Source organism: Spinacia oleracea, chromosome 3 (genome assembly GCF_020520425.1).
Source record: "Spinacia oleracea cultivar Varoflay chromosome 3, BTI_SOV_V1, whole genome shotgun sequence".
Taxonomy (NCBI): domain Eukaryota; kingdom Viridiplantae; phylum Streptophyta; class Magnoliopsida; order Caryophyllales; family Amaranthaceae; genus Spinacia; species Spinacia oleracea.
In genome coordinates, this window is record NC_079489.1 from 125,234,523 (window position 1) to 125,378,344 (window position 143,822).

General features: G+C 36.7%; 9 protein-coding genes, 3 long non-coding RNA genes and 1 pseudogene across 24 annotated transcripts in view; 6 read left to right on the plus strand and 7 right to left on the minus strand.

Moving 5' to 3' along the window:
- The window catches only part of LOC110779064 (KH domain-containing protein HEN4), a 6,307-nt gene extending 3,013 nt beyond the window's left edge, over positions 1 to 3,294 (plus strand). Inside the window, exons 4-7 of one of the 4 annotated variants that reach the window (XM_021983593.2) lie at positions 394 to 627; positions 706 to 788; positions 1,859 to 1,961; positions 2,883 to 3,294. In XM_021983593.2, the coding sequence (XP_021839285.1) occupies positions 394 to 627; positions 706 to 788; positions 1,859 to 1,961; positions 2,883 to 3,014 (552 nt within the window). In that variant the 3' untranslated portion in view covers positions 3,015 to 3,294. Of the gene's footprint in view, positions 1 to 393; positions 628 to 705; positions 789 to 1,849; positions 1,962 to 2,882 lie in introns of all 4 variants that reach the window. The other 3 variants (XM_021983591.2, XM_056840754.1, XM_021983594.2) reach the window with 3 other exon arrangements.
- A 25,740-nt stretch (positions 3,295 to 29,034) lies between these two features.
- LOC130469374 (uncharacterized) lies at positions 29,035 to 30,261 on the plus strand. The gene is made up of 3 exons (XR_008929880.1): positions 29,035 to 29,102; positions 29,201 to 29,308; positions 29,868 to 30,261. It is a non-coding gene; the product is annotated as an uncharacterized lncRNA (long non-coding RNA).
- Positions 30,262 to 41,409: 11,148 nt separating this feature from the next.
- On the plus strand, positions 41,410 to 42,750 carry LOC110798165 (pentatricopeptide repeat-containing protein At5g65570-like; annotated as a pseudogene).
- A 648-nt stretch (positions 42,751 to 43,398) lies between these two features.
- LOC110798177 (probable 1-deoxy-D-xylulose-5-phosphate synthase 2, chloroplastic) lies at positions 43,399 to 47,961 on the minus strand. 2 transcript variants are annotated; one of them, XM_056840755.1, is made up of 10 exons: positions 47,793 to 47,961; positions 47,403 to 47,570; positions 46,704 to 46,868; positions 46,353 to 46,503; positions 45,984 to 46,255; positions 45,609 to 45,882; positions 45,226 to 45,533; positions 44,867 to 45,148; positions 44,477 to 44,761; positions 43,399 to 44,389 (listed from the first exon to the last, which is right to left on the minus strand). In XM_056840755.1, exons 1-10 carry the CDS (start codon positions 47,880 to 47,882, stop codon positions 44,372 to 44,374), a joined length of 2,013 nt encoding a protein of 670 aa, XP_056696733.1. In that variant the 5' UTR covers positions 47,883 to 47,961; the 3' UTR covers positions 43,399 to 44,371. The 2 variants fall into 2 exon arrangements, with proteins under 2 accessions (XP_056696733.1, XP_021859037.1); XM_022003345.2 differs by having other exon boundaries at positions 43,399 to 44,394.
- Positions 47,962 to 50,017: 2,056 nt separating this feature from the next.
- LOC110798176 (2-oxoglutarate-dependent dioxygenase 21, chloroplastic) lies at positions 50,018 to 57,602 on the minus strand. Of its 6 annotated transcripts, XM_056840759.1 has the most exons (7): positions 57,344 to 57,602; positions 56,652 to 56,750; positions 56,091 to 56,280; positions 55,863 to 55,969; positions 52,551 to 52,752; positions 52,065 to 52,312; positions 50,018 to 50,710 (listed from the first exon to the last, which is right to left on the minus strand). In XM_056840759.1, exons 6-7 carry the CDS (start codon positions 52,214 to 52,216, stop codon positions 50,131 to 50,133), a joined length of 732 nt encoding a protein of 243 aa, XP_056696737.1. In that variant the 5' UTR covers positions 52,217 to 52,312; positions 52,551 to 52,752; positions 55,863 to 55,969; positions 56,091 to 56,280; positions 56,652 to 56,750; positions 57,344 to 57,602; the 3' UTR covers positions 50,018 to 50,130. The 6 variants fall into 6 exon arrangements, with proteins under 6 accessions (XP_056696737.1, XP_056696736.1, XP_056696738.1 ...); XM_056840758.1 differs by lacking the exon at positions 56,652 to 56,750 and having other exon boundaries at positions 56,091 to 56,294; XM_056840760.1 differs by lacking the exon at positions 57,344 to 57,602 and having other exon boundaries at positions 56,652 to 56,755.
- Positions 57,603 to 61,845: 4,243 nt separating this feature from the next.
- Positions 61,846 to 65,418, plus strand: LOC110798174 (uncharacterized). Its single transcript, XM_056838619.1, has 6 exons — positions 61,846 to 61,959; positions 62,050 to 62,142; positions 62,322 to 62,903; positions 63,643 to 63,795; positions 63,885 to 64,412; positions 64,664 to 65,418. Exons 1-3 carry the CDS (start codon positions 61,876 to 61,878, stop codon positions 62,901 to 62,903), a joined length of 759 nt encoding a protein of 252 aa, XP_056694597.1. The 5' UTR covers positions 61,846 to 61,875; the 3' UTR covers positions 63,643 to 63,795; positions 63,885 to 64,412; positions 64,664 to 65,418.
- Positions 65,419 to 66,023: 605 nt separating this feature from the next.
- On the plus strand, positions 66,024 to 69,991 carry LOC110780931 (beta-1,3-galactosyltransferase 7-like). Its single transcript, XM_056838626.1, has 6 exons — positions 66,024 to 66,417; positions 68,811 to 68,883; positions 68,972 to 69,092; positions 69,216 to 69,303; positions 69,415 to 69,540; positions 69,673 to 69,991. Exons 1-6 carry the CDS (start codon positions 66,350 to 66,352, stop codon positions 69,695 to 69,697), a joined length of 501 nt encoding a protein of 166 aa, XP_056694604.1. The 5' UTR covers positions 66,024 to 66,349; the 3' UTR covers positions 69,698 to 69,991.
- Positions 69,992 to 71,589: 1,598 nt separating this feature from the next.
- Positions 71,590 to 72,909, plus strand: LOC130469375 (uncharacterized). Its single transcript, XR_008929881.1, has 3 exons — positions 71,590 to 72,164; positions 72,274 to 72,477; positions 72,558 to 72,909. It is a non-coding gene; the product is annotated as an uncharacterized lncRNA (long non-coding RNA).
- A 242-nt stretch (positions 72,910 to 73,151) lies between these two features.
- Positions 73,152 to 75,526, minus strand: LOC130470048 (uncharacterized). The gene is made up of 3 exons (XM_056839609.1): positions 75,389 to 75,526; positions 73,804 to 74,917; positions 73,152 to 73,265 (listed from the first exon to the last, which is right to left on the minus strand). Exons 2-3 carry the CDS (start codon positions 74,329 to 74,331, stop codon positions 73,152 to 73,154), a joined length of 642 nt encoding a protein of 213 aa, XP_056695587.1. The 5' UTR covers positions 74,332 to 74,917; positions 75,389 to 75,526.
- Positions 74,377 to 75,948, minus strand: LOC130470049 (protein FAR1-RELATED SEQUENCE 5-like). Its single transcript, XM_056839610.1, has 3 exons — positions 75,761 to 75,948; positions 75,389 to 75,532; positions 74,377 to 74,917 (listed from the first exon to the last, which is right to left on the minus strand). Exons 1-3 carry the CDS (start codon positions 75,946 to 75,948, stop codon positions 74,377 to 74,379), a joined length of 873 nt encoding a protein of 290 aa, XP_056695588.1.
- Positions 75,949 to 86,422: 10,474 nt separating this feature from the next.
- Positions 86,423 to 88,093, minus strand: LOC130470050 (protein FAR1-RELATED SEQUENCE 5-like). The gene is made up of 3 exons (XM_056839611.1): positions 87,997 to 88,093; positions 87,745 to 87,825; positions 86,423 to 87,093 (listed from the first exon to the last, which is right to left on the minus strand). The coding sequence occupies exons 1-3, from the start codon at positions 88,091 to 88,093 to the stop codon at positions 86,423 to 86,425; spliced, it is 849 nt and encodes a 282-aa protein (XP_056695589.1).
- A 2,366-nt stretch (positions 88,094 to 90,459) lies between these two features.
- On the minus strand, positions 90,460 to 95,375 carry LOC110778233 (probable glycosyltransferase At5g03795). The gene is made up of 6 exons (XM_021982806.2): positions 95,126 to 95,375; positions 94,728 to 95,036; positions 93,733 to 94,019; positions 91,979 to 92,211; positions 91,683 to 91,840; positions 90,460 to 90,914 (listed from the first exon to the last, which is right to left on the minus strand). The coding sequence occupies exons 1-6, from the start codon at positions 95,279 to 95,281 to the stop codon at positions 90,813 to 90,815; spliced, it is 1,245 nt and encodes a 414-aa protein (XP_021838498.1). The 5' UTR covers positions 95,282 to 95,375; the 3' UTR covers positions 90,460 to 90,812.
- Positions 95,376 to 116,461: 21,086 nt separating this feature from the next.
- Positions 116,462 to 131,019, minus strand: LOC110778231 (uncharacterized). Of its 4 annotated transcripts, none has more exons than XR_008930987.1 (5): positions 130,834 to 131,019; positions 130,324 to 130,421; positions 129,985 to 130,029; positions 129,672 to 129,720; positions 116,462 to 116,725 (listed from the first exon to the last, which is right to left on the minus strand). It is a non-coding gene; the product is annotated as an uncharacterized lncRNA (long non-coding RNA). The 4 variants fall into 4 exon arrangements; XR_008930988.1 differs by having other exon boundaries at positions 129,672 to 129,723; XR_008930986.1 differs by lacking the exon at positions 116,462 to 116,725 and adding an exon at positions 126,520 to 126,812.
- Positions 131,020 to 143,822: the final 12,803 nt, after the last annotated feature.

Below are 143,822 nucleotides of genomic sequence, written 5' to 3' on the forward strand. Positions count from 1 at the left end.
GCCGTCACGTTCTACTAGTTTATGTGCTTGTAAGCTGTACAAGTCTATGACACTTTCCAAGTTTTTGTTGGGTATTTATTGTCCTATGAGATGATGTAGTGTGTGCCTGTAAATAGTACCGCAGATCAACTTTCTTGTCCAATTGGAATTTTGGTTAGTTTTCAATGAGAATTCACAATTGTTTAACCATTTTTTACTCAAACTTCTATTCTGGATTTCTGGTGGCCACAGTTGAATGTTGTTCATCATTGTCGATCATGCTGCTTCTGGCTGAGCATTTTTTTTTTCTTTCTGATTACCTCTCTTCTCTCTACTGTTTCATCATAGTTGTCTGCTAGTTTTTCTTGATCTTTGCTCAACTAAGGGAATTGTGATCACGTTGCCTGATTGCAGATAAATGGTGACAATTCCAGTGTGCAAATTGCTCTATTTCAAGTCACTTGGATGCTGAGAGAGTGTGCTTTTGGCGCAATACCATCCATGAACAGCTTACCTCTTCTTCCCCACAAACTTTTCAATCTGCTTTCAAATCTCAACGAAAGAGCTGTGTTAACAGAGAAAATGAAAAACTGTAGAGTTACAAAAGAATCTAATGGCTCTCCACCCTCTAAGGTCTGGCACTCTGAGGTGACAATTGAATATTTCTTGTTCTTTCTCCTTCATATTATCCATTCTCTTTATATGATGAGATGAACACACTTACAGGTTTGCAGTGGACGCTGCTTGTCTGCCAATACAGAACCTCGAAGAGATTTGACTACAGTTAACAGTGGTCCTGAACATGACAGGTCAGTTATATATATTGCTACTTGCTAGATGATTTACTTTTCTGAAATCATGTTTGCATGCTTTACATGATGTATGACGCTTCATTTGGCATACACGGATGACGAATCTTATTTCATGCTTTACAAGCTTTTGTCTTATTTACTGTTGTGATAGATAGAATATTTGAGACAGAATTGAATAGAGAAGAAGATGAACAGCGCACTTAAACGATACTCCGTAATTTAAGCTTTCAAAGAGTCCTGATTCTCTTCAACTAAACAACTAAAGCAAAATAAAACAATCAACAATTTTCTGCTTATTTCTCTCTCCCCACTCTTCTCTATGTATGGACCTGATTCTATTCTCTCTCTCTCTCTCTCTCTCTCTCTCTCTCTCTCTCTCTCTCTCTCTCTCTCTCTCTCTCTCTAAGTGCCTAACTTCCCCCTCAAGCCAAAAGTGTCTGTCCCAAGGGTAAGAGAAGGCGATGGAAGATAAACATGGAAAATGTGTGTAAAGACACACCAAAGGTGATTGGGGAGGGTGATTAGTCATGACTGTGAACAATTTGATTTAGGTAGGATAAGGGAGGTAACCCCTTATTAGGATTTCAGGAGTTCACAACAGCCTATATGAATCATATTGAGCCACAACGTCGTATCTAGGCCAATGAGCAATCTCCTCCCCTCAATGCATAGTAGTCTTCCCGTTATCTCCATTTTAAGTTGCCCAGGCCAATTGCATTTCGTTTCTGTAAGTACACGCGTGTTTTCTCTTTCTCCTTGCATGTATATTCGAGGGGCTACAGTTGCACCTTTATCTTTCTGGTATGGATTTTAACATCTGTTTTCTGGTTAAACTCAGGATCACAGTTCACTCTCCACAGGCCAAATTTACTTAGATAGACTCTGATATCCTTCTGATAATCCAACACATCATTCATTGTTAGATGATGACAATGTGTGTGGGTGGGTGGGTGGGGGGAGGAGGGGGGTGGGGGGGTTTGGTATTTTGTTAACGTAATCATGGGAGTGGCATTTCTCTGCTACAGAGTATTTGTTTATGTATTTGGCTGATTGTGCAGTGACAACAGATCTGTTATTGTGACAAATACAAAGATGGAGATTGCTGTTCGTGCAGACATGTTTAGTTCTGTTTTTGGTGATGATGGCCGGAATCTATCTCGTCTACGAAGGGTAAGAATCATCCTATTCTTATTTTTTGCTTAGTGGAAACAGGCCTTGAATAGGAATAAGATAAATTGACCAAAAGGGCGTATCACTTCACTTCCTTCCCAATGTTTGAGACTTGGAGCAGCCTTGCATCCAAGACCTTGTTATCTTTCTCTTGGGCTCAATTTAATGAGCTTCACTGTGTTCTGTTTTGCTCCATGGATTATTTCAGCAGCATGCAAAAAAAAAAAAAAGTTTGACAGGGTTCCTGTTTCATGATTCTTCTTCTGATCTTTTCTTTAAAGCATAATGTCTTCCATAAAAGTAGTTCTAGATTTCTGAATTTCAGGTTGATCTTATGCTACTACTATTTTTACTATAGTTTTCCAATAGGCCTTGTTTCAGTAGCAACCATCAGTCCTTAGCATTTGACATGGGGAAGTTTGAGCTCAAACTAGTCCATGCCTAGATAAATGGTTATTGAGTAGCACTGGTCATTGGATGTGTTATACATATAGTAATGGATAGCTGCTGAGTGCTGACTCATTGCTGGTCTATTGAGGCCTTTGAGGGGATGATGGCTGTTGAAATGATTTGAATGAACATTACTGCCTCAATTTTTTTTGACTTAATGCTAGGAGGTAGATATGAAGTGTGAGGCTTGTTGCATGTTATTTGAGGTTTGAGAAGATGGAATCGTACTTGATGTCTTTCATATGTGGATTAAGTCTCATTTGAACTTTGATAATCAGATTCTCGAACTTTGACCACCCTTGCGGCTTGTGTTAGTTGATATTGACCCCTGTAATTTCCCATTGGACAAGACAGATTACTGGGAGTTGGTTTTCCGTCAGACACAAGTTTCTGGTTTTGTAGAATGAGTCTACTTAAATAATACTGGTGGACTGTTAAATTATTTGATATCTTGGTATGGTGTTAATTCAGATATCAGGAGCAAAAGTTGAAGTGCAGGATTGTTACCTTGGTGGTGATGGGAAGGTTATCGTATCTGGAACACCTGATCAGACCCTGTCAGCCCAGAGCCTCCTCCAAGCGTTTATCATGGCTGCTCAATGACTGTCTAAGCCTCTTGTTATCGTGATTTTGCATATACACGCTGTAGATTGAGATGTATTTGACTCTTCTTTTGCTAACACTAACTTTATGTAAATAATTGCCATTAGAACCTCAGAACAAATTTGTTCACTGAATGGGAAAAGCTCTTAAAAAGTTTCTCCTACCACTGTTAGGCATTTTTGCTGATTACACTAGTTTGTATATTTATCGGTTGGTTGATTTTGTAAGTTGATACATTTGGCGTTTTCATATAACTGATGCTAGCTATACATTTGGAGTATACCACTGCCGTTGTGTTACCGTGTTCTTCCCCTTTAAAAAAAATAAGTTCCGGGTTAAGTTAAGATAAGTTACGTTTTAATTAGGTCCTATAAGTTGACTTTCTTGTAATCATGCTTGATTAGGTCCAATAAGTTATAATCAGGTTTGGACATGCTATATCAGGTCAATCGACTTTACTTAGATTCAATAAGTTCAGACAAGTGCACGTTTCGTCCGGCGAAGAGATGCCCGTAAAAGTCTTATAAAAGCACACCATCAATTGATGGTGTGACATGTTCACACTGGTGCATAACAGCAATGATCCCAAGATACCGTTATACCAAAAACAATAAAGGAAAAAAAATGGGGGCTCAATTAGTGGTGAGTCAACTATGCACAATTTTCATTGCCTTCACTTCATCGTGGGATCATGCACAGCAGCACAGTCAACAACTTTTTCACTTACTTTATTTGTTAACTTCAATTGTTGTTGTCTGCTGCCAACCATACGAAAAGGCATCCCAATTTATTTAATAAAAACCCCTCTAAAGATAAGATCAAGTAACCCTTAACATTATGATTTGTAACCCTAAATAATATAACTAGTAACCCTAAATATTATACTAAGTAACTCCGAATGTATGAAATGTAATATAAATTTATACTATAATAACTTTAAAAAAAAAAAAAAATAACCCACAATAATATAACTAGTAGACCTAAATATTATTTTAAGTCCCGATGTATATGAAAAATAATCCAAATATATACTATAATAAGTCATTTAAAAAAGTAACCGTTAATAATATAACTAGTAACCCTAAATATTATGTTAAGTAACGCCTACATGAAAAATAATCTAAATATAGTGTAAACTTTAATAAGTCCTTTAAAAAAGAATTCCTTAATTATATTGCTAGTAACCCTAAATGACATGTGAAGTAACTCCCGAACAATATGGAAGAGTAATTTAAAGATATACTATAATAACTCTTTAAAAAAAAGTAACATTGAATATTATGTACAAGTAACTCCCCAAATAATGCCAAAGTAAAGTAACAGTAGTCGTTATTATTGTTACTCCAAAACAACAAAAATGTTACATTAAGTAACTCCCGAACAATGCCAAAAGTCCCGCAAAATAATGTAATGGTAGCACTTATTGTTATTTCCCAAATGACAAAAAATAAAAGAAGAATAAACCTACGATATTTATTAAAAAGATTGGTTAATGGGATTCGATCCCCGTATTTACATGACAAACCAAACTCATGTTTTAGGCGTGTATCAGGTTACCACCAGACCATAAAGCATTTATATCGATGTAAATACGTGATTTTATGGACCTTAATGAATGATCAAGGCAATAGTTTTGCATCCGCGTCACACCATCAACTCGATGGGGTCACTTGCCACGTAGGAGACGCACTAATGTTCGATAGTTTAGCTCAAAGATCATAAAACCTTTCATAAATTCAATTCAATCAGCAATCTATGGTTGAAGGAGAAAGTGAGCAAGAAGTTATCTCGTCTTTTAGTGAGCAAGAAGTTGTCTCGTCTAAATTTTTTGCAATTGACCCCTCCCCTTTAACTTCAAAACAAATGTACAAGATTAAATATCGTAAAGTTTGAGTTTGTTGTATTTTCTTAGATGTTAGAGTAATATTTAATAATTACGATTAAAAAATAATACAATAGGCAACAAGTTGGATGGGAAGTGGTGTTTTTAGTGATGGACGGGGCGGTGACCTAACAAAGACAACCAAAGATGTGATTGTCACACAACTACCCGCCTATAAGAGCCACTCGCGAAATACTAGCCGGCAAAGTTCCAGTGCTACTACTTTGCCTTAATAATTAAAGTAGTAGCGGGTCTTTGCCAAAAATAGAAAGGGGCTGACTGAATTGGGACGAGTGAAAAATAAAAGAGACAATCTAAATTGATACGAAGGAAAAATATCATAACTATTTTAATTTCCAAAGATATTTGTTTATTAATTTTACATGATATTGACCTGTCCGATAAAAATCATGTTCAATAATAGTCATTTTAAGTTGATCCTAGCCTTAACCTCCCACTGGATTACTGTGTTTGGTTATCACTTATCCAATTAATAACATGAATGACCAGGCCTATGGCTTCACACAGAGCTCTCCTGTTACTGAGCGAAATTTAGTTCACGAGGACAAAGTTGCGTGGAAAATGTAGTTAACCATATCCCATTCACGAGGACAAAGAAAAATCCTCACTAGGAAAATGATTTTCTTCAACAGCATGATGAGAATGTGTTTCCTCGTGAGGAAAACGGATCCAATTAGAACCTGCCACATGTTATTGTCAACTTTATTTGTATAATTATTATTTTTAGCCAGAATTAACAAAATAAATAATGTTATAAATATATTGTATTGTGGATGTCCATTATGCCCTTGACATCCTTATCCTATAAAATATATGTATGTGTACATATTAATTCGATGGGAATAAGATGATAACCGCCCATTTCTCTCTTCCTCTCTACTTTCATATATATATATATATATATATATATATATATATATATATATATATATATATATATATATATATATCATGAATTTCTTAATTATGTTTGATTTCCTTATGAATAATTAGTTTTAGTCGACGGTTAAATTTCCGTTTGTTATAATTGTAGTATGAATATACGACGGTAAAAGTGGTACACGTATTATTCATGTTTCATTAATTCTTTTTATGAACACGAGTACAAGTTTATAATATTAACATCATCCTGAAGATGAAAAAAGATGAATATATTTATTGAAATTGATCTGTACCACAATTACAATGAATACTCCGGAAGAGTATAAGCTATTTTTCCACAAGGTTTGTTAAATTGTCTTGCTATTAGAAATGAGACACCAGTTTGTGTCGTTATATCACATCACAATATGTCGAATTATAGTATTTTATAATTACAGTGATCACTTTGGGAAGATAATTAGCAGTTATCTAGTGAAATATTTTATATGATATTATATACGTACGATCGATGTGATAATTCAGGCCATCAGTCCGGGTTTAGGAAAACCTGTCATGAGAATTTGAAAATTCTTGTCAAATAAAAATTTATGTGCTGACATTCCCTCATACGTTGTATATATATTCATAGGCAAGACATAATGATGAGGTTGAGTTGTATTTCAATCAAATATTTATAATGAAGATTGATAAAATAAATTCAAGAGATATTAATTACGTTGAAAACTTGTATAACGATATGATAGGTGACTTGAAGTTCACCATGATAGTAAGTGACCCGAAGTTCACCAAAATGATAGTAAGTGACTTGAAGATCACCAAGAAGTTTACAAGTGTTTTGTGATTGATTTAAATATCGTAAATCTCTTGATTGGAGCAATGATACGTCAGCATGAAATGAGAAAATATGAAGGGAAAAAAAAAATACAACTGCACAGTGCATCTACTCCCCATGATCAATGTTAATCTGCAGAAGAGAACGAAAGTATGAAACATTTATCAAAATACACGTTGAAATTAAGGTGTATTATTAGTTGGTGAAAGATTTTATGCCCCATATTATATTGAAAATATTTTCCCAATTTAGGGGGAGACGAGCAAGAATAAGTTGGCAAAATTAAAAGATAATAAATTGATCCCCATATGGGTAAGTGTACATGCCAACCTTATGTACTCGAAATATGTTTGGAAGTATGACTTAATTATATCAAGTTTTACATGTCTAGAGACATAAAGGTAAAGGTTAGTCATAGTGCTCGATGTTACACATAGTATGTGTTGAGAAATATATCTTGCCAATATTTACTTAAATCTCTGCACCCGAAGTGTAGATTATATATACTGTTCCAACACAATGATGAGATATAGATTTATTTATATGAAATGGGCAAGATAATACAGTTGATGATTTTATTGAAAAGAAAGAAAACACTAATATATAGTGTATGAAATACCCTTGAAGTGGTATAGATATCTGAACTATAATAGATGGCACGTGAGAAAACATGAATGGTACCTATTGAATAAGTATTCAGATATCATTGATGAACAGCATGCAAAGTATATGTTGAAGAATTTTGATGATACCGGTATATGATGGAACCGACATATAATGTATATGCGAGAAATAATGGATTGAATAGGGGACCGTAAATCTATGTCTATTTGATGCAGACATCATTATAATGATCAAATGAGCTCATGGACCTGAAGTCCAAAAAGTTATGGATTTGAATATCCACACTGTACAGTGTTTTGCATTTTGTGTCTTACATTCATATGCATGTATAATAAAATAAGTAAATGCATCATTCATCACACATTTAGTTTGTTTTATGTTTTATTCCGGTATGATTTTCATTTATCCTTTTATAATTTCATATTGCATGCATAAGTTTTAAAACTATTATGATGTCGCATATGAATATGCATCCAAAGAATGGTAAGATGGATTTGCAACTTTATAGAAATTTATAAGAGGAGATTATTGCTTCATTGGGCTAGTAGTTGCAAAAGAAATATGTAATATTGATTTAATAGCATGTTATGAATCATGCAAATAAGAAGAGTTCGTGAAGAACTTATACATGATGTTATTCTTAACATCTAGCCCTTTAAGGTTTGCATATCAATATCACAACATTGATGAGATATTATTAAACTCTTAAAGAGTTTTTTCGATCGAACTGTCGTCTCAACCAGTAGTTTGAGTACATGAGAATTATGAAATATACATATTAGTTTGTTCAAGGAAGAATTCTTGTACAAATATGAGTTGATTCAAAATATAAGATAAAGGTATGTAATATCCTTACAGTGAGTTTTATTTTATGGTCCATGAGAGCCATAAATAACAGTATTAGTTATATTATAGCTCCAAGTTGGACAGTGATATTATTATTTATCATGTATTGTCATGAAAGTATGACTAGAGAAATTTTGATCAACATTGATGATTACTACTACTTATGACCTCCAGAAGAAGGTTTACATATGTCCAATATGAAAGCTATGATACATTTTGTAGTATTATATGCAAGAATATATATTTATTTCAGGTATTATTTTCAAAAGTTTGGTGATATAAATAATCACCTAGTGCATACAAGTGAAGATTTGAAAATTCAAGTGAAATGGTGGAGAATCAAATTTCAAGGAGTTACATGTTGATACATTTAAAAGTTATCAACAATATTATATTCATTGAACTTGAAGATCTCAAGTGATGTATATATTCATCAGGGGGAGAAAATACGCGTGGCACTCTTTTTCCCTTAACCATGGTTTTGTCCCATTGAGTTTTCCTGGTAAGGTTTTTAACGAGGCAACATCACAAGCGTATTATGATGAGTGTTGTACTCTTTTCCTTCGCTAGGTTTTTATCCCACATGGTTTTCCTAGAAAGGTTTTTAATGAGGCATCATCTCATGTATATTACAGGGTCATTGTATTATTTTAAATAATGGACATCCAAGGGGGAGTGTTATAAATATATTGTATTGTGGATGTCCATTATGCCCTTGACATCCTTAACCTATATAATATATGTATGTGTACATATTAATTCGATGGGAATAAGATGATAACCGCCAATTTCTCTCTTCCTCTCTATCCCTTTCTCTCTACTTTCATAACAAATAACTAAATATACCAATTTTTGAGACCTATAAATAGTGATTTGTTTTGCTATTTTTTTGCACACTTTTAAAATAACTTCTATCTATCCGATAGATCTATATTACTCCCTCCATTCTTTAATGTTATTATCCGTTGGAATCGGGAAGGGAATTAAGAAAAATGGAATTTTGGTATAATTAGATGTAAGAGTAATGAGTGGATGTAATATATTCTACTTTTTGGAATAAGTGAAAGAGAGAGAAAATAATAAAGAAATTAAGGAAAATGAGATATTTATTAAAATAATAGTAAAATAAGGTTGATCAATAAGTGGGGGGGAGGGGGGTGTGAATTAATTAAACTATCTTTTGAGCCCGTTCAATGAACGGACACTTATATAGTACTCCCTCCAATCCTTTTTTATCTTCCTGATTCTATAAATGTCGTTCCTATTTGATCTTCTTGTTTATATTTTTGGACATTACTTTTTACCATAATTTTTCCCACCATCCCTTATTTAATTCATTCACATTTCCCTATTCACCTACCCAACCCCACTTTTATGATTTTTTATTACTTTAATAAAAATATCTTCTTTCTCCTTCATTTATTTATTACTTTTCTTCATTTCTTTATTATTTTCTCTTACACCCAATCATTACTCTTACACCAAATCATTACAAGATTCCATTTTCTTATTTTCCACCCCAAACACCAAATAGGAAGATCATTTAGGAATGGAGGGAGTAGTTATTAAGTCGTCTTTTAAAGTGCTAATTATTGAGGGTTTACGATTTTAGTGTGAATACATGATTTATATAGAGGTGAAATTTGGAAGTTGAAAAAATATACTCCGTATAAATTAGATGGTGAGTTATGAGTGTTAAAGCGGGAAATGGAGTGGAAGAGGTTGAATGATCGGATGTATGAATTAAATGGTGAATTGATGTTGAATGAGCAAGATAAAGTGAACGATCGAGGTGTTGAAGCTGTAAAATAAGTACTTCGTATAACAAACCACAAAGGAAAAATTGAAAGGAAAAAAAAACAAATTTAGGGATCAAAGATGGAGGTGACACTTGTCATATAATAATCAATAAGAGGGAGGTGACACTTGTCATATAATAATCAATGCTTTTTCTTTTTAAATACTAACTAGTTTTTGGGCCCGGGCGATACCCCGGGGTACTACATTAAAAACTTCACATTTAGTTAGATTGTTTTTGCAAGAATAACATGAAACATGTCATGTCCTAGTGGTATAACCTTTATTGTTTAAACTCAAGGTTGGGGGTTCAAACCTTACACATACCATGTTTAACATTTTTTTTAAGTATATGAAAACATTGAGTGAAAGACTCGTAAACAGAGCGCCACGTGTCACGCATACTTTCTTACAAACGCTTTTTAATATATAGTATAGATAGATAGGTATAGATAAGGTGGGTGGACATATCAATAAGGATAATTGAGTAAGTGAATGAGAATAAAAGTAGGATGTGATAGGAAATTAAAGTGTAAAATGAGGGTATTTTTAGGGGAAAAAATTGCCATAAAAGAAAGGGATTCACAATGGGAAGAACAAAAAGGAACGCCAATTCAAAAATTGGGAATAACATTTAGGAATGAAGGGAATAATATTTTAAAACAGAAAAAGTTGCATGCCATGTGTCACCCTTTTAAAATATATGTATTGTCAAATTTTTGGATAATAAAATTTTCATAATCTTCCCCTAATTTATAACTAAAAAGCTTTTAACTTTTTTAACCTCCCGATTCATCAATAATTCACCACTTATTAAATTTTCCCTTCAACTTCTATACCAATTTGATCCAATTATATAAGTTGTTAAAACATACTCCGTACAAAGTAAAATTCTTACATCGCATGAGCAAAAAACTAGTTATACTAAAACATTCACCTACAGTGACAATGTCACTTCCTGATGCAAAACTTTCCGACCAAAAAACTTATCTATACCTTTTGTTCCTATCACTTTTCATTTACTCTTATCTATGGGAAAAAATAATATTTGTTTATAGATTTTGAAAATTATATACACCACACAAAATTTGTTAAATTTGATTTTTTGTAATATTTTAGTCAAATCTATACCTAGTATTTAAAAAGGAAAACCATAGGTTATTAGAAGCCACGTGGCATCTCATTATTAGAAGTCATGTGGCATCTATCATTCCGTCCATCATTTTATTTTGTTGTTTTTTTCAATTTTTCTTTATTGTTTTTATGTTTTACAACATCTAATGCCTCTTGCACTCCATTTTCCTTATTCAACATGAAGTTATTAATAGTCTACTATACTCATTAGTCTCTTCCACTCCACCACTTTAACATCCAATATTTATTCATCATTCCAACCTTTAAATTACACATCTATTTAATTCATATGTTACCAAAAATCACAAGTACTAACTAATTAAAACTTCAAAAGACATCTGAACAACCAATATACAACCGCCCGTTATTTGAACGGGCTCAAAAGCTAGTTGTATACTAAAAGACACACCAGAAATGACACGTGTCATCTCCTGGTGAGTCTTTAGGTATTTTTTTTTTTGTGTTTTTAGTTTAAAAAATATTTATTAATTAAACTACAAAAATGGAGAAAATAATTTGATGTAGCTATCAATTCTTATTGTAGAAAGATAATTGTAGCACATATCTCTCATATGCATTATATAAATTATTATTTGAAAAAAAGTACTTTGTATTGATTAACTTAAAAAGAAATAATTTTCAAAACCTTTTAACAACATTTTAAACTTAATTGTATTATATTAATTTAATAATGACTTAAAATCCTTTTGTCTTATGAAAAATGAATGTGTCGTATCTTCAAATGTAATGAAATTAATAATTTAAGTAAAGAAATAAGCTGGAATAGGGGTGAAAAGGGGGAAAATAAAAAGTTGCGAAAAAGGTAAATATGAGAAACTTCTTATAAAGAACCGAAAGAAAAAAAATATTGGCAAATTGTTACCTTATATTGAAAATAAATATGAATACACTTATTTCAAGGAATATAAGTTTAGATAAATTTAGTTAACTTAAGGCTTTGTTTTATTTAACTTATTTTGTCTGAACTTATATTATCTCAGCTTATTTTATCTGAAAAACTTATTTTGACTGAAATAAACTAATTTGTGTGTTAAAATGTCTGAAACAAATTTTTTTTTTTAATTATTTATTTAGGAAAAATTAAATCAATTGGTGTTGATGAACTCATTTACGAAATAAAATTTATTTTATTAACTTTTCTGTAAATGATTATTAAATTATTAAAAGTATTACATAAAAATATTTACGAAGTAGTAATAATTTTTATCTTTTGGTTTTCCTTTCTTTCCGTAAGGGCATGCTTGAATTGTGGCTAATGCACTCAGAGGATAGTAGGAAACAAATTAAGGAAAGTGAAGGTTGATGAAGGTGGTAGAGAGGAGATAAGCCAGGGTAACTTATTACCCTCAAAATTGGTGTAATAATTTACCCTCCCTCTTTCTCACACCTATACTACATAATCTCCTCTATCACCAATTTTGAGGGTAATAGTTATTAGTTACCTCCTTAATACATTATGTAATAATCCTCTACTCTTCGGATTACCTCAATACATCACAGCCGATCCAGGTATGCCCTAAAATTTGATAGAAACGTTAGGGGGCCACTTAGAGAAGTAGCTTAATGGTGCTATAGCATTTATTGAGGTAAATCCATCTACAGATTATAGATTGCCAAAACCGTTTTTCATTTTAATTCTCTTTTATCATCCCTTCTGTTCTCCTTGTATTTCTTTTTCAGTTTAGGCTTAGGAAAGGAAATAAAAGAAAAATAAGATATGCCTGTTCAACCTTGTGTTTATTGGTTTAGAGACTTGTGTGAGCTTGATCTCTGCTAAGTCTCTTATCTTACAAGTTATTATCAAAACAATAAATATAAATGAAACAACAAGTAGGTTCCTGCTTTGACCTTTGCTAAAAATGTTCACGGTGGCTTGTGATTTTGTAGAATAGGGAATGGCAGTATTCCCCCGCGCAAGATGCCACTCTTCGTGTGTTTACAAGATTAATGGAAGCTATCTCGAAATCTGGACATGCATCTGGTTCAAATAGAGGGGAGCCTGTAACCGCAAGACTCCTGTTCCCATGTAGTCAAGCTAACACGTTGGATATGGCAGAGACTGCCGGTGCTGATGTGCAGATATTAGAGAGCCATTCTACTCATGCTGCTTTGGTTGGTAAGAAAATTATACAGGTACAATTACCTTCCTGTGTAGGATTATGCTGATGCTGTGCCATTTTCCTTCTGATTGTTCATCTTGGGTGATCAAACTGAATTGTTTCACATATTCTCAGTTCTTTTTTGCCATGGGGTACATGATCTTTGCAAGGATTGCTGATGAAATTTCACTTCTATTGCTAATGATTAAATGGAATGTGCTTATTGTGTCTCTTGTATTGTTAGGTTATGATACATATGACATTACATAGATCATGCGAAAACAACCATTAACCCAGGACAACATATTATTTACACATAATCATATAGCATAATTTAGATGCATACTCTTTGTTGCGTGCCCTCCCTAGCTGCGCCCGAACCGAACAAGAACAAGTCTTTAGGACTCCAAGTGTCGTCCCTCCGTAGATAGTCCACAGCACGTCCGGATCCGCCTTAAGATTGACCAACTAGAATCGCCCTTAAGGTACTAGAAAATTTCGGCACTTTTATGAGCAAGATGTGTGTTTTAGTTTTCTCTCAAAAAACTCACTTTTGAATACTTTGAAACTTGTTATAAATTGTGAGCCCTAGCCTCATATTTATAGGGGTATGGAAAGGGAATCGAAATCCTATTCAGATACAAATTAATTAAACCTAGAATCCTACAAGAACTCTAATTTAATTAATTTATCAAATAGAATTAGGAATTTAATCATTAACCGAACTCTGCATGTTTTAGGAAACGTGCACGAACACAAACACTTGCACACACACGCACGGCAGCCACGATGGGCCCCCATGCGTGCGCGCGAGCAGCAGCCCACACAGCGCCCGCGCGCGCTGCGCGCTGCGCGTGCTGTGCGCGCTGTGCGCGCTGCGCAGCCTGCTGGGCCTGGCCTTGCGCTGGGCCTGGCGTGGCTGTTTGTGCGGCGCGCTTGGCTTGCTGGGCAATGGTCTGGCTTCGTGCTGGGCCTCGTCCGGCAGGCCTCGTCCGATGCTTATTCGTACGATGCGCTTCCGATTAAATTTTCCGATTCCGGAATTCATTTCCGATACGAACAATATTTAATATTTCCGATTCCGGAATTAATTTCCGTTTCGAACAAATATTTTATATTTCCGTTTCCGGAATTATTTTCCGATTCCGGTAATATTTCCGATTCTGACAATATTTCCGTTTCCGGCAATATTTCCGATTCTGGCAATATTTCCATTTCCGATAATATTTTCCGATACGTACCATGTTTCCGTTTCCGGCAACATCTACGACTTGGATAATACTTATATTTCCGATACGATCCATATTTCCGTTTCCGGCAATATCATCGTTTCCGGAGTATTCATTTCTTGCCTGTGACGATCTTAGCTCCCACTGAAACCAAGATCCGTCGGTTCCGAATATTCATAGATGGAGTATTTAATGCCATTAAATACTTGATCCGTTTACGTACTATTTGTGTGACCCTACGGGTTCAGTCAAGAGTAAGCTGTGGATTAATATCATTAATTCCACTTGAACTGAAGCGGCCTCTAGCTAGGCATTCAGCTCACTTGATCTCACTGAATTATTAACTTGTTAATTAATACTGAACCACATTTATTAGACTTAACATAGAATGCATACTTGGACCAAGGGCATTATTTCCTTCAGTCTCCCACTTGTCCTTAGGGACAAGTGTGCATTTCCTAATTCCTTTGTCGCTCGATGCTTGCTCTTGAACATAAGGTAAGAGTTGTCATCCTTATTACGTCCAGAGGTGTTCCTCGGTTTCAGATTTCAACTGATCAAATAAACAGATAATCATAGCCTATGATTCATCCGAGCACGGCCATGCATTTCACAGTTTCTAGCTCTCCGAGTGGCCTTGTACAACTTTTAAGCATCTCATCCCGATTTATGGGAGGACAATCCCAATCTTGCGATCTTGAGATTAGACTTCGTTTGATAGGTGATTACCTGAGCATTGCCTTTATAGCCTCCTTTTACGGTGCGACGGTTGGTCAACGTCAAAGCAACCAGTTCTCAAACAAGTAATCTCAAATCACTCAGGTATTGAGGATTTAGTGTCTAATAATTTAATGAAATTTACTTATGACAGATTTTCATCTCTTACAGTAAAGTTTCATAGGTCTTGTCCGATACTAGTCTTCCCAAAGTAAGTATCTATGCAAATGATTATAACATTGCCATGTCCACATAGTTCAAGAAACAGAACTACTAGTCATCTTGCATTCTAATCGTCTAACGTTTTCTATGCGTCCAATTTTATAGAAAACTCCGACTAGGGACCATTTTCAACCTTTGACATTCAAGTTCACTTGATAGACATTTCTTAGTCACAGGACTGGTCCTGACAGTCTATCTTGAATATATCGTCAAATTGAAGGGACTCATCATTTAATAAACCACAAATTAAATGGAAAAATGAATTCTTTTCATTTATTGTGAATGATTAACCAATAATGTTTTACAAAGATTTAAACTCTAAAACTTTAAAACATTAAACAGAGACATCAAAGCCATTCTCCAATATGCTTGATTCCCATAGCTGCAGTGTGCGAGTTGTGCTTCGCCTGCGGCAGAGGTTTAGTTAATGGATCTGATATGTTGTCATCAGTTCCAATTTTGCTTATCTCGACTTCTTTTCTTTCAACGAACTCTCGTAGAAGGTGAAATCTACGAAGTACATGCTTGACTCTCTGGTGGTGTCTAGGCTCTTTTGCCTGTGCAATAGCTCCGTTATTGTCACAATACAGGGCTATTGGTCCTTTAATGGAGGGGACTACACCAAGTTCACCTATGAACTTCCTTAGCCATATAGCTTCCTTTGCTGCTTCATGTGCAGCAATGTACTCCGCTTCAGTTGTAGAATCCGCAATGGTGCTTTGCTTAGCACTTTTCCAGCTTACTGCTCCTCCGTTGAGGCAGAAGACAAACCCAGACTGTGATCTGAAATCATCTTTGTCGGTTTGGAAACTTGCGTCCGTATAGCCTTTAACAATTAATTCATCATCTCTACCATAGACCAGGAAGTCATCTTTGTGCCTTTTCAGGTACTTCAGAATATTCTTGGCAGCAGTCCAATGCGCCTCTCCTGGGTCTGACTGGTATCTGCTCGTAGCACTGAGTGCGTACGCAACATCCGGGCGTGTACATATCATAGCATACATTATTGAACCAATCAATGATGCATATGGAATCCCATTCATTCGTCTACGCTCATCAAGTGTTTTTGGGCACTGAGTCTTGCTTAGAGTCATTCCATAAGACATGGGTAGGTAGCCTCGCTTGGAGTCCGCCATCTTGAACCTATCAAGCACCTTATTGATATAAGTGCTTTGACTAAGTCCAATCATCTTTTTAGATCTATCTCTGTAAATCTTGATGCCCAATATGTACTGTGCTTCTCCTAGATCCTTCATCGAAAAACATTTCCCAAGCCAAATCTTGACAGAGTTCAACATAGGAATGTCATTTCCGATAAGCAATATGTCGTCGACATATAATACTAGGAAAGCAATTTTGCTCCCACTGACCTTCTTGTATACACAAGATTCGTCCGCGTTCTTGATGAAACCAAAGTCACTGACTGCTTCATCAAAACGTATATTCCAGCTCCTGGATGCCTGCTTCAATCCGTAGATTGACTTCTTTAGCTTGCATACCTTTTTAGCATTCTTTGGATCCTCAAAACCTTCAGGCTGTGTCATAAACACAGTTTCTGTTAAAACGCCGTTTAAGAAAGCAGTTTTGACATCCATCTGCCATATTTCGTAATCGTAATATGCAGCGATTGCTAACATTATTCGAATAGACTTTAGCATTGCAACTGGTGAAAAGGTTTCATCGTAATCCACACCGTGGACTTGCCTGTAACCTTTTGCAACCAATCTAGCTTTGAAAACTTCAAGTTTCCCATCCTTGTCCTTTTTCAGTTTGAAAACCCATTTGCTTCCAATGGCTTGGTAGCCATCTGGCAAATCGACCAAATCCCATACTTGGTTTTCAGACATGGAGTCTAATTCAGATTGCATGGCTTCTTTCCACTGCTTGGAGCTAGGGCTCGTCATAGCTTGCTTGTAAGTCGCAGGTTCATCACTTTCAAGTAATAGAACGTCATAGCTCTCGTTCGTCAAAATACCTAAGTACCTTTCCGGTTGAGATCTATATCTTTGCGATCTACGCGGGGTAACATTTCTAGATTGACCATGATTCTCACCAGATTCTTCTAAAGATCTCTGAGTTTCATCCTGAATGTCATCTTGAGCATTCTCTAGAGTTTGTTGTTCGACTCGAATTTCTTCGAGGTCTACTTTTCTCCCACTTGTCATTTTGGAAATGTGACCCTTCTCCAAAAAGACACCATCTCGAGCAACAAACACTTTGTTCTCAGATGTATTGTAGAAGTAATACCCCTTTGTTTCCTTTGGATAGCCCACAAGGATACATTTGTCAGATTTTGGATGAAGTTTGTCTGAAATTAATCGTTTGACGTATACTTCACATCCCCAAATCTTAAGAAAAGACACATTTGGAGGCTTTCCAAACCATAATTCGTATGGAGTCTTTTCGACAGCTTTAGACGGAGCTCTATTTATAGTGAGTGCAGCTGTATTTAGTGCATGTCCCCAAAATTCTAATGGAAGTTCGGCCTGACCCATCATTGACCTGACCATGTCTAGCAAGGTTCTGTTCCTCTGTTCTGACACACTGTTCCATTGTGGTGTTCCAAGAGGAGTCAATTCTGATAGAATTCCACATTCTTTCAGATGGTCATCAAATTCATAGCTCAGATATTCACCGCCTCTATCAGACCGCAGTGCCTTAATCTTCTTGCCTAATTGATTCTCTACTTCACTCTGAAATTCTTTGAATTTGTCAAAGGATTCAGACTTATGCTTCATTAGGTAGACATAACCATACCTACTGAAGTCATCAGTGAAAGTGATAAAGTAGCTGAAACCACCTCTAGCATTTGTACTCATTGGTCCACATACATCTGTATGGATTAAACCCAATAGTTCATTTGCTCTTTCTCCAACTTTAGAGAAAGGTTGCTTTGTCATTTTGCCAAGTAAACATGATTCGCATTTACCATAATCCTCTAAGTCAAATGGTTCTAGAATTCCTTCCCTTTGAAGTCTTTCTAAGCGTTTCAAGTTTATATGGCCTAATCGACAATGCCACAGATAGGTGAGATCTGAATCATCCTTTTTGGCCTTTTTGGTATTTATGTTATATACTTGTTTGTCGTGATCTAATAAATAAAGTCCATTGACTAATCTAGCAGATCCATAAAACATCTCTTTAAAATAAAACGAACAACTATTGTCTTTTATTAAAAAGGAAAATCCCTTAGCATCTAAGCAAGAAACTGAAATGATGTTTTTAGTAAGACTTGGAACATGGAAACATTCTTCCAGTTCCAAAACTAGCCCGGAGGGCAACGACAAATAGTAAGTTCCTACGGCTAATGCAGCAATCCGTGCTCCATTTCCCACTCGTAGGTCGACTTCACCCTTGCTTAACTTTCTACTTCTTCTTAGTCCCTGTGGATTGGAACATAAGTGTGAGCCACAACCTGTATCTAATACCCAAGAAGTTGAATTAGCAAGTATACAGTCTATAACGAAAATACCTGAAGATGGAACGACTGTTCCGTTCTTCTGATCTTCCTTTAGCTTCAAGCAATCTCTCTTCCAATGCCCCTTCTTCTTGCAGTAGAAGCATTCGGATTCAGAAGTGGGTTGACTGACCTTCCTCTTTACAGATTTGGCGCCAGTTTGCTTAGTTGGGATGGCCTTGTTGCCACCTTTCTTAGCATTCCTCTTCTTTCCAGATTTCTTGAACTTGCCCCCACGCACCATAAGCACATCCTGCTTATCACTTTTGAGCGTCTTTTCAGCGGTCTTCAGCATACCGTGAAGCTCAGTGAGCGTTTTGTCCAGACTATTCATACTGTAGTTCAGTTTGAACTGATCATACCCGCTATGAAGAGAATGGAGGATGGTGTCTATAGCCATTTCCTGAGAAAATTGCTGATCCAGCCGACTCATATTCTCAATGAGTCCAATCATTTTGAGAACATGTGGACTTACGGGCTCGCCTTTCTTAAGCTTGGTCTCAAGAATTTGCCTATGAGTCTCGAATCTTTCGACTCGAGCCAGATCTTGGAACATGTTCTTCAACTCACTGATGATTGTGAAAGCATCTGAGTTGATGAACGTTTTCTGCAGATCCGCACTCATGGTGGCGAGCATTAGACATTTCACATCCTTGTTGGCATCAATCCAACGATTGAGGGCTGCCTGAGTGACCCCGTCGCCTGCGGCTTCGGGCATCGCCTCATCTAGGACATACTCCTTTTCTTCCTGCATAAGAACTATTTGCAAGTTCCTTTGCCAGTCAAGGAAGTTTTTCCCGTTCAACTTCTCCTTTTCGAGAATTGATCGAATGTTGAATGAATTGTTGTTTGCCATATTAAAAACTACAATTGAAAAGAATAAACAAATAAATAACCATTCACAGTTTCTCTTAATAAACTTAAATTCTAGCATACATGCATAATTCAATGTTTATTAAGCATTTTATTCAAATTATGTGTTCCGGCAGGTGTGAATAAAATGATTCCAAGATCCTAAAAGAATAAAATGTGATCTAGTATGGCCCGACTTCATCTTGAAGCTTTGACTTCAAAGTCCGTCTTGAAAATCTCCATGGGAGGCACCATTTTCTTCAAATAGGATAAGCTATAATTAAAACTAATTACAACTATTTGATGGAACGCAGACCATATTTGAATTGAAAAACGACTTTGGTACTTTAGACCAATTACATTCAAATTAATGGTACGCAGACCATATTTTCTATCCTATTTGGGCCATACTAGTCACTTCATAACCTGCAAAACAGTACATATACAATATATACCATTCACCCATTCATTATCATGAATGGCCCACATAGCTGGTTAGTAAAACACATTATGCATCACGTAAACATTTGCAGCAATTAATCAAGGGCACCAATAATCTACCAATTATTCAGTCCTTATTAATTCTAATCAAGTTGTTTTAACCTTAAGGATTTGTAGACCTAATCAAGAGTTTATGACTAAAAAGCGCTCCCACTTAAACCAATAAATTTATATGCTTTACTAATTTTAAACATAAAAATGTATTTCTAGTCCAACCGGAAACATACAAATTTAATTAAAATTTAAAGCTCATATCAATTTATAATTGAATCCAAAAGTTGAATTTAATTTCAGTCGTATTTAAATTAATTCATGATTTTAATTTTAGTAAAATAATTAGAATAAATAAAATTTATTATAATTACAATATTCAAAATTAAAATCCAAGAAAATAATTTAAATTATTAATTTTAAAATTAATTAAAATTACGTGAACTGAAATTTTCAAATTAAACATTCAAAACGATCTTTAATCGTAACGCAAACACCCTACGCGTTGCACGCCCATGGGCCGCACGCACACAGCCATTGCTGGCCATGTGCGCGCAGCCCATGCGCTCGTCGCATAGCTGCTGCATCCCCATCGCAAGCCTCCGCACGCATTGGTGCTCGCTGCGTGCGCCAGCGCTCATCGCACGCGAGCTATCGCTCGCAGTGCGCGGGCGACATCGCTCGCTGGGCGCACGACATCGCTCGCTGGGCGCGCGAGCCATCGCTCGCTGTGCGCGCGAGCAATGCTGGCTGTGCGCGCGAGTCCTCGCTCGTTGTGCGCGCGAGCAATGCTGGGCGCAGCGCTCGTGGCACGCGAGCTTGCGCTCGCTGCGCGCGAGGCTGCGCGCTCTTGTGCGAGGCAGCGCGCGTTGTGGCGCAGCTCGCTTGCTGCCCACACGCGACTGCCTTGGCTCGCCCTTCGCCCATGCCCATTCGTCCATTGCTCGTGGCACACGACACAAGGCAGGGCTGCTGCCTTGTGCTCGTGCACTACGCCCTTGCTCATTGCATTCGTGCCGCACGGGCGACGAGCTCCCTTGCTCGTCGTCGCATGCCCGCATTATACAACACCCCTTAAGGGTAACACGAAGCGTCCATTGCTTTGTGCGTGCAAGTTTTATGAACGAATCGCATAAAAATTTAAAATTTATATTTAAAATTAATGACAAATTAATAAATAATATTAATTTCATAATTTTAGGGCGAAAAATCGAAAATTTATTATCCAATTGATTTCCGATTGTTATGGATTCAAGTCTAGGTCATAAAAATTTAAAATTTATCATAAATTTACAATTTTTATGGTGGTTTTTAATCATAGGTTTCTAATTAAATTACAATTAATTATGAAAATCAAATTAATTCTAAATTATTCTAATTTTCAACAAATTAATCATAATTACAAATTAGATTGCATAATTAACAAGACTAGGCATTCAAACTTGTTAAACATATGCAGTAGGTCAATCAAAAATTCAAGATTTATCAACAAGAATCGCAAATATTTAATTTAACATCTTAAATTTACGAAATTTTGCATTCGAAAAACTAAAACCTTCGAAAAGTCATAGTTAGGCTTCGAATTTGAGAATTCTGGGTTCGGCAGAAAAATACTTTTTTTGTCAAAATTTTAGAATGCCTTTTACATGCGGAATTGACACAAAAATCACTCAATTCGGATGAGTAACGAAGAAACTGCCGAAAAACTGCGTACGTATAATTAAATAAACGCAATTTGCAATTAATTAACAATTACGAAAATTAATCACCCCTTTTAATTCTTGCAAATTTGTAATATTTAACCATGTTCATGCAATTTAGATTATGAAAATAATAAGGGGCTCGTGATACCACTGTTAGGTTATGATACATATGACATTACATAGATCATGCGGAAACAACCATTAACCCAGGACAACATATTATTTACACATAATCATATAGCATAATTTAGATGCATACTCTTTGTTGCGTGCCCTCCCTAGCTGCGCCCGAACCGAACAAGAACAAGTCTTTAGGACTCCAAGTGTCGTCCCTCCGTAGATAGTCCACAGCACGTCCGGATCCGCCTTAAGATTGACCAACTAGAATCGCCCTTAAGGTACTAGAAAATTTCGGCACTTTTATGAGCAAGATGTGTGTTTTAGTTTTCTCTCAAAAAACTCACTTTTGAATACTTTGAAACTTGTTATAAATTGTGAGCCCTAGCCTCATATTTATAGGGGTATGGAAAGGGAATCGAAATCCTATTCAGATACAAATTAATTAAACCTAGAATCCTACAAGAACTCTAATTTAATTAATTTATCAAATAGAATTAGGAATTTAATCATTAACCGAACTCTGCATGTTTTAGGAAACGTGCACGAACACAAACACTTGCACACACACGCACGGCAGCCACGATGGGCCCCCATGCGTGCGCGCGAGCAGCAGCCCACGCAGCGCCCGCGCGCGCTGCGCGCGCTGCGCAGCCTGCTGGGCCTGGCCTTGCGCTGGGCCTGGCGTGGCTGTTTGTGCGGCGCGCTTGGCTTGCTGGGCGATGGCCTGGCTTCGTGCTGGGCCTCGTCCGGCAGGCCTCGTCCGATGCTTATTCGTACGATGCGCTTCCGATTAAATTTTCCGATTCCGGAATTCATTTCCGATACGAACAATATTTAATATTTCCGATTCCGGAATTAATTTCCGTTTCGAACAAATATTTAATATTTCCGTTTCCGGAATTATTTTCCGATTCCGGTAATATTTCCGATTCTGACAATATTTCCGTTTCCGGCAATATTTCCGATTCTGGCAATATTTCCATTTCCGATAATATTTTCCGATACGTACCATGTTTCCGTTTCCGGCAACATCTACGACTTGGATAATATTTATATTTCCGATACGATCCATATTTCCGTTTCCGGCAATATCATCGTTTCCGGAGTATTCATTTCTTGCCTGTGACGATCTTAGCTCCCACTGAAACCAAGATCCGTCGGTTCCGAATATTCATAGATGGAGTATTTAATGCCATTAAATACTTGATCCGTTTACGTACTATTTGTGTGACCCTACGGGTTCAGTCAAGAGTAAGCTGTGGATTAATATCATTAATTCCACTTGAACTGAAGCGGCCTCTAGCTAGGCATTCAGCTCACTTGATCTCACTGAATTATTAACTTGTTAATTAATACTGAACCGCATTTATTAGACTTAACATAGAATGCATACTTGGACCAAGGGCATTATTTCCTTCATGTATATCGAAGGTTGTCCCCCTATACCTACAACAGTATTTTTTGAAACACGAATCATATTAGTTAACCCCCCCAAGAAAAAAAAGGAAGGCAATTGATATTTCCTGTTGGAGTGTTTGGTTTAGTTTTTTTTTCTTCCCCTTTTTCCCTGCTTAGTTTTACCCCACATTTTGTTACATTTATTCTCCTCATCCCTAAGGGCTCTGTAGTGTTTACGCCAACTCAAGGTTTGGGGTTTTTTATGTCATACGACCAATACTAGAGGTGTCAAATCGGGTCTCCAGATGAATTCTAGATACACAGGCCATGACAAGTCGAGTCTATTCGGTTCGGGTGAAGTTTCTGCATGTCAAAATTTGTCGGTTTAGATAAAGTTTGAGTCAAGTCAGGTCGGGTCTATTTGATTCGGGTCAATTGTGGTCAGGTCTATCCGTCTAGGTCAATTTGGGCCGGGTCAAGGTCGGTTCAGGTCATAACAAGATTTCGGGCTGATCAATTCAGTAATAGCCTAATAGGGCGATTTCTGTTAGATCTCGGTTTGGTTAGATTTTAATTCAGATCATTTCAAGTCATTATTGATTTTATTTATTTATTATTATATCTATAGTTCTATACTAATCTATATTAATATTTTAAAATAAAAAAATTTGCATACCATAATGCCACGTGTCCTCCTCCTTTTATATTTCTATTTTAAAAAGATCGAACAATTTTCCCTCCTGCTTATATTTTCATTTTTATTAATCATTATTTATTAGTTTCACATTCTGATTTGAATTGAATAATTTTCATCAAACTTCATATTTATTCTTCATCTTTGTTTCTATATTTTAATATTTCATTTATTATACAAAAACTTATGACCATTCTTTTTTTTTAATTAAGAGAACTTGTGCAGTGCACGGGTTAAAAAGTACTCTGTAGTTTTTAACTAACAAACTATTAATCTAGGTCTCTACAAGTATTGTTATTAGTTTACTGAATTACAACATTGCTATGTTTGTACAAGATATTAATTATAGTTTACTATAAGTTATAAGATATTCATTTTGATATAATGAGAACCAAATGTAAACACTGAAATACCAAATATATATAAATATATAAGAATGTAACTCTTTAAGTTGACACGAAATCAAACATGACTAAATAGTTAGCGATTATATTATATAAGAACATACGTCCTGAACATATTCCATCTACGGTTAAACGAATATTCTGGTATACCAAGTAATCAAAAGTGTCAAATGTAAAACATGCAAATTTATGTATGTTTAGATTTATGATTAGTAACCATAAATTTGATTAAGTAAAATATAGATTTTTACGTATTTCCTCTGTTTAGAAATACTCGCAACGTTTGGATTTTTTACACTATTCACATATTTTACTTTTACTATTCTTGGTGATTTATATGTTAGATAAAACATAATCATGTGGGATCTTGTTAGATTAGTCTCAATGCATATTTTCAAAATATCAAATTTTTATAATTTTTGCTTGAAGAGAATTTAAAACATAAACAATTAAAATTGCGCATTAGCATGTGTAAAAGTTACAAACGTTGTGAGTATTTCCAAACAGAGGAAGTACTTAAAAAAATGAAGAAAAATGAACTTAACTAAATTGGATTTTAAATAAAACATTTTATTTTGTATAAGAAAGGAATAATAAGTTGAAGGTAAAATTACATGAATTTTAGTAATTAAAAAGTTGAAGGTAAAATTAAGTCGGCTGAGATATAGGTCGGGTGAAAATTAGGCAGGTTTGATAGCAGATTAGATAATAGATTAAGTCAAATCAGATATTTGTCGGGTCAAATGGGCGTTTGGGGGGATTTAGATCGAATCCAACCGATGACAGGTGGAGTTTGGGTCGGACCAAACTGGTGACAGGTAGAGTTTAGGTCGGGTAAAACCAGTGTCGGGTAGATTTCAAATCAGTTACAGATGAGGTTGGGGTTCTGATTTTTTGTGGACAAACCAATCTGATTACAGTTGGAAAAACTGTTTGACATTGGGTTGTGGGTGATGATGTGAAAGAAAGAAGTAATGGAAAGAGTATGGGAAATTTGTTTTGTTCCATTGCCTTATTATCTATTGAGCTACCTTCTGTCTTGTGTCTTGTGCAGTGGGGGCGAGTGTGCTGTCATCAGAAATGCAGAAGTCGAAATTACGGTTACTGCTCATGTATTTAGTCTCGTTTATGGTGAAAGAGGTGGTAATCTGGCTCGTCTGAGACAGGTAATCAGCCTTTCTTAATTCTACATGGGGAGAAGGAAAGAGAATTGAGTAAAATTTGGGAAGGATGAAGAAAATAGAATAGCACTCCATATTTAAGTTATTATCTGTTCCGGTGTTGTAAAGATGGAAACAATGGGCTTCGAATGAAGGCCCTTTCGTATGTGTTGAAGATCTTGCTTGTTTGAATGAGTAGAGTCCGAATTCACCTGCACAAGAGCAAAGTCACTAGCCTCGGGGGTGTTTCCGAGGAAAGCCCCTCCGATGCCTAAGTAAGAACGATGCTCGGATTCTAGAGAGAAGTTCTCTAGAAGAGTAGTCTTAAGGCGATAAATTGGACGTACCTTGAGGTGTGAGCCTTGGCGGCCTATTTATAGTGTTTGCATAATAAATGCCCATAGGTCATTTATTACTTTTGGGCCTTGGGCCTTGATGGATGGCTGACTAGCCATTGGTAGGTTTGATGCTGTTTGTTTAGAGCCATTGGGCTTTGGACTTAGTGGCCCAATTGAGAATCAATTGGGAGCCCAAACAACATGCCCCCCAGACCCGGTCCATTTAGAATTAAATGGGTGGGTTTCCAGTTGTCAGAAGTCCAAAAGTTCCCTCTCTTTTTTGAAAAGGGATGATTTGCATTGATGACAAGTGTTGGGAATTGCATTGTGTCGTGGAGATCGTGGGTTGAGGAAGTTGATGCGCCCCCTTTCTTTTCTATAAATACTGGGTGCTTTGCTCCTTTCGAACTTTTTACTCTTTCTTTCAAACCCATTCTCTCTCTAAATTCCGGCGATCGCAGTTTTTAAGTTTCTTCAGATCTACGAAATTCGGCCAGCTTTAGACTTCGGGAACTTGTGTTGTTCGTTTTATCGGCGAATTCCGCTTCGGAAAAAGGTAATTTGTTTCTGAATTTCTCCTTTCTTCTTCGTTCTTCCTTCTACCCCTCAATCTAAACCCTAGACCGAGAATTCGCGACCATGGCAAAGAATAGGGGCAAAAGCAAGTTCGTCGTTGGCTCCTCTAGTGAGAGGGAGAATGTGCCTTCGGGAAGGTTACAGAAAACTTCGAGGGGTCGGCCTTCGGAGAGGCCGATGGAGAGGCGTTCGACTGGTTGGGATGCTTCCAAAGATGATGTTGTTGACGGGTCTAGCGTGTCTGAACGCGCAACTTCTGGTAAGAAAGCTGGCTCTTCGGGTGTGCGCCGTCCTTACCCTGAGTTTCCAGTTCATTGGACTGAAGCTGATCCGCAGGGCAAGTATGCCCCGATCTTGTATGAGACCACTAAGATCGATGGTCCGTTGGAGAAATCGGTCAGTGGTGACTGGTTGGTGGAGGCGAAGCTGGGGAACTACCATCGGAGGGCCGAGGAGTTATACGGAATCCAGCACGCCTTGGGGTACTGGTGCGAGCTTCCCGATCAGGAGCGTCCTCGGGTGACTCATCCGCCGAGGGGGTTCATCTCTGTGTATACTCATCACTTGGAGAACGGTCTCCGCTTTCCCTTGGATCCATTCATTTCCGAGCTCCTGGTGTCGTACAACATCAGTTTGGCCCAACTTACCCCCAAATCTATGAGGCACATCATCGGATTTAGATGGGTGTGCGATTTTGTTAACTTTCCCTGTTCTGTCGCCGTGTTTCGGGATCTCCACGATCTGTCTTTTAATCACGCTTCCAAGGGGGATGGGTATGGTTGGTGGACCATCATCAACAAGAAGTCCCGAAGGAAGGGGGAGCCGAACTACATTACGGCCTACCCTTACCTCAGCTCTGATCATAACTGGAAGACGGAGTGGTTGTTCGTTCGTGTGCCGACAGACCCGAAGCATCCCAATTTTTATCGTCCTTCGAAGTGGTTTGTGACTCCTGATCCTGATATGCGAAGCGTGGCTGCTCCGGATCGGAACCATCACCACTACGTGGATCTCCTCCAGTGGTTTTTGGCTCGGGAGGACAACTACAAACTGCCGTCTAGCTGGCTCCCGAACCTCAACTATATCTTGCGGGAGGACATTCTTGCTGTTGCCGGTCTCAGCAGGATTTTTGACAGGGAGAGGTGTCTTTCGGCTGGGACCGTGCTTTAGTAAGTTTGTCCTCCTCCTTTTTGTCTCGTTTTATTGATTTTGTTTTGTGCTTTGTTTCTGCAGAGTACGGCTTTAGCTGCATTGATCCTGTGGTTTTGGGCATCTCTTTGGATCTGAAGACTATTCACGACTCGGCTCCTGATTACAAGTTCGGGAAAGAGAATCCTCGTAATCCTCGCTTGAAGGATTACGTGCTGTCTCCTTCGGGTGTCGCTCGGATATCTGAAGTTCGAGCTGATCCGTGGGATTCTGCCTCCTCTCCCGAAGCTGTTCCAGTGAAGGTCGTGCTTCCTGATTTGAGGACAACCTCAGATCCGGTGAGTGTTTCTATATCCCGAAGTCTTTTGTTTGTCTTTCTTTCTGGTTGGCCGTCGGCTAACGTCTTGGTCCTGGACCATCTTTTTAGGGTCCTGGGACTGACGCTGTGCCGCGTGCCGTTCCTTCGGTTTCATCTCCGGCTCGGATAGATATCTCTTTATCTAGGAACCGGGTACTTCACGGTTTTTTTTCTTTATTTCTTCCTTTGTCTTCTTTTACATTTATTGACCCTTGGTCTCCCCTTTTTAGGATCAACGCAAAAGGAAGGGTAGCACTCTTTTGAGGCCTTCCGCGCATCCGAAGAAAGCGAAGGCTTCTCAGTCCTCGGAGAAGGTATTTGCTCTAACTGGGCTCATTTTTGTAGTCCGTTTTCCCCTTCTCCGAAGCTGACCTTTGAATGCTTGTTTTGTAGGAAACGGTTTCGGAAGACATGCCTCCTCTGTAATCCCCCGTAATTTTATATATTTTGTTTATATATTTTAACGTATATTAATACATTTAAATATAATTTACGGATTTCAGAAATGAATGTGTAATTAAAATATAATTATTTTATTTCATTTTGAATAATTTTAATGATTTATGAAATCAAAATGTATTTTTGAATTTTACGTTAAAACGAATTCGAATTTCGAAATCACGTTCGATTGAAATTAGCAAGCAATCCTAACCATTTCGGATTCAATAACCTAAACCCTACTCCTAGCCCAATTGGGTAAAGCCCAAACCAATAAAACCCAAAACAAATACTCCCTCCCCTTTTCTAATGCACGTGAACCCAAAGAAACACAAAAAAAAAAAAGAAGAGAAAACCTCCTCTTGCTCCTTCGCTGTTCACGTAACAAGCACCAAACCCTCAACACCCTCCTCCTTGCTGCCGCTGCTCACGCCGCCGGACCCACCAGCACGTCACCGGCATCCCGTCGCCACTGGTAACGCTCACCTCCTCTCTTGTCGTTCTCTTTCTCATTATTTCTCTTTCTCTTGTTCGTTTTCTTGATCTCCTCCTCAACCGGTTCTTGTTCTCGCACAGCACCACCACCACGCTGAGCGCTCGTGGTTCTGCAATAACCGCCGTCCTCGTCGTCCACCCTTGCACGGTAGATTCCTCCTCCTTATTTCCGTTCTCCCGTCGTGTTTTTCCTTTCTTTCGTTTCCTTTTCATGGCTCTCAAACCATGCTTTGATTGTTTTGCCAGCAACACCACCTCGCCGCACCGCCGCGTGCCGCCCAGCCTTCCTCGCCGCACCGCCGCGTGCCGCCCAGCCTTCCTCGTCGCCGGCAGTTCTCCCCCTTCCCTTATTCGGTTAAACCCTTAAACCCTAGACTAATTGAATGTCTTAATTATATATATTTTTAGCTTAAATTATGATTCTTGAATTTAGATTATAAGTCTCATGATTTAATTTGCAAATTTCAGATTTTTACACGTGCGTAATTGAATTATTAATTTTCAGATTCGTATATTATAATTTAAACAATATTATTTTATTTTCAGATTATATAAATGCATTGAAATATTAGTTTTTGATTGATTAAAGTATGAAATTCAAGGTTTTTATGATTGTAAATCATGGTAGGTTGAGTATGGATTATTAAATTTGTTGTTTCAATGTACTAGGGACGTAGATTGACCATGGTGAAGCTTTTAAATGAATCTATAGTGCGGAAAATTTAAAGTACGATGTTTGCAAAAGTTTTCAACGAATTTCAATAACTAATTCAACAATTATGATTCTAGGAAATCAAATGTTTAAGTTTTGATATTGGGGAAAGTTCTAAATATGCTTAGGATGCAATTAGAATGCTTTATTATGGTTGTCAATGATCAGAAATTGATTGAGATTATTTATTGGTCGTTTTAGGCGGAGAATTCTCTTTAGGCGACTTTTGAAAGTGTTAAAGTGGCCTATCAGTTTGTTTACACAAGGTACGTACATACCTGTGTGCTTGGAATGTGTGCTAATTGTTGAAACCATGTGTATTATTGATGAACCTGGTTATGTTAATGTTGTTGATGAACTTAGTCGGGTTGAAACTGCATGTTTGATACTGTTGGATGAACATATTAAACCTTTATTGCATTTTGAGGATTATAACATGTTAGTATGGAAGATTGATGCAAACATGTTTGATTGGGAACACTAGATTGTTTAGTATATAATTCAGATCAGTTAATTGTTGTTCCCTTTTTAGCTTTTCACTACTTTATGAGGGCGGAGGACCTCATTTAGTAAGTTGAAACCTTATACCCATATTCAGGGGTTGATTAGTATTAAAGAAAAGATTGGAGTTAATTGGAATGAGTCTTGTTAGATGCCTTTGTGATCACTTACTCAATTCCAAGATAAAAACAGTTATAAATAAATGTGAGTTGCATGCCTTATGTGATTGTTGAGTCATAACAGGGTGTCAATTTGTAAATCATGTAAAGTGAAACTGAGTAGCAATAGCTTTAGACTGTGCACGTCTAAAGTGACGGACAAACAGGAGTTGGGGTTCATGGTGGTAGCCCATGGCCTTTCATTCGGACCGGATTGATCACCGCGTCCTATTTTCAGTCAAACGTTCCTCGATATCGCAGGTCACTGAGGTTACGGAGTCGCGCCCGTACCTCGCCTAGCTAGAAAACTCGGTCCATTGCCTATTTAAATTAAAATAATGTTATTGTTATAAAAAGTCTAGTCCAGTCTAGCTTAGTCTAGTTAAGTATGGTCGTTAGATTATCATGCTTTGTTTGCCCTTAATTATGTTTAATAGTATCATGTTAGGATTATTATTGCTTTGGTATGTAGTACTCAGCTTTGCTGATTACGTGCTTGTTTGTGTGTGTTGATCATGGCTATGCCTTATTGATCCTGTGATGACCCATTTCTGGTGAGCAGTCTCTAAGGATCAATAAGCGTTGCCCATCTACAGGTTTGAAGATGATGCATCATTGGGATCGGGATTAGAGAGCTTGTAGTTCTATTGGTTTAATTAAGTGATTCAATTTGTTAACTTGGATTTGAAACTTGTCGTACTATTCGTATTTCCTTATTTCAGTTGATTGTTTCGGACCTAATATGTAATAGATTAATTATGAACCCAAAAGTTAGTTTTATGTTTTCCGCTGCAAAATTCTGAATAAGCCGTACGTTTTTACACGGGCGATAATACTTTGATAATTCCCTACAGTTATATTTAAAAAGAGGTTATTTTAGAAAATGGGAATTGTCGGGGTGTTACATCCTCCCAAGAATCTCCTTCACTTCATGCCTTTGCCAGGGCAGAAGTTAAAGAGTGTGGTGGTTGCGGAGCCGCCGCCCGTGGACCAACCGTTGGCTGAGGAAGATACCATCCCCTCTCCGCTGAAGCCGTCTGCTGCTTTAGGGATCGAGATTCAGGATATCACCAAGGTGATGGAGGCGATTGAAGCCGACCTTGTTCCTGGTTCGGATGTCCTTATTGTGGCCGAGCAGAAGAGGGAATCTGCTGACGTTTCTCTCGAAAGAGAGAAAAGTCCAGATAAGGAGATGGTGGACCTCACCGAAGCACACGTTGAGGTTCCCGAAGCTGAGAAGGAGGTCCCTTCTGCTGAGGAGGAGCAGCCCGAACAGGGTCTGACGAGGAAGAGGCGCCACTCGACCTTGGGCTCTACTTCGACCTCGGCCTTGGATAGACTGATCCACGCTGACCCTTGCTCGGATGTTCCGCTGAAACGGATCCCCGAGGAGGTAAGGGAGGCGATGGCTCGCTATGCTAGGGCTTTGGTTTTGGGGGAGAACCCCATGGCTCATGTGGGATCTTTGGTGGGTCCCGAACCTGCACGGGAGAATCTTCTTCGGGCCAACCCGCAGTGGAGGGTTCCTGGAGCTGAGGAGAGGAATCCAGCTATGATGGCCCAATACTATCTGAATGAGGTAAGTGTTGGATTTTCTTTTTTGAGTTCCGTTTTTGTTTTACATTTTTTTTTTCTACTTTTCCTCATCTTTTCTTCTTTCCCAGGCTGTTTTCTGGTCCTCGTTCGCTTCCGAGTGTAGCTCGGTTGAGGAGAGACAACTGAGGAGATATCAGGAGGCTTATGCTCGTGATATCCCTATCTTGGAACAGAAGGCTGGGCAGCTCTTCGCCGAGCTGGTGGAGGTCAAGCAACTGTACCTTCAGTACAGTCGTGAGGCTAGGGAGTCGGCTGAGCAGATCGGGGCCGAAGTTGGGAAGCTCACTTTCCAAGTCGAGGAGGATGCTGAAAAGATAGCTTCCTTCGACAAGGAGAGGAAAGAAATGGCCGCCAAGTTTGCGAGCGAACTTGAAGAAAAAGACAGTCTTCCCAAGGAGATGACGTCTAAATTTGAGGCGGCCATTAAACAGAGCCAGGAAGTGGAGGCGAGGCTTCAGCAGTTTGTCAAGCATCGGGAGATTATTCAGAATCAAGCTGACAAGGTGCCCGTTCTCCAGCTGAAGATCCGAGAGAAGGATGCGGCCATTCGGAAGTTGGAGCAAGAGCGAGTTGACCTCTACACTGCTGATCAGTGTAGAGAGCAATACTGGAATGGCATCCTGGGTGCTCGGCGCATGTTTGCGAAGCATATGCCTCATTTCCCTTGGAATGAGAAGGTTCCGCTCTGGATGAGGGCCCAGGATCACTTGGTGGAGTGCCAGGCCGATCGAGACGAAGCTGAAGCTGAACGCCAAGCTGCTCTTGCAGAGGCTCGGGCCCAGAAGGCGACTTCCGAAGGTGACACTACTGCTGGGGGTTCTTCGAAGGATGCTCCCCTGGGGGCTGCTCCTGAGACTCCCAAGAGTTAGGGATTCGGGCAGTCGTCTTCTTCAGAGTCGGTCGGTTCCAGTTGAGGACTTCCGAATATGTGCTTGCCTTTCCCCCTTTTGCCTCGGCGCTGCGTTGTACTCATTTCTTTTTGTTTTCTTAGTACTTCGGTAGGCCGGTATTGTCTGTTGATGGCTGCCGATTTTAACTGTTTCATTTTGTTTTCAATTTTTGAGGTTTTCAATGTATTTGTACTTCCCCCAAATATTGAATAAAAAATGAATGTTTGTTACTTGGCTGCTTCTTTTCAATTTTGTACTTTCGCAATTTTAGGTCTTTGAATCCGTAGACTTTTCGAGCTCTTCTTTCTGTAGACTAGCTAAAAACCTTTTGATCTTGCGAGCTCTTTAAATCCGTAGATTTGTTAAGAGACTTTTTAACTTTGCGAGTTCTTCAAATCCGTAGATTTGCTAAGAGACTCTTTAGTTTTGCGAGTTCTTCAAATCCGTAGATCTGCTAAGAGACTCTTTAATTTTGCGAGTTCTTGAAATCCGTAGATCTGCTAAGAGACTCTTCAATTTTGCGAGTTCTTCAAATCCGTAGATCTGCTAAGAGACTCTTTAATTTTGCGAGTTCTTCAAATCCGTAGATCTGCTAAGAGACTCTTCAATTTTGCGAGTTCTTCAAATCCGTAGATCTGCTAAGAGACTCTTTAGTTTCCAGACTCTTCAAATCCGTCGATCTGCTCAGAGGTCTGGATTGTTCTTCCGATCTCTTGTGGTTCGGAAACCTGGGCAAGAGATCGCTAGTCTGCCTCTTAGTTATGCCTTCGGCGATCCGTGGATCTGAGCCGAAGTTTTATAACTTGATTCGAGCGACTGTTTGTGGCGAACAAGTTTTATCTGGTTATCGCGAATCCGAGGATTCTGGACGATTCCCTGAAGTGTATGACTTGGTCATTTCTTGAATTTTATCAAGGAATGGGCAAAGTCAACCTGTTTTTAGTCTCGGATTGATCAGATCCGAGGCTGCATATATATATAAGGGGACAATAAATATAGAGATAAGTTTAATGAAACACATGGTGCCAATGGCTTTCCTCTTCTCATTAAACAACTTACTTGGTTTACAGACAGAGATCATACAAAATATTTCTTGAGAACATCGGTATTCCAATGGTTCTTCAAAATTGTTCCATCTAACTGTTTCAGCATAAACGTGCCTGGCCTTTTTTCGGAATGGATGATGTATGGTCCTTCCCAAGTGGCTGAGAGTTTGCCATGGATCCGTCCTTTCTGAACCGAGGCGGCGTTTCTGAGCACTAGATCACCGACTTTTAGGGGTCTGGCGTTGACTCTTCGGTTGTAATGCTTGTTGACCCTCTGCAAATAGGCTGCGTTGAGTGTCCTTGCATCGTTCCGAGCTTCGTCCAGTAGATCGAGAGCTTCGGACAGAAGTTGGTTGTTGCTTTCTCCTTGGAGCCCATCATACCTGTTGTATGCCTGGATCCTCAGGCTTTCTGTTCCGATTTCCACAGGGATGACAGCTTCGGATCCATATACAAGGTGGAACAGTGTTTGCCCGGTAGCTTCTTTCTCAGTGGTCCGAAGGGACCATAGCGTTCCGGGTAGCTCTTCTAACCATTTGTTTTTGTCATCCTCGACTCTTTTCTTGAGTGCATTGAGGATGAGTTTGTTAGCAGCTTCGGCTTGCCCGTTGCTTTGTGGGTGGCAAACTGCCGAGTAAGCTAGGTGTATGCCGAACTGTTTGCACCATTTTTGCAACGGGATGTTGTCGAACTGTTTCCCGTGGTCGAAGACCATCAGTCTTGGTATGCCGAACCTTGTGATGATGTTCTGCCATATGAACTTGCGGACCTGAGGTTCGGTGATGGAGGAGACAGCTTCAGCTTCGATCCATTTGCTAAAATAGTCGACTCCTACAATCAACCACTTCTTCTGGTTCGTAGCTGAGGGGAAGGGGCCAATGATGTCTAACCCCCACTGTGCGAATGGTAAGGGATACAGTGTTGATTGTAGGGTTTGAGCTGGTTGATGGATGGCTGGTGCGAACTTTTGGCATTTCTCGCATTTCCTTGCCATCTGCTTTGCCTCGGAAACCCTAGTGGGCCACCAGTATCCGGCCTGAAGGACTTTATGTGCCAATGTCCTGCCTCCGATGTGGTTTCCGCATATCCCGAGGTGGATTTCTCTTAGGATGTAGTCAGCGTCTGTTGGACCCACACATTTTAGCAGCGGAGCGGAGAATGATTTCCTCATGAGCTCTCCTTCGGCGCTGATGATGAACCACTTGTTGAATCTTTTCAGTTTTCTCGCCTGCAGCTTATCCTCGGGAAGTTCTCCCCTTTCTTTGTATGCAACTACTGCGTCCATCCAGCTGGGTTCGGTACGTAAACTGCATACTGTGGTGGGTAGCAAGTCAATGCTTCTCTCTTGGTGAACTTCCACGTGGACCGACCTGTTTAGGTCGATGAGTGTTGAGCTCGCGAGTTTTGACAGTGCGTCTGCTTGCGTGTTTTGTCCTTGGGGAATGAGAATGACTTCAAAGGATCTTAACTTTGACGTTAAGGATTTAATTTTTGCTAAGTAAGCTGTCATGCTGGGCCACTTGGCCTCATACTCCCCTCGGATCTGGTTGGCTACAAGCTGGGAATCAGTTTTGAGGCAAACATGCTCGGCCTCCAGGGATAGGCAAAGCTCTATCCCTGCGATTGCGGCCTCATATTCGGCCTCGTTGTTAGTTGCTTTGAAGCCGAACTTCAATGCATACTCTATGCTTTTCCCCGTCGGGGGGATTAGTACAACTCCTGCTCCTGAGCCGTTTATTGTGGAAGATCCGTCAGTGAAGACCTCCCAAGTGCTTTTCGTATCATCCAGCATTTCCTGGTATGAGCACTCGGCCAAGAAGTCCGCCAACGCTTGTGCTTTGATTGCTGTCCTCGGCTGATATTTGATGCCGAACTCTGATAGTTCGAAGGCCCAGGCAGCCAATCTTCCTGACCTCTCTATTTTGTCGAGTACTTTCTCGAGCGGTTGGTCAGTTAGTACTGTGATCTGGTGGGAGTCGAAGTATGGCCTCAGTTTTCGTGCAGCTACCACTACTGCATATGCGACTTTCTCGATGAGCGGGTACCGAGTTTCGGCCCCTGTGAGTGTTCGGCTGGTGAAGTAGATTGGTTGTTGCTTCTTCTCTTCTTCCCGAAGAAGCACTGCGCTGACGGTTCCAGGGCTGACTGCGACATATAGGTACAGGGTTTCCCCCTCCTTTGGTCTGGCCAGTGTCGGCAGTTGAGCTAGGTGGGCTCTGAGTTGCTGAAAAGCTTCTTTTTGCTCCTGTTCCCATATCAGTTCGGGATCCACCTTCCTCGGGACCCCCTTTTTCTTGACTGGTTCTGCTTCTCCCCCGGGGAGGTTCTTTGGTTTCAGTGCTTTGAAGAAGGGGGCTCCCTTGTCCGAGGCTTTTGATATGAACCTTGTTAGTGCGGCTAACCTGCCGGTTAGCCTCTGCACATCTCTTTTGGTCTTCGGCTCGGGTAAATCCAATGCCGCTTGGACTTTGTCTGGGTTCGCGTCAATTCCTCTTTCGCTCACCATGAATCCAAGGAACTTCCCTGACTTCACCCCGAAGACGCATTTTTTTGGGTTCAGCTTCATGCTGTATTTCCTCAGATTTCCGAAGGTCTCTGCCAAGTCTTTGACATGGTCTTCCTCCTTGATGCTTTTTACGATGGAGTCATCCACATAGACCTCCACATTCCTCCCTTTCTGGTCGGCGAAGACGTGATCAACTAGCCTCTGGTAGGTGGCTCCGGCATTTTTCAAGCCGAAAGGCATCATTTTGTAGTTGAACACTCCTGCACTTGTGATGAATGCTGTCTTTGCCCTGTCGTCGGGGTGCATGAACACTTGGTGGTAGCCTGAAAAGGCATCCATGAAGCTGAGCAGTGCATGGCCGCTGGTGGAGTCAACCAATTGATCTATCCTTGGCAGGGGATAGCAGTCTTTGGGGCAGGCTCGGTTCAGATCTGTGAAATCCACGCACATTCGCCAGGAGCCGTTCGCTTTTTTGACCATCACCACGTTGGCCAGCCATTTCGGATACATGCATGGTTCGATGAATCCGGCCTCTTGCAACTTTTTCACCTCCTCGGCGATGGCTTTGTTTTTCTCCGAGGAGTAGTTCCTCTTTTTTTTCTTGACTGGCCGAGCTTCAGCGTTGACGTCCAGCTTGTGACAAATCAGCTTCGGATTTATCCCTGGCATATCTGCTGCTGACCATGCAAAATGTCTTTGTGATCCCTGAGTAATCGGATTAAATCGATTCGGAGCCCCGAGCTTAGGCCCTTGCCTATTCGGACGCTCCTGTCTGAATTATCTTCGAGGAAGATATCCTCCATTTCTTGATCTGGTTCAGGAGATAGGGTTTCGGGGCGGGCATCAACTTCTGCGGGAGATAGGCTGCTCGTGCTTGCTCTTCTCCTTTTTGCCTCGCTTTCCTCTCCTGTAGCTCCTTTTTCTTCCTCGGGGCCGTCCCCTAGTTTGGGCTTTCGGACAGCAGTGTGGCAGGTTCTTCTTGCGACCTCTTGATCGCCTCTAATTCGCTCGGCGAACCCTGCGTCCGAGACGTATATCATCAGCTGATGGTATGTGGAGGGGACTGCTTGCATCTTGTGGATCATGGTTCTTCCCATGATTACGTTGTATACGGAATCGCAATCCATCACCAAAAATTCGTCCCGAAGGGTTTTTGCTGCTTGGCCTTCTCCCACCGTGACTGGCAGGGTGATCTTTCCTCGAGGGATAGCTGCGGATCCGTTGAATCCGATCAGAGGATAACTGACTTTCGTCAGTGCTTCCTCTGATTCTTCGAGGATCAGCTGCTCGAAGCAGTTTCTGAAGATGATATTGACGGCACTTCCTCCGTCGACTAACACTCGATGTACGTTGTGGTTATTGAGGTCCATGGAAATGACTAGAGGATCGTCATGTTTGTATTGGACTCCGAAGCAATCATCAGCAGTGAAGGTCATGTTCGGGGGGTGTGGCTGGTTGTCTCCCACCGCGCTGAAGTTGACCCGATGGGAGAGGGCTCTTAGGTGTTTCTTGCTGGCCTGGCCAGACTTCTGCCCTCCGAACACCACTAGGATGTCGTTTTTCTTGTGTCCTGTTGCTTCGTAGACCCTCTTCTGGGGTTGCTCATGTTGTTTGCCACTGGCGGCCTTTTCTTTTTCCTCTCTTCAGTCTAACAAGTACTGTTTCAGGTAGCCTCGGCGAACGAGGTCCTCAATGTTGTCTTTCAGCGAGTTGCATTCTTCGGTGTGGTGACCGAAGTCATCATGAAACTCGCACCATTTGTTCTTGTTTCTCCGAGCTGGGTTGGACTTGAGCTTCCCCGGTAGTTTCCACTTTTCATCATTTCTGTTGAGGCTAAAGATCTCTTTTCGGGGCAGAGCTAGTGGAGTGTAGTTAGTGTATTTGGGTTGAAGTTCACCCCTTCTCCCGTCTTTCTTCGGGCTCATCTCTCTAGCTCCTACTTTCTCCTTCCCTTTCCTTGAGCCGCCCTCGGGCTTGCTCTGGGTATTCTTTGTGTCTCTCGGATCCGACGATCCTTTCAATCTTGCAGCGGCCTTGTTGAACTCTTCGGTTCTGATGAACGCATCAGCCATTTGGAGCACGTCAGCTATTCTGGAGGGGTTCTTCATTGAGAGTTCGTCACGGAACTTCCCTTCCTGGAGCGCGTGCTTCAAGGCGAAGATGGCCACGTCTGGCTGCAAGTTTGGTATGTTTGTTGATTCCTTCATGAATCTGGCCATGAATTCTCTTAGACTTTCGTCTCTTTCTTGTTGGATTGAGGTCAGTTCTGCTGTGGTTCGCTCGGGGCGATTGTTGCTCACGAACTGTGTGCAGAATCTCTTTTTCAGCTTTTTCCAGCTCTTGATCGATCCCTTCGGCAGCGATCTAAACCACTCTCCCGCCACTCCGGTTAGCGTGGTTGGGAAATATTTACACCAACATGCTTCGGAGTAGGGACTCAAGAACATTTGCTGCTCGTAGGAGATGACATGATCCCTCGGATCTGTGATTCCGCTATAGGTTAGGTGTGCTGGCAGTCTTACCTTCGGTATTTCTTCCATGATCAGCTCGTCCGAGAAAGGGGATGACGTGGGAGTCATGATTCTTTTCCCGAGTCTAGCCCTGATGCCTTCGTTTGCCGAGGTTCTGTGATTAGAACGTTCGGGCGTACGATGGGGGCTAGGGGTTCGATCATGCCTCCTGTCTCTTCTTCTTTCTCGGCTACTGACCTTGGGTCGTTCGCCAGATCTGCTTGGTTCGCCTACCCCGAGTCTCGTATGGATCGAAGGTCTTAACCTCGAGTGGACCGAAGGCCTCAACCTGCTGAGCACCGAGCTTCGGACCCGAGTGTCACGAGTAGTCGATTCGCTTTGGAGAGCTGTTGGAGTAGGCGACGGTCTTGCAAACCAATCTGGTTGTTGTTGTGCCCTTTTTTGGGTGTCCCACGTGCTTTCCATCCATCTCGACGTCAGGTGTGTTCCTGTCAAGGGGAGGAGTTCTCTTTCGGGTCTGGACACTTCTACACTGGGCTGTTCGTTCAGCCTTCGCCTGGTCCTCCTCTCCTCTCTGCGGTCTTTCGCCAATCCTTGCTGCTTCTCATTGAAGAGGAAGTTTTGCATGATGGTCATGGCCGCAGTGAGCTCTTCCCTAGTTGGAATCGGAGGTCCTGCGTTTGTGGCGGTCGTAGCTCTGCTTGGCTGTGACCTCGCCATCGATTGAGGGCGCTCCTCTTCGTCAGATTCCGAATCTGACCGCACTATCATGTCGTCATCATCGTTGTTGATAACATCATTAGCCATTTTGCAGAAAGAGGTGGTTAATGTCTTTCAAAAGGCTTTGAAGTGTTCTTCCCCACAGACGGCGCCAAATTGTTCCGGTGTTGTAAAGATGGAAACAATGGGCTTCGAATGAAGGCCCTTTCGTATGTGTTGAAGATCTTGCTTGTTTGAATGAGTAGAGTCCGAATTCACCTGCACAAGAGCAAAGTCACTAGCCTCGGGGGTGTTTCCGAGGAAAGTCCCTCCGATGCCTAAGTAAGAACGATGCTCGGATTCTAGAGAGAAGTTCTCTAGAAGAGTAGTCTTAAGGCGATAAATTGGACGTACCTTGAGGTGTGAGCCTTGGCGGCCTATTTATAGTGTTTGCATAATAAATGCCCATAGGTCATTTATTACTTTTGGGCCTTGGGCCTTGATGGATGGCTGACTAGCCATTGGTAGGTTTGATGCTGTTTGTTTAGAGCCATTGGGCTTTGGACTTAGTGGCCCAATTGAGAATCAATTGGGAGCCCAAACATTATCTAGTAAGGAATATGGAGTATAATATATCACTGCATTATGCATTTTGTTAACCATCAACGTAACCCCATCTCCTTCCTGGAGAAGTTGAATCTGCGTTATTTTAGTGACCCATATTTAGTTTCATATCTTATTTCCTAACTGTAATACTGCTGTGCTGTTGGTTTTGTTATGTCACAAAATGTTGATAATAAATTTTACTAATATTTTCTGCTTTAATCACGCGGATGCTGCATGTTCTACATTAATTCTAAGGTGATGCAAATTTGCATAGTTCTGATATAATCATTTGACAAAATTGTAACGTGGATCAGATATGATTTCAGGTGCAACTGTCATTGTTCACGAATCACGATCCTTTTCCTGGTACCGATGGTAAGGTCATCATACACGGGACCCCTGATCAAACCCGGCCCTTTCAGCAAAGAGCATGTGTGGTCCTGGTCATTAAGTGAGGATCGGAATTGAAGGGCCATTTCAAGCTTGCAACAAATGTACAATATTATGTGAGCTGCACAAGTAATACGGAAGTTGCGACTCAATTTTTGGTTTGGAAGCAATTCAGGGTGGCCAGTTGTACAGTACAGTATGATCCCTGGATTAAAACAATGCATGCAAGATGCAACTTTGGTCAGCATTGGTTTGTACGGAGTATGTTATTTGTTTATACTTCGTAGAAATGAATGTTGATGTTAGGAAACACTCGGATTCTACATTCAGATAGTTGATGGTTTACGTACGACCTCTATGTTTAGATATGTGATTAGCGAACTACTACCTGTAGGAAACAATGTCATTAGAATAGAGATATTACTCTATTAGCTTGATGAGCACGTACTTGTCTTGACTCTTGACTCTTGACTCTTGACTCTTGACTCTTGACTCTTGAGAGGAGCATTAGCAGGAAAATATCCAATTGTTTTTCTAATTTCAGAATTTCGTAGAAATACAATCCAAAAACATGTACGATTATATTATTATGGAAAGTGAATGGCAAGAAAAATAGATTGTACAATTACAACACATACAACTATACAAGTGTGCTTACCTGTTTGACTTTTGTTCTTCCAAGTTAAAAAAATAAAATAAAATATTTGACTTGCTTTTAACAGTGTTATATTTATGTCTGCAAAAAATAATAACCTGAATATGTATCGAAAAACGCATACTTTAAATTTCGTGCTTCGCTTCTAAATTGCTAACACAGGTACATGGCTAAAAGAACATTATTTTAGATTTAGATGAAATAATTCTTATTAAAATGAAAAATAGTTAACTTTTACTGGATAACTTTTAAGCATTTTGATCACGTGTAACAAGTATGTGTAACTGTAACTCATCATGTTACTTGCATCTTCCTATGTAGCAAAATTGCTACTATGAAATGGCGGGTAAAAGCATGGAAATCTTTGAAATTTGTGAGGGCTCTACAAACGAACGCATTCAATCAAACATTCAAACCCAACAAAAAACAACTACATCTCCTACCCAGAGCCTCAATCCAGTCAGATCTTCCATTGCATCTTCGTGTCACAAACCTCAAAGACGCCCCAGAGTTCTATTTCTCTCTTATCCAACCATCAAAATCAGCGGAAGAAGTCAGCAAGATTCAAACCAACATGGAGATTCACGGTTTTCCTCACCTAAGATTAGGAACTAATCTATTGGGTACATGGCAGCCTTGGTTATGCACACCAGCTGTTCGATGAATTGCCTCAAAGACATGTTGTTGCTTGGAATGCCATGATTTCTTGCTATATTAGAAAGGGAGGAGTGCTGATTGCTGAAGCCGCGTTTGTTTGTATAAAAGAATGGCATTGGAAGGAGTTTGTCCGGTTGATTTTACCCCGTCCAGTGTTCTGAAGGCATTTTCTGATCTGGGACTTGTTTTTGATGGCCAAAAAGCTCAAGGAAAAGCTGTTGTTTTGGGTTGGAGGTCTCAAATGTGTTTGTTGGAAGTACCCTTGTTGATATGTACACCATGCTTGGTCAAATGAGGACTTCCCTCCGAGATGTGGTCTTATTTACTACTTTGGTTGTGGCTATGTTCAAAATGGGGAGGATTGTTAAGCAATGCAGGGTTTTTATCAGATGATTAAAGGAGTTAAGGTTTACAGTTGGATTAGTTTATTGGAGCTGTCATAATTGATTTATATGGGAGGTGTGGCTGGGTGGAATATGTGAAGTGAGTTTATGATGGTTTGTTCATCCGTGATTTTGTGATTGTGAACACAATGATGTATGCATATGTTCAGAAGAATCAGAATGGTTTTGAACATGAAATACTTGAACTGTTTCAAAGAATGAAAGCCATGGGGCATGAACCAATGACGCTACTCTTGTTAGTGATCTGTACTTCTTTTAGCTTGCGCCAATACAGGTTGACGAAGGCTGCCACAACTTTGACACTTTCATTGGCTATTCTATCATTCGGATAACTAAAGAACACTATGCTTGCATGGTAGATATAAATGGACGTACTGAAAGGCTTCAGGATGCAGAATTGCTTATAAATAAAGTTGATAATCCTGATATATATTGTTTAGTGGAAGACTCTGCTGAGTGTATGCAGGGAGGATCCTTTATAAAGTACTTGAACTATCACCTGGAGATGAGGGAAGCTTAGTTCTATCCTCCAATATTTATGCATAAAAAGGCAGTTGGAGTCATGTTATTGGCGTGAAGTCTTTAATGAGGGAGAATGGATTGAAAAAGAGTCCCACAATGATTGACCTGTGTCATAATAGGAAGATGTGTCACACTTTCATGGCAGAATATTGCTTCCACCCAAGATTCAAAGAAATAGATTATATAATTAAGGAACTGACGAAGAAAGTTAAGAAGTTGTGGTATGTTCCAGCTACTAAGTATGTGTTACAGGACCTGGATGAGAAGGAGAAGACTAGAAGAGAGATCCTTGTGCTACCACAATGAGAAACTAGCCATAGCTTATTCTCTATGGAAAAGTTTGTTACAAAAGTTGTTGGGAGAGAGATAGTTGCCAGAGATGCGAAGAGATCTCACCATTTTAAGGATGGGGTTTGCTCTTGCAGAGATTATTGGTGATCCATGTATGGTAATTTTGGTTAGTGGAGGTAACCAAAGTACTTTGCTGTCTCACAAGTTGCGTGGATGTCTGCCGCCTGATAGTGGTTTGCTGATTCTTCTCTCTGATACTTGATCTTCTCCACCTGATTGTTGCGATGACGAAGAATTGAATACCATTGAACCAGGATACAATTTTGGCAAGGGCTCCATATAAGGAGGTATGGTTACAGTTCTGTGTATGTGGTGCATCTGTGCTGTATTATATTTTAATTCTACCTTTGTGAGTCATTTACTTTTTAAACATGGTTATTCTGTTTTCTCCTTTGAGGGTCTTTGGAAATTGACCTGTGCTTTGGTTTAATCTGCCTAATTTTCAGGAGAGCAGCAATGGGAATTCATTGTGTTTGTCAGTTTGTGTTAATTGTCAGTTTAAAGGAAAGTGAGGAAGTCAAGATCCTTAGGCCCATTTTGTGTCTTATCTTGTGTCTCAATTCTCAAACACTTTTTATTCTACCACTTCACTAACACAAATTACCTAAGGCAACTATTTTAGGTAGATGAGGCAGAAGTGAAGTGTCATATCAGAAGAAAGTATCTAACCTCATGGTTGGATGGTTATATACTTTTCTATTTAGTTTTCGACCGTGACCCATATGCCCTCCCCCTTCCCCCCACTAGGCACTACCGGCCTCTAGCCAAGGTTAGCTTTGAGAAGAGATAAGCACACCCTTCTTATGTATCTAGCTACTACATAATCATGGCAGTTTTTTGCCTTGTAATGGGGGATCAGTTTGTTGTCCTCCTGGGAATAGTCTACTACTTTCATAATCAAAATTTAATGATGCATGATTAATAACTCCTTGATTTGTTGTTTGTACCTCTTCTGGGTAAATAAGAAGTATGATATGTGTTGCTTATGCTAAAGGGGTACAACCGCGCAGGTATATGTGGTAACCTTCAAAAAATGCCACTCTGTTTTCAATACAGGTATTCCACTACCAAATTCCACGATACATGGATTTACCCTTGAAGGCAACTTATTTCTGCACACCTATTTTCTGGAACTAAAGCGTAGAGCTTCTTTTTTCTTTCCAAGCATAGACAACACAGTTGCAGCTATATGTTTAGGAGTCAATCCTGCTTCTTCTAACTGATTTTCGTAGTCTCCATGATCAATGTATCTATCAGGAAGGATGATAGCTCTGAACTGTGTAAAATGAAAAGTGGTGAGTCTAAAGCATAAGAAATATAAATGGGGCTTGAATTTCAGATATTAGCTGAAAAGTTACCTTGAGATATCCATCCATAATACCATTCAGACAGAGGAAGTGTGACACATGAGATGCAAAGCCTCCTATAGAACCCTCCTCAACAACTATGAGTATTTCATGTTCATTTGCTAGCTGTTTAATTAGATTACCATCAAGAGGTTTGCAGAACCTTGCATCAGCTACTGTCACTGAGATATCTGAGAATTTTAGCAAAACCGAGGCTTCTAAGCATTTCTGGACAATAGATCCATATCCCAATAACGCAACCCTGCTCCCCTCGACCAATATTCTTCCCTTTCCAACCTGTTCAAGTAGAAATACATTAAGCTTTCTTAATGGTAGGTATAGTTCTTTACTTATATATTCTTGTTCTTATAGAATATCAAACTGGTTGTTTTTGGTGCTAACCTCAAGTGGTATTCCTTTATTGTTCAGAGGAAGGGAAACTCCTATCCCATTTCCCCTTGGGTACCTGAAGCAGCTTGGTCTGTCATCAATAGCTGCTGCAGTTGCAACCATGTGCATCAGCTCTGCTTCATTGGATGGAGCCATGACCACCATATTAGGCAAACAAGCCATGTAGGTGATATCAAACGCACCACAGTGAGTTGGTCCATCTCCACCTACTAAACCTGCTCTATCCATTGCGAATCTCACTGGCAGTTTCTGAAGATCTACGTCATGTATTACCTGCATATTCCCATCAAGACATTAGCAGGGTAGCTACAAAATTAAGGGTTTTATATATGACCAATATGATGGTTCACCTGATCAAATCCTCGTTGTAGGAATGATGAGTAGATGGTGCAAAAAGGCTTGAGGCCCTCGGTAGCCAAACCTGCTGCAAATGTTACTGCATGTTGTTCTGTTATACCCACGTCAAAGCAGCGATCCGGGAATCTGTTTTGGAAATAATTTAGACCTGTTCCTCCACCCATTGCAGCATGAACAGCCACTATCTTCTCATCTTCTTCAGCTTCTTTTATCAATGATTCAGCAAAGTACCGTGTATGTGACAGTGTTTGAGATTTGGACTTAAACTGCTCCCCTGATCTGGGATCAAACTTTACAACCCCTGAAGAAATTGATTGTAAGAAACATGAAAATTCCATAATGTCAGAAGAGATAGAGTTTCAGTTTGTAACCTCACCATGCATTTTATCAGATGCTCCCTCTGCTGGTGGATAGCCCTTTCCTTTCTCGGTCACCACATGAATTAGAACTGGTCCTGGTGCTGGGATTTCTTTAACTTGCTTAAAAATGGTGATCAGGTCTTCCATGTTATGCCCATCCACTGGTCCAATGTAGTATAAGCCGAGTTCCTCAAAGAGAGTTGATCCTGCACTACTGATCATGCCTCTTGCATACTCATCAACTTTTGCTGCAACCATGTTTGTTTTCCCTCCAATTTGCTTTGAGATGCTCTGTACAACAGAGAAATACAAGTCAGATGTCTGTTTCCAGAAATGGAAAAAAGACTGACAACTCACAACATACTAAAGATTTTACTGCCATTTATGTCTACCTTGGCTGCTTCACGTAGTTTCCGGAAATTTGAGGATGCTTGGAGCTTTGCTAGTGTTCTACTGAGTGCCCCGACAGGAGTTGCAGGGCCATTAAGTGTTGCAGTGGGCAAAGAGACTTGCTTATTGTCATTGAGTATGACAATCAGGTTAGTGTCAAGGTACCCTGCATTATTTAAAGCTTCATATGCTTGTCCTGCAGTCATTGCTCCATCACCAATCACTGAGATAACATTATTGCTTTTCCCTAGAAGATCTCTTGCAATTGCCATACCTGCAGATTGTTATGCTAGCTTCCTTTAATGAAGTCACATGCTTTTAGTTTATGATAAGACATAAAAAGTGCTAATTTGAGATCATTAAATTTATACCAAGACCAGCAGATATGCTAGTAGAACTATGCCCTACACCAAAAGCATCATAGATACTCTCCTCTCTTTTAGGAAACCCTGCAAGCCCCGAGGTTTTCCTTATTGTGTGCATCTTAGATCTTCTTCCTGTTAGGATTTTATGTGCATATGCCTGCAAATTCATTACATTTGTTTTTTCATTAACTATTGGGAAAAGATTGCGTATCTATCCTCGTCCTCTCCTCCCATTTCCCTTGCTCTAGCAAATGAACCAAACAGATGAAAACAAAGTTCAAAACTGATTTTTCCACTAACTGCAGTACCAAAACTGTTTGAAAGAAAATCATTATATTCCAATGATAGTTTTGTTACCTGATGACCAACATCCCATATAATCTTGTCTTCAGGTGTGTTGAAGACATGGTGTAGTGCTACTGTTAAATCCACCACCCCTAAGCTAGAACTCAGGTGCCCGCCTGTCTTTGCCACTGTATACACAAGTTCCGCCCTAACCTCTGCTCCAAGTTGTTCAAGGTCCTGAACAACAACTATTTCATTAGGCAAAGGGAGGAGGGGCACATAAATATTTTAGTAGTCAGATTTTATTCTCATTTGTTGTCATGAGGCAAAAGGATCTTCCTTTCATATTGTCAGAAACAAGCTTTGTCCTTTGAGTAGTGGTCTATAATTTAATGTCAGATTGGAAGATTGTAGAAACAATGAAATCATGATTCTCTAGCCTATTGCATTATTTTCTGTGACCCTGTCGGTTACAGAAAGCGGTGAGAATTAGGCTCCGTTTGGTTTGGTGTAAAACGTTTTTAATGCAAATTGATTTTCAATGAAAGATATTTTTCTAAGGGAAAACTCAATTTCAAACTAGTTTTTCCACTTTTGTGGGAGCCTAAATAGATAAAGTTTTTCTATTTGATAGGTGGAAAACTCAATTTCAAACTACTTTCCACCTTTGAGGGACTCATGGAAAAAACTTTTCTACCCTATCAAAGTATCAAACAGAGCCTAAATAACAGCAGAATGGCGGTATGCCAGAAACTAGAATAATTGTGTTACCTGAGTAGATAGGTTTTTCATGTGCAGAGGATAATTGACAGTATCTAACATTGGAGTGGGTGGTTTTTCTCCGGTGAAGTCGATTTTCCAACCATCTTTTTCTTTTCTTATCGACTTGCTACTTTGATTCTCCTTGTTTGAGCTGCTAGCTGAAGCTTTCGCAGAGATCTGCAAAATCACGCCATCATTTGAACATATATGCATGCAATCTGTATGTTGATTCAGTAACTTAGTCATGTATTAAACATTCTCAATCCCAATAAAACAACCATCACAGTACTTTTACAGTACAGTTTGCATCTTTTCGTTGCAATGACTGTAATAATATCGGTGTAGTTGTAAACTTATAGTTTCTAGGCAATCACTTATACTATACAGTAATAGGAAAACCTGTTTTGGGTTAGGTTTGTTTCTGAAAGATGGTGATAAATTTGTTGGCAGGGGTGACTTTGGCATCATCACAGATCCTCTTACCGCCATTGCAGTTTCTAAACTTCGTTTTTTAACTACTGAAACTCCAAAGTAATTTCAAGCAAACTTTGATATTTTTGAGCTCCAATATTTGAAGCACAAGGGTGACGGGAGATTTTATAGAATCCATGTGAAATAGAGAAAACTGTACTGGTTTTGTCGGTCTTTTTCCTGCGGAATCTAAGGGTGACAGTGACAGTGACATAGACATACAGATGAAGTTTGAGTATATGTTTTACACTCAAATTCTTAGCAATTTTTATAGAAATAATTGCAATTATTCAGCGTGACAGGTCTGAAAATAACCAAGATCGTGATAAATGTGTTAAGTTGATGATTATAAAGGGAGAAGAAAAACTTCAAATTTTCCGCAAGGAATTGGATTGGGACGTTTCGGTGTTTAAATGGGTAAAATACGAACGTAGTGCATATGTGAATATGTGATGTGATGTTGACGAAATCCTGACGTGATTAGGGGTTTAATGTCAATTATCGAAAAAAATATTAGATTTTCATTTTAGTATCACACTCAAATATTACCCTTTTCTTCAAAAGAAATGGTCTTACGGAGTATCATATACGAGCCCCTTAAAATTACATACATTGTCATTTGTCAACATTAAGCCGACGCGTGATTTATTGATGCTTCCCTTAAATAAACAAATGACCCGCAATCCAATGAAGATGTATGAGAGAATTGAAAGCGTCCATGAAATGTGAATTGTAAATTGTGAATTGTCAAAGCTTTTGGGGTTGAGGCGTTGTGAATGCGTTGAGGTAACATCTATACTTTGTTGGCTGCTGAATTGTGAATTGTCAAAGCAAGATTTAACTCGAAAACGAAACACGTACATCAAATCAACAATATTTTCTTTTGTTGTCAAAAAAAAAAAAAAACATATTTTCTTTTTTTTGCAATTAACATCAAATCAACATTAATACCAAGTATATCACGTTTTTTTCGAGTAATGAAGTATATGACGTTGAAGAACACAATTCTGAATTTCTGATCTAAATTGCTTTCCATCAATAGTTAGATCCTAGTCCTGGGCCATGGGATTCTTTTTTTGGTTGCTCTTGTGCAGTGTCGTAAGTTATTTGCGTACGCCTTGGTATAACATTTAGTCACGGTATTCCTAATAATAAAAGTAATCACGTATGCGGCGTTCACTTGTGTTATATATATATATATATATATATATATATATATATATATATATATATATATATATATATATATATATATATATATATATATTTCCTCGTCTTACTTTCATTAATTCCACTTTTTCCCTCTTCCTTGTTATTTTTTCTTGTTTAAAATTGGTGACAATGACGATCGTCGTAACTTAAGGGGTGTTTGGTTCACGATTTCTAGGTATGAGGTATGGGTTTAGAATGGTCTAAACCCATACCATGTGTTTGGTTAGAGTTTTTAAGAGTTTTAAACCCATACCATGTGTTCGTTTGTTTGGTTGGGGTTTAGAAAACTAGGGGAGGTGGGTATGATTCATACCTTTACTCCAGGTATCAAACAAAAGGAAAAAACTCATCCCCAAATCGAACCAAGCATAGGGTATTAAGAATAAAATTCCAACTCATACCACCTTGATACATTCCTGATTCCAACCCCATACCAGTTTGCAAACCAAACGCCCCTAAAATATTTTGGGACTAAGGCTTTGTTGTTGTTAAAAAAAACAGAGAATTGTGTTAGTCCTCGTTAAAATTATCCTAAAGAAAACTATTGCAAGCAATAATATAATCCGTAGGTAAAGAAAAGTAAATGTTGTTATGAAATTAGGGAGAAAGGGGGAGAGAGAAACTGACGGTTACCAATTGATATAATTTGTACATATACATGTATTATATAAGATAAAGATGTCAGGGGTATAATGGGCATCCATAATACAATATATTTATAACAAATCTTGTAAAAATCATCATTGTTCATATAATTTTTTGTTCATATAATTTTTATTAGGTACTCCCTCTGTCCCTTCTAATATGCCCCCATTCTTGTTTTAGGCCGTCCCTAAAAGATCGTCTAATTACCATAAAAGTTCATAAAATCACATTTACTCCCACATAAAACACATTTGACCAACCACTTTTGTCTATTTTCAATTCTATACAACCAAATCTTAATAAAACATTATTATAAAATGGGGAAACAATTAGGGACAGAGAATAATTCTTTACAAAAATGAAAGTAAAAGATACTTTTAGAGTTTTTTAGTGTGATCTGCATTACCGTTTACTCTATTTTGAGGGTGTCAAGAAAGCATATATTTCCTTGACCAATATCATTAGCACTAAGAAAATTCAAGAAATCCCTAAAACTACTTCCCTTGTATGCCTTGGGATGATTCTCATTTACCAACTGGAAAGCAGGCTCCATTTTCTCATCCAACCCCAAACTATGGAAGCTTGCAATGGATATCCTAGTCTTCTGAGAATTAACAACAGCCCTATGCACCACACTTTTGTACAGCCCATTGCTTAATACCTCCAAATGATCACCTATGTGGACTAGCAAGGAACCGTCTACATTTGGCACGAGTTTCCACGAGCCACCGTCTTGCATGTCCATGATTTCTAGCCCTGGGGAGCCCTGAAGTAGGATGGTCAAACAGCTGTAATCTGAATGTGGAGGTAACCCGAGTGTGAGACGAGGTTGAGGACATGGTGGGTAACAGTTTGTAGTTATTACTTGCATGCCTTGTTCTATCTTATCACTCACATACTTGGGACCCAAACCAAGACTCTCTGTGATAGCTCCTGTTAATTCAACTCCTAGTTTTTGCACTTCTGAAGAATATGCTCCCATATGTTCCCTGGCAATCATGAAAATAATTCAATATCTACAATATCTACAATACTGCTATGTATAACAATATCTACAATAATTTATGTTAGTCGGGGCACCCGTGTTGGATCCTTGACACTCAGACATGGTTATGGACACTTTGTTTTGGATCAAAATAATGATTCTTTCACAAATTAGCCGAGTCGAGTCCGAATATCATAGACCATAATTCATTATTTGCAAACTAGAGAAATCATCAATAATAGGATCATATTCAAGCATGAACTAGTGTACTTTCCTTCCATGGTAAAATAAATTACTCCGTACTAGCTAACCGTTTAGGATAAATCATTATGTGTACTTTGGGCCCCACTTTATAGTCACTAGTTTTAACACTTTTTCTTGAACTATCCACTAAAAATGTTTTACTCAAAGATAAAGCTTGAATTATGTGTTTTTTTCTCCCCCCTCTGAGGTCACTTCTGAAATACGGAGTATAGAGACTAGAGAGGCACAAACACATGCATCTCTTACCTTAAATTGTTGCTTACATCTCAAATAACATGCCTAAGAGAAATCCACCAGACCCAATCTGGCTGATATCAAGATGACGAAATACGGAAGTATATGCATACGCATACACCATGCTTGTATATATTGGTACTCCTATTAGAATAAGGGGAGCATGATTCCTTTTTTTGTTCCCATGCTGAAATCATAGTTCATGAATTTCGGCGCAATTGACGGAGGAGCATTTATTGTAAATTCACTCGCATGAGAATGCTGACATAGTGACATGAGTAACGAGAAATCCAGTCTAAACCTGCCGTTTTCTGTACTCCTATGTAACCTCAGACAAACATATGAGTTCATAAATACAATTCGTGGTAGAAAGAAGAGTCACATTGATTCACATGCACTTCAAGATATGCAGTTAGCTAATCAGATTGGAGCTAACAGAATTATACATGGACAAGCAGGTTCAATTTTGCTCATTTCTTTGTTCCCATGCAGAAATATTTTTGGGGGTCTCTTTCATCAAATAATTAATTTTACGTGTAGTATCTTTTACGTGATCATGAATTTACGTCTTTAACTTTATGGATTATAGACAAATAAATGCAATTGCATCACTGCATTCATCACAGAAATAAAATGAAAATGAAGCATATCTTAGAAAATTCAGTTGCATGTACATATGACAGTATCTTAGATGATAATCATGAGAATAATTTGAAATAACAATTAATGTCTTCTGTTGAGTAAGAGCAACATAAGCAAGTACGGCACTGCATTCAGTTGTATGCATGATAGATATCCTAAACAATAGGTAATATCAAAATGTGCAATATTGATAAGAATATATCTAAGTCGGAATATACCTGTAAGTGGGTGGATTCTCAGGCCAACACTGCACCCAATCATTCAAGGGATTTGCATAATGTTTAAGAAAGACCCTCCAAAACTGAATCTTATCAACGCCATCCTTAAGGCTTGTCCCATACCTCACTGGTTTGTGAACATCGTCTGACATTAACTCCAACTTCTCATTTGCAGGCAAGAGAAAATACTCTTTTGCAGCACCAAGTGCTTTGTTGAGGACTGTTTGGTCTATGCCATGATTAACAACCTGCAGTTCAACATATTCTTGGCATATAATTTACAAAAATTTAGAATAACGAATATCTTTTTCTATGTCACACCAAAATGAAAAAAATTACTACGAGCAGGTTAGCTAAAGAGCTCAAATGTTGAGTGCAAAGTCTATATATAGAAGAATGAGGCAAAAAAAGAAAGTTGGCACACGAAAAAAACTAGCTACACATGAACATTTTCTAAATAAAAAAACTAAAGAAAACTAGGTTTACTTGGAAACATCCGAAGCGCTGGCAAGCTTGCCTAATGCTTTCAACGATAGCTGGGCGGTGAGTGGGCCCCAATTGCAATCCAGTCAGGTCAACGACAGGAATCTGAGCTTCGGGGGAATTCAAGCTAGGACGTTCAGAAACGGGAACCTCATAACATTCTGGAACATGTGCCAATCCCCTCTCTTGCGCACTTTGTCCGGTGCTAAAACATTGAGAGCAATCGTCACTTTCCATGTAAGTATACAAGCAAACCAAAAAATAAAAAAGACAACGAAATATGTGACTAAAAATATGAGTAACAATGAGCAAAGGAATGAAACACAGAGTTAAACAGAATGGAACTATATATAGTAAATAGTAATCTGAACTCTGAGTGCTGCATGCTTGATGATCATATAATTTGTAAAAAATATAATTAAGCCACCTTAACCATGCATGATTCATAAAAGTAGTTAGCTTTCAAGTTTACCTTTTTTATCATATTCTTTAAATTGCACGTTGATTAGAAAATTATGGAACTTCACTGTACAATGTAGTTGACTGCACCTGATCAGGGAGTGGGGGTATGTTGTAAGGTAATGAATCTAGCAACTGACATCAGTTATCATTACAGGACAAAATTCACCTTTTTCTTCCTTAACAACCGTGTACAGCCAAAAATAGGGTAATCAGATGCCCATTGTTTTATGCCCAATGTTTGATGAGTAATTTCCAAGAAAACTTTCTTCTCTAAGCATGTCTCGCATTTTCTCTCTGATCACTATCTACCAGAATTCCCGCACTTAAAAATAGAATAAAAGACAGTAGCTGTCATCACTTTCTTTATCAATAGTTCATGCCATAACTTATGATTCAATGAATACTGATCGAGTTGCATAGCCGCTTATGCAGTCCACTTCCCTAAAGTGGGGAGGGGCAGTTCTGTTTCTAGATCACTAATTCACTACTCTGGTACTCTATATAATACTTCCACTAGTTCCACCATTCCTTTTTAGTTGACACGTTTCTTTTATCATATTTGCCGAACAATTTCAACAATTAATATACTCCCTCTTGACTGTTAGTCCCTTTTCCTAATTGAGTTGTTCTTTTATTAGTCCCTTTTGGAATATTTCCTTATTTGTCCAACATTTATCCTCTTTATACCCTTATAAATATCCAAAAGACCACTTATTTTACCTTCTACTCCCTCCGTCCCTTAATACTCGACCCGGTTTGACTTTTGCACTATTCACATAATTCACTTTACTCTATTTTATTTTTAGTATATGAAAACAAATGTTAGTATATAATATATTGTTGGCTTCATCTTAATATATATTTTCAAAATATTAATATTTTTATAAGTTTTTATAATATATAGTTAAAGAAATTGGTGGTCAAAGTTGTGCATTGACAAGTGTGTCCGATCAAAATAGGTCGAGTATTAGAGAAGGAGGGAGTAATAAACTTTTATCCCCGTTAAACCTTTCAATTATTTCTCTCTCCTACCCTCATGGGTTATATTCTACTGAAATTCATGTGATAATTGTATTTTTTATTGGATTGTGTTAGATTCCAAACGAGACTAACATTCAAGAACAGAAGAAGTATTTGATTATCAACAATAAAATTATATAAAGTTGATATTATGAAAATATACAAATGAAAAGAATCTAACAAGATCTCACATGACTACATTTTTCCTCTAAATATAAATCACAAAACATAGTCAAACTAGAATATGTGAATAGTGTCAAAAGTCAAAACGTGTCAACTAAAAAAGATTGGAGGAAATATAGAGTACATCTCATATTTAAGGGGGCTTCATTGACTCTTCCTCTAACTCCCCCCTATGTCCACCCAATGACGGAGCCACGGTGTGTCAAGGGTGGGCGACCGACTCCCCAATTTTGTAAAACAAACATGTTTATACCTTATATGTATTAGAATAAGTAAATTAATATGGATTAAGGCTTTGTTCGGCTTAAGTTCAGATAATATAAGTTCAGAAAAAATAAGTTTTTTCACGACATTTTCACACATAAATAAGTTTATTTCACACAAAATATGTTTTTTTTCAGATAAATAAGTTCAAGTTCAGATAAGTTCAGATAAGTTTAGTTAAGTTCAGTTAAGTTCAGATAATATAAATTCAGACAAAATAAGTTGAATAGAACGGAGCCTAAATAATTGTTTTACTAACATGTCGACACCCCGATTTAAAAATCATGGCTCTGTGTCCACCACTTCACCCTTCCTTTTACCGGTGACCTTACATCCCTTAAACTTGTACTTCCTCCGTTATTATTTACATGACCCAATTGAATTTTTGACATTGTTCGCACAAACTCATTTGACTTCCTTTTGTGATTTATACTTAAGAAAAAACATAGTCGTGTGGGGTCTTATTAGATTTGTCTCAATAAATATTTTTTAAAATATCAACCTTTTATAATTTTTTCTTGTCCATAATGGAAGATATCAATTTTTGAAATCGTGCATTGACAAACGTGCCTAAATAATCGTGTTATTTAAAAAAGAATAGAGGAAATGTTTTTTACCATTACTTCATAATTTTCAAATAACATGCCATATCTCACTTCTACTGTCGAACTTATTGTGTATTTGTGTTCTATTAAAAAAACAAAAACTATCGCATTTGACATTTTGACTAAAATTACTTCATCAAAAATACTACATTGACATAGAAAATATTATTAGGCAGGTCTTTAGAAAGTACTCTCTATCTATTTGACTAAAATAAACTTCATCAAAGTACTACATTGATTTTTAAAATAGTACTAGGCAGGTGCGAAGGTTATTACCAAGCACTCTCTGTCTATTTGGAGTGACAAAAAATAAGGTTGCTGTACATCTAAACTTCCCCAAACCCTACAATAGTTAATGGATTGTTTTTTGGGCAGCTGCCAATGTACTTTTTCACTACACAAATCCAGGACAATAACACTTCAAAAGTTAATAATATTCCAACTCTCTCCTCTAAATTATTCCACTCCACCTTTAGATACATCTTTAAATCTCACAAGTATATGAGATGATATCCATATTTGTTATTACACAACATATACTCGCGGAATGGTACAACACAATCTGCAGAAATTTGGGAAGCAAAATTATGACCTGTCCTTAAAAGTCGACTGATTCAACACATATGGGTTCATGCAACCAAGTGTACCGTGATCACAAGTAACTTTGTACTCCTGAACACAATAATATAGACAGGAAATGCTTACGCTCTGTCTATGTTCTGACAACACAAGGAAACGTGTGAAGGCATAAAAACGAAGTTTGAAAAAAAGAGAAGCTTACCAGAGACTCAATGCTTAGTCGATCTTGCGATGCCACTTCCAAAAAATAGTATGTGACCAAGTGTAGAGTCATACTTGAATGGGTTTCTACAAGAATCATTTTACAGCCTAAGACAAAGATAAACAAAAATGACTTAATGAACGAGTAAATGAACCATGGATGACAGCTTGATCGTGTCTCTTAGTTAAAGCATTTACAACACTACCAATTATGGAGTACTATACAAACCTTTTTTTTTTTCAAGTTTGAGGGTAGTATTTCTGAAAAATATCTTCGAAAGCTCAAAGTTCAGTTTAAACCTCCTAATCATTGAATTGGAGGCTTTGTCAAAGACTCTTGTGTAACGTTTCATATGCAGGCCTTGCAAATTGAATCACAAAATCTATCTTATCGAAAATCGCATGTAACCAAGCTGATTCTGCACCACACAAGCTAATCAAGAAATCTCTTAAAGAAAATATACATCTTTAAGTAAATTACGACGCAACCAAAAGAAATGCTAATTCCTTACCCCCAAAAAAAAAGGCTAATTCCAACATCTTTTAAGTTAATTTTGGTACAAATACATTTATCAAGAATCGCATCAACCAAATACATATCTAGATAGTGTCCTATGAAACTCATGCTTGTACAATAAAAAAAAAAGGTATGAACGCTTGCTTTGCAATACATGACAAAACAAAAGCCTAATTCCAACATCCAGCAAAGCGGATTACAGGCTACTACTCCCGCTACTCAAAACAAAGTCACATTAGACTTTGATGGTACCCATAACATCATTGTTCTTACCCAAATGCTACTAACAAGGCTCTTGCTTTGATTATGCGAAGGAAGGGAGCGTTGGATGTACACAAAGTTGTGTCTGATCGAACTACTCCATTATGTTTACTAACCTTGTCCATAAATTAATCAAAAAATAAGTACAGAAAATGATACCAATATATGATTTCTAGATCAAATGTTAAAAATGATTTGTTAGATTATCGTCTTATCATAGATTGATTGAAATTAATTGTCAACATTGATTAAAAAATTCAAACAAAAATAGTACACAAGACAATAGGTCACTAGATCATGTAGTCTGTTATGTTGCGACGAAATCAGTATCAACTTACTGGATAAAACGTAAAAGCAGCATAAAAGGTCATAATCCAAATTACCATCCGTTAAACCCTAAAAAAAAGGTACAATTCCAAATTTCCACCCATTAAACACAAAGTTAATGACACACCATAACCCTAATTCCTTTACCGGGATCATAACATCAACTGGTTGAAATCAAACACCCGTACGCGAAGCACTCCAAGTCTCCAATGCATTACAAGTCAATAAAGTAGAATCTAAAAAGTTCATAGCAATTAATTAACTGTAAATCGAGATTATATTTCATAAATGCAAATGGCAGAAAATTAACGAAGAGAACATTAATCGGAAATTAGGGTTTTCGAGAAACCTAAACAAAGTCCTGACAAGTATTTTACCTACAAATGGCATCTCGAATAACAAAATTGTTGAATTCTTAGAACGACGGCAACAAACAAACTCTGTGGAATCTTGATTAATGCAATTTTTGGAGAAGGATAATTGTGGATACTGATTTTGTTGAACACGGCAGTAAGCCGGTAATGTGGTTTATCCTCCATCGTTGTTCGATCAACATTGCCAAGGGGGGACTGCAACTGCAACAGAAGCAAAAAAGAGAAAGGAAAAAAGAAAGAGTGGCTGACTTGTCACTTGAGTGGGCAAAAGTGCGCAAAAGTCCGACTAACTATATTTTTTTTTAAAGGAAATTTAATTGATTAGACCAATTGTCTGGTTCAGACTTCAGTGCAACGCTCAGATTGTGCAGGGGTGTGCACGGTGCTCTTGGTGCACCTGTCCAAAAATGCAAAAATTAAACAATAAAACGCAACAACACTAAAACAGCAGAAAAAAAAAGAAAAGAACAGTGAAAATAAATCAGAAAAGAACATCAACAAGTATATTAAAAGAACAATAACAAAAGAACATAAAGAACACTAATATAAAAAGACAAAAGTAAAAATATTAAAAGCAGTTATGTTTTAAAATATAAAATTCAAAAAGGAACAGTTATTTATCTCTCCTCTTAAAAGGATTGGTATAAATACCCCAAATTGCAAAGTACCCTGTTACATGCAATTCTCAAAACCGATTTCCCCAAAAAACTAATCAACTTCCCTCCTACTCTCAACTGCATTTCTAACTCAATTCAAACTCAATTTCTACAAAAAAATGGGTAGAACGAAAAAATCCGACGAACCAAAAGCTTCTGCTGAGTAAGTTGGTTTTTTTCTTCTTCCAATTTTGGTTTATTTTAACTCAAATTCTAATTAATTTGGCAATTATACTAAAAATTTGCAATTGTAAACAGAAGTGATGAGATTCCTCTCAAGGATTTTGTGAAAAGGAAAAACAAAGAAATTTCAAAACCAGAAGAAGAAAATTCGGAAGCCAAGTAAGTTGTTTGGTTCAATTTCAATTTGAAAATCCAGATCTATATTTAAATTTAAATTGTTCTTCAACATTGAATTTGTGTTCTAACCACCAAAATGGCGATATTATTCTAGTTTATGCATTTTATATTGGAAAAATTACTTTAAATAATCCAATCTTTCGACGATTTTCCGTTAATAATCCAACCTTTTGATTATTATTTAATAATCCAACCTTTGCACCCCATTAGCTTCTATTACACCCAACCGGTCACCAACTCAATACAACAGGTTACCTGTACACGTGTCAAGCAACCATCCGCTATAATTTATTTCTTTATTTTTTTTAAAAAAAAAAATTCTCCTTTCTTCCTTCCCTTCTGGTTTCTTTCTTCTTCCTCCCAGATTTAATGATTTGACTAAGCCGGAAATTAATTCATTTCTCTCAATTTTGAGCCAGATCAACATCAAACACTGAAGAATCACAATTGAACAAATCCAATATTGACATATTGTAACAATGTTGTATAACGCATAACAATTTAAACACAATCCAAATTTCAGGAATTGGATCATATTTAGGAAAAAATTATGAATTAGCCAAAAAAATCTAAATTAATTTCAAAGAAACAGTCTACATCCTAAACAAATATCAGCAAATATTAGAAAAATAAATGAATTGGAAATTTAAATGAAAAAGGGAGACCTTCAGCACCTAAAGAGGGGAGCAAAAGATGAAGACTGTAACGGTAAATTGCATCGCCGACGGTGGAAAATGAAGGAAAGTGTCGTTAAAGGGGGTTTTCTAGCGGCGAAAGAATAGCGAAGTTGAAATTAAAAGGCAAAAATTCAATCTTCAATGTTTTTTTTTTTTGAGCTTTCAATGCGTCAATATTGTCTAGTATTTTACAATTGGGTTCTTCAATTGGTTCCATTGTTGTTCTTAGTGAAGGTAGGAGAGAGAGTGATAAAAAAAACATGATTACGAAAGAGAGTAGGGACGAAGGCCATGGTTGGGTGGCTTCCATGGAAGCTCCAGGAATATAGAGGAGGTAAGGGGGAGAGAGAAAATAAGATAAAGAAGTTGATGAAGCTGTTGGTGTTCTGATTTTTTTTTTGCAAGAGCAGAGATCAGAGAATGGCTGTTGGGAGGGAGGAGAGATCAGTAGATCACACTGAACAAAAGGCTATGGAGGAAAGAAGAAGGGCGAATTTTTTATTTTTTTTTCTTAATTCTTTTTAACCTTTTTAGCCGGTTCTCGGTAACTTGGGTGCAATAAAAGTAAATGGGGTGCAAAGGTTGGATTATTAAATAATAATCAAAATGTTGGATTATTAACGGAAAATCGTCGAAAGGTTGGATTATTTAAAGTAATTTTTCCTTTTATATTTAAATTCCGTAACAATTTAGGAGTAAAATTCGTAAAATGTTAGATGTTCTTTTTCAACCGTTTAATGTTCTAATTATAAATAGAACGACGAAACTTTGATGAACTATAACCAGATCTATATTTGCGTGTTGTTCTTTTTAAGTGATGAAATTGTTCTTTTCCAATCAAATTACAAAAAAACTAGTAAATAAAATGACGAATTTTTGATGGACTTTAAAACCAGATCTATATTTTTTCTTGTTCTTTTAACTGCTGGAATTGTTCTTTTCAAACTAATTTATGTTCTAATTAAAAAAGAACAGTAGCAAAACATAAAAAGAACACTAGCAAAAACACAAAAAGAACACTTATATAAAAAACACAAAAAGAACAGTAGCAAAAACACAAAAAGAACACTTATATAAAAAGACAAAAGTACAAATATAAAACTACATCTATATTTTTTCTTGTTCTTTTAACTGCTGGAATTGTTCTTTTCAAACTAATTTATGTTCTAATTAAAAAAGAACAATAGCAAAACATAAAAAGAACACTAGCAAAAACACAAAAAGAACACTTATATAAAAAACACAAAAAGAACAGTAGCAAAAACACAAAAAGAACACTTATATAAAAAGACAAAAGTACAAATATAAAACTACATCTATATTTTTTCTTGTTCTTTTAAGTTCTTCAAATGTTCTTTTCCAGCCAACATATGTTCTAATTAAAAAAATAACACGACGTTGAATTTTAATATTTGTTACTGAACTTTTGATACAATTTATTTTTTGATATTAAAAATATATGCTTTAATTATGTTATTTTATTCATCAAAAAGAATATGAAAACAACACTTTAAATATGTAAAATGAACAATTGCTCATTCTATAAAAGAACACACTATTTTGATGCCATAGAAATACAAAGTTATAAAAAAAGAACATTAAAATAGGAAAAGAACATAGAATTAAGAACGAGAAAATTTACCTGAATCACCCGAGGCACCTTCATCAACAAGGAGAAAATTTGTTTTGAACTTTCTCTCTCATAGAATCTCTCCTCTGTTGGAAGAAACCAAAAAACTAGTAGAATCTCTCTCATAGAATTAACAAGGAGGAAATTGGTTTTGAACTTTCTCTCTCATAGAATCTCTCCTCTGTTGGGAGAAACCAAAAACTCTTCTTTTTCTCTCTCAAGAATGTGTTTCTAAAATTAGAAGTTATGAATCTCAAAGGAGAAATATTATATATATAGAAAATGAAAAATAAAAAAAATAAAAATAAAAAAAAGGGGGGAAGGAGAAGAAATACAAGCCATGTTCATCCTAAGAACGGTGCACTTGTTTTTTTTTGTTTTGGGTTTTGTTGTTCTGTTCTTTTATGATTTTTAGAAATAAATCTTAATGTTCTTTTATGTTTGTTCTTTTTTCAGAATGTTAAGTATTGAAGAACAACGGAAGCAAATACTTCAACAGAAACAAATGTTGTTAGACATTCAAGAACAGCTGAAAGCACAAGAAGACAGGCTTAATGCACAGACCAATGCCTCGAAAGATGAAAACGAGGATGAACATCCAAAACCCCAACCAAAAAAGAGAAAGTTAACTTTTCGATCGAGGTATATTCTATATTTTTTAGTTCTACATATCATATCATTTATAATCATTATTTTCTTCTTAAAAATATATTTCTTTGATTATTAGTGCACAAGAAGATGATGCACAGAAGGTTGATGTACAACCTGAAACAAAGAAAAAAGGAACAAGAGTCAAAACTATTCCAAATCGAAACAGAACAAGGTAACTTTTGAAATTTTATTGTTCTTTTATTTTTTGACAATGTTCTTTTAATCTTTTATTATGTTTTTAACCTTTATTTGGATTTAAGTTGGGTTCTTTTGTATTCAATTTAATGTTCTTTTCTTTGGCTATCATTGTTCTTTTAAATCACTCTTCTAATGTTCTTTTCTTTGTACGTAATGTTCTTTTTCCTATCTTTGTTGTTCTTTATTATTTTTGATGTTCTTTTGATTTTTAATTGTGGACATGATTCTTAAGTTGTGTAGTTACCTTAATTTGGAATTAAGTGGTGTTCTTTTTGTGTTGAATTTAATGTTCTTTTTTTATAACTAATGTTCTTTTGGTTTCTAAACAGAATACAGCAATATAAGGAAGAATTCCCTCAGACGATGAAAGAGGTCAAGGAGGAATTTGAAGCTCTAGAAAAGAAAAAATCTGCCCCAGTGAATAAGAAGCGCAAAGGAACTTCTAAGGTAAAACTACAAATATTCTTCTTTGAAAACGGATTCAACACATTTATAGAATAAAATATGATAATATAATTTTTTTTTTATGTTAAGAAGGGAAAAGAGATTGTTCTTCGTGAAGATTATGAAGAAGATGAAGAAGAAGTGGAAGAAGAATCAATATCTTCCTCTGCCTTTTTCATAAAGAAGGTCAAATAACTCACTCTATATCTATGTTCTTTTATTTTTCTTTAATGTTCTTTTAAAATATACCTAATGTTTTTTTCTGGTATAACCAAAAAATTGTTGCTTATTTTGTTCTATTTCGTACATATACTGTTCTTTTAAACTATAACTAATGATCTTTTCTCTTTTGTTTCTGTTTTCAGAGAGGTAATGACATAATGATTGCTGATGGAGAAATGGAAGTGAAGGAAGAAGAAAAACCTGTGATTGATCCCAAACAAAAGCCCCATGAGCACAAACTGAATGTGAGGCAAACTGCGCAAATGCTGATGCGCTTTTTGAAGGGAATTTCATCTGATAAACCTATTAATAGGGAAAAGCAACAGGCTATCACAGAGTTAGGGTTCGGGTCTTTTCTAAACCTTGACATACCACCAAATGTAAATCCATTCCCGTACGAGTTGCTTTCCCATTTCAACTCTTCAACCCGGGCCCTAGACTTACAAAAATCTTCCTTGCATATTACAATAGGGGACATATACCTTGTGTATGGTATCCCTATTGGAGGAGACCAGGTGATTGAATTGACAGATGAAACAGATCCAGCGGTGAAGAAAGTATTTTCAGATTTTTGGAAATATTGGGATGTGCAATCTGGATGCCCAAAGTTGGTGAAAATGATAGAAACATTGATCAAAGAAACCACCAAAGTTGATGATAACTGGAAGAGATCTTTCCTCGTGGTTGTTGTTAACACAATGATCAAATCCACTACCAACATTTAGGTATAATTCAAAATTCTTTTCTTTATACTTAATGTTTTGTTAACTATCTTTACTGTTCTTTTTTATTTTTGTTCTTTTAATTTTTAGTTGTAGACATGATTCTTATGTTGTGTACTTATCTTTATCCAAAATTATATCCACAAGGCCAACATAATTTTCTTTGTACTTCATGTTCTTTTACCTATCTCTGCTGTTCTTTTTTATTTTTGTTGTTCTTTTGATTTTTAATTGTGGACATGATTCTTCTGTTGTGTACTTACCTTAATATGGATTTAAGTTGTGTTCTTTTGTGATGAATTTAATGTTCATTTTTTTTAACTATCATTGTTCTTTTGATCACTCTTTCATGTGTTTCTTCAATGTTCTTTTCTTATAAGTTTTCTTTAAATCTTCCTCTAATGTTCTTTTCTTTGTACTTAATGTTCTTTTGCCTATGTTTGCTGTTCTTTTTTATTTTGGATGTTCCATTGATTTTTAAATGTGGACATTATTCTTCTGTTATGTACTTACCTTAATTTGGATTTAAGTTGTGTTCTTTTGTGTTGAATTTAATGTTCTTTTTTTTAACTATCATTGTTCTTTTAGTGACTCTTTCATGTGTTTCTTTAATGTTCTTTTCTTATTATTTTTCGTGTAAACTTCCTGTAATGTACTTTCTTTTGAGTAAATATTCTTTTTTATTATTCAATGAAGAATAATGACTAATTTTTTTTTTTTTTATGTTTTTCTATTTCCAAAGCCAAACTTCAAATTCCTTGCTAGCACGGTTAATCTGAATCGAGTAAGGAATCTGAATTGGTGCCATTATGCCTATACCAGTCTTTTGACGGCAGCTAAATACTGGAATGAGGACCGAAGCAGATGGTTTGCTGGTCCGCTACCATTTTTAATGGTATATTTTAAACATTAAGCTACCATTTTACTTTCATGTTCTTTTTTCATCTAACTGACCAAAAAGATATGTTGTTTTTCTAAAATTAGGTGTGTTATTTTGATCGAGTGCAAATTGAAAAAGAATATCCTCCAAGGAGCTTCCCCATCATTAGATGCTGGTCAAGACAAATGATAAGCAGCAGGGTTAAGCATGATAATGAGTGTGGCTTTGGACATGGTATCATTCTTGACAGAATCGAAAGCCCACCAGAGCTAATACAGTATAGGAGAGATATTCTTTTGGAAAAAGAACAAGAAGAACCACCACAAGAAGAACAAGAACAAGAACAACCACAACCACCACCACCACAACAAGAAGAACCACAACCACCACCACCAGAACAAGAAGAAGTACCACCACCACCACAACAAGAACAAGAACAACCACAACCACCAACAACAGAACAAGAACAAGTACCACCACCACCACCACTACAACAAAAACAACAATAGCAGCAAAAACAACAACAGGCACATCAAAGTTCACCGGTGACTGAACTCGGTGAAGATCAGGAGATACCAGAGCAACAAACACACTCCAACCCCGAGGAAGTCAAACTACCCTCGACAGTTGAGGTAAAAATAAAATTGAAACAGGATTTTATTTTTAATATTCTTTTATTCTTGTAAGATGTTCTTTTTTCATGTATTTGTTCTTTTCATTTTACCATATGTTGTTTTTAATGTTCTATTCAGTACTGATATAATGTTCTTTTAATCCTTTAATATGTTCTTTTGATCCTTTAACATGTTCTTTTTCTTTATTTGTTCATTTTAATTTTATCCCATGTCTTTCTTATGTTCTTTTACTATGTTATTTTCATCAGGAGTTTCATCAGGAGTTCTTGAAGACCACAGCTGAATTAAGTGGTGTGATGAACAAATTCAACAACCTCTTGTCGTTGTCGAAGAAGTTCTTTGACACGACTGTTGATGTAAAAGAAACAATGTCATTTAATATGGCAGAGATGTGGTCCAAGTGTTCAGAAACACAACTTCCAACCGTGTTTGATAACGCCAAGAATGCATCGAATGAGGAGAGAAAAGATTCACAGGAGATCGGTTCCATTCTGAGTCAAGACAAAGAGTTTTTCAGCTCGGACTACTTCTCCATTTTATTTGATGATGCAGTCAAGAAAGCGACTAGAGGGAAGAAAAAAGAAACTATTACGGAAAAAGAAACAGAGGAACCTATATCAGAGGAGCCTCTATCAGAGGAAAGTCTACCAGAATTACCTCCATTTCTCACACCTCCCACTATGTACTCTGAAAATGATGGGGTTAATGATTTGACTTTGAAGCTTGGACTACCGTCCATTTCAGAAATTACCCCTACACATGACTATGAAGAGGAGATGAGGATCCAAGCACTCTTGATGAACAACTCTTTAACAGAACGTGACCTTCAAACGATTTCAGGGGAGAAGGAAGATTATTCAGAAAAAGAACAGCAGTCTCCACCGAAAACCGAGTATGCGTTCTTTTAAACACAGTCACCTTACACATGTATAGAAAAAATGAGACTTTTTCTTTCAATTTTAACTATATTCCTTCATTATTGATGCATTATTCTTTCTTCTATATCGCATGTTATTTTATATTGTACTTAATGTTCTTTTTCCTATCTTTGCTGTTCTTTTTTATTTTAGTTGTTCTTTTGATTTTTAATTGTGGACATGATTCTTCTATTGTGTACTTACCTTAATATGGATTTAAGTTGTGTTCTAATGATATCAATTTAATGTGCTTTTTTTTAACTATCATTGTTCTTTTGATCACTCTTTCATGTGTTTCTTTAATGTTCTTTTATATTGTACTTAATGTTCTTTTTGCTATCTTTGCATGTTCTTTAATATTATTAGTTTTTTTTAATTAAAATATTCACTAGTAGAAAAACGCTTAATTGCATCCCCGCATTTGCCACGCCATTCTGAACATATGACGCAAATGACAATTTTTAGCATAAAATTTAGTCATTTGCCTCGCAAATTTGTTAATTTGCGAGGCAAATGACTCTAGAATGCTCCCAGAGTCAGTTGCGTCGCAGATTAACAAAACTGCGAGGCAAATGACTCAATCAAGTGCGTCGCAGTTTTTTAATATGGCGACGCAAAGGACTAGTCCATCCTCAAAGATTATACTGCATCGCAGCTTTTTAATTGGCGACGCAATGATACCCTAAAATTCCTAAAAATTAATTCAATTCCTCACAGAGGGTTTCCGCCTCCTCCCTCCATACATCTCTTTCTCTCTCATCCTCCTTTTTCTAGATCTCCTGTTTGAAACCCACCCTAACCACAACACCACTATCCCGCTTCCCTTCAAAGGCTCCAATACCTTGTTCTCTGTCTCCTCCGAAACTCTAATCAATGGAAATCTAAGCTGTGCGAAAATGGCAAGAACTGGAAAAATTCTAGGTCCCGGCGCGACGAAGAAGGCTATATCTCGAAGAATTAATGTTCGTTTGCAGTTTCCGTTGGGTATTATTGTTTGATTTTTGAACGTTGAGTAATATGCTGAACATGTTGGTGCTTGAGCTCTCGTTTACTCCGCCGCCATCCATGATTACCTTCCTGCTGAGGTATTTTCTCTCTCCTACCTTAGTTTCCATGTTTAATTAGTTTTGCGCCTCTTTTTGTTGTTTTATTATAAATCTAGGGTTTGATCATGTTGGTTAGTTTGTGAATTCGAGTATTTTGTTTTCGAGTTTTTGAACTTTTAATTGAGGATTTTGATTTTTTTTTGAAGTTGTTAGTTGTTGATCTGGGTAGGTTTGAATCGTGATCGTAGTGATTTGGGTGGAAAATAGATCTTTTGTTGATTTTAATCTGAAAAAACAATTTCCCATATAGATGCTACATTGCTGACCTGAAGTATGAATGTTGTTGTTTTTAATTTCTAATTTTGTGGGAATTTGGTCGTATTAATTTTTCGCAGATCTGGATTTTTAGTGTTGTGAAGTATGATGCTTAAGTTTAGTCACTGAGCGTGTTATGTTGCGTGATCTGACTGCTTTGATCAATTATCCCACATTGAATCTGGGTGTTTGTTGATTATTGTGAATGTTAGACTTCTAGTTTACTGATGCACCTGGGATCATGTGATCCGATGTGATTTGGTGACAATCAGACTGTTTAATTGCCGTTTGAATTGTTGTCACACCATATGGGAGTGTACTTTCACTCTCCTACGTTGGTGTCGAAGTTTATCATCTTTTGCCCCTTTCTTATGTTATTATGGCGAATCTAGGATTTTGAATTTAAAGTTACTTCATTTCTGTTCTGCTAGATTGAACTTGCTTATGTTCCCAAATGGATTGTGGATCAATAAGTGATTAGTGATCGAAGCTTATGTTTTTGCGTTAATGACAGTTACATTTTCAGATTCATTTTCCCTTTCTAAATTCAAAATCAGTTACTAATTGCTGTTTTTAATGTATATTTAACTTTTGGAACTTTTATAATGAATTGTCAATGAATTGGGTACTATAGATAAATTGTTTGCTACTAATATATTCTTACTTTTCTTTTGTCAGTAGTTGCTAATAATTCTGAATTGTGTGACAATTCTGACAAGTAGTGATATATTCTATCTTTCTGCATTTGTTGTTTCTGTTGCTTATGTTGACAAGTTGTAGTTGCTTATGTTGTTTCTGCATTTGTAGATTGGAAGGGAGATTATGTAGGTGTAATCCATTATACAAGTAGGGCTTCATCTTATGTGCAGTTTGTCACTTTGTCTACATTGAACACACAGTCTTCCAACTAAAATGGATATCCACTTGTAAGAATTATACAGATAATAGTATTATGTATGTAAACAGGCCACCATACTTTCTTATGAATGATTAATAAGACTATGAAATTGGCCATAGTTTTCTCCTGAATTCCTGATAGTAACATCAGTCACCAGGGTGGGTGTGCTTTTGGAATGGCCGAATGACTGATTGCCTGCCTGGATCAACTCTTTAAACTGGCCATTGGTTGAAACTTTTAAATTATCCTTTGAGCTTATTGAACATTGAAGATCAGGGAATCAAGCTTTTCATTTGATAGCCGATAAAGATAGCTCTATGAATATAATAACTGAATTCCTTATAACTGCAATACCAGCTACCCTAATTAGTTACTGGTCAGTAATATAACATACATGGACATTACCCAGTGCCTCTAGTTATGATCTTTAACGCTTAGGGTGGGTTGATGGGCAGAGAATTCATATGTGTTCTAACTTACACATTTTCTTAGCCTTGGATCTGTACTTTCAAAGAGTCCACTTCCTCTAATCTGTGGTTGGTTCACCTTAAAAAGACTTATTTTTTCTTACACGGACTTCTTTTGTCTGGGAAAAAAACTTATGTTGTCTGAACAAATAAGATAAAATAAAGTTTTACCAACACTATCTTAGTCATCTAATATCTAGCAAGGGTTTTATTCTTGTGCAATGCTAAGAATTCTTGTCATATATGTTTCAAAATGATTGATTGTTATTTACTTGGTTAAGAAGTAAAAACTAAGTCTTTAAACAAGAACTAGGACGACAAGTATCTTTTGAGGAATCTGGAGAGTTTGGCATTCAGGGGAGTTTGTATCATAGTACTTTAAAGGGTTAAAAGTCCTAAGGAAGTACATGGATATAATGAAAAAAATGATTGATAAGCACACACATAATATATCAAAGCATTGGTGTGATTGGTATGAGATTTGTTGTTGCAACTTGCAAATCACCAAGATTAAAACTTCATATCCTTTAAACTTCAAGCAAAGCTTTTATTGCTTGTGGAGAGACTGAAAAGGACATTGGATATAGTGGTCATACTCCTTTGTGTTCTAACCGCGCGTGCATATTTTTTTCCATTCGACTGTTGGAGCTATTGGAAGATAGTTTGTTATAAATGTGGTGAAATGTGCTTTTTTTTTTAATGCTAAATTATTGTGAAATGTGCATTGACTGAAATATGCATTCTTGAAATAGTGCTACATCTAACAGCATATTAGATCGAGCGATTGATTCGGAGGAAGCTCAGCATCATGACTTTCTCAGGCTGGTAATAATACAATCCCCAAGTTCAGTATATCTATGTACAGGTTAACCTTTTCGGTCATTGTGAGAATCTTGTCCTAAAACATTTTCAGGAGCATATTGAAGGATATCATGAATTGTCTGCAAAAACCAAGATATACTTCTCCACAGCTGTTGCAAAATGGGATGCTGATTTTTATGTCAAGGTGGATGACGATGTACATTTAAATTTAGGTACATTTTTAAAATAATGTTATTTCTGTATCTAATTATCTATCATATGTTGCCCTCACCACCATGGTTTCCATTATCCACTGTCTCTGATGATTTTTGTTCATTATCTGTTTTTTATTGCAGGTGTTTTTGCGTCAACTCTTGCTCATTATCGATCAAAACCAAGAGTGTATATCGGATGTATGAAATCTGGACCCGTTCTGGCTGATAAGTAAGCTTCCAGGACCTCTTTATATAGGTCATCCATTTGTTCTTTTTTTGTTTCTTGGTATTTAGATAATTTTCAATGTCCCTCTTATGCATTTCTTTTGTTTTTTCATAGGAATGTTAAATACCATGAACCAGAATTCTGGAAGTTTGGGGAAGATGGAAACAAGTACTTTCGCCATGCAACTGGGCAGATCTATGCCATCTCCAAAGATTTGGCAACATATATTTCTATAAATCAGTGAGATTCAGTTTCTTTTTTCCTGATATCTGCTTTTTTTTTATGAATTTTCAACCTCTTTATGCTTCATCTTCAGGGTCTCATCTCATTTGTGTTAACTATATTCACACCTTAACCAAAATGTTTCTTTAGATGGAATCGCTTTGCTAGTGGATGATTTCGTGAAGGTTGGTTTTCTACTCACGATCTGTACACCAAAACCAATTTGATTGACATACTAAATGCACTTTTCTCATCACTTGCTACGCCTTGGCCATGATTGTTGGGACGTTGCTCGATACTACACTAGAAGCAAGGGAAACACTAGAAGATTCTGGGCAGCAACTAATTTTTTTTTTTTGTTGGGTGTCAAGAGAAACCGTTAGATGGAATACATTGTTGTAGATATTTCAAGCTTTTGTATTGTAAGATTTATGAAGGTACTGCCTTTACGTATTTAGTCTTATTGATTTGATGTGGTTCTATTTAATAATATGAGTTGTCCATTTTACTATACATAGGTTTCATTTTACTATATATATATATATATATATATATATATATATATATATATATATATATAGTAAAATATCTAACTTTTTTTTACAAAATTCAAAGTCATTTGCGTCGCACATTAAGCTAATGTGCGAGGCAAATGACTTATTTCTTTGGCGCTCAAATAGTCATTTGCGTCGCACATTAAGCTATTGTGCGAGGCAAATGACTTATTTTTTGGCGCCTGAAAAGTCATTTGCGTCGCACATTTGCTTAATGTGCGACGCAAATGAGGGTCATTTGCGTCGCACAAATGTGCGATGCAAATGACTTTTAGTCATTTGCGTCGAGAGTTTTTGCCACGCACAATGTGCGATGCAAATGAGCCTTTTTCCACTAGTGATTGTTCTTTTATGAATATCATTGGTACTTTTTCTACTGTCATTGTGTTCTTATCTGTCTTAATGCATTAATGTTAATCGTATTTTATTTTAAATGATCGTTTGTTCTTTTATTATAAATGATTTTGTTCTTTTAGAATGTTCAAAATATATTTTCTCTCTGCACAGAGTACCTGAGAGTTTGAAGAACAATGATGATGCTTTGAACAAAAGCAGCGAAAAAGGGACACCAATCCCTAATCGAGAAGAACAAGATTTTGAGACCCCAAAAGTTCCTGTAGCGGATTCCCAGGGTGATGTGATTACTCCATCAGTCTATCTGAGGTAAGAACACTCTTATGTTCTATTAGATATGATTTGGTGTTCTTTTTCTTCTTTGAATTGTTCTTTTTAATTTTGACTATGTTCTTTCATATATTTAGACTGTTATTTTATTCACTATCAATGTGTTCTTTTCCTAAGAGATGAAGAGGATGTTCCAACAAAAACATAAAAAGATGAAGAGGATGTTCCAACTACAAGTCAAATCCCTGCCACAATGAGGATGAAGAGAATCAAGAATGTCCCTATAGTGTTACGGTCACCGTTTTTAATTCAGTATTCACATTTACTTGAGGCTAGTGACAAACTAAGCCAAGAGGACAAGGATTTGAAATGCATTCTTGATTATGCAATTGGAGAGGGTGATCCTAGGTAAGTATTTTAACACAATTGCAATTAATTCAATCTACTTGTTCTTTTTAAATTTATAGTGTTCTTATATTGATATCATTTTTATTGTTTAAAACAGTGAGTTGGTGTACTATGACAAATGGAACCTAATTACAAGAGCTAATATGCAAACCCTAGGTAAAATTAATTTCAGTTGTTCTTTTTCAACACATAGGTGTTCCTTTTGTACTAAAGTTTGTTCTTTTCTTTTTTTTACAATAGGTGGGGATGTTTGGGTGGAAAATAATATCATTGACACATTCGCAAAACTGTTGAATGATGATCGAGACCAGTGCGTAAAGTCGAACATGAAATTCTACTTTTCGACAATTCCTTATGTAAGATTTAAAACATCCAAAACCTTATTATTTTATTTGTTTATTATTTTATACTAGTGTATACTTAAAATTATTTTCTATATGAAGAATATGCTGTTACAAAACGACGCATATGGTGGGACACAAGATAGCCAAGGAACTGAGCAGAAGAGGTTTCAGAATTTTATGGATTCCATTAAGCATGAAATGTCAGTTGCAAATGTTTCATCTCTAAAGGGATACCATCTGGTAAAAATGTTCTTTTTCTTTGCTAAATGTTCTTTTTTTTTGGCTAAGTTGATGTTCTTTTTTCTTTGCCTAATGTTCTTTTCTCTTTTTGTAATTGTTCTTTCCTGTTTTTTTTTTTTTGGCTAAGTTGATGTTCTTTTTTCTTTGCCTAATGTTCTTTTCTGTTTTTGTAGTTGTTCTTTCCTGTTTTTTTTTTGGCTAAGTTGATGTTATTTTTTCCTTGCCTAATGTTCTTTTCTGTTTTTGTAGTTGTTCTTCCCTTTTTAATTTTTTTTGGCTAAGTTGATGTTCTTTTTTCTTTGCCTAATGTTCTTTTCTGTTTTTGTAGTTGTTCTTTCCTGTTTGTTCTGGTGCACATTTCTTCCTCATTGTGATAAACAATAAAACAAAGAAAGTTGAAATTCTTGACAATCTCGATCTACCGGAGGGAATACCTTTTGAGAACAAATATGAACAGAATCCCCAAAAGACTGTAAGTCTATTGAGTCAATTTCATCTCAAAATAATATTTAAGTATTTCTGTTCTTTTTTATTTTCGTGTTGTTTAATATTTTGATCTTTGTTCTTTATAATCCATGCAGTTTGAAGCATGGTTGAAGTTTTGTGAGCTGGAAGGGTATCCATTAAAAAACACACAAATCAAGCAATATGAAATCACATTACCTTCAATGACATGGAAAAATCGAGAAAACAAAGTCGACTGTGGGGTGTATGCAATGCGGCATATGGAGACATATAAAGGCAACCCGAATTGGGATTGTGGATTTACAAACTGTGAAGATGATGTAAGTAGTTCCTAAATCTTATTTTTTTTCGAAACTTGTAAATATGTTATTTAAATAACACATTATTATTTTATTTTCAGAAAAACTATATTCGGCAGCTAAGGATACATTATGCAACACAAATCTTATCAAGCGCTCAGAACGAGAAGCATGAGTTGAGATATCTGGCACTGAAACAAGCAAATCAAGTAGAATAGACATTACTTTTGAAACAATGGTTTGATATTGGATGTTGGTTGTTGTTTAAAAACAAGCATGAGTTGGTTGTGGTTTGGTTTAAAACAATGGTTTGTTATTGTTCTTTTGAAACAATGGTTTGATAGTGTTCCTTAGAAACAATGGTTTGATAGTATCTGTGTTCTTTTAATGTTGCTGATTGTTCTTTTGAACTAGTAGTTTGTGAATTGGTTTAGAAACAATTGTTCTTTTGAACTGGTTGTTTGTAAATGTTCTTTTGACTGATTGTTCTTTTCAAAATGTTTGAAAATCTTTTGAATTCCTGTGAATATCAGGATGTAAATACTTAAGGTATTATGTTGTAAATTCAAATTATATATATAAAACTTCATATTAAAAACTACATTTTAGTTTGTTGATTCCACAAACAACAGTAGCTTGCAATCAACTAATATGTTCTTTTAAAAAATGAACAAATTACCAATCGCGAAAAGAATCTACAAAGGATGTATGTGTACTCCAAAATAATCATCTGGAACATATGCTTCCAATTGTGAATTTGGAGATGTTGGATGAACCAAAACCCCACCAACAGGTAAATTTATGATACACTGAAAAAGAACAAAGAAACAGTAAGGAAAAAAAGAACATGATTAGGAAGAAAAAAGAACAAAATAGATATTAAAAAAGAACAGTTCTAAAAAGAACATAATAAACATTAAAAGAACAAATAGATGTTCTTTTAAAAAATGAACTGTTTAGCAAAAGAACATAAACAAAAAGACAAAAAGAACATATAGGAAGAAAAACGAACAAGGATAAACAAAAGGAACAAACTAAAGAAATAAAAGAACAAATAGATTATTAAAAAGAACAATTTTCCAATGATAAACAAAAAGACAAAAAGAACATATAGGAAGAAAAACGAACAATGATAAACAAAAGGAACAAACTAAAGGAATAAAAGAACAAATAGATTATTAAAAAGAACAATTTTCCAACAGAACATAATAAAGTAAACTAAAAGATCATTAACAAAAAGGATAAATAGAACATAAAAATGGAAAAAAGAACAATGATAAAAAATAAATAAAAAGAACATTCTAAAGTAATAAAAGAACAAATAAATGTTTAAAAAGAACAGTGTACCTGATCAGTAGACTGAGTTTCCTCCCTCAAATTATCAACATGTCTTTCTCTTCTCTTGTTCCAACCTTTCAGTTTATTGCGTTTCTTCTCAACAATTCCTTTAGGTCTCACATTCCTCTCATTAGCCTTTTCAGTCCCGTTCTTAATCTTCCTCTTTCGCTTTGGTGGATTTTGAATCATTGTTGGAATGACTTTTTCAGCAATCGGTTCCACAACATCCGGCAAAACTGTGTCTGTTGAAGGCTCAACGACATCGAGTAGAGTTTCATCTCGCACATACTTGTTTGATACATTACCATCCCCTTCAACACCACCAATATACTCCTTTACTTTGCATGACATATCCAACACACCCAAATCAATAAGCTTCCTTGCAGCCGGACAATGTTGAGCTTCATTTATAACTTTGATGCAATTTCTTATGCTTTGCATCCTCCAAACTGAAGCAGAAACAACACTTACTTCATTATCTCTATCTTCTCCTTCTTCAACAATCGTGTTCATAGCCTCTTTGGTCCATCTCTTCATAATGTATTGTTTGGGAATCTCTTCAACATTATGGACAATGAAAACTCAAAGAATATGAGAACAAAGAACTCCTATCTTTCCATATGACTTGCAAGTACAATCAACAACCATCTCTTGCTCATTAAACTTCACAACATGTCTAATAAAATCCTTTGTAGGATGCCCAACAATGTACTTAGAAACTGGAAACTCATAGGAAATGCGTTGACACCTCAAACCAATTGCTTTGATAAATCGTTGCTCAAATATCAAATATATTGCAATGATATACACATCCCGCGCATGCAAACATAACATGTTATCCGCACATGCGTAATATCTATTTCCAGTAGAAGAATTATAATCTCCCTTGTTCTCCTTACTTCTCCATTCATCAATTACATCTAAAAAACACTTATAAAAATCACATAAACCATTCGTTTTATGCAACCTCCTAGAAATAGAATGATTTGTCGTCTCACTCCTTTGAGAAGATAAAATACCCCCAGAAAACCACTCTTTGTTATATGCAGGACACAATTTCTCTTTCAAATCATATAACCTCTCTATCCATTTGTGTGTCTTGCAATTGTAATCAGTCATAAGACTACAAAAGAACAAATAACAAAAAAAAAGAACAATAAGTCACACAAAAAGTACACACGAAAAACGCGTAACATATAAAAAAGAACAATATATAAAAAAAAGAACAACGAAAATAAAAAGAACAATATATAGAAAAGAACAACGAAAATAAAAAGAACATCAGAAGAAAAATAAAAGAACACATAAAGAAAACAAAAGAACAAAAAACACACTATCAGAATTATAAAGTGTATTTAGGAAAAAAAAAGAACAATAAGTCACACAAAAAGTACACACAAAAAACGCGTAACATATAAAAAAGAACAATATATAAAAAAAAAAGAACAACGAAAATAAAAAGAACAATATATAGAAAAGAACAACGAAAATAAAAAGAACATCAGAAGAAAAATAAAAGAACACATAAAGAAAACAAAAGAACAAAAAAGACACTATCAGAATTATAAAGTGTATTTAGGAAATTATATATTACCTATTCCAATAATGCTGAAACTCGGCAATTGTGTCAGTATATTTCAAAACATAATCAAATCTACGTTTGAAACCATCCTTAGCCATAACACCTTTGATGTTTACAATAGCATTTTCTCCTATATGCCATGTACATAACCGATGCCTTGATTTAGGAAACACTTCCCTAAAACACATCAACAAAAAGCAATATATATATATATATATATATATATATATATATATATATATATATATATATATATATATATATATATATATATATATATATATATATATATATATATATATTAATAAAAAGAACATTAAAAGTAATAAAAAGAACATAATGAATGTACAATAAAGAACATAATAGGATCATAATCGACGATACCTTATAGCCTTGTCCATTGCAGAACTCTGATCCGTCATGATAGTAACCGGTTGCTTCCCACCCATAGATATCAAAAAAGAATTAAAAAGCCACTCAAAAGAACCTGACTTCTCATTCAAAAGAAACCCAACTCCAAACATGATATTTTGAGTGTGGAGATTCATTCCAACAATAGGACCACATATCATTGTTAGGTTATGATACATATGACAATTCATAAATCATGCGGAAAAAACCATTAAGCCAGGAAAACATATTATTTACACATAATCATTTAGCATAGTTTAGATGCATACTCTTTGTTGCGTGCCTTCCCTAGCTGCGCCCGAACCGAACAAGAACAAGTCTTTAGGACTCCAAGTGTCGTCCCTCCGTAGATAGTCCACAGCACGTCCGGATCCGCCTTAAGATTGACCAACTAGAATCGCCCTTAAGGTACTCTGAATTTTCGGCACTTTATAGGCAATTGTATGACTGAATTTTGCTCTCAAAAACTCACTTTGAATACTTGAATACTCGATGTAAATATGTGACCCTAGGCACCTATTTATAGAGTTATGGAAAAGGATTTGGAATCATATTAGGATACTAATTTATTTAATTATAATCCTACTAGGACTCTAATTAAATAAACTAAATCTTTTAGGATTAGATTTAATCATATGACAAATCCCGGTAGCTTTAGGATTCGAGTAGCACACAAACACACACGCACGCACAGCAGCCCACGAGGGGCGCCATGCGCGCGCGCAGCCCGCGTGCTCGCAGCCCACTGCCGCAAGCCCACACGCTGCCGTAGCCTTGGCGCGTGATGGGCCTGCCTTGCGGTGGGCCTGGCGCAGCCTTGGCTGGTGCGTTTGTGGCGCGCTGGCTTGCTGGGCGATGGCCCGGCTTCGTGCTGGGCCTTCGTCTGGCAGGCCTCGTCCGATGCTAATTCGTACGATACGCTTCCGATTAATTTCCCGATTCCGGAATTCATTTCCGATACGAACAATATTCAACATTTCCGATTCCGAAATCAATTTCCGTTTCGAACAAATATTTAATATTTCCGTTTCCGGAATTATTTTCCGATTCCGATAATATTTCCGATTCTGACAATATTTCCGTTTCCGGCAATATTTCCGATTCCGGCAATATTTCCGATTCCGGCAATATTTCCATTTCCGATAATATTTTCCGATACGTACCATGTTTCCGTTTCCGGCAACATCTACGACTTGGATAATATTTATATTTCCGATACGATCCATATTTCCGTTTCCGGCAATATCATCGTTTCCGGAGTATTCATTTCTTGCCTGTGACGATCTCAGCTCCCACTGAAACCAAGATCCGTCGATTCCGAATATCCATAGATGGATTATTTAATGCCATTAAATACTTGATCCGTTTACGTACTATTTGTGTGACCCTACGGGTTCAGTCAAGAGTAAGTTGTGGATTAATATCATTAATTCCACTTGAACTGAAGCGGCCTCTAGCTAGGCATTCAGCTCACTTGATCTCACTGAATTATTAACTTGTTAATTAATACTGAACCGCATTTATTAGACTTAACATTGAATGCATACTTGGACCAAGGGCATTATTTCCTTCAGTCTCCCACTTGTCCTTAGGGACAAGTGTGCATTTCCCAATTCCTTTGTCGCTCGATGCTTGCTCTTGAACATAAGGTAATAGTTGTCATCCTTATTATGTCCAGAGGTGTTCCTCGGTTTCAGAGTTCAACTGATCAAATAAACAGATAATCATAGCCTATGATTCATCCGAGCATGGCCATGCATTTCACAGTTTCTAGCTCTCCGAGTGGCCTTGTACAACTTTTAAGCATCTCATCCCGATTTATGGGAGGACAATCCCAATCTTGCGATCTTGAGATTAGACTTCGTTTGATAGGTGATTACCTGAGCGTTGCCTTTATAGCCTCCTTTTACGGTGCGACGGTTGGTCAACGTCAAAGCAACCAGTTATCAAACAAGTAATCTCAAATCACTCAGGTATTGAGGATTTAGTGTCTAATAATTTTAATGAAATTTACTTATGACAGATTTTCATCTCTTACAGTAAAGTTTCATAGGTCTTGTCCGATACTAGTCTTCCCAAAGTAAGTATCTATGCAAATGATTATGACATTGCCATGTCCACATAGTTCAAGAAATAGAACTACTAGTCATCTTGCATTCTAGTCGTCTAACGTTTTCTATGCGTCCAATTTTATAGAAAACTCCGACTAGGGACCATTTTCAACCTTTGACATTCAAGTTCACTTGATAGACATTTCTTAGTCACAGGACTGGTCCTGACAGTCTATCTTGAATATATCGTCAAATTGAAGGGACTCATCATTTAATAAACCACAAATTAAATGGAAAAATGAATTCTTTTCATTTGTTGTGAATGATTAACCAATAATGTTTTACAAAGATTTAAACTCTAAAACTTTAAAACATTAAACAGGGTCATCAAAGCCATTCTCCAATATGCTTGATTCCCATAGCTGCAGTGTGCGAGTTGTGCTTCGCCTGCGGCAGAGGTTTAGTCAATGGATCTGATATGTTGTCATCAGTTCCAATCTTGTTTATCTCGACTTCTTTTCTTTCAACGAACTCTCGTAGAAGGTGAAATCTACGAAGTACATGCTTGACTCTCTGGTGGTGTCTAGGCTCCTTTGCCTGTGCAATAGCTCCGTTATTATCACAATACAGGGCTATTAGTCCTTTAATGGAGGGGACTACACCAAGTTCACCTATGAACTTCCTTAGCCATATAGCTTCCTTTGCTGCTTCATGTGCAGCAATGTACTCCGCTTCAGTTGTAGAATCCGCAATGGTGCTTTGCTTAGCACTTTTCCAGCTTACTGCTCCTCCGTTGAGGCAGAAGACAAACCCAGACTGTGATCTGAAATCATCTTTGTCGGTTTGGAAACTTGCATCCGTTAGCCTTTAACAATTAATTCATCATCTCCACCATAGACCAGGAAGTCATCTTTGTGCCTTTTCAGGTACTTCAGAATATTCTTGGCAGCAGTCCAATGCGCCTCTCCTGGGTCTGACTGGTATCTGCTCGTAGCACTGAGTGCGTACGCAACATCCGGGCGTGTACATATCATAGCATACATCAATGATGCATATGGAATCCCATTCATTCGTCTACGCTCATCAAGTGTTTTTGGGCACTGATTCTTGCTTAGAGTCATTCCATGAGACATGGGTAGGTAGCCTCGCTTGGAGTCCGCCATCTTGAACCTATCAAGCACCTTATTGATATAAGTGCTTTGACTAAGTCTAATCATCCTTTTAGATCTATCTCTGTAAATCTTGATGCCCAATATGTACTGTGCTTCTCCTAGATCTTTCATCGAAAAACATTTCCCAAGCCAAATCTTGACAGAGTTCAACATAGGAATGTCATTTCCGATAAGTAATATGCCGTCGACATATAATACTAGGAAAGCAATTTTGCTCCCACTGACCTTCTTGTATACACAAGATTCGTCTGCGTTCTTGATGAAACCAAAGTCACTGACTGCTTCATCAAAACGTATATTCCAGCTCCTGGATGCCTGCTTCAATCCGTAGATTGACTTCTTTAGCTTGCATACCTTTTTAGCATTCTTTGGATCCTCAAAACCTTCAGGCTGTGTCATAAACACAGTTTCTGTTAAAACGCCGTTTAAGAAAGCAGTTTTGACATCCATCTGCCATATTTCGTAATCGTAATATGCAGCGATTGCTAACATTATCCGAATAGATTTTAGCATTGCAACTGGTGAAAAGGTTTCATCGTAATCCACACCGTGGACTTGCCTGTAACCTTTTGCAACCAATCTAGCTTTGAAAACTTCAAGTTTCCCATCCTTGTCCTTTTTCAGTTTGAAAACCCATTTGCTTCCAATGGCTTGGTAGCCATCTGGCAAATCGACCAAATCCCATACTTGGTTTTCAGACATGGAGTCTAATTCAGATTGCATGGCTTCTTGCCATTGCTTGGAGCTAGGGCTCGTCATAGCTTGTTTGTAAGTCGCAGGTTCACCACTTTCAAGTAATAGAACGTCATAGCTCTCGTTCGTCAAAATACCTAAGTACCTTTCCGGTTGAGATCTATATCTTTGCGATCTACGCGGGGTAACATTTCTAGTTTGACCATGATTCTCACCAGATTCTTCTAAAGATCTCTGAGTTTCATCCTGAATGTCATCTTGAGCATTCTCTAGAGTTTGTTGTTCGACTCGAATTTCTTTGAGGTCCACTTTTCTCCCACTTGTCATTTTGGAAATGTGATCTTTCTCCAAAAAGACACCATCTCGAGCAACAAACACCTTGTTCTCAGATGTATTGTAGAAGTAATACCCCTTTGTTTCCTTTGGATAGCCCACAAGGATACATTTGTCAGATTTTGGATGAAGTTTGTCTAAAATTAATCGTTTGACGTATACTTCACATCCCCAAATCTTAAGAAAAGACACATTTGGAGGCTTTCCAAACCATAACTCATATGGAGTCTTTTCGACAGCTTTAGACGGAGCTCTATTTATAGTGAGTGCAGCTGTATTTAGTGCATGTCCCCAAAATTCTAATGGAAGTTCGGCCTGACCCATCATTGACCTGACCATGTCTAGCAAGGTTCTGTTCCTCCGTTCCGACACACCGTTCCATTGTGGTGTTCCAGGAGGAGTCAATTCTGTTAGAATTCCACATTCTTTCAGATGGTCATCAAATTCATAGCTCAGATATTCACCGCCTCTATCAGACCGCAGTGCCTTAATCTTCTTGCCTAATTGATTCTCTACTTCACTCTGAAATTCCTTGAATTTGTCAAAGGATTCAGACTTATGCTTCATTAGGTAGACATAACCATATCTACTGAAGTCATCAGTGAAAGTGATAAAGTAGCTGAAACCACCTCTAGCATTTGTACTCATTGGTCCACATACATCTGTATGGATTAAACCCAATAGTTCATTTTCTCTTTCTCCAACTTTAGAGAAAGGTTGCTTTGTCATTTTGCCAAGTAAACATGATTCGCATTTACCATAATCCTCTAAGTCAAATGGTTCTAGAATTCCTTCCTTTTGAAGTCTTTCTAAGCGTTTCAAGTTTATATGGCATAATCGACAATGCCACAGATAGGTGAGATCTGAATCATCCTTTTTGGCCTTTTTGGTATTTATGTTATATACTTGTTTGTCGTGATCTAATAAATAAAGTCCATTGACTAATCTAGCAGATCCATAAAACATCTCTTTAAAATAAAACGAACAACTATTGTCTTTTATTAAAAAGGAAAATCCCTTAGCATCTAAGCAAGAAACTGAAATGATGTTTTTAGTAAGACTTGGAACATGGAAACATTCTTCCAGTTCCAAAACTAGCCCGGAGGGCAACGACAAATAGTAGGTTCCTACAGCTAATGCAGCAATCCGTGCTCCATTTCCCACTCGTAGGTCGACTTCACCCTTGCTTAACTTTCTACTTCTTCTTAGTCCCTGTGGATTGGAACATAAGTGTGAGCCACAACCTGTATCTAATACCCAAGAAGTTGAATTAGCAAGTATATAGTCTATAACGAAAATACCTGAAGATGGAACGACTGTTCCGTTCTTCTGATCTTCCTTTAGCTTCAAGCAATCTCTCTTCCAATGCCCCTTCTTCTTGCAGTAGAAGCATTCGGATTCAGAAGTGGGTTGACTGACCTTCCTCTTTACAGATTTGGCGCCAGTTTGCTTAGTTGGGCTGGCCTTGTTGCCACCTTTCTTAGCACTCCTCTTCTTTCCAGATTTCTTGAACTTGCCCCCACGCACCATAAGCACATCCTGCTTATCACTTTTGAGCGTCTTTTCAGCGGTCTTCAACATACCGTGAAGCTCAGTGAGCGTTTTGTCCACACTATTCATACTGTAGTTCAGTTTGAACTGATCATACCCGCTATGAAGAGAATGGAGGATGGTGTCTATAGCCATTTCCTGAGAAAATTGCTGATCCAGCCGACTCATATTCTCAATGAGTCCAATCATTTTGAGAACATGTGGACTTACGGGCTCGCCTTTCTTAAGCTTGGTCTCAAGAATTTGCCTATGAGTCTCGAATCTTTCGACTCGAGCCAGATCTTGGAACATGTTCTTCAACTCACTGATGATTGTGAAAGCATCTGAGTTGATGAACGTTTTCTGCAGATCCGCACTCATGGTGGCGAGCATTAGACATTTCACATCCTTGTTGGCATCAATCCAACGATTGAGGGCTGCCTGAGTGACCCCGTCGCCTGCGGCTTCGGGCATCGCCTCATCTAGGACATACTCCTTTTCTTCCTACATAAGAACTATTTGCAAGTTCCTTTGCCAGTCAAGGATGTTCTTCCCGTTCAACTTATCCTTTTCGAGAATTGATCGAATGTTAAATGAATTGTTGTTTGCCATATTTAAAACTACAATTGAAAAGAATAAACAAATAAATAACCATTCACGGTTTCTCTTAATAAACTTAAATTCTAGCATACATGCATAATTCAATGTTTATTAAGCATTTTATTCAAGTTATGTGTTCCGGCAGGTGTGAATAAAATGATTCCAAGATCCTAAAATCATTGAAGAACTAAGCACAGTTTGTCGACTTAATCCTAAAACATCTTAGGTAAGCAAAGGCCTTTTGCTAATAGTCTAGAAACTATTCTTGGTTGATAGGTACGTCTAAGAACTTATTAGGTAAACCTATCGATTTTGCCACAACATAAAAGGACTCCTTACTTATATCGTTGAGTTTCACCAAAACTAACATGTACTCACAATTATTTGTGTACCTTGCCCCTTTAGGACCAATAAGTAACACCTCGCTGAGCGAAAACTATTACTAGATTGATGTAAAGGATATCCAAGCAAGTGTATATTTTGGCATGGCACCTTTTAACTCAATTTTTAAGTTTGGAACTTAAGGCTCTTATTATGTTGGTTAGATTTTAAGTGAACTAAAATCCTTAATCATGCAACATAATCAAGCTTTTGATCTCATGCATTTTAAGACATATTTAAAAACAATAAATAACTTAAAACATGCATAAGATAAATGTGATCTAGTATGGCCCGACTTCATCTTGAAGCTTTAACTTCAAAGTCCGTCTTGAAAATCTCCGTGGGAGGCACCATTTTCTTCAAATAGGATAAGCTATAATTAAAACTAATTACAACTATTTGATGGTACGCAGACCATATTTGAATTGAAAAACAACTTTTGTACTTTAGACCAATTACATTCAAATTAATGGTACGCAGACCGTATTTTCTATCCTATTTGGGCCATACTAGTCACTTCATAACCTGCAAAACAGTACATATACAATATATACCATTCACCCATTCATTATCATGAATGGCCCACATAGCTGGTTAGTAAAACACATTATGCATCACGTAAACATTTGCAGCAATTAATCAAGGGCACCAATAATCTACCAATTATTCAGTCCTTATTAATTCTAATCAAGTTGTTTTAACCTTAAGGATTTGTAGACCTAATCAAGAGTTTATGACTAAAAGGGGCTCCCACTTAAACCAATAAATTCATATGCTTTACTAATTTTAAACATAAAAATGTATTTCTAGTCTAACCGGAAACATACAAATTTAATTAAAATTTAAAGCTCATATAAATTTATAATTGAATCCAAAAAGTTTAATTTAATTTCAGTCGCATTTAAATTAATTCATGATTTTAATTTTAGTAAAATAATTAGAATAAATAAAATTTATTATAATTACAATATTCAAAATTAAAATCCAAGAAAATAATTTAAATTATTAATATTAAAATTAATTAAAATTACGTAAACTGAAAATTTCAAATTAAAATTTCAAAACGATCTAATCGCAACGCAACAACCTCACGCATCGCACGCCCATGGGCCACACGCACACAGCCATCGCTGGCCATGTGCGCGCAGCCCATGCGCTGCCTTGCATCGCTGCTGCTCACCATCGCAAGGCTTCACGCATGGTGCTCGCTGCGCGCGCCAGCGCTCGATGCACGCGAGCCATCGCTCGCTGCGCTCGCTCGCCAGCGCTCGCTTCATGCGAGCCATTGCTCGCTGCGCGCGCTTGCCAGCGCTCGATCCTGCGAGCCATCGCTCGCTGCGCGAGGCATCGACGCTGGGCGTAGCACTCGTGGCACGCGAGCTTGCGCTCGCTGCGCGCGAGGCTCCGCACGCTTGCGCGAGGCAGTGCGCGCTGTGGCGCAGCTCGCTTGCTGCCCACACGCGACTACTATGCCTTGCTTTCGCCCTCGCCCATTCGTCCATTGCTCACAGCCCACGACACAAGGCAGGGTTGCTGCCTTGTGCTCGTGCACCATGGCCTTGCTCATTGCATTCGTGCCGCATGGGCGACGAGCTCCCTTGCTCGTCGTCACATGCCCGCACTATACAACACCCCTTAAGGGTAACACGTAGCGTCCATTGCTTTGTGCGTGCAAGTTATATGAGCGAATCGCATAAAATTTAAAAATTTATATTTAAAATTAATGACAAATTAATAAATAATATTAATTTCATAATTTTAGGGCGAAAAATCGAAAATTTATTATTCAATTGATTTCCGATTAACATGGATTCAAGTCTAGGTCATAAAAATTTAAAATTTAACATAAATTTACAATTTTTATGGTGGTTTTTAATCATAGGTATCTAATTAAATTATAATTAATTATGAAAATCAAATTAATTCTAAATTATTCTAATTTTCAACAAATTAATCATAATTACAAATTAGATTGCATAATTAACAAGGCTAGGCATTCAAACTTGTTAAACATATACAGTAGGTCAATCAAAAATTCAAGATTTATCAACAAGAATCGCAAATATTTAATTTAACATCTTAAATTTACGAAATTTTGCATTCGAAAAACTAAAACCTCCGAAAAGTCATAGTTAGGCTTCGAATTTGAGAATTCTGGGTTCGGCCGAAAAACACTATTTTTGTCAAAATTTTAGAATGCCTTTTACATGCGGAATTGACACAAAAATCACTCGATTTGGATGAGTAACGAAGAAACTGCCGAAAAACTGCGTACGTATAATTAAATAAACGCAATTTGCAATTAATTAACAATTACGAAAATTAATCACCCATTTAAATTCTTGCAAATTTGTAATATTTAACCATGTTCATGCAATTTAGATTATGAAAATAATAAGAGGCTCGTGATACCACTGTTAGGTTATGATACATATGACAATTCATAAATCATGCGGAAAAAACCATTAAGCCAGGAAAACATATTATTTACACATAATCATTTAGCATAGTTTAGATGCATACTCTTTGTTGCGTGCCTTCCCTAGCTGCGCCCGAACCGAACAAGAACAAGTCTTTAGGACTCCAAGTGTCGTCCCTCCGTAGATAGTCCACAGCACGTCCGGATCCGCCTTAAGATTGACCAACTAGAATCGCCCTTAAGGTACTCTGAATTTTCGGCACTTTATAGGCAATTGTATGACTGAATTTTGCTCTCAAAAACTCACTTTGAATACTTGAATACTCGATGTAAATATGTGACCCTAGGCACCTATTTATAGAGTTATGGAAAAGGATTTGGAATCATATTAGGATACTAATTTATTTAATTATAATCCTACTAAGACTCTAATTAAATAAACTAAATCTTTTAGGATTAGATTTAATCATATGACAAATCCCGGTAGCTTTAGGATTCGAGTAGCACACAAACACACACGCACGCACAGCAGCCCACGAGGGGCGCCATGCGCGCGCGCAGCCCGCGTGCTCGCAGCCCACTACCGCAAGCCCACACGCTGCCGTAGCCTTGGCGCGCGATGGGCCTGCCTTGCGGTGGGCCTGGCGCAGCCTTGGCTGGTGCGTTTGTGGCGCGCTGGCTTGCTGGGCGATGGCCCGGCTTCGTGCTGGGCCTTCGTCTGGCAGGCCTCGTCCGATGCTAATTCGTACGATACGCTTCCGATTAATTTCCCGATTCCGGAATTCATTTCCGATACGAACAATATTCAACATTTCCGATTCCGGAATCAATTTCCGTTTCGAACAAATATTTAATATTTCCGTTTCCGGAATTATTTTCCGATTCCGATAATATTTCCGATTCTGACAATATTTCCGTTTCCGGCAATATTTCCGATTCCGGCAATATTTCCATTTCCGATAATATTTTCCGATACGTACCATGTTTCCGTTTCCGGCAACATCTACGACTTGGATAATATTTATATTTCCGATACGATCCATATTTCCGTTTCCGGCAATATCATCGTTTCCGGAGTATTCATTTCTTGCCTGTGACGATCTCAGCTCCCACTGAAACCAAGATCCGTCGATTCCGAATATCCATAGATGGAGGTATTAATGCCATTAAATACTTGATCCGTTTACGTACTATTTGTGTGACCCTACGGGTTCAGTCAAGAGTAAGTTGTGGATTAATATCATTAATTCCACTTGAACTGAAGCGGCCTCTAGCTAGGCATTCAGCTCACTTGATCTCACTGAATTATTAACTTGTTAATTAATACTGAACCGCATTTATTAGACTTAACATTGAATGCATACTTGGACCAAGGGCATTATTTCCTTCAATCATATCGTATTTATTAGTACGATATGTTGTATCATGAATCAATAAATCCCCAAATGCTTCATAATCAGACCGCATTCTCCCATCTCTCCAAAAAAAAGTTGGTCAATTGATTAAATTCATTAAGTTGAAAATCATAATAAAAGTCGTGTTCATTAGCTTGTCTCATTGCAAACCACCTAATCAATTGATTTGAATCACAACCATCCAACTTATTCTTTTTCTCCGCATTGACAGCATCATATGCATCGGGAATAGTAAATCCTAAATTAGCTTCACCACCTACTTCTTTCCTCATTGCTCGAAGAACATCAGCAAGCTTAGTACCACTACAACTAAACGTAGTAAGGAAGGCCAACTGTTCTTTTGATATGTTCCTATGTGTCCTAATAAGATATCTCTTATTGGCAGGAACCATTGAATGGTTATGAACACGAGAGTGTTTAGAAAGAACATACACTCCAGTTTTCTTATCAACATCAAACTGAACTGATGCCTTGCATCCAGTTCTCCTATCAATTTTTTTGTAACATTTAGGCACAACACCAGCAGCTTTTTTAAAACCCTCATATGCACAAATAAAGAACCTCTGCCGAACTATTTTGGTACCATTCCTATACTCCTTTTTACCCTTCCTAGTACCAAAACCATTCCTAAAAGCATGATTATTGTATAACTCATACGCTTCATCATCATCCTTAACTACACTACCCTCAAGTGAAACTGGTTCTTCAAAATCTGCAAAAATAATAGAACATTACCAACACAAAAAGAACAAAAATAGAGCAGAAAAGAAAATAATAAAGTACAGAGAAAGAACATTATAAATAACAGAAAAGAACATTATAAATAAACGAAAATAATAAAGTAAATGAAAAGAACATTATAAATAACAGAAAATGAACATATCATATAGAACACTTATATTAACAATGTGAAAAGAACAAGAAAAAAAATAAAAGAACAACAAAAATGACAAAAGAACAATTTGATCTGATGTGTGTAATATCAAAAGAACAACAAGCTAAAGCAAAAAAGAACAACAAGATAAAAAATAAAAGAACATAATAAAATAAAGAAAAAGAACATTATAAACAACAGAAAAGAACATATCATGTAGAACACCTATTAACAATATGAAAAGAACAAGAAAAAATAAAAGAACAACAAAAATGATAAAAGAACAATTTGAAATGATGTGTGTAATATCAAAAGAACAACAAGCTAAAGCAAAAAATAACAACATGTTCAATGATTATTTTCTGTATTATTACAATCAATTATTATTATTACATCACTTACAATCACTTATTACAGAACCAATATATAAAAGAACAAAACGTTAGACTAAAAGAACATATAAAATCGAAAAAAGAACAGGACTAATACCTTGACCAACAACCACATAAGATTCTGGATCATCATCAACATCATTTTCTTTCGATTGATCCAACGCATTATTCAAAATTTCTGAAAATGTATAAGAAAATATTTAATAAAATACATTAATCAGAGTAATTTCAGATATGCAGAAATCTAATGATCAACAAAATCAAAATGAATTCAAATGATCAAATAACGAAAATCAAAATCAAAATCATCACAAACAAGTAATTCGTTTTTAAAAAATTGAAAAATTACCTTCACAAATCAGATTATCAGCTGAGAAATTCAAATTTGAAGAAGAAGAATCAATAGAATTTGAAATTGAAGTACAAAGATCAACTAAATTTTCCATTACTTTCTCTCTCCTCTTCACAGTTTCTCTCTCCTCTTTATAGTTTCTCTCTCCTCTTCATAGTTTCTGATTCGAAATTATAAAAAGGAAGATATATATACCAGAAAAATGGAGCGGATAAAAAAACGAAAAAAAAAAATCAAAATAAAACAGAGCAGTCATTGTTCTTTTCTTTAACAAAAAAACAACGTTTGTTCTTTTCATTAATAAAAAACAACGTTTGTTCTTTTCCAAATCAAAATAAAACAGAGCAGTCATTGTTCTTTTCTTTAACAAAAAAACAACGTTTGTTCTTTTCATTAACAAAAAACAACGTTTGTTCTTTTCCTTCTCCAGAAACCCGCGTAACCGCGTTTTATATTTTAACGCGTGTCGTTTTGGGACAGGTGCACCAATTGCACCATACACACGCCTGTATAATCGAATTTGCGCTTCAGTGTGATTGAAGCTGAATTTGGTAGGAAGGATGTCGCGTTCGATAACTCTGAGGATGAACCGGGTCCTAACACCTAAAAAATAAAATAAAAAACAATAAAAAAAAGATAAAAATAGTGAATGCTAATTAGCTAAATTGTTTGGCAAATGGCTTTTTGCTGGCTTTTTGGTTGGCTTTTGGCTGTTGGTTTTTTGGTTGGCTTTTGGCTGTTGGCTTTTTAATCTGGTCAAACAACCAAAAAATATGTTTGGTAACTGGCTTTTTAGCTTGCTTAAAAGCCAGCTTTTCCGCCAAAAAATGAAAAGCTAGTAACACTAGCTTTTTGGAGTTGGCTTTTGGCTTTTGGCTTTTTACTATCTAAATTACTTTTTTATCCTTGTTTTTTTACTAATTAATTAATAATTAATAATTAATGATTAATAATTACTCCGTAGTAATTAGTAATTAATAATTCATAATTTATAATTAACAATTAATAATTTTAAATAATTAATAATTAATAATTAATAATTAATAATTAATAAATAATAATTAATAAATAATAATTAATAAATAATAATTAATAATTAATAATTAATAATTAATAATTAATAATTAATAATTAATAATTAATAATTAATAATTAATAATTAATAATTAATAATTAATAATTAATAATTAATAATTAATAATTAATAATTAATAATTAATAATTAATAATTAATAATTAATAATTAATAATTAATAATTAATAATTAATAATTAATAATTAATAATTAATAATTAATATTTAATAATTAATAATTAATAATTAATAATTAATAATTAATAATTAATAATTAATATTTAATAATTAATAATTAATAATTAATAATTAATAATTACGGAGTATTAATTAATGACTAATAACTAAAAGTGAATAATTAATTAATAATTACTCATTAATTATTAATGATTAATTAATAATTAATAATTAATTTAATTATTATTAACTATTAATTATTAATCATTGATTATTTATTATTACTCTGTAGTTATTAATTATTACTCCGCAATTATTAATTAAAATAATAATTTATTAATACTATTGCATAAAATAATTTATTTTTAATTTATATTTTATTTATTTGTAATTACGTTTTACTCCGTACACAATACAGAGTATGTATTGAAAAATGAATAAAAGACATTAAATGTCCTTAAATGTCATTTTACATAGCTACAGCCAACAACCAACAACTGATTTTACCAAACATATTTGTAACCAATCCATAGTCAAACAGCCAACAAAAGCAGCCAACTTGAACAGTCAGTCAAACCAGCCAAGTAAAACAGCCGACAGCCAACCGCCAACAGCCAATTGCCAAACAGGACCTAAATCTAGTCTACATCATTTATTTCGTTGTCGTAGACTAATTAACTCTATAAGCATACTATAATTTTTAAATAGTTGCAAAATCACGCATTCATCGTTTTTTTCTTTTTTGCGAGAATGACCAGCAGTACAAATTATAAATGGGTGAGACCGTGAGGGGAATTCTAACCTATGTCCTACCTGCTACCGTACGCAACCTTTTCGCCATGAGAAAAGAACTAAATATTTCATAGGTGACTTGGCGATTAGCGAATGAGATGACATTCTTGTGAATTAGATAATCATGACCACAGACTTGTAATATGAAGTTGATCCTCATTTTTTTAGCAGAATCCAAAAGACATAAATGAAATTTAGTACAAAATTCATAATAGGAATTTAAGTAAATGTAGAGTATCAGGATCCATAGAATAGAGCTTTCATATTACAACCTAAAAAATTGAAATAACACAGTAGTAGACTAGTAGTCACTAGTCAACCATACGCAATTGACCGTTCTGAATATATACCAAACCATGGTGTACGATAACATACCAATCTGAACATCCCTATAATGTACTTCAAGCAAGTAGGGAGTCGTGGAAATTTGTGTTGGTATATGATTAAGAATGAGAATTTTACTTCCAAGTAGAACAAAGCATTACAGGTGACAGAAGGTATACAAAATGAATGAATGATGTCGTGAACTTAAAAAATGCTGACATATCCTACATTGGCTACATATAGATCATCTTCAGACTATCATATACGACTATACGAGTAGGATAGTATAAGAAAACAGCAGGTCAAAATTTACAGAACTACAGAATTGGCAGCTAGGAATCACTTCCGTTTGATCTGCGAGATTGGGTCTGGAATTCTTTTGCGTGAATAAAAAGGAGGTGAAACAGCAAACTCAGTATTCCACGTCAAAAAAAAGAAGAGGAAACTCAGTACTTGATCACGTGGTGCCGCAGCCAGAGTTCATACATAACCATATGGAAAGCATCATACTTGATAGGAGGGGTGTTCCATTGAAAATGCTTTTGTACCTGATACGAAAAAGCGTACAAGGATTTCAGAAGTTGCAAATCATAAAAAGAAAAACGTTTTATCTTTCTCCTTTTCTCTACATCACTCATCACCTGATTAATTTGGAACTAAAACAATGATCATCAGTTGATCAAAAAGAAAATACACTTCGTTTCCAACACTGTGAAAATCGTAAAACATAAAACCTTTTCAATGAAAAATGATTTTTCAAGGAATTTTTTATTAAAAAAAAAAACACAATCTCAAACTAAACTAGTTTTCCTTTTTTGTTTCATTATAAGAAAAGTAATAGAGAAAAAGGGAAATAGGAGTGGAAGGGTGAGAAATGATCGGAGGAGAGGAAATGGTAGGTAAGGAGGAGGGAAGAGAACGGGTTTCCCTTCCTTTCAAAGGGAAATATATTTAGTTTTAGAGAGTTACTTTCCACCCCTTCACAAACCAAACAAAGAAAATGAGAAAATCATTTCCTGGATAACATTTTAAACCCAACCAAACCCTCCCAAAATTTACATCAAGTAATCAAGTTTTCTCTAGGAACATCGTGCATAACCACAAAAACCTAAATTTACCCAACCCTGTATCATGAACATCACATGATATGCTAGACAGGAGTAATATCTAATGTATAAACCTGAAACTTTAAGTTAAAGCTCTGTGATGAAACCAAATGAGAACTTTTAATCCGAAAGAAATGAACAGGAAACAAGAGCTCGAGGAGTATTTAAGGTTGTCAAACACAATTAAATATCAAAATTCAAAACCATTACCTTTACCAATTCCTTATGTAGCCGTACAAATTCTGCATCTGGAATATCCTTCAGAATTTGCTTGAGCTGGTAAACATCCTTCTCCCTCAGCACAACGGCAAATTTTCGCCAATCAATAATGTCATTGAAAGGAAGATCATAGTAATCAGAAATTATCACTGCAAAAAGATAAACAAGATACAAAAGTTAAAACTTCTAACATTAGCCATCCATCCTGGATATATTAGGTGATGTAAATATAAACAAGATTAACCATCCCCACGACCCTATCTACAGTCAATAAACAAAAAACTTACCAGGAACACATCCATAATGGATTGAGTCTGTTATACGAGCACTGTTAACTTGGGAGCCACCAGGGCATATGCAAAATTTATTGCTGTAGAACCTCTTCTGATATACCAAAGGCCCAATAGCTCTACTTATTCTGCTGTTTGATATATCAAGTTCTGTGTCATTCTCCCATACTCTTGCCAATATAACTCTAATTTTGGAGTTACGCCCACCTGCCCAAAACCCAAGGTTTGTCCTGCAAAATATACTTTATTTTAGTTTTCGTTAACCTACACAGGATGACCCCAACAACAATAAAGCAACAAAATCCTACTAGAATACCACCATGACAGGTTTTTCAGAACTCAAATTTATGCAATGTTATCCTAACCACCAAATATTTATCTATAACGGTTGCAATGATATGTAATCAATGCCTTAGGGACCTTTACAGATAGCCAACTCAAATCAGTTATGTGTCACCATTACTAATATCTAGTACATACCAAGCCTGGACAGAGAAAAAAATCCACATGGGAGCAATATGAGAACTTCAGAAGCAAATATTCCAAGAGTATCCCTGTCCTACCCCTTCTCAGTTTTCAGTTTTCACAGGATGCTAGTCTTCCTTTCTTTTCAATTGTTTTAACCGAAACTTGTCAGCACTTGAATACTTCGTACAAAAGGCTGGTCTCCACTCTATATATTCATTATCCTTGTTCGGAAGACACATCTAATTCTATTATGAAAAGGCATAAAGAAGCAATAGAACTTCTTGCAGTGAGTCAATGACTACAGGTGGAATTTAACATGTCACCATAGCCAAGGTTTTTTAATAATCAAGCATGCAATTGATGTCCAGCGCCAACAAGAATTTTCTTGTTTACCTTTTCAATGTGCAAAGTCACAAAGTGTAAAGGACACTCAACTCCTATACATATGTGTTGTGCACATGTGAGTTATCCCACATTAGTGAAGAGGAGAGAATGATCACATTGGATCTAATCTTTCCATCGCCAATCAGTTCTGGTATGAAATCTCGCATGGATTAATAAGTATGAGTGTTGGCGGTGTGCACAAGTTCATTTTCTAGCCTGAAACTAGTGCAAATAATATCAACTACATGAGCTCTGCACCATCTTTTCTGATCTACCTATGGTGTATTTTTACTACTTTGTATATCATGTTTTGCCTCACGATAGTTATATCAATATACACCATTTTAGTATCCCTAGGAATATAACTTGAGTCTCAACCAAAAACAAGATATATTTATAAATCTCCTCCATCTCCACACGTGCAACACCAAGTGCAAAATCTGATCAAGTCCTTTGTTCTAACTTATAAGGAAAATCCTTAAAGACAAAAAGAACCATAAAGTTTGTCCAAACTAGAGCTAACTAATAATAAAAAAAGAGGGGTAATTAATAAATAATTACAAACTCATACAACTTCAAAATTGTTTGGTTTGGATAAAGACCATTTATTGATCTGCTGACCTGCTATTATTAACTTCCACTTCCATATTGGATATTTGGATAACAAAAAATTAGTTACAAGATCTATATCAACATTAGTACATTACCATAGTGCACTGATAAAAGCCAAATAAATTTTGAGAACCTATAGAGAAAGATTAGCTATTGATAATCAGGACATTGAGTAGTGATTCTTTCAAGTTTGGAGCAAGAAAAGTATAAAGAAGGTTATTTTTTAAGAAAAGTGATAAGTAAAACAGGTGCTATGCTCAAAAGAAAAAAATAGAAATTCACTCTACCTGTTTTCTAAATCGTTTCCTCCAGCAGGAAGAGCAAAAGGCTGTAGTACTTGAGGCAAAGCAACATCTTTGTGTGGGATGAACCCTACATCATAGCTCGGAGAGCACACCACTCGAATTGAATTCTTTATAAGAAATGGCAACCCCTCAAATGCCCTCACTCCAACATCATGGCAAGTGACCAAAAAGTGATCAGCTCCCAATGTTTTATTCCAGTAAGGGTACTTGGCTATTAAACTCTCAACATAGTCCTTGACAGTTATTGTCATGTTTTCATATGAAGTCCCCTACACAGCATAATTCACCGATAATTCGTTTATAGGCATCATAAAGGTTATCAGATGTCACACTATGACAAATGAACACACTATGGAAAATGAACACACTTGCCTTAGTTTGGAATAATAATGCAACAGTACCAAAACAGAAACAATGCAGGCAAACAGATAATTGATGAACCAGCGGCGTGAAGTTTGTGTCTATCTAAGTGTCCATGAATCGTAAGTAAGAAATATGGTAATGTTATGCTGCTAGTACAACTATACAAGTGTAAAATGACATCTTAACAATCAAAGACTCCCTTCTTAATCTACAACACCACAAGTGCTATCATTTAATTACTGGTATTCCCACAATCACAAGTTTAAATTAGCATAATAACAAACTACAGCGAAGTGATACTTATCAAGCAATTATTGCCCAAGTCTCCCAACCTAGACAGCCTATTATACCGCAGGCTAATCTCAGTGTGAACATTGATATGTGCTCACTTTCTTAACTCGAATACGATCCGATCTGAACTTCATCTAATTCAAAAAACCATTCATAGAGTGACTTCAAAATTATTCATACCACAAATTCCCCAAAAAAACTCCAATGCAATCATTTATTGAATTTTGAGACCAACTAACCAAAAACATCTCCAAATATCATAAAGTTATAAATTGCAATTCAAATCACTTAAGGAAAAAATTAAAAGTGTTGGCAAAGAATACCTTGCCACGCATCTTATGGCAGGAGATAGGGATGAAGAAGAGATGAGCCTGATCAGGATCTTCAGTGCGAAATCGACTTTCTCGAATGTTCTGGAAGAAATAACCTTCACTCGAGTACTTTCCAGTGAGCTTCCTCGGAGTTTGATAGAAGGTGTTCGGATCACCGTCGGGGTAAATATACACCTTGAATTTCTTCTCCATTTCCGCGTAATTCAACCTAAATATCTCTGGCGTGTGATAAACTTCCGACATCTCTTCTCTCCTCTCGACATTCTCTGTTACTGCTTCCTCCTCCACCACATTCAGAACCTTCTCGAACAACAACAAAAAACAGGAAATTGTTCATGTTAGAGAGAGAAATGAGAGGAGAGAGAAAGTATGAGAGATAGAATTGGTACCGTGGTGGGAGGGGAGGAGGAAGGAGAGTGGAGAGATTTCAGAGAGAGAAAAGTGAAGGATATGAGAGTGAGAATAGCTAGGGTTAGCAGAGATCCTCTTATGCTGACCATTGAAGACGACGATGGTGATATCTGCGGTGGTTTGGCCGCCGACATTGGTGGCGCGTTTTCAAGGAAGTGTGATTCAGTGGATGCTTTTATTTTCACTACTGACTTGGCGTTTGCCTATTTTGTGTGAGAGAGAGATGGGCGGCGCATCACGCGGTTTTCGTTGGCGCGTGATTTATTATTAACTACTCCCTCCGTCCCTTAATATTCGCACCGGTTAAACCGGTGCGGAGTTTAAGACATTGAAATTGACTTATTAATTTAATGGGTGTAAGTTGATAGTGGAGTATTTTTTAATATAGTTAGTGGGAAATGTGTAAGAGGTGGTGAGTGGGGGTGTGAATTTTTAAATGATTTTTTTGTAGGGAATAGGGGTATAGGTGGGGTTAGTAAGTAAGTGTGAGAAATAATATAATATAGGTATGAATTTCCTTTTATAGAAGTGGTGTAAGTATTAAGGGACAATCCGAAAAGGAAAGCGGTGCAAGTATTAAGGGACGGAGGGAGTACTCCGTAATTAAATCCCCTCTTATTCAATGGGTTTGGTACTTGGGTTATGTTCGGTATGGAAATAAGTTTGATTTTTGGGCTTTGAGATTAACCTGCAGATGAATCAGTGAGTTTGAACCTGATTGGTTTTTATCCCTTTAGCAATGAATCCTTTTTAATATGTGGCCAGACTAAGGCCCTATTTGGTTCATTATTAGTAAAGGAAAGGAAGAGAAAAGAAAGGAAGGGAAAAGAAAGGAAAAGAAGGGAAAAGAAGGGAAGGGAAATAGATTTTATTTTCCTGCGTTTGGTTTAAGGGAAAGAAATGAAGGGAAGAGAAATGAAATATAACTGACAGCTTTTAATTTTCTCTTTCCTTCCAAATTCCTCCAATTTTGGGAGGAAAGGAAAGTGAAAATTTTATAAAGGAGCTTTCCTTCCGATTCCCTTTATTTCCTTCCACTTCCCATATAATTATTTGTACCAAATACAGGAAACCTTATTTTACCTTTCCTTTCTTTTCTTTTCCTTCCAATTCCTCCCAACCAAATAAAGCCTAAGGCTTTGTTATGTTCGACTTATTTTGATTTATTTAGATAAAATAAATTCAGTTAAGTTCGTAGAAAAAAAGCTTTTTCCAGATATTTTAACGCATAAATAAGTTTATTTCATTCAAAATAAGTTTTTTTCAGATAAAATATGTTCAGATTTAGATAAATTTAGACAAAATAAGTCGAATAGAACAGAGCTTAGGCTCCGTTTGTTTCATCTTTTAATCTGATATTTTTATTTGATCTGATCTACTCTGATTTAGTTTGATTTTTATAAATTAAGATTTAAATTATAAAACCTGCAATTATTGTTAATAGGTAATTAGTAAAGTCATAATCAATTTTACTCGTAAAATAAATTTTATTCAAATTTATAATGTTGTTATTGTAAGTTATTTATGATTTGTTTGACGTTGCTCATGATTTAACTACTTCTTATATTAGATAGACCTTGAGCTGCTTATCTAAATATTTTTGTTATTATGAATACGTATACTTAAAAAATAAATGAAATGTATTAACATAAATAAATGTATAAAACGATACGTTCACCAATTGTATTAATATTAACATTGAAATATTATGTTGGTATTAAAATTAACATGAAATATCATATTAATATTCTGATATGTATACGATCTTGGCAAATCGGGTTCTGATCTTTACATGATTATTGTAGAGGTGATCAAAATTCGAGTCAGGTCGGGGTTCTGATCTAGGTGTACATAATATTGATAGATCAGTTATGATCTAGACATATTTGTTCTGATTTAGACGTACGTGCATGATCTGGATAGATCGATTTTGATCCGGCCATATTGCTTCTCACTTGGATATATTGGCTTTGATCTGGACGTTCATCATCTAGATATGGTCCAAAATAAGCGGTTCTGATTTGGACATATTGGTTATGATCTAGACATATCGATTCTGGTATAAATAGATTGGTTCTGATCTGGACATTTCAGTTCTAATTTAGACACGATATGAACATGATTTGAAAAGATTAGTAATGATCTGGATAGATTGGTGCTGATATTGATATGATCTGGATTTATTGGTTCTGATCGATATATAATCTCGTATATCGATTATGATTTGGACAAACAGGTTATGTGAATTTGAATATTTTTTTTTTTAGGGTATGCTTTAAACAATATATCACAATACCATCACCACCACTAACAACAACAATAAAATAATAATAAAATAGTATTGTTATTATTATTGTTATTATTTTCTTATCTGAACTAATTTTTTTATCTGATATATGATCTTATTATTAGTAAGTAATAAGGTTTTAGAAAAAGGTGAATTAAACATAACCTAAAGTATAAGGGGTTAGAGTAAGGAGTATGTCAAGTTAGTGGAAAATAAGGTGGAAACAGGAGAAAGATGAGAAAGAAATTGTTTTGCACTTGACCAATGGTCAAAGATGCACATAGTCTTAGTTTATTTAGTGAAATTTATTAGGTGCATCTAAAGAATTTTTAACCTAAATATTTTTAATTTATGTCTATTGGTGATCCGTACTACATTTTTTCCTCATATGTAAGGAAAACATTAGAGAGAGTGCACCGTGTGCTCTATAGATTTAGAGCAGCTCTGTTGACTTAGAATGTACAACCGAATTAACTAATACAAAAAAAAGGTAAGGAAAAGAACTTAGGAGCCCCTCCGCACAAGGGTAAAACCTAAGTAATCGTTGTTCACAATATCTTCTAATTTCGGGCTAGAACTAGGGGTAATACACATAGGGTCGATAATGAGGTGACCTACATTCACAATCCAATCTGCCGCTCTATTTGCCTCACGAAAAATATGTTGGGTGTGCACCGTATCAAATAGCTGAAGGAGAGTCTTGCTATCTTGAATGATATTCTGAAGCTTCCAAGGGGGGTTCCAAGTACTTTTCAGGGAGTTAATGACAAGTAGATTGTCACCTTCAATGTAGATGTCCTTGATACCTAGACCGATAGCCTCTTGAATGCCTTTGTGAAGAACTATTGCTTCTGCCATGAAAACTTGCGTTTTGCCAAGATTGAAGGACTTGGCTGAGATTGTTTTTCCATTACTGTCTCTGATAATAATACCTGCTGCCGCTTATGTAGACTTGCATGATCCGTCGAAGTTGAGTTTGAAGGCGCCCGTAGGGGGCAGAAACTACCTAACCAAAATGGGTGGGGAGGTGGTGTGAGGGGGTCGAAAAAGCACGAGGCTAATGCGTGACCTTGTCCCTCGTGGGTGTGACGTTTCTTTTTGTCAAATCAAGTGTAATTGGATTTCCTGTGAGTTTACACCCAACTGACTAGTAATATAGGAGTCGCTATTCAGTTTTTAACGACAATGAGAAAAACTGACAAAACCCGGTTATCGTGACATAAAGGGAGTGCAATTATGTTTGACCACGACGGCCGTAGGTTCCCTTGTGATCCCTGGTGTGGGGATCTCTCAACATACACCCGCAAGGTAGAGATTGAGGGTTCGGGGGACTGTAACTACCGAGAGGAGTACTCGCTCTTCGATAACTCCAGAGGCAGGATATCCTTACTAGCTCAGCATAAATAATTGAAGGGACATGCGTTAACTATTAAACTAATTTGAGTTGGTTTTAACAATATGCAACATATAGTACTAGATCGAGCGCGATTATCTGATTTAGATTGTATTAAGGGACCTAGCATGATAATCCAATTTCCCAAAATTTTATCTTTATTAGGCGTGATAGAACAATCAGATTTAATTAGTTTAACAGTTCATAAAAGGGAGAGGAAAGCAGTTAAACCATGGAAAAGGGACACATTACGACGCACCCTTGAGAGGTGCGTCACGGTTCTCAGAAAACTAACCACTTTGACTTTGCTATTTCTCCTTTTATTTAACGAATCTCAAATTATGGGACAGGATACGTTCTATTCGATTTATGGATCAATTGCGATAGAACGCGTGATCAGTTTTGCAGCGTGAGGCTTAGGCTTAGGGGTTTAGAGTTAATACTCAGAATAATAATTGTGTGTTCTTTTTTCACGTCGAACTTGGGCTATATTTATAGAAAAGAGTTCGTGGAAAGATATAATTGTAGAGCTCTAATCCACGAGGAATTAGGAAAGAATACGTCCCAGGTAATTTCAGCGCCCAGGCCTGGGCACCGAAGATTTCGGCGCCCAGAGCCAGGCGTTGAAAATAGGATCTGGGCTGTTTTCTTAGTCAGATTCGGATTCCTAGAATCCGGAGTGTTTGAGACTTAATCGAGTCTTTTAGTGCGTATTAACCTTGTGACGGAATGCGTCTGGGCCCGTTACGAACTCTAGGCTCGTTAGGATTTTAATTAATACGTGACTTTTATTTTCGAATCATATTAGGAATAGGATTCTCTCATAATCTCTATCTCATTTAGGATTTATGTTGGAGTGCAACACCTAATTCTGACAGGTTTCTATCTTTTATGACTTGCCACTTTTAACAACTACCCATTACGGCAGTTACTATTTTTAGCAGGTTTCCATAAATAGCAGGTTTCTATAAATAGCAGGTTTCGGGTGAAATGAAAAGGGGAATTGAGATTCGTTATTTTATAGGAGATGCGTTGTCAAGTGGAGATTTATGTTTTCATCATCGAACCTTCCCTTTCGGGAATGAGGACAAAAGTAGGTGTCTACAGGTGGTTGGATGGTTGGTTGGGGAATGATGGGAGGTGAAAGGGTTACCTTTAAGTTGATGAGAATCCATAAGAAGTCTGAACTCCCATTCTTTGAAAGCGTTGTAGGCTTTAAAGTAGCAGCGGCAAGGCGAGACATTGGTATTGGAAAGATCAAGGCATTCCGTTCTTTCCAAATAATTGTCCAACATAAATAAATGAATTTATGGAGCACGACCTGGTAGCGTCTAAGGTAGTCTAACGTTTTGAAAAATTCGGTCATAGGAAACGAACAGTCTAACCAGTTCTTAGTCAATCTATGTGCCCAAACATTTCTTGAATGCTCACAAGTGAGGAACATGTGGTCAATCGACTCACTGGAGATATTGGCCCTGTTTGGCAATTGGCGGTTGGCTGTTGGCTGTTGGCTGTTTCACTTGGCTGGTTTGACCGGCTGTTTAAGCTGGCTGCTTTTGTTGGTTGTTTGACTATTGATTGTTTAAAAACATGTTTGGTAAAATCAGTTGTTGGCTGTTGGTTGTAACAATGTAAAATGACATTTAAGGACATTTTATGGCTTTTATTCATTTTTTAATAAATGTTATGTACGGAGTAGTACATAATAACTAATATAGAGTACATAAATTCCTAAATAAAATTAAATTATCAATTACCATTTATAAATTAATTTATACCGATTAAAAATATAAATTATAAAGTATTTAATATTACTAATTGTTATTTATTATTTATTAAATATAATTTGGTTATAAATTATTAATTATTAGTTATTAATTATTAATTATCAATTATTAATTATTAGTTTATTAATTATTAGTTTATTAATTATTAGTTATTAATTATTAATTATTAATTATTAATTATTAATTATTAAATATTAAATATTAATTATTAAATATTAATTATTAATTATTAATTATTAATTATTTATTATTAATTATTAATTATTAATTATTTATTATTTATTAGTTATCAATTATTAATATTTAATTATAGAGTGTTAAAATATTAGTTATTAGTTAATTAGTGAAAAACAAGGATAGAAAAGTAATTTAGGTAGTGATAAGCCAAAAGCCAACCTTAAAAAGCTACTAACACTAGCTTTTCATTTTTGGCGGAAAAGCTGACTTTTCAGCCAACCAACAAGCCAGTTACCAAACACATTTTTTGGCTGTTTGACCACATTAAAAAGCCAAAAGCCAAAAGCCAATGAAAAAGCCACTAAAAAGCAAGTTACCAAACAGGGCCATTACATCTTGGACAACAGCTAGAAGGTATCACTTTCCTATGGAAGAGGACTTCTTTTACTGGGATACTTTTGTGGCAATTTGCCATAGAAAAATTTTCAGTTTTGGGGCTATATTAAGCTTCCAGATCCATGAATTTCCACTTCTCGCTTGAAGCGGGGAGATCATAAGCAAGCCAAGTTGCTGATTTTACAGAGAACTCCCCCGAGTTTGTACATCCCCAAATAAGGTTATCCGGTAGATCGTTAACTGGAATGGGAATTCCTTTTATTTTTTGGACGATCGCAGGTGGGAGAACAGAAGATAGTTTCTCTATGTTCCAATTTTTCTTGTCATCTATGAATTGAGCTACTGTAGAGTCCTCATTGCTAGCATTTTGTACGATATCAGGGAGGTCAATTAAAGCATATTGTGAAGGAAATAATGCCCTTGGTCCAAGTATGCATTCTATGTTAAGTCTAATAAATGCGGTTCAGTATTAATTAACAAGTTAATAATTCAGTGAGATCAAGTGAGCTGAATGCCTAGCTAGAGGCCGCTTCAGTTCAAGTGGAATTAATGATATTAATCCACAGCTTACTCTTGACTGAACCCGTAGGGTCACACAAATAGTACGTAAACGGATCAAGTATTTAATGGCATTAAATACTCCATCTATGAATATTCGGAACCGACGGATCTTGGTTTCAGTGGGAGCTAAGATCGTCACAGGCAAGAAATGAATACTCCGGAAACGATGATATTGCCGGAAACGGAAATATGGATCGTATCGGAAATATGAATATTATCCAAGTCGTAGATGTTGCCGGAAACGGAAACATGGTACGTATCGGAAAATATTGTTGGAAATGGAAATATTACCAGAATCGGAAATATTGCCGGAAACGGAAATATTGTCAGAATCGGAAATATTACCGGAATCGGAAAATAATTCCGGAAACGGAAATATTAAATATTTGTTCGAAACGGAAATTAATTCCGGAATCGGAAATATTAAATATTGTTCGTATCGGAAATAGATTCCGGAAATGGAAATTTAATCGGAAGCGTATCGTACGAATTAGCATCGGACGAGGCCTGCCGGACGAAGGCCCAGCACGAAGCCAGGCCATCGCCCAGCAAGCACGCACGCCACAGCCCAGCGCGCACAAGGCCGCGCATGCGTGGGCCGCGCTGCGTGGGCTGCTGCTCGCATGCGTGGGCAGCCCTTGTGGCTGCCGTGTGTGTGTGAGTTTGAGCTCATGCGAGATTCCTGAATCTGCAAGAGTCAGTGTATGATTAAATGTCTATTCCTATTGGATAAATTGATTAAGTAGAATTCATGTAGAATTCTAATTCCAATTAATTCGCATCCTACTAGGATTACGATTCCTTTTCCATAACTCTATAAATAAAGGCCTAGGGGTCATAATTAATATACAAGTTTCAAAGTATTCAAAAGTGAGTTTTTGAGAGAAAATTCAAACACCCATCTTGCCCCAAAAGTGCCGAATTTTCTGAGTACCTTAAGGGCGATTCTAGTTGGTCAATCTTAAGGCGGATCCGGACGTGCTGTGGACTTTCTACGGAGGGACGACACTTGGAGTCCTAAAAGACTTGTTCTTGTTCGGTTCGGGCGCAGCTAGGGAAGGCACGCAACAAAGAGTATGCATCTAATTATGCTATATGATTATGTGTAAATAATATGTTTCCTGGGTTAATGGTTGTTTCCGCATGATCTATGTAAATGTCATATGTATCATAACCTAACAGTGGTATCACGAGCCCCTTATTATTTTCATAATCTAAATTGCATGAACATGGTTAAATATTACAAATTTGCAAGAATTAAAAGGGGTGATTAATTTTCGTAATTGTTAATTAATTGCAAATTGCGTTTATTTAATTATATGTACGCAGTTTTTCGGCAGTTTCTTCATTACTCATCCGAATTGAGTGATTTTTGTGTCAATTCCGCATGTAAAAGGCATTCTAAAATTTTGACAAAAATAGTATTTTTCTGCCGAACCCAGAATTCTCAAATTCGAAGCCTAACTATGACTTTTCGAAGGTTTTAGTTTTTCGGATGCAAAATTTCGTAAATTTAAGATGTTAAATTAAATATTTGCGATTCTTGTTGATAAATCTTGAATTTTTGATTGACCTACTGCATATGTTTAACAAGTTTGAATGCCTAGTCTTGTTAATTATGCAATCTAATTTGTAATTATGATTAATTTGTTGAAAATTAGAATAATTTAGAATTAATTTGATTTTCATAATTAATTGTAATTTAATTAGAAACCTATGATTAAAAACCACCATAAAAATTGTAAATTTACGATAAATTTTAAATTTTTATGACCTAGACTTGAATCCATATCAATCGGAAATCAATTGGATAATAAATTTTCGATTTTTCGCCCTAAAATTATGAAATTAATAATATTTATTAATTTGTCATTAATTTTAAATATAAATTTTAAATTTTATGCGATTCGTTCAAATAACTTGCACGCACGAAGCAATGGACGCTTCGTGTTACCCTTAAGGGGTGTTGTATAATGCGGGCATGCGACGACGAGCAAGGGAGCTCGTCGCCCGTGCGGCACGAATGCAATGAGCAAGGGCATAGTGCACGAGCACAAGGCAGCAGCCCTGCCTTGTGTCGTGTGCCACGAGCAATGAACGGATGGGCATGGGCGAGGGGCGAGCCAAGGCAGTCGCGTGTGGGCAGCAAGCGAGCTGCGCCACAGCGCGCGCTGCCTCGCACAACAGCGCGCAACCTCGTGCGCAGCGAGCGCAAGCTCGCGTGCCACGAGCGCTGCGCACAGCATCACTCGCGCGCACAGCGCGCGACGTCGCGCACCAGCGAGCGATCTCGCGCACCAGCGAGCGATGGCTCGCGCGCACCAGCGAGCGATGCAGCGCCCCAGCGAGCGATGGCTCGCGCGCACCAGCGAGCGATCTCGCGCACCAGCGAGCGCGGTAACGCGTGCGCGCTGCGAGCGATAGCTCGCGTGCGGTGGGCGCTGTGCGGAGGCTTGCGATAGGACAGCAGCAGCTATGCGACGAGCGCATGGGCTGCGCGCACATGGCCAGCAATGGCTGTGTGCGTACGGCCCATGGGCGTGCAACGCGTAGGGTGTTTGCGTTACGATTAGATCGTTTTGAATGTTTAATTTGAAAATTTCAGTTCACGTAATTTTAATTAATTTTAAAATTAATAATTTGAATTAATTTCTTGGATTTTAATTTTGAATATTATAATTATAATAAATGGAATTTATTCTAATTATTTTACTAAAATTAAAATCATGAATTAATTTAAATGCGACTGAAATTAAATTAAATTTTTGGATTCAATTATAAATTTATATGAGCTTTAAATTTTAATTAAATTTGTATGTTTCCGGTTAGACTAGAAATACAATTTTATGTTTAAAATTAGTAAAGCATATGAATTTATTGGTTTAAGTGGGAGCGATTTTTAGTCATAAACTCTTGATTAGGTCTACAAATCCTTAAGGTTAAAACAACTTGATTAGAATTAATAAGGACTGAATAATTGGTAGATTATTGGTGCCCTTGATTAATTGCTGCAAATGTTTACGTGATGCATAATGTGTTTTACTAACCAGCTATGTGGGCCATTCATGATAATGAATGGGTGAATGGTATATATTGTATATGTACTGTTTTGCAGGTTATGAAGTGACTAGTATGGCCCAAATAGGATAGAAAATATGGTCTGCGTACCATTAATTTGAATGTAATTGGTCTAAAGCACCAAAGTTATTTTTCAATTCAAATATGGTCTGCGTACCATCAAATAGTTGTAATTAGTTATAGCTTATCCTATTTGAAGAAAATGGTGCCTCCCACGGAGATTTTCAAGACGGACTTTGAAGTCAAAGCTTCAAGATGAAGTCGGGCCATACTAGATCACAAATATCTTATGCATGTTTTAAGTTATTTATTGTTTTAAATATGTCTTAAAATGCATGAGATCAAAAGCTTGATTATGTTGCATGATTAAGGATTTTAGTTCACTTAAAATCTAACCAACATAGTAAGAGCCTTAAGTTCCAAACTTAAAAATTGAGTTAAAAGGTGCCATGCCAAAATATACACTTGCTTGGATATCCTTTACATCAATCTAGTAATAGTTTTCGCTCAGCGAGGTGTTACTTATTGGTCCTAAAGGGGCAAGGTACACAAATAATTGTGAGTACATGTTAGTTTTGGTGAAACTCAACGATATAAGTAAGGAGTCCTTTTATGTCGTGGCAAATTCGATAGGTTTACCTAATAAGTTCTTAGACGTACCTATCAACCAAGAGTAGTTTTTAGACTATTAGCAAAAGGCTTTTGCTTACCTAAAATGTTTTAGAATTGAGTCGACAAACTGTGCTTAATTCTTCAATGGTTTTAGGATCTTGGAATCATTTTATTCACACCTGCCGGAACAATAAAATCGAATAAAATGCTAATAACTTGTTTGAATTGCATGGTTGCTTTAATTTCAAGTTATTATTCATGATAAATGTTCAGACTTTGCATGCTTCAATGTATGTTTTAATTATTGTTTATAATTAAATATCTTGCACTGCAATAAATCCTTTTAGAAAGGTAACAGTAAATTTCCTCGATTGGTAGTGAATCCAAGAACGATTCACGGAAAAGAGAGAAAGTGAGCAATTTAAAATGTACGTTTCTTATATCGACTTTTATGGTTGTTTTCGAATATCAAATTCGAATGGCAAACCAATTGGTGCTTGTGAATTCAAAATACACTGTAGTTTTGAGATCATAAAGCATTGAGCTTAAACGCTCAGCTTTACCAATGGTTAACAACCTAATATCTTTGTCCATTTAATTCTCGAATGAGTCTAGTCCCTAGACATTCGAATAGATCGATGCTTAGAGAACTTTAGAAGCTTCTGGTAAGATCATCTAGTTGAAACTTAATATTCAACATAAATTAAATGTTAAGAACCTTGTTGGGGTGACATTGGACATGTCTAACAAGTATAAAAGTCAACACTAAAGAATTCAATTCTTAAGACTATAAGAAAGGGTACAAGAAATAGGAAAACAAAGGAACATATGAAAGGAATTTACGATTCCGTTTCTACCTATAAGTTTATGTTTAAAGAGGAGTGACCTAGCAATTAAACTTCCTTGGTATCATATACCGCTTGAGGTTCTTACTTCGGTAATAACTCAAACAATGGAAGCTAGGATACACTAATGACCTACAAGTGGGAAATGAAGCATGGCAATGCTACATTAGTTGTAGGGTCACCTAGTTTGTTTTAAAGTCCTTTCAAAGGCTGGAACTTAATGGCTATTTTGTTCCATAATCAGCATACCTAAATTTCTGCTTCAAACACAGAAAGACTCACATTCAGAAGAACAAAAAAAAAAAAAACAATGCTTGTTTGTTTGTTTATTTGAATGAAATGGTCAATTACTGGTTGAGTCAATATGCTTGATTAAAACAAACAACTCTTTAAAGAACTTTACTAGGTTCAAATCAAACCCTTGATTTGAGTTCCATTAAATCTTTGGCATTGTTGCTTAGACCATATCAACAAGTTAACATTCATAAGCTCTATTTTGATGGACTTTTGAAAGTTGGTTGATTTCTAAATCAACTTAAGACAAGCTAGTCTTACTTGTTGAAAGTAACAAAGAATATGAACTATTGTTAGAACGCCTAGACGATAGAGTTCAAAGCTAAAGAAAGGTTTTATGACTTTATTATTTCACATGGATTTGAGTGAATATAGGTTTATTTACTCAAATATGATATAAGTTGAATCTGTTTGGCTAGTTCAAAGATTCAGAAGTATAAAATCCACTCGGCAAGAAATCATAAAGATCTAGGTTAGATCATGTTAATGATTACTTGAGACCAAATATGATCATCAATGATTGTGTGTTGTAATTTCACAATCTAACTCCATAAGATATGGCATATCTTAGTTGGAATAATCGAAGTCAATTAGTACTTGATTCGATTAATGATGAATCATAAAGACTTTTCCTATAATTTCTAAAACAAAATGCTCAACTACCACCAAACTAAACCAAATTCGTCAAAGCTATTGAAAAGTAATTTCAGAATAACTTTTCATAAAATATATCTAGAGAGTTGCAAAACTCAGTGGGAGCTTAGTGTTTGTCATTCGACAAACTAAGGCCCAAGTATAGATATATGTTTCATTGTGATTTATTCAAATGAGACACAAGGGTATTGTTTCTACCACGAATTTTTGAGAACATAATGTTTGTTTGCTCGAAATAATGTCCTTTTGGAGATTCGTTTCCAAAATGACAAGTGGGAGAAAATAGACCTCGAAAGTTTTCGAGGCGAACAACAAACATAAACGGACATTCCGGAGGCTTTTCGAAGTGCTTCAGAAAATCCGAACTTATTCTTTAAGGACGTTAGAAGTGGCTTTAAAGAATAGACATCTCTTAGAAGACTTTACAAGTGCTTCAAGGAGAACAGAATATTCAAAGGACTTTCAAGTGGCTATTGATATTCTATTGTTTGATGTTCTATACCCAAGTAGGCATAGAATTCAAGTCACTGAAACTATGAGATTCTTCTATTAGATAGTGAAGAAACATAGAGATCAGGTCAATGAAACTATGAGATTCTTCTATTAAATAGTGAAGAAACCTACAACTTGCAGTCAAACTATTATCATATAGATTAATGAGTTTGTGACTTGTAAGAAAGCTATGACGAAACCCAGATTCCCTAAAATGGTTAGAGGCCATATATAGACTCAAATGTTTTAAATGGTTAGAGGCCATAAAACATACTCAATGTTTTGATGACAAAATTGAAATTTTGTTGATTTGCAAGAATAGTTTCACACCTATTGGTTGCAAGTTTGTTTTAAGGATAAAAACCATCAAACATGGAATTGTGTTCACACACAAAGCTAGATTAGTTGCTAAAAGTTACAAGCAAATTCACAATGTGGATTGTGTTGAAACCTCATGCAAAATCGTAATGCTTTAAGTCTATAATTCAAGCAATGATTGCATATTGGTACATATGGCAATTGGATTCCTCAATCAAATGATGGAATACAATATGTACATGGTATGTCATAGAATTTGTGGATCCAAATAAATGCTTGAAAAGAAAGCTAGCTTACGAAATCTAAGTACAGATTTAAGCAAGCAATTGGGAGTTGGAACTGTATTTTAGTGAAGCTAATAAGTATTTTAGTTTCATAAAATGTACATGATTCTTATAGATGTATAAGAAGTTTAGTGGGAGTACATAAAACTTAATTGGTCCTATGTGTATCACACACATATCTCTCTATTGTGAAATAACATTCAAATGCTAATGACTTAGATTTGAAATTATTCATCAATGATGGACCATGGCGAAACTTAGTACATACTGGGTATTAAGATCTATTTACAAAGATCTTATGATATTGTTTTGGATTAAGTAATGGCATTTACTAAATCAAACACGAAAGACTCCATTGGAGATATTCGACCCATATGAATAAATCTAAGTAAAGAATGTTTGAACTATGTATAAGCATTTACTAAGTTAAACATCAAAGAGTCTAAATGAGATTCTTAACCTATATTATATGTCAAAGAATTTAGCTGGATTCAGTATCTACTAAAATTAAATGAGCTAAAGTTACATGAATAGAATTCAATTGGGAATTATTCTGCAAAAGAATTTATCATGTATGATATAATATGAGGATCGCCAAAAACGTATCGTATGACTTTAGGCATGACGAACATATACCAATCTCTATTGATCTAAGTGAAGATCAACTAGATTGAGACCAAGAATACTTATGGTACTTGAAAAGGTACATAGGAATAGTTCTTGATTCAAGGAAATAAAGATACGCTAAATATTGATGCTACACGCATAAACACTGGCAAAGGATCAAGCAAGACCCTTTGGAGTTAACCATTGATAAAGACGAGCTATAGAGCATCGTGTTTTGAAATGGCAACATGGATTGGAGACCATGAGTTGTTGCGTGGGAAATTAAAATATTGATTTCTATGTTCTAAGATATAGTTGGAGAGTCTTCCACATATCTATGAACTGCTTGGATAGGTAAATCCAAACAAAGCATCACTAGCAACCTATACAGTTGAAGTAAAAGTAATTATTGCCTAAGAAGCAATAAAACAGGGTTGTTTAAAGTTCTTCACTGAACTTGGGTAGATCACCTATCTGCTGGCTTGATGGTTCTTCATTGAAAAATGCGTGGAACCACTCTTGAAGCAAGAAAAACGTCTGCTAACTTAATGGTTCTTCATTGCAAAATGCGTAGAACCACTAATGTAGTAAGAAAGACTAGATCACATAATAAACAAACTCGAAAAGATCTTATCATCATATCTCAAAGAACATTCGATGAAAAGGATGTTAAGATTGGCAAAGCATGATAACTAAACCTATGCAACAAGTGAGAAGCAACACTCACATTGTCGCACTGGAAATCAAGCATAGCTTTGAATTCCATGAATTGTTTTAGAAAATGGGTTTGAGGCCCATGGTTGTAAAACATTGGGGTTGAACATTTATCATATATGAAATGTATTTTCATATTCCATTTAATCTTGGTTTAGTATTAAATGATGAGTCCCTTCAAATTTGACGAAATATTCAAGATAGACTGTCAGGACCAGTCCTGTGACTAAGAAATGTCTATCAAGTGAACTTGAATGTCAAAGGTTGAAAATGGTCCCTAGTTGGAGTTTTCTATAAAATTGGACGCATAGAAAACGTTAGACGACTAGAATGCAAGATGACTAGTAGTTCTGTTTCTTGAACTATGTGGACATGGCAATGTCATAATCATTTGCATAGATACTTACTTTGGGAAGACTAGTATCGGACAAGACCTATGAAACTTTACTGTAAGAGATGAAAATCTGTCATAAGTAAATTTCATTAAAATTATTAGACACTAAATCCTCAATACCTGAGTGATTTGAGATTACTTGTTTGAGAACTGGTTGCTTTGACGTTGACCAACCGTCGCACCGTAAAAGGAGGCTATAAAGGCAACGCTCAGGTAATCACCTATCAAACGAAGTCTAATCTCAAGATCGCAAGATTGGGATTGTCCTCCCATAAATCGGGATGAGATGCTTAAAAGTTGTACAAGGCCACTCGGAGAGCTAGAAACTGTGAAATGCATGGCCGTGCTCGGATGAATCATAGGCTATGATTATCTGTTTATTTGATCAGTTGAACTCTGAAACCGAGGAACACCTCTGGACATAATAAGGATGACAACTCTTACCTTATGTTCAAGAGCAAGCATCGAGCGACAAAGGAATTAGGAAATGCACACTTGTCCCTAAGGACAAGTGGGAGACTGAAGGAAATAATGCCCTTGGTCCAAGTATGCATTCTATGTTAAGTCTAATAAATGCGGTTCAGTATTAATTAACAAGTTAATAATTCAGTGAGATCAAGTGAGCTGAATGCCTAGCTAGAGGCCGCTTCAGTTCAAGTGGAATTAATGATATTAATCCACAGCTTACTCTTGACTGAACCCGTAGGGTCACACAAATAGTACGTAAACGGATCAAGTATTTAATGGCATTAAATACTCCATCTATGAATATTCGGAACCGACGGATCTTGGTTTCAGTGGGAGCTAAGATCGTCACAGGCAAGAAATGAATACTCCGGAAACGATGATATTGCCGGAAACGGAAATATGGATCGTATCGGAAATATGAATATTATCCAAGTCGTAGATGTTGCCGGAAACGGAAACATGGTACGTATCGGAAAATATTGTTGGAAATGGAAATATTACCAGAATCGGAAATATTGCCGGAAACGGAAATATTGTCAGAATCGGAAATATTACCGGAATCGGAAAATAATTCCGGAAACGGAAATATTAAATATTTGTTCGAAACGGAAATTAATTCCGGAATCGGAAATATTAAATATTGTTCGTATCGGAAATAGATTCCGGAAATGGAAATTTAATCGGAAGCGTATCGTACGAATTAGCATCGGACGAGGCCTGCCGGACGAAGGCCCAGCACGAAGCCAGGCCATCGCCCAGCAAGCACGCACGCCACAGCCCAGCGCGCACAAGGCCGCGCATGCGTGGGCCGCGCTGCGTGGGCTGCTGCTCGCATGCGTGGGCAGCCCTTGTGGCTGCCGTGTGTGTGTGAGTTTGAGCTCATGCGAGATTCCTGAATCTGCAAGAGTCAGTGTATGATTAAATGTCTATTCCTATTGGATAAATTGATTAAGTAGAATTCATGTAGAATTCTAATTCCAATTAATTCGCATCCTACTAGGATTACGATTCCTTTTCCATAACTCTATAAATAAAGGCCTAGGGGTCATAATTAATATACAAGTTTCAAAGTATTCAAAAGTGAGTTTTTGAGAGAAAATTCAAACACCCATCTTGCCCCAAAAGTGCCGAATTTTCTGAGTACCTTAAGGGCGATTCTAGTTGGTCAATCTTAAGGCGGATCCGGACGTGCTGTGGACTTTCTACGGAGGGACGACACTTGGAGTCCTAAAAGACTTGTTCTTGTTCGGTTCGGGCGCAGCTAGGGAAGGCACGCAACAAAGAGTATGCATCTAATTATGCTATATGATTATGTGTAAATAATATGTTTCCTGGGTTAATGGTTGTTTCCGCATGATCTATGTAAATGTCATATGTATCATAACCTAACATATTGACCTATCCAGTTATCTCCCCAAAAATTAATGGATTTACTATTTCCTAGTTTCCATCTTATCCCTTTGCGTAAAATTTCTCGTTGGTTTAGAATATGGTTCCAAATAAGTGAGTCTCTTGTTTTCTTTTTAACAGTAAAAAAGGAGTTGTTGTTATGAAGATATTTTTTCCTCATTATTTTTGCCTAGAGATTATTATCTTCCGTAAGAATTTTCCAGCCTAATTTAGCAATGAAGGCTCTATTCAAAGGGTAAGTTCTTCTTAGTCCTAAACCACCATGGTCCTTGGGTTGATAGACCTTTTTCCAGGCGATTAGGGGAAGAGCTTTCCATAGCTGGGATTGATTCCAAAAAAATTATCGGTGGATGCCATCTAGCTGAAGGCAAGTTTTCTGAGGCAGAAGAAAAGATGCACTACTACAAAAATAGCCTAAGAAAACGTGCAAAATAAGGCAAAGAAACCTCACTTTATACGGTGCCTAGGTAGTAGGTCTCTTAGCATAAGAGACCGGACTTTTTGCCTGGTTTCTTTGATATCTCTAAGAAATCGATTTTGTCAAAAAAATGGTTTCTTAGATCATGTTCTGTGAATTTAAATACAAATAATAAGAGACCGAAATAAAGAAGTATGCGGTTACTTTGACTATACTAGGAAACCACTTTGTTACAAAGTGCGGTTCCTTTGACTGTACTAGGAAACCACTTTGTTACAAAGTGCGGTTCCTTTGATTGTTTTTTGTGTACGGTCTAAGAAACCAGGTTATTAAATATCTGGTTTCTTTGATTTTTTTTTTTGATTTTTTTTATTAAAACGTGTGTACTAATAAATTATTTACATACAATATATATTTTCAAATTACATTGTACCTGTTAGATTCCAACCAATATCAAAATCAATTGGCTCAATGGTATGGTAATTAATAACGGTTTTTTCATGAAATACCCCTGAGGTTTGCAAAAACGCATCAAATACCCTCGCGTCTTTTGAATCACATAATATACCCCTATTTTTGCGTACTGTTCATGAGATACACCTTTGAGTTAACGGCGTTAGTCTGCCGTTAGTCGCGTTTTACTATTTTGCCCTTAAAACATGTTTTTTGACAAAATTCCCAAAGAAATCTCAACCATTTTCTCTATCTTTTTCTCTCTCCTCTCCGATGTTCTTCCTCCGGCTCTCTGGTCGCCGGCGGCATCCGATCTCCGCTCTTTTTTCGCCGGCGGAGGCCGATCTCTGGTCGCCGGCAAGCCTAACCCACGATTTTGAAGTATAGTGGCTACTACAAATGGGGGCAAGATGTTGGTGATCCTCGTGACCAGATTCCAAACCCAACAGCCTCACTTGCATCATCCTCGTGACCAGATTCCAAACCCAAATTATTTTCTCTCTCCTTATCAAGTAAAGCTCTACAAAGCTTCTTCTCTTTCCTTTGATAATTATAATTGCCCAGTAGAAGGAAGTTTCTCATTGGGTTTGAATTAGGGATGGGTTTCGGGTCTTCTGGCAAGGGATCGACAAATTTCGCCGGATTTTGATCGGTGGTTTGGTTGTGATTCTTGGGTTTGTTGTTGATTAGTTCTTTTGATTACAAATTGGCGTTTGATTTCTAGGCGTTTTTTATTTGGTTTGATTCGCCTGTTGAATGTGATGTGGTTATTGCAGTGCCTGATTCTGGGGTTGTTGCTGCTCTTGGGGATGCTGAGAAAGCTGGTGTGCCCTTTCAAAAGGGTTTGATTAGGTCCCATTATGTGGGGAGAACCTTTATCGAGCCTTCACAGAGGATTAGGGACTTTGGTGTGAAGCTTAAGTTGGCGCCGGTGAAGGCTGTTTTAGAGGGGAAGAGGGTTGTGATTTTGTTGACGATGGCTTGACTGGAGTTATTGCCCCCATTGATGGTGCTTGGGTTCAAGGCCCTAGGTATCGTAAAGCAGATGAAGTTGCTGGTCATTTGTAGTAGCCATTTCAGATAACAACTTGATGATGATGATTTCTACAGTTTTGATTTCTATATACTCTTTGGTTGTGCTTTCTAGTTGAAATTGGTTATATTTCACCCTTGAATTCATCATGACAGTCATGTTCCTTTCTTTTTCTTGTAATTTTGATCTCATTTTATTAGAGTGAGCTAAAGTCAGTTGATTATTAGCACTTCCCTGCTAAGTTGTTGCCCCACCTTGCTGTATCTATGGGATATGAAACTAGTCGGTTATTGTTTTTCTGTGAATTCAAGCCCAGAGGTGATGGTGAACTAATATAGAAATGAACCACTATGATTTGGTTTTTCGATTAATGTTTGTGGGTGGTGATTGTGTAGACGCCCCCCTTTTATTTCCATTGCTGGTCAAACAAAGTGTGATATTTTAGGTGAAAGATTTGAGTGACAATATTTTCTATTATTAATTGCATATCCTCAATCCCCATATTAGGTGAACGATTTATGGAAATCAAATTCTGCGGTTTAAAAATATTTTGGGTATTTGGTGCAACTTAGTTTATAAATAGGGGTATTCTGTGAATTATAAACACGACTTAACGGAGGCTTAACGGAAGGTCGGTTTAGGGGTATTTGGTGCAAACTTGGGAAAAAATAGGGGTATATTATGTGATTCAAAAGACGCGAGGGTATTTGGTGCGTTTTTCCAAACCTCAGGGGCATTTCATGAAAAAACCGAATTAATAATCCATCAACTCTATATTATATGTATAAAAATTCTCCAAACCGACCAATGTACCAACTTCTTGTTCTCCAAAGCAATAAAGTAAATAAAACTAACGGATTTTTCATGAAATACCCCCGAATTTTGGCGTAATTCACCAAATGCCCCTCGACTTTCAGTAATTCACCAAATGCCCCTCACAAATGACTTAATACCCAAAATACCCTTACTAATGATGCGCCGTTAGTCCTCCGTTAACCTAATTTTCAAATTCACCAAATACCCCTATTTTAATACTTATTTCACCAAATACCCTTATTCAGAAACTTAATTCACCAAATACCAATAACTTAAAATTACTCATTTTGATGCTCAACGGCTAGTTTTTGTGTTTGAAAATTAGCCGTTGCTTATTGTTTGCTTATAAATACTCTTTTTCTGACTGTTTATTGTAGTTTTCCTATTATTTTGTTAATTTCATATCATTTTTGTCATGAGTTTTCTTTCAAAATCATCATCCACACCCAATGAGTCCACATATGTAAGAGTCCCAAATAAATTTTGTTATCATGGGAGAAACTTTGACATCCGAATATCTGATACAACACTCAATCTGAAGCTCCGGTACAACACTAAAACAGAAAACACTCCTAAAAACACCTCAAAACGTCGCAACTCTTCAAGAAAATAGCTACTTCTTTTGTACCTTATTCTTTATGTGACCAATTAATTATATTTACCACGCAATCGGAAGGTATTCCTTTTTCAATATGGGAAATATCTTTAACATATGCAAACAGATTAAAAATAAAGCTCTTATTAATTTTATTCTAACGCATATGTTCCAGCTACCTTGGCTTCTATTGCTTCCATGCCACATATTTAACGTTAACTCCCTTTTGTCTCCTGTCTCTACTGCCTCTAAACATCTTTCTTCAATCTCCTAACTTTCTCTCAACCTTACAGTCGAGGCATAAAGGTTTTCCCACTTTTCTTTTGAGCTAGGTCCTATTGACATGGTCAGATTTATGGACAAATGTCTATTTTTGGATTTGAGGGAACAAGAAAAAAAATGAAACTAAGGTATGTTCCAAAGCTCATGAACCAGTGAAAAAACATGAATCTTGGCACAAAGATTTGCCTCCAAACTCAAGATTTTCACATCATGAATCCAAGTTGAAATCGAGGTTGTGATAAAAATGTATGTGTTATTGAACTTGATTTCTTAGTTTCTTTACCATTCGGACAATAAGAAAATTAAGGTGTTAGCTTTAGATTGAATTACTTCAGCTTCACTTACATAAGATCCCTTTGAAAATGGGATTTTTTGGCCTTTTGCTCAGCTAAAGTGCATTGTCTTTACTGGATGAGGCCTGAACTTATTGGATCATAATTGAAACTTACTGAGTGTTGTATCGGAGCCTCGGATGGAAATTTCCTCCCATAATATTAGAAATTGTTTGGGACTCTTACATATGTGGATTCATGGGTGTGGATGATGATTTTGAAAGAAAACTCATGACAAAAATGATATGAAATTAACAAAACAATAGAAAAACTACAATAAATAGTCAGAAAAGGGGTTTTTATAAGCAAACAATAAGCAACGGCTAATTTTCAAACATAAAACTAGCCGCTGAGCATCAAAATGGGTAATTTTAAGTTATGTGTATTTGGTGAATTAAGTTTCAGAATAGGGGTATTATATGAAATAAGTAATAAAATAGGGGTATTTGGTGAATTTAAAAATTAGGCTAACGGAGGACTAACGGCGCGTCATTAGTAAGGGTATTTTGGGTATTAAGTCATTTGTGAGGGGCATTTGGTGAATTTCTGAAAGTCGAGGGGCATTTGGTGAATTACGCCATAATTCGGGGGTATTTCATGAAAAATCCGTAAAACTAATGTAATATTACATTCTCCAAACTCTAATCACAAGTTCAAATCTAAAAAAGTACTTCAAATGTATTAACTTGCTACGAGATTCCCAAAACATTTGTTAGAAAGTTTCAATATGTACTAGCTACAAAGGTCATTCATGATCAACGTCGAGCAGATTATTTTCTTCATCATCATCAATCTTTGCTTGAAAAAATATGTAACCAAAGTATCCCGTGTCTCGTCAATCATCGCTTGAGAATAAGTGGCAGGAACTTGAGGAAAGTACTACATATATACAAGACATAAAAACGATTAGAATAGGTATATGTTAAAAGATATGAACTAATCAAGTACATGTGAAGTAAATTCTGTCAAGGATGCTTAATTCTACGGCGGAGGATATTAATTAAGATTAGGTGAATGTTTTATAATAGCTTAATTCCCGGTTCGACTTACATGAAAACAATCAAAATAAATTAAAACTTTGACTTAAAGAGACTATATCATTTAGGATCAAGTCCATGGGGGATCTGCTCGTATGAATTACATTCACAACCTTCATGGCATCACACTCTAAGTCAACCTCTTCATATCCCAACCTCCTGGCTACACTCAAACCAAACCGTGCAGCCAATGGCTTCCCCATCTCTGCCTTCCACGACGCAATATGTCTTCTCACCCCAACTGCCAGTAGCTCACCCGCATTAGACCGAACAACCATCCCCAATCCAACTCCCCCACCTATGATGCAATATCTTTTTCAGTGGCCTTTCAAGTTTTCAAAGAAACTAGTCAATTAAACGACTACTTGTAACCAATCATATACCATAAGAAGACCTCTTTTCTGCGACAACTTATATATATATATATATATATATATATATATATATATATATATATATATATATATATATATATATATATTGTTAGGTTATAATACATATGATAAACATAAATCATGCGGAAAAACCATAAAGCCAGGAAACATATTATTAACACATAATCATTTAGCATAATTCAGATGCATACACTTTGTAGCGTGCCCTCCCTAGCTGCGCCCGAACCGAACAAGAACAAGTCTTTAGGACTCCAAGTGTCGTCCCTCCGTAGATAGTCCACAGCACGTCCGGATCCGCCTTAAGCTTGACCAACTAGAATCGCCCTTAAGGTACTATAAATTTCGGCTAATAGGGCAAGAGTGTATGGCTGATTTTTGCGAAAATCTTACCTTTTAATACTTGAATCTTACGTGTATAAATTTGTGACCCTAGGCACATATTTATAGAGTTATGGAAAAGGACTTAGAATCCTATTAGAATACCAATTTAGTTTAATTAGAATCCTATTAGGACTCTTATTAAATAAAATCTATCTACTAGGATTAGGATTTAATCATAGAACAAATTCTAATAGCTTTAGGATTTGTATTGCACACAACCGTACACGAGCACGAGCACGAGCACCACCCGCGCAAGCCTTGCGGCCCACGCGAGTCTGCACTCGCTCGCAGCCCAATGTCGCAGCCCACTTGATTGCTCCGCGCGCGCCAAGGCCTTGCTGGGCCTGGCCTTGCGCTGGGCCTGGCGAGGCTTGCCTGTGTGTGATGCGTGTGGCTTTGATGGGCGATGGTCCGACTTCGTGCTGGGCCTTCGTCTGGCAGGCCTCGTCCGATGCTAATTCGTACGATACGCTTCCGATTAAATTCTCAATTCCGGAATTCATTTCCGATACGAACAATATTTGATATTTCCGTTTCGAAAAAATATTTAATATTTCCGTTTCCGGAATTATTTTCCGATTTCGATAATATTTCCGTTTATGACAATATTTCCGTTTCCGGCAATATTTCCGATTCCGGCAATATTTCCATTTCCGATAATATTTTCCGATACGTACCATGTTTCCGTTTCCGGCAACATCTATGACTTGGATAATATTTATATTTCCGATACGATCCATATTTCCGTTTCCGGCAATATCACTGTTTCCGGAGTATTCATTTACTTGCCTTTGACGATCTCAGCTCCCACTGAAACCAAGATCCGTCGATTCCGAATATCCATAGATGGAGTATTTAATGCCTTTAAATACTTGATCCGTTTACGTACTATTTGTGTGACCCTACGGGTTCAGTCAAGAGTAAGCTGTGGATTAATATCATTAATTCCACTTGAACTGAAGCGGCCTCTAGCTAGGCATTCAGCTCACTTGATCTCACTGAATTATTAACTTGTTAATTAATACTAAACCGCATTTATTAGACTTATCATTAAATGCATACTGTTAGGTTATGATACATATGACAATTCATAAATCATGCCGAAAAACCATAAAGCCAGGAAAGCATATTATTTACACATAATCATTTAGCATAGTTTAGATGCATACTCTTTGTTGCGTGCCTTCCCTAGCTGCGCCCGAACCGAACAAGAACAAGTCTTTAGGACTCCAAGTGTCGTCCCTCCGTAGATAGTCCACAGCACGTCCGGATCCGCCTTAAGCTTGACCAACTAGGATCGCCCTTAAGGTACTTAGAATTTTCGGCACTTATAGGCAATTGTATGACTGAATTTTTGCTCTCAAAAATCACTTTGAATACTTGAATACTCGATATAAATTGTGAGCATTGATCACCTATTTATAGGGCATGGGTATCGGATATTAGAATCCTACTAGGAAACGATTTAGTGAATCTGAATTAATCTAAAATTCAATCACTTAATTTATCTAGTAGACTTAGGGAATCAATCTTATACGAATCCTAACCGATCAAGGTTTCGTACGCAAGCACAAACACTCACGCAGGCGCAGCAGCCCACGAGGGGCGCGTGCGCGCGCGCGCGCTGAGCCCAGGCCCAGCAAGTGCTCGCAGCCCACGAGGGGCGCGCGCCTGCTGGCCTTGCTCTCGCGTTTGGGCTTTGCTTGCTTTGGTCACGCGCGGGCTTTGCTAGGCGTTGGGCCTAGCTTCGTGCTAGGCCTTGCGTCTAGCAAACTCGTCCGATGTTTATTCGTACGCTACGCTTCCGATTAAATTCCCGGTTCCGGAATTCATTTCCGAACAATATTTAATATTTCCGATTCCGGAATCAATTTCTGTTTCGAACAAATATTTAATATTTCCGTTTCCGGAATTATTTTCCGATTCCGATAATATTTCCGATTCTGACAATATTTCCATTTCCGGCAATATTTCCGATTCCGGCAATATTTCCATTTCCGATAATATTTTCCGATACGTACCATGTTTCCGTTTCCGGCAACATCTACGACTTGGATAATATTTATATTTCCGATACGATCCATATTTCCGTTTCCGGTAATATCATCGTTTCCGGAGTATTCATTTCTTGCCTGTGACGATCTCAGCTCCCACTGAAACCAAGATCCGTCGATTCCGAATATCCATAGATGGAGTATTTAATGCCATTAAATACTTGATCCGTTTACGTACTATTTGTGTGACCCTACGGGTTCAGTCAAGAGTAAGCTGTGGATTAATATAATTAATTCCACTTGAACTGAAGCGGCCTCTAGTCAGGCATTCAGCTCACTTGATCTCACTGAATTATTAACTTGTTAATTAATACTGAACCGCATTTATTAGACTTTAACATTGAATGCATACTTGGACCAAGGGCATTATTTCCTTCAGTCTCCCACTTGTCCTTAGGCACAAGTGTGCATTTCCTGATTCCTTTGTCGCTCGATGCTTGCTCTTGAACATAAGGTAAGAGTTGTCATCCTTATTATGTCCAGAGGTGCTCTTGAACACGATGCTCTATAGCTCGTCCTTATCAATGGTTAACTCCAAGGGAATCTTGCTTGATCCTTTGCCAGTGTTTATGCGTGTAGCATCAATATTTAGCATATCTTTATTTCCTTGAATCAAGAACTATTCCTATGTACCTTTTCAAGTACCATAAGTATTCTTGATCTCAATCTAGTTGATCTTCACTTAGATCAATAGAGATTGGTATATGTTCGTCATGCCTAAAGTCATACGATACGTTTTTGGAGATCCTCATATTATATCATACATGATAAATTCTTTTGCAGAATAATTCCCAATTGAATTCTATTCATGTAACTTTAGCTCATTCAATTTCAGTAGATACTGAATCCAGCTAAATTCTTTGACATATAATATAGGTTAAGAATCCCACTTAGATCCTTTGATGTTTAACTTAGTAAATGCTTATACATAGTTCAAACATTCTTTACTTAGATTTATTCATATGGGTCGAATATCTCCAATGGAGTATTTCGTGTTTGATTTAGTAAATGCCATTACTTAATCCAAAACAATATTATAAGATCTTTGTAAATAGATCTTAAAACCCAATATGTACTAAGTTTCGCCATGGTCCATCATTGATGAATAATTTCAAATCTAAGTCATTAGCATTTGAATGTCATTTCACAATAGAGAGATATGTGATAGGACTAATTAAGTTTTACGTACTCCCACTAAACTTCTTATATATCTATAAGAATCATGTACATTTTATGAAACTAAAATACTTATTAGCTTCACTAAAATACAATTCCGATTCCCAATTGCTTGCTTAAATCTGTACTTAGATTTCTTTAGCTAGCATTCATTTTCAAGCATTTATTTGGATCCACAAATCCTATGACATACCATGTACATAGTTTATTCCATCACTTGATTGAGGAATTGTTTTTTCATCCAATTGCCATATGTACCAATATGCGATCATTGCTTGATTTATAGACTTGAGCATTACGATTACGCATGAGGTTTCAACACAATCCACGCCGTGAATTTGCTTGTAACCTTTAGCAACTAATCTAGCTTTGTGTGTGAACATAATTTCATGTTTGATGGTTTTTATCCTTAAAACAAACTTGCAACCAATAGGTGTGAAACTATTCTTGCAAATCAACAAAATTTCAATTTTGCCATCTAAACATTGAGTATGTTTTATGGCCTCTAACCATTTAAAACATTTGAGTCTATATATGGCCTCTAACCATTTTAGGGAATCTGGGTTTCGTCATAGCTTTCTCACAGGTTATAAACTCATTAATCTATATGATAATAGTTTGACTGCAAGTTGTAGGTTTCTTCACTATCTAATAGAAGGATCGCATAGCTTTAGTGACCTGAACTCCATGTTTCTTCACTATCCAATAGAAGAATATCATAGTTCCAGTGACTTGAACTCTATGCCTACTTTGGGTATAGAACATCAAACAAATAGAATATCAATAGCCACTTGAAAGTCCTTTGAATATTCTGTTCTCCTTGAAGCACTTGTAAAGTCTTCTAAGAGATGTCTATTATTTAAAAGCCACTTCTAAAGTCCTTAAAGAATACGTGTTCGGATTTTCTAAAGAACTTCGAAAAGCCTCCAGATTGTCCGTTTATGTTTGTTGTTTGCCTCGAAGACTTTCGAGGTCTATTTTCTCCCACTTGTTATTTTGGAAACGAATCTCCAAAAGGACATTATTTCGAGCAAACAAACATTATGTTCTCAAAAATTCGTGGTAGAAACAATACCCTTGTGTCTCATTTGAATAAATCACAATGAAACATATATCTATACTTGGGCCTTAGTTTGTTGAATAACAAACACTAAGCTCCCACTGAGTTTAGGAACTCTTTAGATATATTATGAAAAGATATTCTGAAATTACTTTTCAATAGCTTTGACGAATTTGGTTTAGTTTGGTGGTAGTTGAGCATTTTGTTTTAGAAATTATAGGAAAAGTCTTTATGATCCATCATTGATCGAATCAAGTACTAATTGACTTTGATTATTCCAACTAAGATATGCCATATCTTATGGACCTAGATTGTGAAATTACAACACACAATCATTGATGATCATATTTGGTCTCAAGTAATCATCAACATGATCTAACCTAGATCTTTATGATTTCTTGCCAAGTGGATTTTATACTTCTGAATCTTTGAACTAGCCAAACAGATTCAACTTATATCACATTTGAGTAAATAAACCTATATTCACTCAAATCCATGTGAAATAATAAAGTCATAAAATCTTTCTTTAGCTTTGAACTCTATTGTCTAGGCGTTCTAACAATAGTTCATATCTTTTGTTACTTTCAACAAGTAAGACTAGTTGTCTTAAAATGATCTAGAAATCAATCAACTTTCAAAAGTCCATCAAAATAGAGCTTTTGAATGTTAACTTGTTGATATGGTCTAAGCAACAATGCCAAAGATTAGTGGAACTCAAATCAAGGGGTTGATTTGAACCTAGTAAAGTTCTTTAAAGAGTTGTTTGTTTTAATCAAGCATATTGACTCAACCTGTAATTGACAATTTCATTCAAATAAACAAACAAACATTGTTTTTGTTTTTCTTGAATGTGAGTCTTTCTGTGTTTGAAAACAGAAATTTAGGTATCTTGATTATGGAACAAAATAGCCATTTAGTTCCAGCCTTGAAAGGACTTAAAACAAACTAGATGACCCTACAACTAATGTAGCATTGCCATGCTTCATTTTTCACTTGTAGGTCATTAGTGTATCCTAGCTTCCATTGTTTGAGTTATTACCGAAGTAAGAACCTCAAGCGGTATATGATACCAAGGAAGTTTGATTGCTAGGTCACTTCTCTTTAAACATAAACTTATAGGTAGAAACGGAATTGAAAATTCCTTTCACTTGTTCCTTGTTTTTCCTATTTCTTGTACCCTTTCTTATAGTCTTAAGAATTGAATTCTTTAGTGTTGACTTTTATACTTTGTTAGACATGTCCAATGTCACCAACAAGGTTCTTTACCATTTTAATTTATGTTGAATATTTTGTTTCAACTAGATGATCTTACCAGAAGCTTCTAAAGTTCTCTAAGCATCGATCTATTCGAATGTCTAGGGACTAGACTCATTCGAGAATTAAATGGAAAAAAGATTTTAGGTTGTTAACCATTGGTGAAGCTGAGCGTTTAAACTCAATGCTTTATGATCTCAAAACTACATTGTATTTTGAATTCACAAGCACCAATTGGTTTGCCATTCGATTTTGATATTCGAAAACAACCATAAAAGTCGCGAAAAGAAACGTACATTTTAAATTGCTCATTTTCTCTCATTTCCGTGAATCGTTCTTGGATTCACTACCAATCGAGGAAATTTACTGTTACCTTTCTAAAAGGATTTACTGCAGTGCAAGATATTTAATTATAAACAATAATTAAAACATACATTGAAGCATGCAAAGTCTAAACATTTATCATGAGTAATAACTTGAAAATTAAAGCAATCATGCAATTTCAACAAGTCATTAGCATTTTATTCGAATTTATTGTTCCGGCAGGTGTGAATAAAATGATTCCAAGATCCTAAAATCATTGAAGAACTAAGCACAGTTTGTCGACTTAATCCTAAAATATCTTAGGTAAGCAAAAGCCTTTTGCTAATAGTCTAGAAACTATTCTTGGTTGATAGGTACGTCTAAGAACTTATTAGGTAAACCTATCGATTTTGCCACGACATAAAAGGACTCCTTACTTATATCGTTGAGTTTCACCAAAACTAACATGTACTCACAATTATTTGTGTACCTTGCCCCTTTAGGACCAATAAGTAACACCTCGCTTAGCGAAAACTATTACTAGATTGATGTAAAGGATATCCAAGCAAGTGTATATTTTGGCATGGCACCTTTTAACTCAATTTTTTTAAGTTTGGAACTTAAGGCTCTTACTATGTTGGTTAGATTTTAAGTGAACAAAAATCCTTAATCATGCAACATAATCAAGCTTTGATCTCATGCATTTTAAGACATATTTAAAAGCAATAAATAACTTAAAACATGCATAAGATAAATGTGATCTAGTATGGCCCGACTTCATCTTGAAACTTTAACTTCAAAGTCCGTCTTGAAAATCTCCATGGGAGGAACCATTTTCTTCAAATAGAATAAGCTATAATTAAAACTAATTACAACTATTTGATGGTACGCAGTCGCATACCATATTTGAATTGAAAAACAACTTTGGTACTTTAGACCAATTACATTCAAATTAATGGTACGCAGACCATATTTTCTATCCTATTTGGGCCATACTAGTCACTTCATAACCTGCAAAACAGTACATATACAATTCACCCATTCATTATCATGAATGGCCCACATAGCTGGTTAGTAAAACACATTATTCATCACATAAACATTTGCAGCAATTAATCAAGGGCACCAATAATCTACAAATTATTCAGTCCTTATTAATTCTAATCAAGTTGTTTTAACCTTAAGGATTTGTAGACCTAATCAAGAGTTTATGACTAAAAGGGGCTCCCACTTAAACCAATAAATTCATATGCTTTACTAATTTTAAACATAAAAATGTATTTCTAGTCTAACCGGAAACATACAAATTTAATTAAAATTAAAAGCTCATATAAATTTATAATTGAATCCAAAAGTTTAATTTAATTTCAGTCGTACTTAAATTAATTCATGATTTTAATTTTAGTAAAATAATTAGAATAAATAAAATTTATTATAATTACAATATTCAAAATTAAAATCCAAGAAAATAATTTAAATTATCAACTTTAAAATTAATTAAAATTTCGTAAACTGAAAATTTCAAATTAAAATTTCAAAACGATCTAATCGTAACGCAACAATCCCATGCAACGCACGCCCATGGGCCACACGCACACAGCCATCGCTGGCCATGTGCGCGCAGCCCATGCGCTGCCTCGCATTGCTGCTGCTCACCATCGCAAGGCATCACGCGAGCTGGTGCTCGCTGCGCGCGCCAGCGCTCGACGCACGAGCATGCTGCCGCAGCCCATCGCTGGGCGCAACGCTCGTCGCACGTCGCAATAGCGAGCTGCTTTCCATCGCTGGGCGCAGCGCTCGTCGCACGTCGCAACAAGCACTCGCCCGCCATCGCTGGGCGCAGCGCTCGTCGCACGCACAATAGCGCTCGCTGCGCGCGAGCGATCGATGCTTGGGGCGTAGCACTCGTGGCACGCGAGCTTGCGCTCGCTGCGCGCGAGGCTCCGCACGCTTGCGCGAGGCAGTGCGCGCTATGGCGCAGCTCGCTTGCTGCCCACACGCGACTGCTCGTGCCTTGCTCTCGCCCTCGCCCATTCGCCCATCGCACACAGCCCACGACACAAGGCAGGGCTGCTGCCTTGTGCTCGTGCACCATGGCCTTGCTCATTGCATTCGTACCGCATGGGCGACGAGCTCCCTTGCTCGTCGTCACATGCCCGCACTATACAACACCCCTTAAGGGTTACACGTAGCGTCCATTGCTTTGTGCGTGCAAGTTATATGAGCGAATCGCATAAAATTTAAAATTTATATTCAAAATTAATGACAAATTAATAAATAATATTAATTTCATAATTTTAGGGCGAAAAATCGAAAATTTATTATTCAATTGATTTCCGATTAACATGGATTCAAGTCTAGGTCATAAAAATTTAAAATTTAACATAAATTTACAATTTTTATGGTGGTTTTTAATCATAGGTATCTAATTAAATTATAACTAATTATGAAAATCAAATTAATTCTAAATTATTCCAATTTTCAACAAATTAATCATAATTACAAATTAGATTGCATAATTAACAAGGCTAGGCATTCAAACTTGTTAAACATATATAGTAGGTCAATCAAAAATTCAAGATTTATCAACAAGAATCGCAAATATTTAATTTAACATCTTAAATTTACGAAATTTTGCATTCGAAAAACTAAAACCTCCGAAAAGTCATAGTTAGGCTTCGAATTTGAGAATTCTGGGTTCGGCCGAAAAATAACTATTTTTGTCAAAATTTTAGAATGCCTTTTACATGCGGAATTGACACAAAAATCACTCGATTTGGATGAGTAACGAAGAAACTGCCGAAAAACTGCGTACGTATAATTAAATAAACGCAATTTGCAATTAATTAACAATTACGAAAATTAATCACCCCTTTTAATTCTTGCAAATTTGTAATATTTAACCATGTTCATGCAATTTAGATTATGAAAATAATAAGAGGCTCGTGATACCACTGTTAGGTTATGATACATATGCAATTCATAAATCATGCGGAAAAACCATAAAGCCAGTAAAGCATATTATTTACACATAATCATTTACATAGTTTAGATGCATACTCTTTGTTGCGTGCCTTCCCTAGCTGCGCCCGAACCGAACAAGAACAGGTCTTTAGGACTCCAAGTGTCGTCCCTCCGTAGATAGTCCACAGCAAGTCCGGATCAGCCTTAAGCTTGACCAACTAGGATCGCCCTTAAGGTACTTAGAATTTTCGGCACTTATAGGCAATTGTATGACTGAATTTTTGCTCTCAAAAATCACTTTGAATACTTGAATACTCGATATAAATTGTGAGCATTGATCACCTATTTATAGGGCATGGGTATCGGATATTAGAATCCTACTAGGAAACGATTTAGTGAATCTGAATTAATCTAAAATTCAATCACTTAATTTATCTAGTAGACTTAGGGAATCAATCTTATACGAATCCTAACCGATCAAGGTTTCGTACACAAGCACAAACACTCACGCAGGCGCAGCAGCCCACGAGGGGCGCCGTGCGCGCGCGCGCGCTGAGCCCAGGCCCAGCAAGTGCTCGCAGCCCACGAGGGGCGCGCGCCTGCTGGCCTTGCTCTCGCGTTTGGGCTTTGCTTGCTTTGGTCGCGCGCGGGCTTTGCTAGGCGTTGGGCCTAGCTTCGTGCTAGGCCTTGCGTCTAGCAAACTTGTCCGATGTTTATTCGTACGCTACGCTTCCGATTAAATTCCCGGTTCCGGAATTCATTTCCGAACAATATTTAATATTTCCGATTCCGGAATCAATTTCCGTTTCGAACAAATATTTAATATTTCCGTTTTCGGAATTATTTTCCGATTCCGATAATATTTCCGATTCTGACAATATTTCCATTTCCGGCAATATTTCCGATTCCGGCAATATTTCCATTTCCGATAATATTTTCCGATACGTACCATGTTTCCGTTTCCGGCAACATCTACGACTTGGATAATATTTATATTTCCGATACGATCCATATTTCCGTTTCCGGTAATATTATCGTTTCCGGAGTATTCATTTCTTGCCTGTGACGATCTCAGCTCCCACTGAAACCAAGATCCGTCGATTCCGAATATCCATAGATGGAGTATTTAATGCCATTAAATACTTGATCCGTTTACGTACTATTTGTGTGACCCTACGGGTTCAGTCAAGAGTAAGTTGTGGATTAATATAATTAATTCCACTTGAACTGAAGCGGCCTCTAGTCAGGCATTCAGCTCACTTGATCTCACTGAATTATTAACTTGTTAATTAATACTGAACCGCATTTATTAGACTTTAACATTGAATGCATACTTGGACCAAGGGCATTATTTCCTTCACATACTTGGACCAAGGGCATTATTTCCTTCATATATATGTATATATATATATATGTTCTTACGTTTCTGTTGTGGCTTTTCATCTGATACTGTTTATATTGGGACAGTCGAATACATTAGCTTAGTATGAGAACTGAGGAAAATAATGACAGTGAAATTATATGTAAATTACATATGACATGGAATTCTAAGTCATGGATAGTTTTTATAGCCAGGACTCAAGAACTTGTGTAACTAATTGAAACCTATTTAACTCCTAAAGAAAAGGCATGCATAAGTTGAATCTAAATAAACAAATTATTGAGCAACAATCCTCGAAAGTCAAGGTACCCCTTCATATCCTAGATGGGGTTTCCTGGGATGAAATATCCTAGGATGGTTTGAAGTTACCAAAATTGGTGGACTGGTGGTTGTAATAATTCTGCTACGTGGAATCTTTACTGATGAAATCCCTTCTTGATTTGATTTATGTTTTAAGTAATCTTTCTAACTATTAGGGAGGGAGGGAGGGAGGGGAGGAACGATTTAAAATAGAATGTGGAGGACTTCAAGTAAGAGAGAACATAATTGGAGAACTTAAAGGGCGATCTATTATTTGATGTTTGAAATATGGTTCCTGTTAAATTTTAGAAAGTTACTCATAAAATCTTTTGAAAAAAAAGAAAAATAGCATAAAAATGAATTATAGATCCTAAAGAACAATAAATTGCAACCTTTACACTTGAAAATTGCAAACCTTTTGCATAGAAATGGTTGTTTTCTCCCAGAAGAATAGTTCTTCTTTTACTACATTTGTGCTTTAAAAGCTGATGTGGCTGGTTAACGTAGTAAATACGCTATGCACTAAATGACATACAACCTGTTCAACTATAGTATTTGTGATGAAACACATTGTGTTCTTATCAGAAAAGCCAAATCAAACTGTCAAACAATTCAAATGTTTAGAGTTGTCAATACCATAGAGAGAGGCAAAGCCGCATAGCACAAAAAACTATGTTTGTGGCTACCGGCCAGTGCCTTGTTTGTCATTGAAAAACTCGTTCTAATCAGAAGAGCCACATCAAACTGTCCAACAATTCACACGTTTAGAGCTGCCAATACCCTAGAGAGAGGCATAGTGCAGAAGCAATTTGTTTGTGGCTATTGCTAACAGGGCATTGTTTGTCATTGAACAAGGCACTCATGTATGAATGTATGATCCACTTCGAAGGCCAACATCACAATTCAGCTGAATACAGTAATATTTTTTTGGTGTATGCTCTATAGGGAGCCACAAATAGCAGTGATGTAGACGGCCTTTGATCCCAAGTCTTGGTACCACCTCGACAACCCTCCATCCCCAAAGAATTTAATGAACAGATAAGCTATAGCTGAAGATATTCTATTAGATAACAAAGAAGAAGAGTTAACCAGAGGGAGAAGAAAAAAGGATATGACAACCTTCGTTTGAAGATGTTCATTCTACCTATGACTACTCGCTCAAGTTGTTTTAGGAAAAGGTGTTAAGACTCTTTGTCAATATCAAATGTGAAAGTCACGAGCAGCTGCTGTGAGCTAGCCACCAATATTATGAGAATGCACTTTCAATTATTCACCCTCATCCATGTCTAAATTGATAGCTGATAAATACAGGATTTGAGACCATCTATAAGGTAGCTTTGAATTTATTAGTCAGGTCGTGATCTATTAGGTGCTCAAACTAACGCAAATTAGCCTTGGTATCATAATGCACGGACAGAACAGAATGAACAGAATAGAATGCACAGAACAGCAACAGAACAACACAAAACAGCAACGAAACATAACAGAACAGAACAACAACTAAAACGAACAGATCACACCTGCTGCTGTCAGAACTGCTGCTAGCTCCCAGAACTGCTGCTACCAGAACTGCTGCACAGAAATAGCAAGACCATAAATAGATTAAAAACTCCCTTAGATACTTTGGTATGCAGATGGCAGGAACGCTGAAACTTTCACATGCTTATCAATATTCTTATCAATATTTGAGGTATAGATCGATGAAAATCACCCCGCCATCAATCTTATCAATATTCTTAATCTTCCTCATTATAGTCTATAGTTCAGGAGTTACAAATAAAAAAAACCAGCAATTTCTTTCATCAAGTTCGAAATTCTAAAGAAAAAACTTACAGAATTGTCGTTGAAATTCTCAGCCTTCACCTCCTTTAGTTTACCCTGCATGTAAAAAGCACCCAAATTTTACAATCAACCAAAAAACAACAATGCAAATTAATTTTCTAAATGAAAGCAGAGTACAATTACACAGGTTATTCAGTGTGAAGATGGGAAATTCAATCCCCTTTTTCATGGAATATATGTGAAAGAATTTGTTCTAATTCGATTTCATAGATGGGTTTAATCTGGGTGCTAAACACCAATTTTGGGATTTTCTTTTTTCAGCAAAATTTGGATCATGTGAATTGATAAATTGATTTATTAAAAATCCAGAAAAATAACTGAAAAACTTACTTTGAAGCAATCATTGTACGAGTTCGCCCACTCACTTCAAGCTTCTCCAGCTCCCACGCAGTATGTCGTCGTCGCCGCTCTTAGACAGTTCATATCTCCTGAAGTTGTAAGTTACATTAACATATCGAATAGTAGAAAATAAATTAATAAGTAGATTCCACCTCTTGCCATTTCTTGATATAAAACAAAAGACTCACAAACACCCATAAACGAAAGCTAACTTGAACAACGCCCGATTATTTCAACCAAGAAAATCTAAAACCTTGAAGAAAACTCATATAATTTCCATAAAATTGTCTAATAACCAACTGCTAAATGTTTGAAATTTCACTGGATAAGAGCTGGACATTAACTACCACAACATTGCAACAAGCATAATTAACTCTTATAATTCAATATACTTCCACATAATCCAAATCAATTATACAAGCCAGCTTTAAATGAACTAATAATCCCAACAAAAAAACAGAAACGGGGAACAAAAACACACTGTAGAATGAAGAAAAGAACCTCATTGAATTCTTCGACGGGAGGAGGAAGAAGCTTCTTCATTTTCATGACATCGATAGTAAGATCGATGTCGCATTGAGGACATTTGAAGCGAGAGAGGCCATGAGGGACATTGAGTATAGCCTTTCAGTTAGCACAAGGGAGTTGCATCTTACTCGGATCAATGCCTTGCGCCTGGACAGGAGATGGGCGTCTACGCTTCTCATGTTGCACAAAAACGTAAAAAAATGTGGTCTTAGTAATACATAATACTTGCAGTTATTCCTTGCTCCTTTTAAAAGTTAATAACTCAATATTTTCATTCATCTCATCCAAAATCATCAAACTTATAACTCTCGCTCCAATGCAAGAGTGTGTATTGGACCTTAAACATGGACATAAAGAATTAAGAATCTCCCAAACAATCTCCCAAACATGGACAGTATATGCTGTCTATAAGAAGCATTTGGGTGATGTTATGTTTGTCTGAATAATAATAAAAGACCCAGCTGATCAAATGTGGTGTATGCTTTCGCCTTTCGGTCGATGAAAACTTTTTAACTTGAAATATTAGGGGTTTCATATGTACCATCCATGCCTCACTTACTGTCCCTATAAACTAGGCTAATCAGATTAAGTTAACTTACATTGTTAGTTTTACGCAGACGTTTAAATATTTGAAGGGTAAGTTATATCTCCTACCAAAGAATCCACAATGTACAACCTACAAAATCTGACTAAACACAGTTCAAAGTTGTATGAACGAAAATAAATCAGCACAGCTAGACAAAGGGACAAACTCAACTAACACATGATTAATAAAGGCATGCATAAGCTCAACAGACCAGACAATCAACTAAGTGTAAACCAATACTTGGATTCAACATGTTATAGCTTTGTTCAGAACTCAGAAGATTCAATTAATAATCAGCTTAATGCAGGAATATATAGACACAACTTCAATCTTGCCACTCAGTGACAAGGATGAGAAAAACATGATATGATTCCATATTTGAAAAGCTGATTCAAGAGAAGAAGTAAGAAATCATTCTTATAAACTTCTCAAGCTGTACCAATTTGATCAACAGCTCAGCCTTTCCGTAAGAAGTACAGACAAATTGGAGACATGAATTCAAGTTTATCTTGGAAACATAGATAGAAAACAAATCAAACCTAAATATAGTCGAGTTTGATTACAGAAGTCTAAGGTGCACAACTGATTAAAACCTCACCTTACTGCAAACAGTTCGAAGTCAATAAAACCAACACCAGTTCCTCTATGGCTAAATCTTGAAATTAGTTCCTCCGAGTACTGTCTAGAGATTAAGATACATTTTTTAGGATATGTACAAGTACAACATGAAGTGAGGACTAAATCTTGGAACATCAGCAGTTCAGGACACCTAAACTAACACCTAGGAGTGTAAATTAATTGGATGGATTAGATTTCATGTTGCCAAGTCTTAAGTTTTGAATCTAAGTCCAACCTAAACAAAAATTCGTTCATATCATCATAGAAAATTTAATTTCAGATGAAATTTCAACCAAATTATCACTCAAAAACAAGTCAGGAGAGAAAATTGTAAAATCATAATTAGGGGAAAAGGTGAGAAGAGGTATTACCTAAAATTACAGGAGCTGAAGAACTGGTGGCAGAACGGAGGTCGTGCGTGGTGGTGGAGACGGTGGTTGCGGTAGCGGTGGAAGTTCCAATCAAACCACAGAGTAGAAGAAATTAGGAAGATGGAGAAGCGATTGGGAACGAGAACGAGTCGCCCTTTGCCGGCGATGGTGCGGTGGTGAATTGCTTGAGCTCTGTGAATTCGGTTCTTGATGAATTGAAGTTAGGTTTCACGAATTAAAGGAAAAAATTGAAGAGAAGATAAACTTGAAATCGTGGATTCAGGAAGAGAAGTTATTTTCTTTCCTGACTGTGCGTGGGTAAGGTTTTGGTGGAAATCCAAAATGGGAAAAAAAAATTCACGAACTTAATTACATTAAAAAATAAATATAATAATTTTATATAATAGATTAGTAAGAAACTGGATTTGAAAGATCTACGGTTTCTTTGATTCTTTCTTAAATATAATATTATCCAGGGAACCAAATATTTCAGGTATGCGGTTTCTTATATTTTTCCAAAGAAACCACACTTCTAAGATAATTGGTTTCTTCATCAAAGAAACCTAATAAGTGACTTATACGGTGACCTAGCAATGGTTCCTTAGCCCGTTTTTGTAGTAGTGAGGAACAGATATAGGAGGGGAGGGCTTCTAGATTGCTTTGAATAAGAGTCATTCTTCCTGCTTTGGAGAGGAAATTGGCTTGCCACTAATTGATACAACTTTCATTTTTATGCATTATTCGTAAAAAATCTGCTCTAATAGGGGTGAAACTTGAGAAGTGGGCACCTAAGTATCTACCAAGTGCCTCAGACTTAGTCATGTTGAAAATACTAGCTAGAGAGTCTCTCTTAGAGTGGTTGATGTTCTTCAAGAAAATAATAGCAGATTTGTGGAAATTTACAAGTTGGCCTGACAGCTTGCAGAAGTCAGTAATAACTTTTAAAAGGTTTTGACATGCGGAGTTAGTAGCTTTACAGAGAAGTAAGCTGTCATCCGCAAACATTAGGCAGGGAATGCTAGCAGTTTAGGGTGCCACTTTAAAGCCCAAGCCCATACTGGATTTAGCACTAACATTGTTTAACATAGTGATAAATACTTCCATGCATATAATAAAGAGATACGGTGATGGAGGGTCTCCTTGTCTTAACCCCCTGGACGGGGTAAAAACATCAGTCGTGGCATTGTTAACTTTAATGGAATAAGATACAGAAGTTACACAAGCTTTAACCCAGCTGATCCATTTTACCGGAAATCCCATTTTATCTAGAGCTGCCCAAAGAAAATCCCATTATATCCTATCATAAGCCTTTTCCATGTCTAGTTTGAGAGCGCACCAACCTATTTTAGACTTTGATTTTTTAAAAACATTCAGAATTTCTTGCACTAAAGGAGATTATCATGAATTGGTCTCCCTGGGGTGAAGGCATTTTGGAAAGGGCTGATGTGCTGTTGTAAAATAGGACTTAGCCGTGAACCCAAAAGTTTAGAAATGGCCTTGTATATTATACTACACAGGCTAATAGGTCGAAAGTGATTAGGGTTTTCCGGATTTTCATTCTTCGGTATTAGAGTAATGAGGGTATGGTTTAGAAAGGGAGGAATTTTTCCGTGAGAGAAAAAACTCTTGACCGTTGTTGTTACTATTCAGACCCAATTGTCTTCCAATACGCTTGATAGAATTTAGGCCCGAACCCATCCGACCCTGGCGCTTTTAGTGGGTTCATACTAAAAAAAGTTGTCCTTTATTTCTTCATCTGAAAAAGGGGCAATGAGACTTTCTACTTCCGAATCGGTCACTAAGTGTGGTAAAAAATCTAGGTTGATAGTTCGACCAGTCTGCACATCAGATTTGAACCTGTCCTTGAACGAGTCATGAAGAATTCTTTGGACATTATCTTGGCCCTCCTCCCATTGATTATCAGAATTTTTTAGTCTGTATATGTGGTTCCTCGCAGCTCTATGTTTCATAATTTGGTGAAAGAATCTAGTATTTCTATCTCCCTGGTTTAGCCAGGTTTTCTTTGCTGAATTCTTCCAAATGTGTTGCCTATGCATCAGGATTTACTCCCGTTGCTTGAGCATTCTATGGAGGTGACTTTGCCATATAGGGTTGAAAGGTTGGTGTAATACCCCATATTTTTTTAAACTTGATTAATTATGCTAATTATTTTAATTAGCCTTTTTAATTAAGCTTTAATCTTATTAATGAATATTTTATTTTGAAAATTTTAAATGTCTTAATGATAAATATTATTTTTAGATTTTATGATTAATTAAGGAATTTTTTTTAATTTTTTTTATTATTTGATTTTTCAGCAAAAAGGATAAAAATCTGAAAATTTCCTAATTACCAAAATGCCCTCATGTATTCACAGAATTGGAAAACCAGGTTCTTGAACCCCTTTCTTCTCTTCCATCCGTGTCACCATTTCAATGAAACTCAAACCCATGACTTTCCATGTGTCTCTACTATAATTAATTCTCTTGCTAATTCATCAAACCTATGTACCTAAAACTAGAGTAGCTAATCTTAATCACCAATTCCATTGCTCAAATTCTTACACTTGTTAATACAATCTTGTTGAGTTGTTGCATCCAGAGAACACCATTGCTCCTATAAATAGCTGTTAATTCATCCCCAAATGCAACACAAATCAGATTAACCATCCATTGAAATTTTCACCATTCAAAATCCATCAAAATTACCCACCTTCCCTGTAATTTCTCACCTTCGAACCACCACCATTACCCACCACTGCCGCCCAATTCCACCGGAAACCACCACCATTGACCACCCAATCACCTCCTGCTCATCTATCACCACCACCGTAGCTCGTACTCGCCTCCCTCCTGCTCCTCCGTTTACCTACGCGCGGCTTCGCTCCCCTGCATCTCTCGCTCCTCCGCGTAAGCTCGACCATCAGCCCCAGCGGCACCTCCTTCCGGTGTGCCATTGTCGCCCAAAAGTCAGCTCCCTCCCTTGCGCAGACCATCACACATCAGCTGCTCCCCTCTTCGTTAATTGCTTCTCGGGTTGCAAATAGTAAGACTCCTCCTAAAACTTAGGTATTCTGTATATTTACTTTGGTAAATGGGCTTATGTTTCTTTTAAAATTATAGTGGGCTTTGCTTTTCATTGAAAAATATCTTAGGTTTATTTTACAGTTGACTTTTAAAGTGAACTACTAGAATTAACGTATTAGTAAGATTTAAAAGCTAATCACTATACTCTTATGCCTTTTTCAAAAAGTAAATGTGCTTAAATTATTATTATTATTATTATTATTATTATTTTATTATTATTATTATTATTATTATTATTATTATTATTATTATTTTTATTATTATCACTAAAAACAAGTAATAACTTGGTTATACCTATTTCCATAAAGATCTCGACCCTCGGAGCTCAGGAAGGACGATAATCAAGGCTACAGAAAAAGGTCTAGCCAATCACAAATAGAGGTAACGGCTATTGCTAGTACCCGCAATTCCCTTATAAATGTGATTATGAAATTACAACGTATGATTGATTTATTAAATGAATGTTTTGACATGTTTTATGAATTGCGGGAAATGAAATATGATTTTATAGAATAATTTATTATAATATGATTTGATGGAATTATTCCTTATTTTATGATTGATTATCAAATGCTATAATGATTGATTGAATTTCTTATAAAATGCTGTTTATAAGAAACCGTGAAAGAAAGAATGTTTGATCTTATGATCCAAAGGAATTATGTTACTTCAACTGAAGTAAAAAGACTAAAATGTAAAATTAAACGAAACATGATAAATGAAAGTGAAATTCCTAGTTCGTTTGGCAGTATATGTTCACAGGTTACGATTCTCGGTCATGCATGTACCCATGGGGCATCCGCCCATTGAGCCAAGGCTCTCATGTTTTCGGGCCAAGGCCCCATGTTTATGGACAGCGGTCCATCGTGGAAGACGTTCCACCATGTCATACTTGCCACGACTAGCATGTGCATCCTAGAGTTATGAATGAATTAATTAAAGGACTTTATAAAATGTTTTACATTATTCTATTCTCCCTGTGTTATTAAATAAAATGAATTGAAATGAATTTACGTTGCTAGAATAGTTCGTTACTGAGTCTTCGGCTCACCGTTTTGTTTTCTGTTTTAGGTGCTACGGGGAACGATGGAGACGAGTAGTGGCGAGGAATTTCACCTGAATAATATTCACTTAGTCTATGCTTAATGTTTTAATAGTTTAATTAAAAGACTCTTAGTAAGTTATGTATTTTTATTTCGATAATATAAGGAATTATTATAATAACTTTTGGGATTTAATAGCTTATGATTGATGGCTGCCTTGTAATTCCCAAGAGGGAGTTACGGCAGGTAATGCCCCGACCAATTAGGTTAATTCCGCTGCTAATTATGCTTTAATAATGTAATTAGAGGTCGGGGTGTTACAGTTTGGTATCAAGAGCAAAGGTTCTGGACCATAAGTGCTAAACCTTACGGGTTTTCGCACGAATAGAATTCATTAGGCTTTAAGTAAAGAATTTTAAGGAATGAGTTAAAAAGAATGTTCTAAAATCTTGCTAAGTTAAAATGAATATGAGTGTGAGTGTAGGAACGGGATCAAAGGGTTTATTTTATATTTCGCTTCAACCTGATAAGATATGTTATGCAGAATGTCGACCATCGATGTTATCAACGATGTTACCAATGGAGCTCGCAACGAGCATCATGTTCACGATGATAACGACATCACTCATGAAGGGTATGTCCATGTTAATGGCCACGAGGAAAGGATGGAACGATTGGAAAATGTGAGTTCAATGTTGGCAGAATTAGTCCATGATTCTCGGAAAAAGAAAGATGTTAGTGGAAACGAGAGCGCAACGATGTTCAAGAACTTTTCGTCACTCAACCCACCATCCTATGATGGCAAGCCTGATCCAGTTGAGTTCGAGGATTGGATAAGTCGCATTGATCAGTTGTTTGAAACCCTGCAGTGCCCTGAGAAATGGAGAGTTGATTTCGCAGTGTTCTACTTGTCAGGCCAAGCAGGATTATGGTGGAAAGTTAACAAGGAACGAAAGAATGGGCCTGGATTTGGTTGGAACGAACTCCAGAAGTTAATGAGAGACAAGTTTTATCCACCATCCTTAAGGAAACAAAAGGAAGATGAATTTCTCCACCTGCAACAAGGAACAATGAGCGTGTTAGAATACGCAAATAAGTTTATGGAGTTGTCAAGGTTTGCACCAGACTTGGTGTCGACAGAGCAGTCCAGGATGAACCGTTTCGAACGAGGTCTGCACCTTAAGTACCAGGATAGGTTGTCCACTCAGAGGTTTACTTCATACCAGGATATGGTTGATATTGCAGCTAATGTGGAGCGAGTGGTACTACTTCGAGAAGCGAAGAATGTTGGGTATAAAAGGCGAAATGATAACCAAAGCCAAGGAGGAGCAAAGAAGCCCAACCAAAGTTACCAGGGAAATCAAAGGAGGAATGATGGTAATCAAGGAAATAATAGGGGACAAGGATTTCAGGGAAGGAACAATCGATCGCAAGGATGTGCCAAATGTGGAAAAAGGAGTCATGTTGAGAGTGAATGTCGTGTGGGCACAAATGCTTGTTACCGATGTGGAAGTCATGATCATTACGTCAGAGATTGCCCAAATCAAGTGACGTCAACCATGAGAGGACCAGTTCCAACTAACAACGATCATGGTCGTAACAACAACCATGCCTCAGGTTCAAACCGCAACCCACCTCGACCACCGCCAACTGGAAGAGTTTTTGTGATGAGACAAGATGAAGCAGATGAGGATGATAATGTTATCACCGGTACCTTTTCTATCCATTCGTTACCTGCCCATGTTCTTTTTGATTCTGGAGCTTCACATTCCTTTATTTCACCATTGTTTGCTAAATGTTTAAGTTTGAAACCATGTTGTGACTTTCATGCTATGAGTGTTTCCCTTCCTAGTGGAGAAATAGTGAAATGTAGAACCATGTATAGAGATTGTCCCATTGTAATAGAAAAAGTAGAGTTTCTAGCAGACTTAGTAGTCTTCGACCTATCTGAATTTGATGTAATCTTGGGAATGAATTGGTTGACTAAGTATGAAGCTAACCTTAATTGTTCAAGGCAAAGTGTGACCCTTAGAACGCCAGATGGAGATAGAGTTTCATTCCATAAGTTAGTAAGAAAACCAACAATTCAAATTGTCCATGCTTTGAGAGCACGTAAAATGATTGAGAGTGGTTTATCTGGTTACCTATGTAGTGTGGTTGACCTAAATACCCATGTACCTTCCATTACTGACATACCTGTTGTTTGTGAATACCCACATGTTTTTCCAGAAGAAATACCTAGTATGCCCCCACCAAGAGAATTAGATTTCAGCATTGAATTAATTCCAGGATCCACCCCTATTTCCAAGGCACCATATAGAATGGCACCAACTGAGTTACAAGAATTAAAGAAACAATTAGATGAGTTACTTGAAAAAGGATATATTCGACCTAGTGTTTCACCTTGGGGAGCCCCTGTCTTATTTGTAAAGAAGAAGGACGGAACTATGAGGTTATGCATAGATTATCGAGAGTTAAACAAGATTACCATTAAGAATAAGTATCCTCTACCCCGTATTGATGATTTGTTTGACCAACTTCGAGGTGCAAAGGTGTTTTCTAAGATTGATTTGAGGTCAGGTTACCATCAACTTCGAATTAAACCTGAGGATATTCCAAAGACAGCCTTTAGAACTAGATATGGTCACTATGAGTTTGTTGTGATGCCTTTTGGGTTAACCAATGCGCCCGCTGTATTTATGGATTTGATGAACCGTATTTTTAAACCTTACCTTGATAAGTTTGTAGTTGTTTTCATTGATGATATTTTGGTATATTCTAAGAGTAATAAGGAACACGAGGAGCATCTGAGAAAAGTGTTAGATATGTTGATTGAAAACCAGTTATATGCTAAGTTGTCAAAATGTGAATTCTGGCTTAAGGAAATATCATTTTTGGGACATATTATCTCTGAGAAAGGTGTATCTGTTGACCCTGAGAAAATAAAAGCAATTGTGGAATGGTCTAGACCAACTAATGTACCCGAAGTACGGAGTTTTATGGGTTTAGCTGGATACTATCGAAGATTCGTTCAAGATTTTTCTAAGGTTGCCTTACCCATAACCCGATTAGTTAGAAAGAATACCAAATTTGTGTGGAATGATGATTGTGAATGTGCATTTCAAGAACTTAAGAAACGTCTTACCACTGCCCCTATTCTTACCCTTCCATCTGGAACTGACGGATTTGTAATCTATAGTGATGCTTCTAAAAATGGGTTAGGATGTGTCTTAATGCAAAACGGAAAAGTTATAGCTTATGCTTCACGCCAACTCAAAGTTCATGAACAAAATTACCCTACCCATGACCTCGAACTTGCAGCTGTTGTTTTCGCCCTCAAAATTTGGAGACATTATTTGTATGGAGTTTCGTGTCAAATTTTCACCGACCATAAGAGTCTTAAGTACATTTTCACCCAAAAAGAACTCAACATGAGACAACGTAAGTGGTTAGAACTTCTTAAAGATTATGACCTTGATATTCAATACCATCCCGGAAAGGCTAACGTCGTTGCGGATGCATTAAGTCGAAAGTCTCACTTAAATTCTATCCTAACTTTCTCCCGAGTCACCCAAGATGATCTACAAAAGATGGAAATTGAGTTTATCAAAGGAGATGCTTGCTTGAATGTGTTGGTAATGAAACCAACTTTGATTGATGAGATTAAGGAAGCACAATGTAAGGACTTGCAATTAGAAAGAATAAGGAGTGAAGTGGAAAACGGGAAGTCACCTGGTTTTGTCATTCAAGAAGATGGCACGTTAAGGTTTCAGGGAAGATTATGTGTGCCTAATGATGAGAAGTTGAAAAAGAGAATTTTAGAAGAAGCTCATAGTTCACCATACTCGATTCACCCTGGAGGAAATAAGATGTATAAGGATTTAAGGCAAGTGTATTGGTGGAGCAACATGAAGCAAGAAGTGGCAGAATATGTGGCTAAATGTTTGACGTGTCAGAGAATCAAGATCGAGCATCAAAGACCAGCAGGTTTGTTGCAACCTCTGGATGTGCCAGAATGGAAATGGGATTCAGTTTCAATGGATTTTATCATAGGAATGAATGCTATTTGGGTTATTGTTGATCGATTAACGAAGTCAGCACATTTCTTAGCAGTAAAGAACAATTCGAGTTTAGATCAACTGGCTGAACTATATGTGAGTACTATTGTGCGATTGCATGGGGTGCCTAGTTCGATTATTTCTGATCGTGATACGAGATATCAATCCACCTATTGGAAAGAATTGCAGAAAGCTCTTGGAACAAAGCTCAACTTCAGTACTGCATTTCACCCAACGACTGATGGGCAAACAGAACGCACTAACCAAATTGTTGAGGATATGTTGAGAGCATGTGTTTTAGATTTTCAAGGAACTTGGGAAAAGTTCCTACCGATGATTGAATTTTCGTACAACAACAGTTATCAGGCCACCATTGGTATGGCACCGTACGAAGCTCTTTATGGAAGAAAATGTCGAACGCCATTATGTTGGAGTGATATTGATGAAGCACGTGTTGTAGGACCGGAATTGATTCAAGAAACTACTGACAAGATTCGTTTAATCCAATCGAGAATGAAAGCAGCACAAAGTAGGCAAAAGAGTTATGCAGACCAACGAAGAAGACCATTAGAATTTGAAGTTGGAGATCACGTGTTCTTGAAAATTTCACCAACAAAAGGAATAATGAGATTTGGTCAATCTGGGAAATTGAGCCCAAGATACATCGGGCCGTACGAGATATTGGAAAGGATAGGTGAAGTAGCGTATCGGCTTGCTTTACCGACCGACTTGGAAAAGGTGCATAATGTGTTCCACGTGTCGATGTTAAGAAAATATGTTCCTGATCCTAGTCATGTGATTACGCACGAACCCTTGTTATTGCGTAACGATCTTACATATGAGGAAAAACCAATTGAAATTCTTGAACGAAGAGAAAAGCGACTTAGAAGCAAAGTAATTCCAATGGTTAAAGTCTTGTGGGCCAATCACTTGACATCTGAAGCTACATGGGAAGTCGAAGCGCAAATGAGATCGAAATATCCCCAATTATTCGTCTAGAAACGATAAGACGTATGAATCTTTATTATGTTATATGAATGATTGTGTTATAATAATTGCATAACGAATAGAACGATTAAATATGACATGTATGATTTCTAAGAATGGAAAGTTCGACTGAGCTCCAGTTTCGAGGACGAAACTTTTTTTTTAAGGGGGTGAGGGTGTAATACCCCATATTTTTTTAAACTTGATTAATTATGCTAATTATTTTAATTAGCCTTTTTAATTAAGCTTTAATCTTATTAATGAATATTTTATTTTGAAAATTTTAAATGTCTTAATGATAAATATTATTTTTAGATTTTATGATTAATTAAGGAATTTTTTTTAATTTTTTTTATTATTTGATTTTTCAGCAAAAAGGATAAAAATCTGAAAATTTCCTAATTACCAAAATGCCCTCATGTATTCACAGAATTGGAAAACCAGGTTCTTGAACCCCTTTCTTCTCTTCCATCCGTGTCACCATTTCAATGAAACTCAAACCCATGACTTTCCATGTGTCTCTACTATAATTAATTCTCTTGCTAATTCATCAAACCTATGTACCTAAAACTAGAGTAGCTAATCTTAATCACCAATTCCATTGCTCAAATTCTTACACTTGTTAATACAATCTTGTTGAGTTGTTGCATCCAGAGAACACCATTGCTCCTATAAATAGCTGTTAATTCATCCCCAAATGCAACACAAATCAGATTAACCATCCATTGAAATTTTCACCATTCAAAATCCATCAAAATTACCCACCTTCCCTGTAATTTCTCACCTTCGAACCACCACCATTACCCACCACTGCCGCCCAATTCCACCGGAAACCACCACCATTGACCACCCAATCACCTCCTGTTCATCTATCACCACCACCGTAGCTCGTACTCGCCTCCCTCCTGCTCCTCCGTTTACCTACGCGCGGCTTCGCTCCCCTGCATCTCTCGCTCCTCCGCGTAAGCTCGACCATCAGCCCCAGCGGCACCTCCTTCCGGTGTGCCATTGTCGCCCAAAAGTCAGCTCCCTCCCTTGCGCAGACCATCACACATCAGCTGCTCCCCTCTTCGTTAATTGCTTCTCGGGTTGCAAATAGTAAGACCCCTCCTAAAACTTAGGTATTCTGTATATTTACTTTGGTAAATGGGCTTATGTTTCTTTTAAAATTATAGTGGGCTTTGCTTTTCATTGAAAAATATCTTAGGTTTATTTTACAGTTGACTTTTAAAGTGAACTACTAGAATTAACGTATTAGTAAGATTTAAAAGCTAATCACTATACTCTTATGCCTTTTTCAAAAAGTAAATGTGCTTAAATTATTATTATTATTATTATTATTATTATTATTTTATTATTATTATTATTATTATTATTATTATTATTATTTTTATTATTATCACTAAAAACAAGTAATAACTTGGTTATACCTATTTCCATAAAGATCTCGACCCTCGGAGCTCAGGAAGGACGATAATCAAGGCTACAGAAAAAGGTCTAGCCAATCACAAATAGAGGTAACGGCTATTGCTAGTACCCGCAATTCCCTTATAAATGTGATTATGAAATTACAACGTATGATTGATTTATTAAATGAATGTTTTGACATGTTTTATGAATTGCGGGAAATGAAATATGATTTTATAGAATAATTTATTATAATATGATTTGATGGAATTATTCCTTATTTTATGATTGATTATCAAATGCTATAATGATTGATTGAATTTCTTATAAAATGCTGTTTATAAGAAACCGTGAAAGAAAGAATGTTTGATCTTATGATCCAAAGGAATTATGTTACTTCAACTGAAGTAAAAAGACTAAAATGTAAAATTAAACGAAACATGATAAATGAAAGTGAAATTCCTAGTTCGTTTGGCAGTATATGTTCACAGGTTACGATTCTCGGTCATGCATGTACCCATGGGGCATCCGCCCATTGAGCCAAGGCTCTCATGTTTTCGGGCCAAGGCCCCATGTTTATGGACAGCGGTCCATCGTGGAAGACGTTCCACCATGTCATACTTGCCACGACTAGCATGTGCATCCTAGAGTTATGAATGAATTAATTAAAGGACTTTATAAAATGTTTTACATTATTCTATTCTCCCTGTGTTATTAAATAAAATGAATTGAAATGAATTTACGTTGCTAGAATAGTTCGTTACTGAGTCTTCGGCTCACCGTTTTGTTTTCTGTTTTAGGTGCTA

What these genes read in the sequence shown, in the direction of transcription:
- LOC110798177 (XM_022003345.2), bottom strand. Translation starts at nt 47,882, where the DNA reads ATGGCGGTAAGAGGATCTGTGATGATGCCAAAGTCACCCCTGCCAACA. An exon ending in AACTACGTGAAGCAGCCAAG is followed by an intron (nt 45,883 to 45,983) that starts GTAGACATAAAT and finishes TCTGTTGTACAG; the next exon opens with AGCATCTCAAAGCAAATTGG. An exon ending in TTATGGATGGATATCTCAAG is followed by an intron (nt 44,395 to 44,476) that starts GTAACTTTTCAG and finishes CATTTTACACAG; the next exon opens with TTCAGAGCTATCATCCTTCC.
- LOC110778233 (XM_021982806.2), bottom strand. Translation starts at nt 95,281, where the DNA reads ATGTCGGCGGCCAAACCACCGCAGATATCACCATCGTCGTCTTCAATG. An exon ending in GCCATAAGATGCGTGGCAAG is followed by an intron (nt 94,020 to 94,727) that starts GTATTCTTTGCC and finishes TATGCTGTGTAG; the next exon opens with GGGACTTCATATGAAAACAT. An exon ending in TACATAAGGAATTGGTAAAG is followed by an intron (nt 90,915 to 91,682) that starts GTAATGGTTTTG and finishes TTTTCGTATCAG; the next exon opens with GTACAAAAGCATTTTCAATG.
- LOC130470050 (XM_056839611.1), bottom strand. Translation starts at nt 88,093, where the DNA reads ATGGAAAATTTAGTTGATCTTTGTACTTCAATTTCAAATTCTATTGAT. An exon ending in TGATAATCTGATTTGTGAAG is followed by an intron (nt 87,826 to 87,996) that starts GTAATTTTTCAA and finishes ATACATTTTCAG; the next exon opens with AAATTTTGAATAATGCGTTG. An exon ending in TTATGTGGTTGTTGGTCAAG is followed by an intron (nt 87,094 to 87,744) that starts GTATTAGTCCTG and finishes TTATTTTTGCAG; the next exon opens with ATTTTGAAGAACCAGTTTCA.
- LOC130470049 (XM_056839610.1), bottom strand. Translation starts at nt 75,948, where the DNA reads ATGATATGTGGTCCTATTGTTGGAATGAATCTCCACACTCAAAATATC. An exon ending in GCAATGGACAAGGCTATAAG is followed by an intron (nt 75,533 to 75,760) that starts GTATCGTCGATT and finishes TCCTAAATCAAG; the next exon opens with GCATCGGTTATGTACATGGC. An exon ending in TTTCAGCATTATTGGAATAG is followed by an intron (nt 74,918 to 75,388) that starts GTAATATATAAT and finishes GTTCTTTTGTAG; the next exon opens with TCTTATGACTGATTACAATT.
- LOC110798174 (XM_056838619.1), top strand. Translation starts at nt 61,876, where the DNA reads ATGAAAGAGGTCAAGGAGGAATTTGAAGCTCTAGAAAAGAAAAAATCT. An exon ending in AGCGCAAAGGAACTTCTAAG is followed by an intron (nt 61,960 to 62,049) that starts GTAAAACTACAA and finishes TATGTTAAGAAG; the next exon opens with GGAAAAGAGATTGTTCTTCG. An exon ending in CTGCCTTTTTCATAAAGAAG is followed by an intron (nt 62,143 to 62,321) that starts GTCAAATAACTC and finishes TTCTGTTTTCAG; the next exon opens with AGAGGTAATGACATAATGAT.
- LOC110798176 (XM_022003344.2), bottom strand. Translation starts at nt 52,784, where the DNA reads ATGGAAAGTGACGATTGCTCTCAATGTTTTAGCACCGGACAAAGTGCG. An exon ending in AGCGCTTCGGATGTTTCCAA is followed by an intron (nt 52,313 to 52,550) that starts GTAAACCTAGTT and finishes GTTGAACTGCAG; the next exon opens with GTTGTTAATCATGGCATAGA. An exon ending in GAGAATCCACCCACTTACAG is followed by an intron (nt 50,711 to 52,064) that starts GTATATTCCGAC and finishes CATGATTGCCAG; the next exon opens with GGAACATATGGGAGCATATT.
- LOC110780931 (XM_056838626.1), top strand. Translation starts at nt 66,350, where the DNA reads ATGCTGAACATGTTGGTGCTTGAGCTCTCGTTTACTCCGCCGCCATCC. An exon ending in ATCATGACTTTCTCAGGCTG is followed by an intron (nt 68,884 to 68,971) that starts GTAATAATACAA and finishes AAACATTTTCAG; the next exon opens with GAGCATATTGAAGGATATCA. An exon ending in ACATATATTTCTATAAATCA is followed by an intron (nt 69,541 to 69,672) that starts GTGAGATTCAGT and finishes ATGTTTCTTTAG; the next exon opens with ATGGAATCGCTTTGCTAGTG.
- LOC130470048 (XM_056839609.1), bottom strand. Translation starts at nt 74,331, where the DNA reads ATGAAGAGATGGACCAAAGAGGCTATGAACACGATTGTTGAAGAAGGA. An exon ending in AAACTCAGTCTACTGATCAG is followed by an intron (nt 73,266 to 73,803) that starts GTACACTGTTCT and finishes GTTCTTTTTCAG; the next exon opens with TGTATCATAAATTTACCTGT.